Source organism: Diadema antillarum, unplaced genomic scaffold, assembly GCF_040938485.1.
Source record: "Diadema antillarum isolate AM-2024a unplaced genomic scaffold, OU_Dant_1.0 seq00001524_RagTag, whole genome shotgun sequence".
NCBI classification, from domain to species: domain Eukaryota; kingdom Metazoa; phylum Echinodermata; class Echinoidea; order Diadematoida; family Diadematidae; genus Diadema; species Diadema antillarum.
Genome location: NW_027272256.1, coordinates 91,597 through 227,888, shown reverse-complemented (window position 1 = coordinate 227,888; position 136,292 = coordinate 91,597). Strand labels below are relative to the sequence as shown.

The 136,292-nt window shown below is 38.8% G+C and overlaps 2 protein-coding genes, 1 long non-coding RNA gene and 1 pseudogene across 3 annotated transcripts; 1 reads left to right on the top strand and 3 right to left on the bottom strand.

The window, feature by feature from the left end:
- Nucleotides 1–16,648: 16,648 nt before the first annotated feature.
- Nucleotides 16,649–63,091, bottom strand: LOC139710371 (F-actin-capping protein subunit beta-like; the record flags this gene model as incomplete). Its single annotated transcript, XM_071622286.1, has 5 exons — nt 62,979–63,091; nt 53,351–53,440; nt 27,897–28,018; nt 24,865–24,978; nt 16,649–16,796 (listed from the first exon to the last, which is right to left on the bottom strand). Coding segments are annotated over exons 1-5 (477 nt in total), but the record flags the coding sequence as incomplete, so codon positions are not given.
- Nucleotides 39,261–51,768, bottom strand: LOC139710372 (uncharacterized). The gene is made up of 3 exons (XR_011709452.1): nt 51,062–51,768; nt 48,391–48,452; nt 39,261–39,338 (listed from the first exon to the last, which is right to left on the bottom strand). It is a non-coding gene; the product is annotated as an uncharacterized lncRNA (long non-coding RNA).
- A 7,302-nt stretch (nt 63,092–70,393) lies between the features above and the next one.
- On the top strand, nt 70,394–92,342 carry LOC139710369 (uncharacterized). Its single transcript, XM_071622285.1, has 18 exons — nt 70,394–70,615; nt 72,647–72,817; nt 73,886–74,088; nt 75,074–75,221; nt 75,680–75,994; nt 76,700–76,968; nt 78,111–78,369; nt 78,799–78,967; nt 79,632–79,771; nt 81,658–81,945; nt 82,909–83,190; nt 84,070–84,258; nt 86,277–86,561; nt 87,179–87,364; nt 88,408–88,539; nt 89,026–89,217; nt 89,843–90,078; nt 90,696–92,342. The coding sequence occupies exons 1-18, from the start codon at nt 70,394–70,396 to the stop codon at nt 92,095–92,097; spliced, it is 5,088 nt and encodes a 1,695-aa protein (XP_071478386.1). The 3' UTR covers nt 92,098–92,342.
- A 481-nt stretch (nt 92,343–92,823) lies between these two features.
- LOC139710368 (cationic amino acid transporter 2-like) lies at nt 92,824–115,322 on the bottom strand (annotated as a pseudogene).
- Between the last annotated feature and the right edge of the window lie 20,970 nt (nt 115,323–136,292).

Genomic DNA, 136,292 nt, shown 5'->3' with positions numbered 1-136,292 from the left:
GCTCAGACCAATCGATAAATCCCCAAATTCCACAGTACGATGGAATAGTTTCTTTAGATTCTATTCCTGTCACGTGTAGCTTGCAGTTTGTGTGGTGACTGACTATCAAGCGGTGTTTTGTACTGGCTTTGTGAGTAAATTCCAGGTTTCTGTCGCTGTTTGGTGTGCAAAAATCTGTGCCTCTACAATAGGAACCTAATTTAGCTATAGGTAATTTGAAAGAAAAAAAAAAAAAAAATCATAGATTTGTCATACAATTTACATCGAATCAAAGCTTGGGATTTTCTCTACAACTATGTTCATTACATGTCATGGGTAACTAACACTAATATAAACAAAAAATAAAGTTACATCTAGGTTTGAAAAACAGAATATCTTTCACAAAGCATGACTATGTTGCAGTCTCAGAATAATGTGGCACGCAGGGGTTTTGCACCGTGGCAAACCAACAAAGAGTTGATAGAAGAAATGCATGTATGTAATTCAATGAAAATAGATGAAGTAAAAAACAAAATGATGATACTAGTATCTATACAGTAGCTGTTACTTGTAACAATATATAAAGACTTTGCTCTGAAATTGGAATGATTAGATTTTGCCTCTTGTGTTGACACAAATAATTATTTTTTTTTTTTATTACAACTGCTGAACAAACAAAAATCCACACATACATTGTAGATCTACACGTATTTTGCTGTAATATTTTCAGAACCAATAAAAGGTCTGATTAAAAATTCTGTTTATGTGAATGCGCAGAAATTTCTGATTTAGGCTTTGTGATCAGATAAAGAGCGGGGATAATTAATGAAATGAAACATCATCATTCATCAGCATGAACCTAGTGCAGTGCAGGCCTTAGGCGCTGTTGTTCGTACATCAGCATCGGGAAACTGCCAGGGCTGAGCTTTTATGGTGGGAGCACGATCACTGCATAGTTCCCCACAATAATTTGTCCACAATAAGTTTTTTCGTTTTTTTTTTCATAGTCCATTACCATAATTCAACATCATGCTTATGCAAATATGACTGCTGAAAGTTCCAAGAACTTATTTTCATTATTTTTTTAAAACAAAGCAAATCTTAATTCTGCTCATGCAGTTCGAGTTCCTAGCTCAGCTCATGAAAAAAAAAAAGATAAATGCCGAGGCTAAGCCTCGTTACATATTATAGCTACGGCCAAGGCGCGGTCAAAGTGCTACGCGGCTAGGCTCGGCTGGCAGTGACAGTAGCAAATGCTTGCTCCCCGGGCCGATCAGGGTGATAATAGGACTACTACTAGTAAATAATTATGCATGCCGAAGCCGCGAAAGTACGGGTAATGGGCAAATCGGTAGCTAGGGAACTACAGTTTTGCTGCAAAAACCAATAGAATTTCAGTTAAATGAAAATCAACAGTCTGGTTTACCAATCTCTGTTACCAAGCCACCTTTCAATATCTTCTCCATCATCAAACCGAAGGACAGCTATCTGCACCGTGGACTAGGCAAAACTGCAGAAATTTTGTCACAAACATCTGCATGTTTAGAATCTGAACTCGAATCGCTCATGTTTGGGAAAGGATTATCCAAAAAAAAATAGTTGTGTTATCCACTGTAGACGAACGACAAAAGCTAATAGAATCTGTATACAACATCGTGCAAATAGAGCTGAGTAGTGTCTGCTCGAACTCGCATCATTCTTGAGATGACGTCTAAGGACGTACGCGCGCCGTTCGCGTGTTTTGACAGAATTTCAAGGGGCATTCCCAGAGCTGTAGCTTCTCTCAAAATGGCACTTTCATTCATCAGAATCATCAAAAAGTAGTCGTAAATGCGAAATCAGCACATAACATTACATAAAATTGGCCTAAACATGAAATTTAGGCTGACTTGGGCTTCAGGGCCCCTTTAAACACGAAAAAAAAGCGATAAAAAATTGTTCAAGAACAATTTCCCGCTGCACCCACATTGGACCATGCGGCTTTAGCTCCATGTTTGCACAGTAAGTTGCATCACGCTGATATTCCTGCACCAAGCGATACACAGAGACACGAACACTCATAAAGAGAAAGGGAAAAAGGGAGAGAAAGTGAACTACCTAGATAGATAGAGACACAAGCACTCATAAAGAGAGAGGGAGAAGGGGGGAGAAAGTGAACTACATGTACTTTGGGTACTAGTACTCAAGTGTGAATGAGTGTATGCCCGTTAATATTCAGGCGTACAAGACAATGGATCCATGGCGCGAACGGTACCGCGCCATACGCTAGCGAATTATCGAGTGGTAATGCTCTGAATCAGAGTGGAAAACAATTCTTTTTCAGAGTATGGTGATAAGAATTTGAGTGAAAAATTATGTTGACTTAGGCGAGGAAATTAACACGTATTTCAGCTCAGTTGGCACTGAAAATCATGTCGACTTACGCAAGTTGTGAACTTATACATTTCGACTAAGACAAGGAAATTTTAAAGAAATAACAGAGGGAAAAATCAGGACTTTTCTACTGCGTCGACGTCAAGGTGAGTTGTTGACTTGTGCGATGTTGACTTAAGCGAGGTTTACTGTATATCAAAAAAATTGAACTATTGATTCATGGTTGTAATGGCAAAATTAATCTATCCAACACATGACAAATATCTAGTGAATACACTGATAATGCCTTCATTGAACACCATGTCTAAGAATGACAGCTTTTCATTCAGAATGCCACTGGCCAGTACATCTGTATGACTGGCATAGTTACAATGTATGATTGAACTGAGCTTTTTGTTTGTATTTTTATGTTTTGTCGCAGGACTTTGATGAAAAACAGCTCACGCTGATCAAGCCATTGTGAATAGATACGTTTCAATAAAATCAAAATAAAATGAAACAGACATTTTGACTTTAACCAGTTGAGGATGGACTGATTTTGCTACAACACGCATTTCCCACAGACACTTGCCCGAATATACTCGGGATTCGTCCTCAACTGGTTAAATACAGTAGGACATCAGTGGCTTCAAATATTTGTGTGTATGTTTGGTGATTACAGAATGACTCAGTAATAGTACATCTACTCCAAGTCCAATTAATTTTTTCTACCATGGACCTACTACAACTATGGACTATGAACAGAGGTCTTTCTTTGATCCACTCATCACCACTGCCACCTGATTATGTGCATCTTAATGAGTACATTCAGACGTTTGGACAATGACGATTGTGTATAAATCATGCATCGTCACTGACAAAAGAACCGTTTCCCTCATATCGGTCCTATTTGGCTGAGGTGCCTTTTCACACTCAACTGCCCTTGAATAAACACAATGATGGGAAGCAGCAAACTTCAAACAAGGCCAAATTTTGCGTCACAAAATTGGTAATTACTGAAGCGGACACTTGCAGCCATGCATGTAACATCCCTGAATGGTAAGACAAGTATATCGTCTACTGTAACTGTCCATGTTTACTCTAAAACAATGTGCGACAAATGGGGGAAAAAATGAATAAAAGCACAATCAACCTGCCTAATTATTTGTTTTTTCTTTTAAAACACTTGTATTTTGCAAATGAAATTGCTTTAGCGATGATTTCACAATATACTGCACACGCATTTTTCGTGATTTCAGAGAAAGCTTTCATCTTCTGCGCATGTAGTTTTTACATTTCTCAAAGCGCCATCTTGTTTTTATCCAGGCTGGCTGTCGATGGTCAAGACTGGATCAAAGCAGGAAAGCATGTTCAAAATGTTTTTGTGACGCTTTTGATAAAAACAGGTGCACAAATTAATTAGCGAGCGATGAATGTCCATGTGTAGTTGGTCCATGGTTCTACAATCACACTGGAAAACTGCCTTGGCATAGACATTGGCAGCTGAAGCTACATTATGGCTGTTATCTTACATTCCATAGGTGTCAAGTTAAGTGATGTTTGATCATATCCTTTAACTGTCACACTGTTGTTTTATTTAAGTGTTCTGTCAATCTATTTTTGTCCTTCCTACTACTAAAAACAGTACAATACATTCCCAGATGACACTAGGACTGTAAAAGGACAAATTTAGCTAAAAGGATACGTATTTAGCTTAAGCGTCTCTAAACTTTTGACCTACTGTATATTGGCTCTGTCTCATCATTCAAGCTATCCACTGCCATTGTAAATTCCTTGCCAAAAGTGTATTTAAGAAAATGTCATTCATCATTAAAGTGCCTTGACACTTGACATCACCTTGAACCTTGACCCTATGACAGTAATGTCAACCTTGTGTGTACAACATTGCAGTATTCAACAGTTTAAAACATATGTTGTTTGTTTGTTTGGTTGGGTTTTTTTTTTTTCAGAAAAACAGTATCTTTACCCTTTTGTGCCAGAGGCATGCATAGCAGTACAATTGGTGGTGGGGGGATGGAAACTTACAAAATATTGTAAGAAGGTAAAAGTTAGCATATCTGCTATGATCAGTTAAACAGATAATCATTTTTTATATTTCTGTTATTCCTAGAAAGACTATGCAGTTCACTGCCCTTAAACATCTATTAAAGGCCATGTGTTTGAATAGAACTTACTACTATAGATAGTAAATGTCTTGATGCATCAGAATAGGTTCAAGTGCTATGAATTAGGAATGCAAATATAACAATATTGGAATGCAAGTAAAACTGCTCAGTACTACTGTTTTGCAGATATCAGATAATAATATCAGCTGGAGCAAATTCCAATAGGGAACCACAAATAAATGGCTCTATAAGCCACGGGCCCGTCAGTGCTATAATGACTTGAGGCAACACCCAGTTTCACTTTCCCTATGCGAGGTGCATCCCTCTCAGCAGAACAGTCTAGCTGAGGATTATTGTGAAAGTCTTTCATGGAGGCAGTCATTATGACAGGAGAATGAGAAGATTTCAGGAGAAGGAAAAATGTTATACCATCTGGAAGTGATATCTTCTTCCAGTACAATCAAAATTCACACTGGAAGTAGTAGAAATTTGACATGATCTCCAGTATGTACACAGACCTCCCAACCTTTCTGACTGAAAAATAGGGATGATTTAGGTCAAAAGTAGGAAAGAAAGAGCAGTTCTCATAGGAGTGCAGTAAAACTATTTAGAAAAATAGGAGATTCCTGTTAAAACAAGAGCTGGAAATGGTCAAAATTCAGATTCTTTCCTCCAAATTCAGTATGGTTGGGAGGTATGTGTATATATGTGACGCAGTGGGAAAGACCCCAAAGACTTTTTGTATAGTAGCAAATCAAAAAATGATAATAATAAAGAAATAAAGAGTGACATAGTGAAGAAGGGTTGTCTTGCCTTTCCATAAAGGAAAATGTTTGAATAAATCTCTGATCCAATAGGTGATCATTTTGCTAGTCTTTCATCCATAGGTTCAGAATTTAGCTTCATGTATTGATATTGATGCATTTGCTGTGTTCGTCATTTGTGCTCTTAGAGTATGATGTAAATAGTTTCAGCTACCAGAAACATAACATCTTTTATGTCTGGACATTAGCTGCTCTATTTTGATTTCCTGATTTTGTTTTACCTGAAAATACAACAAACATGCAAGGATTTTCTTGATTTTAAACCACATGAAGTAAAATGTTTGCATTCAATTTCTGATCTTTAAAATTACATTTGGGGGGCCTACACATATTTTATGATTTTGATAACTTGTCATTTTCTTTTTTGTATATGGAAGTTTTTGATACCTTCACGATGATTTTGCAGTGTTTGTCAATTTGTGTTGTATATTTATATGTAGTTTGATTTACATTTGAATTCATGTTTTGTAACATTCGTTTTGTACTCACATTCTTCCTTCTCTCTATACTCACATGCGGCACTATTCTGTCTTTTGCTAAAAAAAAATAAATAAATAAATAAATATTTGTGATTTTCGTCTCTGCATGACTGTGAGAGTTAGGCAATTATTGCAATAAACAATCATGATGCATCAAAGCAAATAACAACATGATGATTGTTCTTATTGGAAAAAACAAACAAACAAACTAATAAAGAGTGTCTTCCCTTATTAACCACATGAAGTAAAATGTTTACATTCAATTTGTGATGGTAAAATTTGCATACATGTTTATGTTTTATCATTCTAATAACTTGTCATATTTTGAATATGAAGCTAATTGATACCTTTGATGACAATGCTTTTGTCAAATTCTGTTCCAGATTCATAAATAGTTTGAGTTACATTTGAATTCCTGTTTTGTAACATTCGTTTTGTACTCACATTCTTTCCTTTATCTCTATACTCAGATGCTGCACTACTCTGTCTTTTGCTACAAAAATTAATTTGTGATTTTAGTCTCTGCATGACTGTAGAGTTAGTCAATTAATAAAATAAACAATCATGAGGCATCAAAGCAAATAACAACCTGATGACTGTGACTGTTATGTTGATGTTGTCAAAGATGAATACTGACGATACTGCTGGTAGCAAGACAATGTTCGAGTAAAGCTTTGTGTTGTGTTTTATGGAGAATAAAATCAACAAAAGAAAACCAATAAAAACAAATCAGTCTCATTCCCTCACACATACACACATTGCCTCACATTTACATGCACTAATATGAAAGCAGCAATCACTATGAAGTTTAAAGGGGATGGCTAGTAACTGATCAGTGGGAATCAGTGGGAATGCTGGGGGGATTATTGTTCCAATCCTTGTGGGATTCATTTAAGGGTACATTATACATCTATTGTGTGAAAATTATTTGCTTCAGAATGGTCTCATATTCAAGTAATGTGCAGTTCAATGTTTCCAGGTGAGCATGCCTGTACAGTGTCGGGGCGATCGTTAACGGCCCATTAACAGGGTTAAATGCATGATTTATTGCCCCGTCACTGTACAGGCATGCTAACCTGGAAACATTAAACTGCACATTACTTGAATATGAGACCATTCTGAATCAAATAATTTTCACACAACAATAGACATATAATGTACTCTTAAATGAATCCCACAAGAATTGGAACAATCATCCCCAAGCATTCCCACTGATTAGTTACCAGCCATCCCCTTTAAGGATTTTTCTTTAATATTAACATGTAGAAATGAATGAATTAGAAAGTGAAGGAAGAGAGTTTGCATAATGAGGGTTTCAATCAAACTTTAACATACTGTGATGATGAAAGTCTAGTGAGAGAACATGATACATGTACCACAATTTATTCTGTAGTGTCATGCACCTCAGACACTAAGGGAGTTAATTGAATAAACAGTATTTTTGCATGATTTTTCATTCAAAATAATGCTGTTATCAGGGCAATGCATTGTTCAACAAGGACAAAAGATTAAATTAGCACAAACGTAGCATAGCGGTCACATGTGCCAAATTTCAAGCCAAATGCTTGAAGACTGAGGGGATAAGCTGAATCCACAATATTTTTGTATGCTTTTTAGTGAAAAAAAATACTGTTACCATGACAACGCATCAATCAACAAAGAGAAAAGTTTAAGTTTGCACTTCTTTCATACTAGAGTGGTCACATGTGAAAACTTTCAAGCCAAGTGCTCAAAGACAGAGGGAGTTAGCTGAATCCACCTAGATCACACAGCATGGCAAAACCATCTCACCCTCTAAACTTTTGCAATTCATAACTTTTGAAGTGTCCAATTTTTATGCCTCGAAGTGGTGCCAGAGGCCTTTTTTGGGTTGTCCTTCCTTCCATCCGTTCATCCTTCCATCCTCCTGTCCATCCATCCTTCTTTCCATCCGTCCGTAATCAATTTTGTGGACAGCGTAACTAAAAAACTGTTTCAGGTATCCTAATAAAACTTGGCATGTGACGGGGTAAAGTTGTGCCTATCAATTTTAAGGTGCAGATGCTCAAGGTCAAAGGTCAAGGGCAAATACTCAAAATTTCACTATTACCCCCATATCTACATGTATGCAATGACTGCAAAGGTATTTTCTTAAAACTTCATGTATACATGTACTACCCAAGAAAGATTCTCTGATAAGTTTTGGGTCATGAGGTCAAAGGTCAAAGGGTAAAAGGTCAAGGGGTCAAAGGTCAAGTGAACATGTTAAGATTTCAATTTTTTTCCATATCTCAGAAATCGTTCAAGGTATACTCATGGAACATACTACATATGCATGTCATAACTGGCAGTGTATTGTACTGTCATTATCCTAATAAAACTTGGCATGTGACGGGGCAAAGTTGTGCCTATCAATTTTAAGGTGCAGATGCTCAAGGTCAAAGGTCAAGGGCAAATACTCAAAATTTCACTATTACCCCCATATCTATGTTTGTATGCAATGACTGCAAAGGTATTTTCTTGAAACTTCATGTATACATGTACTACCCAATGAAGATTCTCTGATTAGAGTTTTGGGTCATGAGGTCAAAGGTCAAAGGGTAAAGGTCAAGGGGTCAAAGGTCAAGTGAACAGGTTAAGATTTCACTTTTTTCCATATCTCAGAAATCATTCAAGGTATCTTCATGATTTTTTTTTTTATCTGCAGGATTTTTTTTTTTTACTTGGTGTATACACAAGTGTTACCCAACAGATTCTCTGGGAAATTTTTTTGCCAAAAAGGTCAAAGGTCAACAGGTCAACAGGTCAAAGATCAGTGAAAGTGCTGCATTTCACATCTTCCTCCATATATCTGAAGTGGCTTAAGGTATCAAGTACATATTTATGCATGTTCTGGCCAATAGTGATTCTTTGGGGAATTTTAGGATCATAGGTCAAAGGTCAAGGGTCAAATGTCAGGTTAATATGCTAACAAACTACTTTTCAATACAGAAATTACACTTTTCTCCATAACTTGACAATTACTCAATGCACAAACTTATAAACAGGCCAAAAGTCAAGTAAAAGTCCTCGAATCCCCAAATACATCCTCTCTTAGACAAGAGACCCGGGGGTCACGCGCTCACCTGAGTATCGCAAGTTCACCTTCCATGCATTCTTGCAGACTCTTACCTGATAACATTGGAAACTTATGGTGGGGGTAGCTTTGAGAGTGGGGGCATGGTGTCCATTTACATATTCACACTGGTAAAAAATACCTACCAAGTACACTGTACTATATAGAATGTTGGATTATGCAGCTTGGGGGAAAAAGACTTAAAGCCCTATCACTTTTGATTAGAACTGGAGAAAAATATTATTGAATATTCATTAATTTAGGAGGTTTGGACCCCCTGGGGCCCCCAGGGAAAGCATGGTGCCCATTCAAACACTTTGAAATCTTATCCCCATGGGAATGCTACTTGCCAAGTTTGGTGAAAATCCATTATGTTGTTTTCAGCAAGATAAAAATTTAGGCCAGCATTTGGACCCCCATCCCATCAAGCTTCACTGGGTCCCAAGGGGGGGGGGGGGGGGGGGTAGGGCACCCCTGATTTTCCCATGAACAAACTTGAAACAACAGTCATCAATATACTGACTCATTGTATCAACTTAGCTCAATCACTTCTGGTTCCAGAGAAAATCTGTAAAGATTCCTTACAGGAGGGGGGGGGGGGTGCCCTGGGGGCCCCAGGTGGGGCATGGTGCCCATTTGATGGAATTGAGATTCTATCCCCCTAGGGATGCTACCTGCCAAATTTGGTGAAAATTTGTGATAGGGTTTTCAAGAAAAAGATGAACATTTACAATTTCGGTCCAAATTTAGGCCCCCTGGGGCCCCCCAGGTGGGGCATGGTGCCCATTTGATAAGAATGAGATTCTTTCCCCCTAGGGATGCTACCTGCCAACTTTGGTGAAAATTCATAATGGCATTTTCAAGAAAAAGATGAAAATGTACAATTTGGGCCCCACTAGGACCCCTCCCCTGGGTCCCAAGGGGGCACCCCTGATTCCACCATGAACAAACTTGAAACTACAGTCATCAATGTACTAATTCATAGTATTAACTTAGCTCTATCACTTCTGGTTCTAGAGAAGAAGATTTTTTAAGATTTCTTAAATTTCGGGGGTTTGGGCCCCTCTGGGGGCCCCCCAGGTGGGTTATGGAGCCCACTTGATCAAATTGAGATCCTATCCCCCTAGGGATGCTACCTGCCAAGTGTGGTGAGAATTGGTCAAGGGGTTCTCAAGAAGAAGATGAAAATGTAAAAGGTTTACGCACGACGGACGACGCACGACACACGATGCACGATGCACGACGGACGACGGACGAAGAGCGATCGCAATAGCTCACTTGAGCTTTTGGCTCAGGTGAGCTAAAAATACAGCCATTCATCCAATTAAACCTAGTTCAAGGAAAGTGAACATTCAATACATTTGTGACAAACATGTCAAATTTAATATTTTGTCAATTATGTGAAACTGTCATCACACATTGTAAAGATGTACTATAGACCTATAAAGAGAATCATGCTTTATGGCAGAGGCATACCAGTCACCATAGCGGCATTTCTAGTTCTGAATGTTTCACTGGCCTACTTCTCTGGGGTTTTTTTCTTTCTTTTTGGTTTTGATACCCTGAAAAAAAGAATCAAAACTGTGCAAACATGTGCAAAAGCATGCGCACACACACACACAAAGAACTTTTTATCAGCAAAGGATGACTCATTCACCCAGTTCAGTTCTATGTACCATTTCAATAGCACAGCTGGTACTGGGAAGAAAGAGGTGGGCTTGGTGGACCCTGCACCTGCCAACTCCATGCAAAGAAAATGTATGTAGTGCATGGTTTTGCTCATTTGGCACCACATGAAGATATGACTTGCCTTACCTTGGGACATCCAATAAATGTGCTCATAAACTGACCTTGGACTTAACTTGGATATATACCACAAATAGGTATGTAGTCCAGTTTTATGATTTTTTTTTTTTTTTTGCTGGGTCTCTTTTGAAATACAAGTATTGCCCATCACTTGTAAATGAATCGAGAAGTGAACTTGTCTTCTCCGTTTATTTTCAATCCTGACAAAAATACACTGACCAATCTAAAATGGTAAATACTAAGGGAGAACACTGTAAGATATCTACAGTAGAACAAATTTTAATCTTATACATCAGTGTACATAATCAGGTGCATTTGAAGGAGTGTTAAAGGTAGGGAGTCCCATTTGCATGCCTTAAATGAAGAGATGTATAAATACAGTGGTATGTTGAAGAGAGTATCATTTTAGAAACTCCCATAAAGTATTGAAAGTGGAAGGTAACATTTAGTACATTTTTTTTGACCGTTAGATTTTGAATTGAATTGTTTTCGGGGCTCACCGTAAATTCCAGTACATTACTAGGCTACCTTTGCAGACCCATGTACTGCATGTGTGTCCATCATGTATATTTTGTGAAGAAAGTTCATCAACACTTACAAACATTTCTATATACATTCTTGCCAGACACTCTATATGTTATTACATCAGCTCTTGTACTTTTAGATTAGTGTTTATTATTAGATCACAAATACAGAAGAATGCAACAAAAAGGCTTAAGTGTGGCTGACACACAGAACTACTGAGTAGTTGAGTTTTGTGCATTATTCAAATTGTAGATAACTGTTGACTTCCAAATTTCTAAGCAGTGGCCTAAGCAAGTCCCCTGAGGTTCATATTTAATGTTTTGCTGCATTTTGGGAGGTCTGTAAAAGGTATCCCCTACCTTTAATGCAAGATCTGTACACTAGAAGTGATTTCTAATGATAAATTCTTCATACTGTACAAATTGTGCATCTAAAAGTTTAATTGTTTCTTTGTTAGAATGCAGAGAGAGAGAGTAAAGGGGGAAACCGCGAGTGTACAAAAAGGCATTACTCCTCATGGAGTACATGGAAAAGCAAAGTCTTACTTCCCTGTGCATGTTTTGGACACAATAATTAATACAAAGAGAAAATTCCTTCTAACACTACTATTAAGTATAACTACCTTGTATAAATTCTATCAAACAAAAGCTAGAAAGTCATTAAAAAGAACAATTTTCAACTAATGTTACTACTCAGTCATCACTGTAAACTGACAAAATAGTCACTTTTGTTGATGTACATGTAATTTTAGGATTGCGGAATTACAAGTCTTTTAAATGCAAGAAATTATGCTCAAAATTAGTAATATTTCATGAGATAATAAAACCTATGGAATGTTGGATTAAGACTGCCTTGAAATTTTGTCTTCTGCAGGATAATGTCTGGTTTTACCAAAGATGGATTATGCTTGCAGGCACTTTCTTCTTGCCCTGGTGACAGTACTGATGTTTCTCACTAGCAAACTGGCTTTGGAAGTTTACAAGTTCTATGAAGGGCAAGATGCATCCATAGACTTCACTCAATCCATGTCAAGTGACTCCACCTATGAGTATGAGCTTTACTTGACTGACTCCGGTTGCAACTTCTGTAGGAATGGAACCATAGTTCCTGGCTGCCTTACATCTCAGCAACTTGGACGTTTCTTCGTTCGTAGCAAAAGATCACCAACTCAATTAAAAGTGACTCTCAGCATAAACACAATCACTTCAAAGGACAGTCAAATTTACCTATTTGCTATAAGAATAGACAGAAATGGGGAAAGCTATTTCCACAATCAAGACGCTTACATCGATGTTCAACGTCCACCAAGCCCAGCAGAATGTACTGTAAAACCCTCTGAGTATTCGCCTGCATGGAATGAGGTAAGTTGCACGTCTTCGCTTGCCAGCGACGGAGGAGGTTCTCTCTACTGCTTTCAAGATGGGGAGAAGGCTCCATACAAGGAGTCACTAGTGCGAATAAATGATCAGGTGACACAGATCTTCTGGATGAATGTCCGTCTTCAAATCAACTGCTGTTCCTACGAAGCATCATTTCCAGTAACATCTGCATTTTGTTCTCAGTTTGTGTATCCTATTCCAACACATGCCACTGTGTCAGAAAATTCTGAAAACCCTCCCAACAGCCAAACAGCTCCAATTACTGCTGTGCCACAAACAAATGCACAAATTACTTCATCAGAAAAACCCAGCACAGAAAGTAAAAACACAGAGGTCACAACTCCCAAAAATCCAAGTGCTGTGCATGGTGCAATTGTACTGGTGATATTATTCCCTCTGTTTTTGGCAGCCTTGCTCTTGTGGTGGTATAGAAAGTAGAAATGAAATATTGATTCATGGTTGTAACGGCAGAATCTATCTACCCAACACATGAAAAATATCTAGTGAATACACTGATAATGCCTTCATTGAAGACTATGAATGACAGCTTTTTTATTTAGAATGCCACTGGCCTGTACATTTGCATGACTGACATAGTTGTGATTGAACTGAGCTTTCTGTTTACATTTTTACGCTTAATCTCAGGACCTTGATGAGTTATCATGAATAGATATGTTTCAATAAAATGAAAATAAAATAAAATGAACATTTTGACTATAATACTGTAGGACATCAGTGGCTTCAAATAATTGTGTTTCTGTTTGTTGATTACAGAATGACTCAGTGCTCTATCAAAGTCCAATTCATTTGTTCTACAATCATACTGGAAAACTGCCCTGGTGTTCTAGTTGTGATCACTATGTTTGGATTTAAATAGGCCCTCCATTTTGATATCTTGATGACATTTTTTTAAGTGACCTTTCTTGATCAGAAGAATTTCATTCCAATCCAATACCATCCTTCTTGCCAATTATACACCATTATTTATTCCCACATGAAGTTTTAGATTATGACTATTATACAGTTTATAGTGATATTTGATCATGTCCTTTAATTTTCACACTTTTCTTTCATTTCAGTGTTCTGTCTAGATCTATCTTACAGTGGTCCCTCCTACTTAATCCTATCTAATACTACAGTATATTTAAAGATGTTGCGAAGGCTGTAAAAGGATTAGCCAAGTTTTTGCACACTTTGACATTTGTGCTACACATATATAATTTGCTCCATCATTCCATGTATCTTTTTTATTCAGGGCAGTCTCTTCAGTGTTGCCACTGCTCTACCAGAGAGCCCCGTTCTTATGTACCCTAGCGTTGTCAGATACCCATTTATACACCTGGGTCGAAAGGGACAAGGTGGGTAAAAACATCTTGTCTAAGGACAAAGGCACTGAGTAGGAATAGAACTTGGGTCCTTTGATTATGAGTTGGTAGTCTTACCCACTATGCAACAGCGCCCCCATCTTTTCCTTTTTATAACTTTCTATTACCAATGCAAATTCCTTGTTAAAACTTATTAGAAGAAAATGCCATTCATCATTAAAGTGCCTTGATATCATCACTCTGCTCTAACAGTTGAAATGATATGTATTATTTTTCTACTTTTTAATAATAAAAAAGTAAAAACAAAAAATAAATCTTCACTTTTTGTAAGTTGGACATGTGTAGTAATACAATTAAAGCATAAAAAGTGTGCTACGATCTCATGAATAAGTGACTTTTTTATACTTCTATAACTCCTACCAAAACTATGCAGTGCATCGCCCTTCAAACTCAAACCACAAAAGCCTTGTGTTTTATACTTACTAGAAAATCAATAAAGATGTCTAAATGCATCAGAATAGGTTTGACTTCAATGTCTTCATAAATAGCAATTCAAGTACTGCTGCTCATATTGTTCTGCAGATATCAGAAAATATATTCACTTGAATCATAACAGGGGATCACAAATGGCTGTTTCTATGGGTTTCTGGCCCCTGTGGGTGCTATGATGACTCTGAGGCAATACCCAGGTTTCACTTTCCCTACGCGAGGTGCACCCCTCTCAGAATAGTCTAGGAAGCTGAGAATTAAATTATGAAAGTCTTCCACTGAGGCAGTCATTATGACAGGAGAATGAGAAGATTTCAGAAGAAGGAAAAATGTAATAGTAATATAGCATCTGGAAGTGATCTCTTGTTCCAGTACAATCAAAATTCACTCTGGAAGTAGTAGAAATTTGACATGAACTCCAGAATTTATGTACATATAAGTGACTCAGTGGGAGGAATGACATCAAAGACTTTTTGTATATTAGCCAGTCACAAAACAATAATTATAATAAAGTAAAAACATAGTAACCCAGGGTTGTCTTGCATTTCAATATTTAGGAAAATGTTTTAATAAATTTAATCTCTGATCCTTTCAATTGTATTTACAGTGTAGACATATGTGATCATTTAGCTAGTCTTTCAGCTCAGGTTGGTTCTAAATTTTGCTTCCTGATTAATATTGATGCATTTGCCGTGTTTGTTTTTTGTGTTCTTAGATGTGTACATGTGTACATACTTGCAGCCAGTAGAACCATCATTTCTTTTATGTCTAGACAGTAGCTGCTCAATTTTGATTCTTGATTTTGTTCTAATTGAAAAAAATACAATAAACAAACAAGGATTGACTTGCCATAACCTCATGAGGTAAAATATTTACATTCAATTTATGATGCTAAAATTTACATGTACATATTTTATAATTTCAATAACTTATTTTTCGTATATGGAGCTAATCGATATCTTTCATGATGATGTTTTTGTCAAATCATTTTGCAGATTTAAATGTAGTTTGAGTAACATTTGAATTCCTGTTCTGTAACATTCGTTTAGTATTCGCAGTCTTTCTTCTCTCTATACTCAGATGCTGCACAACTCTGTCTTTTTGCTACAAAAATAAATCGTCGCTGGGGTAATAAGACCTTGTATCTGCAATTTTGGTGAAAATGACTTTTTTGGATTATTGGTCAAATAATGGGTTAAGTGATATCCTGTGCAAATCCCAACTGTCTTACTCCAAAAATGAAGCCACTACGGCATGCCAAAGGAAAGGCTATCCCATTCGCCACAGTGCTTTGGCCGCCATGTTTTTTGGCTCTCCTGAACATTGGACATTTTGTAGATACGAAGTCTTATCGCCCCAGCGACGAAATTTGTGATTGTAGTCCCTGCACGACTGTAGAGTTATGCAATTATTGCAATAAACAATCATGATGCATCAAAGCAGATAACAACATGATGATTGTGATTGTTACATTGATGTTGTCAAAGATGGATAACTACTGATGACACTGCTGGTAGCGAGGCAATGTTCGATGAGAGCTTTGTGTTGTGTTTTGTGGAGAATAAAACAACAAAACAAATCCAATAAAAACAAATTAGTCTCATTCCCTCACACATACACATCTGTATCACAAAGTTTACATACTGTTATCAAAGTAGCAATTACTGTGAAGTTTAATGATTTTTCTTTAATATTTGGTAGAAACGAGTGAATTAGAAAGTGAAGGAAGAGTTTGCATAATGATGGGGGTATTCATCAAACTTTAACATACTGTGATGATGAAAGTCTTGTGAGAGATGACTGACGTAATGGTGATGATAAGGATGATGATGGTGATGATTAATCAAATGGTGATGATGACGATGGTGATGATGATAGTGATGATGATGAAGATAATGATTGATGTGATGGTGGTGATGATTGATGTAATGGTGATGGTGATGATGATGGTGATGATGATGATGATGATGATGATTGATGCAATAGTAATGATGATGATGGGGATGAATTACATATATGTAATGGTAATGGTGATGGTGATGATTGTGATGGTGATGATTGATGCGATGGTCATGAGAACAGCAAGGGGAATGACACGAAATAGTAAAAAGAATGATACAATGAAAACATTTGTCCTCTTTCTCCATCATATCCGATCAAAACCTTGCACAGTCACTGCGGTTCTAACAGATACAAAGAAATGACACCAGTGGTAAAGATGACACTAATTACACTATTCACACTTAAATCAAGATAGCTTCAATTCTTACCTGAACCTCCACAACATGAATAGAATCCCAGCATCCTTTGATCATCCTGGACCCATCTCCAGCCTTCTTGATGAGGATGACACCAGCAAAGCCATGTCCATGTCCAAGGTCCCACAGGTATACAGATGACACACCACCCTCATAGTACCTTGTAAGGTAAGAGAAGTAGAATCCAGGAATGCCGGTTAGAATTATTAAAAGACAAAGGACCTGAAAATCATCTACAAGAAACTGGTTTGTTCAAGAACCAGTCTGAAACCTTGATACCACCAAGGCCTGAATTCTGGCTTTTTCCTGAAAACTGGTATCCCTAGTATACACTTGCAATGAAACAAACTCCACACTACTTTTGAAAAAACAAACAAGAGTTTTCTGGAAATTTTAGAAAGGAATTTTCTGTGATGCTGAATACTGTTTATAGTTTGTCTCTAAGCAATTTAAGTATCCTGCTTATTCCAATCCAGAAGCTTCTAGAGCCTGACCAGACACACATTAAAGTATTGTATTTTTATGGAAAAACATTTTTCCTCTTCATCCTCCTGATTTTCATTCTTACCTTCTTCATCTTCTTCTTTACAATCTCTTTCTTTGTTTGTGATTGTTTTTTTTCTTTACAATCTCTTTCTTTGTTGGTTTGTTGATTTTTTTTTTTGTCTTTTTTTTTTTTTTTTGGGGGGGGGGGGGGGGGGAGGGAGGGAGGTATGTTATCATTCAATGGGACCATGCAATGCAATTATACCATACCATACTTTCTCATAAAACAGACTGTATGAACCACAGCCATGTGTTGTATGCACTGCACATTCATCTGGTCAGTGGAAAAAAAAACAAAACAAAAAGAATACAAACCCCAGCACCAACAACTCTATAGGGCTCACACCTATAAATAGAATGGAATGTTCCAGACCCCTTCACAAATTCGTACCAAAGATACCAAAATAAATGAAGAACAGAATTAATCAAAAATCAGAGAAAGCAGTGTGGTGAAAACTGAATAGCTGCAGATATTGAGTATGAATTCCTCTACAAACTGCATTTTGGTTAGAAGATGAAAGCTTTTCTCATGGGATTTGAAGGGACTATATTTCATTGGGTGTATGTACGGGAAAAATGTGATTTTTTGAGTAAACAGAACTCGTAGTCTGGCTTTGCGGACTCTTGGACAGAGTTTGAGCTGAAGAACCCCACTTGAAAATTTGATGGATGAAAGGGTATACCTCACTTTTTCAGGTTACTGAAGATGAAACACCTCATTTCTCCCAGCTATTTTACAGAATTTTTTGAATTTCGAATTTTAACACACGTCGCTATGGAGAATTACTTACCCATGTGAGCCCTATAACTCTATAATTGTACGACCACAGCCTAAAGAGGGCAGCATACTCTGTACCATTACTGAGCTCATCATAACACGAGTGGTCCATCAAATGCACTTTGTTCACCAACAACTCTATCCAAAGGTCTCATTTTACCATGTTGAGAAGGAAAGATTTAGAACCAAGGCATGCTGGAGCAAGAAAAAGGTAGTGTACATAATCTTTACATATATCCTACACTTCGATTTAGATTTTGGCACACACACAAACCCAAGCCAAACTTTCCCATCACAAATAATCCTGTTCACAAATACCAGTGGTAACCCTGTTGATAACTGTATGACCACAGCCTGCAGAGGGCAGCATACCCTGTACCATTACTGAGCTCATCAAAGTATGAGCTTGGTCCATTGAATGCACTTTGTTTACCTGCAGGTAAGTAGTGTGTTCTCTAGAGTATTGCTTGTGCCATGAGGCAGTGTAATGTACAATCATTGTGTGATCACAATCCTGCTAGTACAGATATAATGGTACATTTGTATAATTGCACTTGCTTCTTCCTGATCTACATTGGACTTACCCAAACACAGATGACCTACACATGAACACAACAACCTGAGCAAAATTTAACTCTCCTCTGATACATGTAGGCTGACTACAGTATAATGGCCTACTTCAGGTTCATTTAAGATGAACACTACTCTTTCTCTATCCTTAAAATCTTAACCCATCTTTATAATGATATGGCAACAAAACAGAGGAACATCCTGCAAATTTATGCATTTATACAAATGATCACAGTCATGATAAAATTTGTTGGAGTGAGAATTAACAACTTTGAGAGATGCTTACGGCACATCAAGGATTTATTAGCCAGGAAAGAATGTTAAAAATGTATGAAACTGACAGAAAAAGAAGGAATAAAATGCATGTATACATTTAGGTAGATCTTGACAGATAAGGCCTACTACAGATGAAATAACTCACATTTGGAGGGATCTTCATTGCATGTTCATTATATCAGTAATGCATATATACAATTGCAAAGTGGAAAAAGCCCTGAGAGCTGTCATCCAAGAGCCATCAATCAGACTTGCACCTGAGGGTAACTTTAATTGAACTACCAGTTTGTCTCTTCTCTACAGTGCCTGGCACACTTTCAGGTGAAAGCACAATCCATGCTGTTTGTTCCTATCTTTGTTTTGCTTTGTTATGTTTTGTTTGGTATAGTACCTCCGCCAAGGAAGGAAGTTATGTTTTCATCAGTGGTGGTTTATTTGTTTGTTTGTCTGTTTGCAAAATAACTGGAAAAAAAAAATTGCGAATGGATTTGAATAAAACTGCAGGAATAGTTGATAATGACACAAGGAACAGCTGATTAAATTTTGGTACTGATCCAGGAATTTTTATGAATTTTTGAGGATTTTTCTTTCTATCTTTTTGCAGATAGGGTCAATGAATTTGAGAGTTCAATCTGCACATATTTGAGGATTGCATGTAATACGTGCTCTATAGGGTGTGCTCTGCTTGGGCAAGGCACCGCACAGTTGGAAGCCAATGACATAAACAAAAGTCTTCTACTGTATACGCCGAATATTTCACGAGGTTTTTATTTTCGCGAATTTCGCGACTCAAGTGCTATTCGCGAAATTAAAGACACGCAAAAATATTGACTCTGATCCCGATGTGAATGTGACATACGCGTGTACACTTCTCCGTTCAATACAGGCCTCCACGATCACAAATTTAGACACTCATGAAATTGTTGGGAAGTCCCGATTCGCGAATATTTAGACTCACGAAATATATGGCGTATACAGTATGTTGGAAAATTGGGCAACTTTCACCATGCATGAATGGGTGGAAATGAGCTGCTTGGCAGAGGTCTGTGCTCTCCGAGTGTTCTTCTATTTTTATTTTGTTTTGTTTTGTTTTGTTTTTCCTCCTTGGCAAGTTGCCAAAGGAACCAGCCTTCAGGGATGCGATAGCTATATTCAACTTATTTCCTTCTCAGGCGATGAACCGAAACATTCATGTGTCAGTGATGAATAGAAGGCATCTTGACTTTCAAGCTTTGATTACACATAAGCAATCATGAGATGTAGCCCTTCAGCATATGGTTCGGACACCTAATCCTTGCTGTATGTAGCATGTCGTATGATGACATGTATAGTTACATCAGATTGACATAAGGATATCTGGGTACTGTAAAAAGCTGTTATTTTTGCGAGGGTTTAATTTTTGTGAATTTCGTGGATCACAGTTGGATTGCAAATTTAACAACACACAAAATGTTGCCATGCACTAGGAAAACAATGCATTCATGATAGCATCGCTTCGCGAGAACAACATCTCGCGAAAATGTCTATTACCTCCTAATTCGCAAAAAATATCTGTACCCGAAAATAACGGCTTATATAGTATCAAAAGTGACCCGGCTTGTCGAATCTCTGCAAAAGAATATGAAGTGTACCCTGCCACAGCTCTTTTGGCAGAAGTTCATAATATCTAATATAGGTGAAAGAACCACATCTGATGTTAAAAACTAAAGGGACATGTGTACATTTAATCTCTTTCATTCTCACTCCAACGAACATTTCAATATCCATGTAAAACTTTCAAGCACATAGGCCTAATCTCACAATTACTAGCTATAAAGTCCACAATCATGTAAAATGTGTATGTGATATGTTCCCAATAAAATTCACGAGATTATAATTTATCTCATTCAGTGTTTCTTTCGGGGGAAACATGATTTTTTTTTTTAATGTTCATTTTTCAACAATTTAGCCTTTTCAAAGTAACCTGCATCAACTAAAGTGTACATACAGAAAATCTGCAGTCATTACTGACAGTTATGGTCTTTTAGCTTTACATATTTGAGTCTAGTCCAGGACATGCTAGAATTTAGGGATTATTAAACAATGCAGCATTTTTTCCTTGCAGAAACACTCACATTGCTAAACACAGAGAAAAAACTTCATGGCAGAATAATGACAGAAGCACTTCCTCCTCAGCCTGTCACAAAATCCACATTCCCCCAGAATCCACAGTTCCTCAGTTTTCCTCCTAGCGATAAATCTCATAAGCACAGCACGAACAAGTAATCGACCCTGTAATGGCTATGGGCCAGTGCTCTCAATCTTCTCCAGTATCAAATCTCCTGCAATCCAGATCAGAATGACATTAGTACTTCTCTGCCGCAACAACCAAAACTACACTGCCTCTAAAAAGTAAAGTGTACACACACTTCCCCCTTTGATATCTCAACTGTACAAGTCCTTTGGGTACGCTGCATTCAACAATGGGCAAAGACAGAGAAGGGAGAGGGTGAGAGCTCAGGTCATTCTAAATTATACAATAATTACATCCGTATAAAATGTCAAGTACATCAAATACAATTGTGTCTGGAGATACTGTACATACTGTAATATCAACATTACCCAGGTCTGTCTTTAACCCATTGAGGAAGGGCTAATTTTGCTACAATTGTACAACACACATTTCCCATCTAGAAACCTGCCCGAGTATACAAGGGACTCGTCTTCAACAGGTTTGAGAATCTTCATTTGTTCCCCTGTATAAAAGGGAATGCATAATCTTTAAAATGCTTTGGTTTATCACATCACTGAGGGAACAGCTCCTGATTGCAATATATGTTTGTTTTGTCAATACCGACCCATACAAACTTACCGACCCACACAAACTCCTCAATCCTTAAATTCCGGTTTCTTTTATATTCTGCTTTCTAGGAAATCTTTGGGTGGAGATGCTTTCACTCAATCTTGACTAACACTACTATGGAATTTACTTCCATGTGAGCTGAAAGACTCAAAACTCCTCAACATTCTTGAGCTAAAATCCTACTTGTTTTAGTGGGTGCATTCTGAAAATGGACATTCTTTATTTCTTTATAAATGGCACTTTCAGTCACCATGTTTTGGCGTAAGTCAGCTTGAACATTTAATCAAAATGGAAAATGTAACTACAGAAAATATTGCATAACGAATATCATAATAATAATGATAATAATAATAATAATAATTATTATTATTATTAGTAGTAGTAGTAGTAGTAGTACAATGTAGTAGTAGTAGTAGTAGTAGTATCATTATTATTACTAGTATTATCATTATAGTTATTATTATTATTATTATTATTATTATTATTATTATTATTATTACTATTACTATTACTATTACTATCATTATTTCTATTATCATTATTATCATCATCATTATCATTATCAGCAGCAGCAGCAGCAGCAGCATTATTAACTGTTCCTCATAACTGAATTTGAATCTATGATGTCAGAGTGGAGGTTGACTTTTACATGATAAATGCAGTCAAAAAAAAGAAGAACAGCTTGCTCCTTCATCCTGGCGTCCAGCTTGAATTTAGCACATTCGCTTTACCCATTTCTTTGCTGAACTGTATGTTATACAAATTGTATGTCCTAATGCCACAATCCCAGCTTTAAATCAAACGTTTTGTTGTTGTTGTTGTTTTTTCATAGCGTAGCACACTCATTTGAACATCTCTTTGCAGTTGCTGCAACGTGTACACGAGATGTTAGCAGTTTTCCTATATACAGCCGTTGCTTTCACTGGGAAAAACATGCTTCCGTTGATACTTCTGCATAGCATGCCTGAGTAACCCATATTTTTGCTCTTTTTGCTTTTCTCCCTTTTCTATGAAACTTGCATCACGTATCAACTTTTTCTTATTTCAATCACTTTTTGAATGGGTTGTGGAACTAATTTTTCACAAATTATATCTCATTCTAAAGGTTAGGGCATACTTTTTCAAACTACAATTGTCGGTAGAAAAATGGAAATTAATCTTTGCCTACCTTTTGCGTGTTTTGAGGTGAGCGGTCATAATGTCCCCTTCAATCTCTTACTAATTCTAATATTCTACTATGGCACGAAGTGTCTATCGGAAAGGATAGAGAAACCAAAATAATGTTCACATACATTATATGTGTACCCTGCTCTCTGAACACATTGTCGAACCTTGGACTTTCTGTTTACACTGTGTTCACATACGTGTGGTCAACTCTGAGAATAAACTGTGTATGCAGACACTCCAGGATTAAACATACATTAAAACAGTGTATTCACAGAGTCAACTACTCTATGAAAACACAGTGGCATTCTATGGCCCGAATTAACAAAGGTGGTACAATCTCTGTCCATGGTTTAAACCATAGACAAAGACTGTAGTTTTATATGGAGCGCCAAGTGTCGTATGGCCTATTTCGTTACAAAATCAGTCATTTCGTTGACGAAATGTTAACATTTGGTAACAAAATTAACATTTTTCAATGACTGATTTCATAACAAAATAGGCCATTCGACACTTGGCGCTCCATACAAAATTACGGTCTTTGTCCATACATGTAGTTTAAACTATGGACAAAGATTTTACCACCTTCATGAATTCGGGCCCATGGGACAATGTGTTCACACTGATTCTGATTTAATACTATTTCACGCTGTATTTTTTTCAGTAGGTGTAGTTTGGGATGGGAGCAGTGGGTGGTGAATACCTATTAATACACACAGCCACATGATTAGTCAAAGGCCCTGGAAGACAAAAAAAAACACCAAATGTTTGCTTTAACATTCAAGGGCAGTAAAAAAATATGTTCCTCTAGTCAGCTCAGATGGAAATTTCAGCAAAGGGGCCTAGTGTGAGAGGACCACAACCTATCATGTACACACATAAAAATCCTGCTTCATTCATTCATTCATCGCAGAGTACTGTGCATGGCCCAGTGAAGTGAAGACATGGCGTACACCAGTATATACGATTGGACCCCACGGAAGACCAGCTAGTGCAGCTGAATATGGGCCATCCCACCATCTTGTACAGATGGAAAATGAAAACAAACAAACAAACAAACATACTAAATATTTTAAAGTAAGTGCCTAATTCTTGCACTTGTCCAACAGTGGGTATTACTTGCCCTATGCAAAAAGACAAGTGAGTTTGTATAAAATATATCACCCTCCATCCCCTTTAACCCGTTGAGAAAGAACTGATTTTGCTATAATGCATGTTTACTCAGGACTAGTCTTTAAAGGGTTAATTCAACTGAATGCCTGAGGTAACTTCAAACTCTCTGGAATGTGTTTCATCCTGCTACTTTTAATTGCTTATTGTAGCGTGTAATTAGGATTTCCTCATTTTTGTTTTTTCAGTGTCTGCATTTGTTTTGCAGACATTCTCATATGTCATTTAAACAGATAAGAGTATGACTTGTCATACCAAGGAATGAATTGACGGGCAGGATATTGACTTGTGCAATTCTACACTCTACACTGTATCATGACACCAGGTATCATATTTGGAAACTTTATCATCTGACTAATGTCAGGGCGCACAATCATAATCTTATTAAGAATACAAGCAGCGGCACACAGGCAAATAAACACACAAAAAAAGAGAAAAGAACACAGAAATATCCTTGGTGAGAGTTGATACATTGGAAGTTAAAGGTATTGTTTACCATTGGGTGCAGGGACTTAAAACATGTTTGAGTTATCACATTTGATGAATATATGTGTAGGTCCACTGTATCAAAAAGACATCCACCAATATAAAAAATTTGTAATAAAGCCTAAAATATAAGGAGATACAGTGTATGACAATTTTTCTCAATAAACCATACCTGTAGAAGGTTAAGTCTAGAAACAATTTTATTATAAAACTATTGTTCATATTTTGTATATTTAACAATACATAACCATTATCATACTGATTAAAATTTTTAAATTGGTTGTCTCTATCCCTAACTCACATTTTATGACTATTTTGAAGCACTAAAGCTGGGCTTTTGTTTCATCTGCAAATGGTCTTAAATGCCTTTAAAGCCTGGGGAAAACTCTGACTTACACGTCCCGGTACAGGTCAAATATTTTGTTCGCTTCCTCTTCAAGTTTCTTGAGTTTTCCCTCTGGTACTGCTCCTTGTTCAAGAGGCGGGTCATACTTATTGCTCCACGGCGACCTGAATGTGACGAAGACAAAACACATCAAAGAATGACACAACATTAATATACAAGGCCCTACATGTGACTGTGACAGCAGCAATAGGGGACACAAGTTTAAGAAGAGCACAAAACAGAGTGGTTTCCAACTTGACAATTATTTCCTTCTGCAGGGAACAATCCAAGTACAAAATTGTACATCTATAATACTAGCTCTAGGTGAATTAGCAAAGGCCACATCTGCACTATCTGCATCTGCACATTCCACCTGCACACTACTGGAAATTATTACTATCATTAAATTTTGTTTATTGCTATTAATGGGAGAGGATGTAACCTTCAAAAATAATGCAGTGGCTCTCAGTGTAGCACTGGCACTAATGCCACTGCAAAAACAACAACAACAAAAACAAAACAAAATAAACATTTCACATCACACACTATTAGTTAAGTTCACACGCTGTTCCCTAAACCTTAAGTTTAGGTCGAAAACTTGACTCTCAATGATTAGCTTGTAGTTTAGCACCATGTGGACACAACTGAAAGTTAGCAATTGATCTTAAAGTTTAATCGATGATTAGAACCATGAGACATCTTAGGGTTTGTGCTCTCTCCACGAGCCACAGGGGGTCTCCACGAGCCACAGGGGGTCCCCACTCGTAGTTTCGGTCCGTGTGGACACAATAATCAATGAGCTTGTGAGTTAGCGTGAACCTCGTGTCTTGTTCGCTGCACTATTTTGTATGGGCATACGGTCATCTAGCAAAGCCTCTGCACTTCCGGTGTAATCATCGAGTGGAATTCACTCGTAAGTTGTATCTTAAAGTTTACATGTAGGTGCACATGTGAACTCGCATCATGAATTCGAGAGTGGAGCTAATCATTGACAGTTAAGTTTTCCACCTAGACTTCAAGTTTGGCAACTGCGTGTGAACGTAACTATTATCCTATTTTAACAGACCTTAATACCCCGATGACAACATGCACAGAATGAAATTTACCGCCTCTGGCAATAAAACCGCATGAGAGAGTGAAGGGTACCATTTTCTAAACAGATAAATGCCAATAACCTTCTCCGGGTATGTTTCCATAACAACCTACCCATTCATGCATGGAAAGGGTGTACGTACATGTAGAATCCATACACCTACAAACTGGGAAGCAGTGTGCATTGTACATGTATTTGGACTGCTGCACATGCTTATATACAAGGAGTGTTACTGCGAGAGCATTTTAACAGAAGGGTTGCCTGGGTAATGTTGGGGTAATGTTGATGTAATTAACCTAGCTGGCTAGGGTAAAATTTGGCAAAAGTTACTGTGACAACATCCGAGCAACATTTTGAGGGGACCATTTTAACAGGGAGGGTGGAAAAAAAAAAAGATTGCCCGACGATGTCCCAGTAACTCTGGTTTAAAAGGCTCTGTTAAAATGGGGCTTAAATGACTTGATTAGTAGACTGACATGTAAACATACTTCCTGAAGTACATTTTGTACCTCGGTAAATGTCGCTTTTAGTCTCCTGTGTACCTTTGTTTGCTTGTTTTTATTGGCGGGGTTGTTTCTTTTCTTGCTATTACACAAAAAAGAAACAAAATTTTTATCATAAAGAAAATGGAGGCGAGCACCATTTCTATGTTCCCATTCTCTATCATTGGACATGTATTCTAGAGCCCTGCTAATAAATTGTCAGTTTTGGTTTCGACAGGGCTAACACTAATTCTTGGTGATTTGCCATGAGAAATAAAGCACATGTAAAGCCTGGTTCCTCTCCTCTATTAAAATGTTGCAGAGAGTGTTTCATGACTACTCCATGTGGACATAAAAAAGGGTGTCTTCCAATGACAGGCTAATTACAAGACGTGAACTTCCTCCTTTAATAGCAACCTGTATTCCCATGCATTAGTAAACACTATAGCTGTCTTGGCTGCACTAGGGAATTCCCCAGTACATTAATGAACACTTCAAAGCTTCCTACATGTCCCCATCCCTCTCCCATAAAAAAAAAAAATCAATGAATGAAATGTGTTCTTACAGTGGACTATGTATGTACACGTAGGCCCTAAAAATGTACCATTCTACCATTCTAAATATATAACAAGGTATCAGAAAGTGTGCACAATTAAGAAAAAAATACTCAGATTTATCTGCAAAAAAAGGGGGCACCACAAAACAAAACAAAACGACATAAAGAAAACATAAAGAAAATTCAATGTATTTTCATTTTTCTCGCATAATGAAAGAATACTTGACTTGCCTCTTTCAGAAGGCAGGTGGAATAATATTACCCTTGACATACTGTTGTACGTCAGTGACAAGTCGAAGAAATATGCACACTTTTTACAAAAAATAAAATTTGGTGAAATTCTCTTTATATTTTCCTTTTTAGGAACCTATATCGTTCTACGCATGTGACATCATACACTGTAGTAGTCTTCTCATCCAGCAGTGACTGCAGAGATACTTTATAAATTCATAACTTTTGGACGGATTGTCCAATTTTCCCCTGCCTTTCCCTGATGTGTTCTACTAATATTGCTGCTTGGTGGACTTGTCCTTTACAAATCACATTTTGGCCTGAATTCACGAAGGTGGTACAAATGAAACCATGGTTTAAACCATGGACAAAAACCATGGAGCGCCAAGTGTCGCACGGAATATTTGGTTACGAAATTGGTCATTTCGTCGACAAAATGACCATTTCATTAACGAAATTATCATTTTGAGGACGAAACGTTCATTTGCAGTTAGTTACAAAATGTTGCCATTTCGTTACAAAATAATATTTTCATCAACGAAATGACTGAATTTGTAACAAAATATTCCATGCGACACTTTGCACTCCATGGTTTTAGTCCATGGTTTAGACCATGGTTTCAATTGTACCACCTTCATGAATTCGGGCCATTATGTCTAGAATTCATAACCTTTTACGCACCTATAAGAGTCGGCATCTCTGTTGTATTCACAAAGTAGGTAGTCCTTTCCACATTCCCGGTCCCTGGCTATCTTTAGAGGCTGGTCGATGGATGACAGCAGTTCTTCGCACAGGTCTGGTACCTGAGGGAAGAGGGGGTGAGGAGTCAAAGGTCAGAACAAGCACGGTACAGATAGTGAGTTTATGAAAAGTTTTAAGTCGCATACAAGTGTTGTGAAGTCTCTCAGGAGAGGGAAAAAATGTGTGTAGCATTACACATCTTTACTTGAAACTACATTGTATGACATTCATTTCAAACTTACTCCTCCTTTACAGTGCAAACCTACATGTACCAAGATGTACTGTACATGATCTATTGTCACACCACATACTGTACATACACAGGGTCTTCATACTGAGGTTTGCGCAATACAGTAAAGAAGACTTCTAGATACATGTAATTCTCAGACTGTGGCATTTGAACAACTATAAATTGAATATACTGGGTACAGAGTTTCAGAATTTACAAACCATTGAATATCACAGTGAACATGGATGACATACAATTGTGGCAGCTCTACACAACAATGCATGATTGGTAGTTCTACTCCTGTAGCAGAACAAAAGAACAAACATGCTTAAATTCTACACAGGTGAACTTGCACATTAACCCATCGAGGACGGTTTGATTTTACTACAACACGCAATTTCCCATAGACGCCTGGCCGAGTATACTGTAAAAGTGGTTTCTTTCGCGGTGGTTTTATTTTCGCGCTTTGAGGTTGAACTGCGAATTTAACATCACGCGAAAATGTTTTGAACTTGTCGCTTGTACATCGCTATCATTACCGACCGCGAATTTAAACACACGCGAAAAAGTCGGCACTGATGGAAACCGCGAAAATTTCTGTATGCGAAAGAAACCACTTTTACAGTACTCGGGACTCGTCCTCAATGGGTTTAATAAAGCAGGTGGAATTGTGCGGGAATTGCACTGCTGCATTTTTAAAGTATGTGGGCCTCTTTAGATACATGTATGTCATCATCCTTGTTCACTGTACAGGGTAATATGTAAATGGGTTTTTCAGAGTAATGGTGAAATCTCCGTGAGGACCACAATAAATTCCATACATCTACTTTTTGTATACATGTGTACTAAACATGGCACAATTTTACATGATCTGTTGAATCACCTGGACATTGCCCTATAATAATGTATGTGGTGAAAGTTACAGTTTACATACTGTAGTAATCACCACAGAAGGGGCAGACACACAATGGATTTAAAGCTTTCATTTCCTCGTCTCCATACTGTACCAATGCCTGCATACCCTGCCACTATAGTCACCATAAAAAAAAGACACAACAATTGCATTACCGTATATATGTGGTACATGTGTACATGTACACCCTGTACAATGTACAATTATCTAAAATGGAAGTACATGTACACTGTACATTGTACATGCACCATGCATCAAGGGCACCATAGCAGATGCAATGTTCATGTCATGTACAGATTGTACTGTGAATTTTATGTTCCAATGGGCAGCGATGCTTCCAGCTGCTCCATTGGGAGCAACAGTTCAAAAATTGTTCGAGTCATCACCCTTGATGCATCTACACGTACAAAATTGTACACTTACAATGTATACGATGTGTAGTTGTAGGTCAGTTGTATCACAAAACATCCTACCATATAAGAGTTTCACAATAAAGACTTAACACAGTAAATATAAGGACATACCACAAGTTTTCGCAACAAACCATAACTGTAGACAGTTTCTTCTAGAAACAAGTTTATTATTTTGTTCACATTTTGTATACAATACAAACACTGACTAAAATAATGATTAACATTTTGACATCAGTTGGTTGCTTCAATTCTAAACTCACATTTTAGAACTATTTTGAAGGACTAGAGCTGGGTTTTTGTTTCATCTGCATATGGTAAATACTGCCTTTAAAAGGAGGAAATTTTAATACGCATTCCTGTGAGGAGGAAGATTTAATGGCTAATTGATACACCTGTATAGTGTCACAATTAATTTTGTACGGACTTTAAATACAACACTGACAACTTCTTGCTACTAACCACCTGTACACATATTATGGTTGCAATATTTAATGATTATCATGAGATTTGCAGATTCAATTTAAAATAACATCACTGGTTTCCAATAATTGTGAATACTGCGCATGATGTCATGCAGATGGCAACCATTTCTTTCAAAGATATTGTTCCACGAATCATATGGTAGAGTAGGAAATATTTCAATACCGCAGTATTTACATTTTTTTTTACAGCAGTCACACATGGTTAGTGATGCATTGACAGGTGTACAACTGCTGTCCTCCAAATTCCTGAAATCTCAGCTCTGTGCTTGGTGGAAATAACTAATTCATGCTTGAGTTCAACTATTCATACATGTCACTACTCATTATTTTTTTTTTGTTTTTTTTTTAGGGAGGGGGGGGGGGCTTTGCACATCAAAAATGTCAAGCACTAAAAGGATACATACAATAGTACAATAAATTCACCTATCTAGAAGCCATCATCTGAATACACTGTATCCTAAATGCAATTTGTAGGGCCAATTTCATATCATTCCAAATGGTATTTATAAAGCTACAATGTTGCTGTATGCAGGACTCTCCAACAGCACATTTGACGCATGGCAGGAAAGAGCATTCTACTGTGACGATGTACACGAGGCCTACAGCAGGAAATAATTTTCAAACTCAAATTTGATTAGCAATTTCAGCTGGCGAAAAATATCTTCAATGATATCCTGTACACTTCTCGTTCTATGTAAGAAAACTGCTACACAAAAGTTAGTTTGTGTAGCAGTGGTGTAAAAATGCATAGCAAATTGCGATGCGATACCAGGAAAATTATTCTCTGTACGTGCTTGCTTACCCAGGCCAACTACTGAAAATGTCACCCTTGGACAATGCTTATTCAGGTAAAGTGGTAAAAAAGTGATTTAGGCATTTGTTTGTTTGTTTGTTTGTTTGTTTTGTTCTTTTTGTGTGTGTGTTTGCCCTATATTTACAATCCACTTTTGGGCCCACTCCCAAGACAAGCCTATTTTAAACCCATACAGACTACAGTGATATGTCTGCCAATTGGCATGTAGAGTGAAGTGCTTTCTTCACCAAATGTCAGAACATCTTTGCATACTGTGTACAACTGTACCAGTACCGGTATCTATATAATATGTACATTGTACTAGAAACAATTTAAAATGCCAATGAACAGAGATTCTTGGATCCCTTTTAACTCCCTATTCTGACACTATGCTCCCAAGTTTATTTGATGTAAATCAGTTTTGAAATGGCTGAGATATCTTTAAAAAAAAAAAAAAAAAAAGTAGCATTTATAAACAGAGAGATCCTACTGTATATGGTAGTACCGGTACCAAAAAGTTGTGGCCTGTCATTTCCAGACCAGTTTTCATCAAATTAACTGTGAATTCCTCCATAAAGAATTACTTGTTCTTTCATATTTCATAAGAGGTTTCTCATTATTTCACAAACACACACACACACACACACACACACACACACACACACAAACTTGGAAACCTGCAACCCCATCTAAACCCAAACTGTACCATCACTTTAAAGCTGGAAAAAAAAAATCAATCACCAACACACAGGAAATATGATCAGATGTATGTAGTTAAATGTATGTAGTTAAAAAGAGGACGCCAAGTTTTATTGCCTGAAAGCTAAACAGGGACTTATGGCGTCAAATATTCAGAATCAAAACATGACTGCTGAATAGGGGTGAATTTTATAAAGCCCTCTGAGCTGCACTTTCAGTTTCATCAGAAAGGGTACAAAGATAAGAAACAATTCTCACTATTATCATAGTTTAAAGTGCCAGTTTTCCTTTGGTTGAGTACAAGTTTTCCTTTTGTATCAGGTTCCAAAGTGTGAGTTAAGGATTAAAATCACCACTGTGAAAATCTTAATCAGTATGAGTAACGTTAAGTAATTTAAAATACGTAAAATGTAGGCATACTATTTACTGAATTCAGGAGTTTTCTAACGGTCAATCCACAAATTTTGAAGCTTATTGAAGAGCGCCACCGTAGGGGTGATCACTTACAGCGGAGCTCCACTCGCTATCCATCCGTACTATCCGCCGTGGAAGTACGTAACCCAACGCTGTCGGTATACGATGCTTCCCATAGAAGCTACTGTGTTGCATTGATACACGCATAGGCATACTACAAATGGAACAGGTACCCGCGCTGTGTGTTATGCGCTGCATGCTAGTTGCATGCACAGAACTCTGCTGGCATTTCGACTTTCGTCCATCCAGTCTGACGAGCTGTTCGCGTTTGGTGCGCTGCACAGTAGTCGTATGCTGGTTCATGTACGCCTACATGTACTGTGTGCGTGTGTGTTCTCTGAGTATGTTTCAGCATGTTTCGGCAACGAACAATGTTGATATGCTCTACATATCATTCTATTTTGGAGGGCAAAAACTAACCCGACTTTTATAGAAATTATCGGTTTGTTACTGCAGCGCCGTAGTCCCGTGCGTGCAATTTAGCGTATGTATCAACGCAAGTCCGATACGATGCCAATGGGATCTTGGGATCTGACTAAACGAGAACCGTTGTGTTTAGGGCTTCGCAAATTGTCAAAAAAAATAATAATAAAAAAGGGGGGGGGGGGAGGCATTTTGTCGATACTTGATGAACGCAGCTGACTGCGAAGGCCCTACTAGTTTTAGTTTACAATATTGTACTCCAGTGTACTTGATACACTACTGTACTAGCTAGGAGATACCTCCTTGGACCTTGGTACTAGAAAGAGATACTACAGCATTGTACAGTACTATAACTTGGTATCCACAATTGGTGCAATACAGGAATGTTGTATTATTCATGTCTTTTTATGCACATCTGCAGCCCGTACTGTACAAATTATTACAACTGCTTTAGAGCTTTCGCTTTCTCACTGTAGCCCAATGACTGGGTATAGAGAGTGAAATCCTGTAAAATTGTTTTGCTTCCAATCCATACAACCCAACGGTCCTTTTGAGGACCAACATATCAATTCACATGTTTCAGGTTTATTTTCTCTTGCCTTCTCCCCTCAAGACTACACTTGTAGGCCTATTTATTCTTTCCCTTCCTCCCACAGGAACCTCTTCAGGATTTCACTGCCATCATATCCTCTCCACAATTTTCTCTCTGCAGCATTTATTTCTAGGATCTACTCAAGTTTCCTCCCCTTTATGCTTCATGTTCTCAACTTTCATTCTTCTTTTTCGTCTTCTTGATCCTCTTAGTTTTCTCCCCCCCCCCCCCTCTCAACTTTAGTCTCATCTCTCCTCGACTTACCTTTCCTTCGCGATGTATTCATCTTTTCTCCGTTTGATTCCACATTGTTCGCTGACTTCATTTTTCTCTTTGGTTCGATGAATCTTCACCTCTTTCCCCTATTTCCATGATTTTCCAACCTTATTCAAATCCTCCCTCTTCCCTGCTATTTCATCTTTCCTCTCCCAAGGATGTCCAAACATCTTTACTTGATTATTGATCCTCACTCTATTCTTCCTCACAACGTTGAACCCTTTCTTACCGTCTCCACCAGTGCAACTTCAACTTCTAGCCCATCATTGCTGTCCCCAACTCTTCACTTTTTGCCCTCCTTACAACCCCACTCCTCTTTCTGGGCTATTCTGCCATGCAAAGATCCGGAAAAGGACTACACTCATGGTGTCACCGCAAATTACCTCTCTCCCTCATGTACTGCAACATGCAATCCTTCAAGCAACACATTTATCTTTCTTATACATACAATTATGCATAATTAGACCCTATATTATAGGTACCTACATTATTGTATAAATTATATGTATATGTATTTAGAGATAACACACACACACACACACACACACACATATATATATATATATATATATATATATATATATATATATTAGAATTATAGAATTATATAGAATTTAAATACAGGAAAGATTCCTTGTTTATGTGAATCAAGACCAGTTTTCAGCGGTTGCTAGAGAAAACCTAATTTTATGAAATATAGCCTATAACAATATCCAAATCCCTCTCCCTACTCTCTAGCAACTCTGTCTCGATCTTCTCTCTTTATTCATCATTGCACGTGACTTAGAAGCAAAAGTTTGAAACAAATCTGAGATTCATAATTATGATACAACAGAAGTGTATGATTTTCGGTACACACGCAGTGCGTTCTGGTACCACAGCTGTACTTCTTGCTGATATGCTGATACATGTAGTTGTACTATAGTTTGTACTCCAGACGAGCGAATGACCTTCACCGCCTGGTTCTCTCATACCTCCTTGGCCGGTTATCGCACACACGTGCCTGCGCCTTGGTGTTCGGCCAAAGGAGACGGCGGTGACAACACACACACACACACACACACACACACACACACACACGTTACGACTTATTACGAAGATTTACAGACAGCCGCCCAACCACAGAGCTCGTTCTGTGCACCCAACCCGCCTACAAATCCTCCCAGGTTTCTGCTGTGCTGCCTCCAGTTTCATCTTGCTTATAATCATCCATTGGGGTAACACGCACAAACGGGCACACACACACACACACACACACACACACACACACAAGCCCCACACACGAGCACATTGTGTCTGTGCCTCATCGCTAAGACCAGAAGTTCATTGACCTGTCAAGTTCCGACGGCACAATGTAGGTACTAGGTACTACACTCGCAAGAAGCACCCCTGGTATTCTGCACTGACTGCTGCACATGTACAAGCTTCGAGAATCGTCATTCGCAGAGACTCCAACCCTAAGCACCTTCTGATCTGGAGATTCTCCCGCCCGGAACCCCTAGTAAACGGGAGACTCTAACTTGATGTGCTCGAAGCACGAAGTTCCTTGTGGCCGGGGTCCAGCTCTAGGGTTCTAGATGTTATCTCTTGCTATCTAAGGCTTATTTTTCGATGACACTAAGTAAGAAATCATTTCAAGCGGGAGAACGGAGATTTTGCAAAAATGGGCTTTCGGCGGGAGATCTCCCGTCGAAAGTGGGAAAGTTGGAGTCTCTGCTTGATTCGTGGTGTCAAGGAGGAAAGCTATAGTTTCCAATTAGGCCCATGAATTCCAGTTTCACAAACCATAAAAATAAAGAATATTTCTAATTACTTTATTTTCACCGACGCTCAGACAAGGTCGACCGTTTTAGGCCTATGCATACATGCAACATGATTCACGTGCATAAATCAGTTTACAAATTGCACCAGGTTTTGTGCATTCTATGTTGTGAGGGTCCAAGAGGCTAACTAAATCGAACCTTGCTGAATGAAAGCCCAAAATGGGGGAGGGAGAAAAAGGGCAAGGAGATGTGATTCAGAGTAGTCAATGAGTGGAGAGGGCCTACACTGAAAATGATATTGGTATGTTGTACAATTTGTACAAGCCAATAAGTCGTTCGCCTTTCTTCTTTTATTCCCCCGTGGGGTAATTGCATGTATATGATTCCCTATACAACACATTCAAAATACAATTGTACTATATGGTCATCTTTGGTTCCATCCAATGACATAGACAATCATTCGTCTACGGAAGTAATAACTGCATTAATTTGGTTGTAAATTGTACAGTGTATACTATTTTCGTTGCCAAATACCATCAGAGCTGCCTCCAATGTGCATGATCAAACATACAATGTGTAGGGTCTACACACACGTGCGTGCTGCATGGTCCAAATCATATATTCGTGTGTTTACATGAGTGTGTGTGTGTGTGTGCGTGTGTACGTGCGTATGTCTGTTTCAGCACATACCATTTTGCGTACTACTGTACATGTATAGAGCATTTCACCACTGCAGTGAAATTTCCTCAAAAAATCCATCTCCACCCCAATAAAAATAAATAAAATATAAAAGAATAATGACTTGAATTTACTTGATTGACAAAGATCATGTTTTTTGATAGCAAGTCATACCATGTTGTTTGTTCATACCAAGACACTAGTCACTTCTGTACCACTTACTCTTCCTTAAACCCCATTCCGATGTGGCTTGCCCTGGCCTCCGACCCACAGCCCAGTTTTCACACACAAACTTAGTGGTCACCTCAGAATTGAAAGATTCTTCGCGTGAACTTTCCCGTTTCATTCTTGTGACCTATATACACGTGTATTACAATGTGGACTTACCCTTTAGGGCAATGACACAACATATAATATATCGCAAAAGATATTTCTAACAATTTCTGAGAACGTTCATTTATTCGAAAAACATTTTCAGGATGTACACCTCACTCAAGTTTTTTGCGATGATGAAAAAAAAATCATCGTGGGCAACAATAAGATTTCACAAATATCAAGATGAAAATGAAAACATAAAATGGATGAGTGGGGCATAGAATACAATGAAAAGGAGCATCGGAAAAATACATGTTGATGAATCAACATTCATATAACTACATTATTAGAATATAAATGTAGGCACTATGACTAATTTGACCTCTAATCAATGCGTGACTTGAACCTTCGAGCAACATCATGAAAGTCACTGCGCTTTGATTTAACCCATAACGAAACATCGGATTAGGAGCGCATCATCAAAAAACAATAGGGTCTACTTCTGTAAACCGCTATCCAGGCCGTATGTGGGAAAGTAAAGATTCGTTGCACACTAACAGCTAAGTATTCTTGGAGACCATAATTATTTTCTACTGACGAAGATTATTGAAGGACGGAAAGCTTGAAGTCCTTATAAAGTGCTCCATTTTCTACATTTTCCCAATACATGTACTATTGGATAAGGTTATTCGCATTTTTGTTTGTTTTTTGGCTACAAACTGTAGTAGTGTATCATCACATACATTCACGTACTAGTACAGTGTACATGTATTTGTTTGAACACCCTTCGCAGGGGCGGATCCAGGAATTCTGTAAAGGGGGGCGCAACAATAATTTCTGGTGCCACTTCCGGGTTTCATTTCTGTTTTTTTTTATTTCTTTTGTTTGTAAGGAAAAGTAAAGGGGGGGGGGGGCGTGCGCCGGTTGCGCCTCCCTCTGGATCCGCCACTGCTTCATTATGGAAAGCTCTAGTGACGACCAGATACCCGAGCTGCCGTTTTACATTCGTGATGAGGGAGATGGACATCAGTCCGTAGCGTAGGTCACAATCCGCCTTGTACATGTAATATTTTATAGGATTACTAGCCACACCCAACAGCATAACTAGTCCTGTGCGTGCAATGTAATAAATTCACACAATTATGGCTGAACAACATCTGAAAAATACTTGACGGTGGGCAACATATAAAAAACACACACACACACACACATAAACGCCAAGCTGGAAGTCAGGCTCGAAGCGAGGCTCGAAGTGAGGCTCGAAGTGAGCAGCAACCGAGGAAGCTGGAGGCGGTCCATGGAAGAGGACGCGACTAACTGCCCTGGAGGAAGGCATTTTAGGGCGGCAACTGCAAACGTACGTCGCGGAACGCCGCGAAGAGCATCTGGAGGAGCTTCGGGCGAGAGTGCTATACACACTATTTCTCGGAGTTTGCAATCTGGATTTATTCCTAGACGGTTTTCCTGATCTCAAATATGTTTTAATTTTTTTTTTCTATTTATGCATGAAATATCTCTGTGTAAAATACAGCTGTAAGTGTAATGAGCACATGAACAGAAGTCAAATAATTCTGTCTTCATTCTTTGTATTATATATCAATATTTCTAGATAGGAAATATACTCTATAGCATCAAGCTGCGAAATTCTATTGCTCATTTTCATCTACATACTTTTATGCATCTATTCTTACCTCATATCCATCAAATACTTGTTTTACAGTCTACAAGTTATAAGCAATTTTGCAAAAGTGTTTAGGGGAAATAATTACATGATTGAATTATTTATCATCTTATCTTGTAAGAAACACGATAGAAGTTAAAAAAAAAAACATACTTATGCAGCCTTCCTCATAAAAAAAAAGAAATTCAATATTTGTGCTCGCTTTGCTCCATTTACTTCTGCAACTGCCAGCTCCTTGATGATAGTGTCCAAACACTAAATAAAGCCAACACCGCTGGGCTTCGTCAGCGGAATCAATCTTTTCGTGAAGGCACGAACGTGTTGCTTCAGCTTTTTCGCCTTTCCCCTCGTCTTCTTCTGCTTCACCTTCTTTATCTGCTTCACTTTCTTCATCTTTATCACCATCATCTCCAAACACTTCTTCTACGATGTCAATGCGCTCCGTTGATTGGGTGTGTGCTCTAATAGAATGATGTGAAAGACAAATACACTGTATGCTAATTCTCATTAGTAAATAACATAAATTCCTTGAAAGTGAGTATTCTGCAATCTCCATTTATGAAGATAGGACACTTTAATGCATACTGGATGCTGTTGATTATGACGTTTTGTGAAATTTGAATTGTACAGTGCACTCCCGTTATAACAAAATGCTCGGGTTCGGCAGTTTTCTTTCGTTATAACGAAACTTCGTTATAACAGAACAAATACATAATAATTATAACGAAAAAAAAAGAAACCGCGTATATTCTATTTGTTGAATACTCATCATACACTGGAAAGCTATGTGAAATGGGGTGGCACCTTTTTAATTTCGTTTAAATATTATAAAGAGAGGATAAAGTTGTGTGTTTTGTAAGAAAGAACCTTCGAAACAATAAAACGCACCTCTTTGATTTTAGATTATTGTACATGTATTATAATCACGCAAGTTCCCATTGGAATCTGTGCGTGACACACGGAGCGAACTTACAGTGATTGAAGCGTTCGCCCATTCAGAGACGCCATAAAAATGTCTGTTCCGCTCGATCCGCATTTCGTTATAACACAGCATATTTTTTTTTCTTCTTTGTCATTGGTGCTCGGAAAATACTTCGTTAAAACGAAAATTTCGCTATAACCGTGTTCGTTATAAGCGAATTTTGCACCATAGACTTTAACGGCAATAATTCTGGGACAAGTTTTGCTTCATTAAATTACGAAATTTCGTTATAACCGTGTTCGTCGTAACGGGAGTGCACTGTATTTCGAAGACATTGTCTGGCTTTATTATGAAAAAGCAACCTTGCATCATGGCTTCTCAGCTGAACAGCCACTTGCAGAATATTATCCACTGTTAACTTTGCCTACAGATAATTTGGGCATTTACACCTGGAGTGATGTGTACCTGAAGTAAGGATTTTAAAATGGTTAACAACATCTTGAGTGTTTGCACAGACCGACAGCAGTCAGAACACCGGCTGATAAACACACAACTCCTACAACAACAAAAAAAAAAAAAAAAAAAAAAAGACTGTCAGCTATTACAGAAGTAATTAAATTTGATTTACCTGTCATGACGGTCTGTTAGATGCCACGAGTCTGTACTGTCCCGGTCAGAAATATTCTCTTGAGGATGGAGTCTCTAATTTCTACGGCCTGCAAGCTTATGCTATATACCGATAGAAAAATAAGAGAAATAAATAATTATGGATTCCTGCATTTGGTATGGCAAATGTCAAATCAGTTCGAACAGTTTTAGTCAACTTTCAGAACCGTTAGCAATATTGATTTGACTCTCTTTCACAAACACCTCAAAAACTTATTAGTACCCATTCATTAGATAACGCCAGGGCTTGCCCCCCCCCCCTTTTTTTTTTCCAAGTGGCCTGCTGGGACATCTGAGAAAGAATTTCAGGTGGCCAAATGGATTTTGAAGAGGCGAGGAATGAGACTGAATAATACTGTAAAATTAGAAAACTGATGTAGATTACTATATGAGCACAATATAATAGTCTTCATTGTCAGATTCTTATTTCATTTTGTTAAACTTTCAGTATGCTTTTCCTCTGTAATATTTCCGCTTCTCATCACACTAAAAAATATTAATAATTGTAAGGTTAGACTTTAATTCCCCTTTAACAATATACACTGTACTCTATTTACATAGTGTATTCTTATCATTTCTTGTTCATCGATAAAATCACATTTTAGTCAATCAAGATCTGCCGTTTAGCTCCAATAAACATGGTCTACTGACTTGGAATTCATACAAGTGAGTGCAAGTTCATTCGCGCCGCTAATCATAAATCGCACCTATCATGCAAAAACAAACAAAAAAACAAACAAAAAAACAACAAAAGAAAAAGATAATAGTAAATAATAATTATGATAGTAATGTATAGTATAATAACAATAAATAAATAAATGAATATAAGTATAAGAGAACTACAACAAGCAAACAAACACAGAAATTAACAAAAACAAAAAATCTAGCACCTGCACGCGACAGCTACAACTAAAGAATTCCCGTCGTCCATCCAACTGAGGGGGAAAATCGTATAAGCGTCATAATTGTGAAATGCACCACGCATGTCACAAGTGTTAACGAACAATAATAACTTGAAACAGCAATGCATTACGGTTCGAAAATATACCTGTATGCCTAATCGAACTGCAAAAACAAAACTCGGAACTAAATGACCGAGGTAAGTGTGCTACCCCGTAATAGCATTCTGTATGTACAATACTTCATACTAGTACTGTATTGATTTGAGTTTTTCGCAAACCAGGAATTCGCTACAATTTCACGATCAAGAAGTATCGTAAGCAACGGGGCAATAAAAAAACTTACTTTTTCCCCCTCATAACTTCAAGAACAAGTTATGTCTATACCTGAGCAAAAATATTCCATGAAAATCAGCAATCTTTTCATATAGCCTACACGTGCCTGCCTGTTTTCTGGGAAGATTATGTTTCCGTCTTCGTAAAGTCTCTTGCTTATAGGGTGTGATTTCACGGAGCACGCGAACGATTTGCGAAGGACGCGAATGGAAAAATCTAATATTCGGAAAAGTTTTTCTCCGAATGTGTGCCGACAATGAAACTAAAAACTATTCTTGCGCAATTTGTGCGAAATTCTCACGACGTATGTGCGAATGTCGTGTGTATCATTGCTAAAGTACAATATGTGAGCATAATGTAGACGAAGAACGGTTACAGCTCGTTATTCCGACGGTTCGTTATTCTGGTTCTTTAGTCCGAAGGTTCGTTATTCCGAAGGATCGTTATTCCGACGGTTCGTTAATCCGAAAATGTGATGAGGTTTGCTATTCCGAAGGTTCATTAATCCGAAAATGAAATAAGGTTCGTTATTCCGAAGGTGCGTTAATCCGAAAATGAAACAAAGCTCATTGTTCCGAAGGTTCGTTACGGACCATATCACTTCGGATTAACGAACCTTCGGAATAACGAACTTTATTTCATTTTCAGATTAACGATCCTTCGGAATAGCGAACCCTATTTCATTTTCGGATTAACGAACCCTCGGAATAACGGCACAAATGTTCGGATTAACGAACCCTTTTCCATTTTCGGATTAACGAACCTCTAGGCATATAGGGAATTTGTGTGTTTCGGATTAACGAACCTTCGGAATAACGAACCTTCGGAATAACGAACAGCACCCATGAAGAACACGTGACGGAAATGCGAGCAACGCGATTTTTTTAACAATCATGGGAGAAAATGTACCCAAGGAGAGGTCTCAGCTGTCTTGATTTGAAGTTGTTTTTTTTTCTTTCCTGTATTCATCCTTTCTTTTTTTTTAATCATTTCCCTCTTGTGTGCGTGCCTAGAGTATTTTCTTAGGACCTATCTCCACTGTAAACCATTTGATTTTTTTTTTTGTTTTTTTTTTTGTTGCATCAGTTCCTCCAACACATAATCTCGAGTTTCAAATGTATTTATGACATACTTAAGATTCATTTTAAGTGTACTATTCTGGGATTTTTTGTACATCAAACATATCTTTCTCTTTGCTAGTCTTTAATTTCTTTGTTTTTTACTATAAAGTTGTTAATAAATGTTTCACGTTTAGATGTATGCTGCCATTTTGATTTGTAGAAAACGTAGGTCATACATCCCCCAAACATGCGCTAAACGTTTGTGAGAATGTGAGTTGTTTGTGAGTTTGCGGTTACGTCGTGAAGTGACCGGAAAAACGGAAATGAAAGAAAAAAAAAACAGATTTGGCGAAACATACGCAAGACATTCTCCAAGGTTTCGGGGTATGTTTGGGGTTTCACGAACATATTGCGAACATCGCGCGTGTCTTGCGAATGTCTTGCGCATATGACAAGGCTCTAAAGACACTTTCGAGAACAAATCACGAGCAAATTACGACCAAGTTTGCGGAAAAGTTTCGCAAAAAAAAAAAAAAATCCGATTTTTTTTTCTTTGAAATTCTCGCCGAAGTAAAAGCGACATTCGCGAACAATTGACGATGCTTCCGAACACTAGCGTTCGTTTGGCGATCTTTGGCAGACTAAAATACGAATACTGGATTTTGCAATTCTCGTCCTTCGCAAATCGTTGTTCGCGTGCTCCGTGAAACCACACCTTTCGCAGATGTGATTACTAGTAAGTGACAATTCGAACTATGATAATCTACAGTTTATATTGAGTTCAGCGCTTTGATATTTTTTACGCATTTCTATATCCTTTATTCGTAAACATTCCTATAAACTTTCCCAATAATTATAAAACAATACAGCCATAAAATAATCTGACACAACGGTAACCACATGCCAGACGAAGAACGATCGCAATCGCTTACTTGTGCCTTCGGCTCAGGTGAGCTAAAATAAATAAATGAATGAATGAATGAATGAATGAATGAATGAATGAATGAATGAATAAATAAATAAGTAAATAAGTAAATACAAAATTAAAAAAAAAATCACCATGTGCCATTTAAATGTCAGCTTTATTTTCACAAATATATTCTACATAGGGCGTGTTCAAACATACAAGCCCCATGAAACATGCACACATTACCCAATGTATAGCCAATAGACCCCTATAAAATTCGACATTATGCCTTTTTTTTACGTTGTATATTGCAAGGGATGTGAAAAAAAAAATGCTCAAGCACGGCTTTTAGAAGGTCCCACATGACAAGCAAAAATCGAATAACCTCTTTAAAGTCTTAGTGCCAAATGCACATGAGCTTGTAGTACAAAATGTTTAAAATACTCATAATAAAGATAAAATCCCCTGTCCGGTTGGCCCCTACTAAGAGGTGTTGGAACAGTACACTACAAGAAGAAAAAAAGAAAAAGAAAAAAAAAGCTCCTTCGAGTAAAGTGCAGGAGCACGTAGTTTTGCCAGATAGCGTCTGAAGTCTTAGGGCTCACGCGGTGCCGGTGCTAGCCAGTGTGCTACAAACTCACAAAGAGGTTATGTACTGTAGACAGGCTCTGATAGAACCTCGTGCTCCCTCAACGAACATTCGTCGATTGTGCATGTGTGTACACATGGCGTGTAAAGAAAAGAATGTGATCGAACACAGCACATGTGTATTGTTATGTATTGACAGCAGCGTTGCTAGGCGATATTTGCCGCGACATACAACCGCTTTGTTTTCTTTCGATATGTGATTTCATTTGTTTCCCAAGAAATTGTGAATGAAGGATAAATTTATCTTTTGCGGGGCTAAATAAATGTCTCAGATGTACAAATTCTCTCCTCACTGTTTTTGTTTCAGGCGCAGGCCAGAAGTAACAAAACACACAAAATGATTGCACGTAATGCTAACCATGCCAGTCTCTACTTGAGACTAGCTTCTAAGTTCAGAAAAATTTCACGCCCAGCCGTTCCCGTGCACATTGAGAACTCGAACGATGTGGCGTTCTCGTCTGGCGCTTTTTCTGGGAATTTGTCACAGGGTAAAAAAAAAAGTGAAATAAGATAAAATATTAAAATAAAAAGAAGAAAAAATCAAGTGCTGTATCTTTCTTGTCATCAGGCCTATACATATACAGTGGATATTATAGTAGCACCTGTAGCACATGTATAGTCTTTCTACTGCCATTATGAGGGTCTCTTTCTTCTTTCTTTCATGTTCATGTGATGATTGTAGGGACGTGGAACATGAACTCCGGCTTAGCCAACTCTCTTTACGCCAGCATCAGTAATCACAAGATGTACGTGTGTACTATATCAAAACTCTGTCTTTTACCAAAACACTCTAGCACTCCTAATCTATCATAATCTACTCATAACATCGCAGCAAACCACCTCACAAGCACACCATAACAATAATAATAATAATAATAATAATAATAATAATAATAATAATAATAGTAACAAACATGTTCACCTTTTAGTGCTCATGGCACTTCAAAAATGAAAAGATTGTATACCAAGTAGGCCTACATGCATACAACACCCTTGGAATGCCTTTGGATTATGAATAATAATAATATTAAGATAAGGGCAAGTCCAAGATAATGTCCCCTCAGATGCTCAAAATTCATCTTGATCTAATCAAAAAGTTATTGATATCATGTTGTAGCCAAAGAGTTAAATCATATATTTCCAGCAAAGAAAATATTGAATTATGCAAATTTATGCAAGAAATATGGCCTTAATTTGCATAAAGTAAAAATAAACCTACGTATGGGACAAATTAAAAATATTCATCTAAAATCAGTTGAATTTGTCCTTGACCTAGTTCCTTTATGGACATGACCCCTGTATGAGCTAGTATAATTTCCAGTTGGTAAGACAAGGTCAGCACATTAATTATGCAAATTATGCACTTTCCCAGAACGAAGTGTCCCATACGTAAGGATTTGAGTATGTTTTTTTAAGTTTTTTCTTAAGATTTCTAACATTGACTAATCAAACTTTAGGAAGTTCTAATTTATTAATTTCAACTCCAGATTAGCAAAACTAAATGTCAAAATTTAATTAGTCCTTCATCTTATAACTAATTAAAGTTTGCTTACGTATGGGACAAATGCCTTACGTATGGGACATTACATGCAAAGTGAATGGGAAAACCGCCTTTTGACATGGATGCTATTGTCCTTACATTTGTTTGGTTAATGGATATCTTTGCACCTACTCTGAAGGATATGTCTATATATCTGCCTCTCCTACTCAGTTGACCTCAGGGAGAGTGTAAGAACAGCATTATTGAGTCTTTCTATGATTAAGAAAGGAAAATAAAGAATATTCATTTATATATGTATTTTATTATTTTCAATACAGGCTTGGCAGCTGGCCTTAAATTAACATTCCTCCTTTTAACATATTGATATTGGACATTTTCTTAATTCAGTTATCATTTTCAACTTTACCTCTCTACAAAATGACTTTGTCCAAGAGAATGGGATTCTCTGAGTGTCATTTTAGGTGCAGTACACTGTTCAGCATGTACTACAGGCTGTACAGCCTCAAAAGGGAAATCAAAACAATTGTGCTTGTGGTGCTCATCAATGACAACATTACCGATCTTACTGAAAAGAAAAATTAATCAAGGTGACAGCAGGTAACTTCAATGTCATTACTAGAGTTGATAGCAAAGGAAAAACCCTACGAGAATACTTTTTATTTTGATATGATGTTTAATATTTCAACTGCACACCCTCAGAATATATCATGACTTATCAAGGTCATGAACATGATTTCTGAAAATCCTGTAAAATGAAGACTTTTGTAGTTTACATTGCCATGAACCACAATATCAATACTGGTTCTGTGGTTGGAGTGCTAAAAACACAAATTACACAAACAAATAGGGAATTCAGTTTTCTTTTCTATTTTGTGTTTGAAGAGACAGATGTGCTCTGAGACACCTTCATCAACTCATACTTACTTTGTAGACGGTCCCCACATCTACACAATTATCAACATGCATTCCAATCTGGTAGTGTATGATCAAATGAGGTTATTAGAATTTATCAAAATTGTAAGTTTCAGATCAGTGAATTACTTAAGTGTTTCAAATCTAGAATTACATTTTCCCTTAAGATTTGAATGTACAATTAATGATAATCTTTCCTGTATCACTACACAAGCATGTACAAAGTAAACACTAATTTTGTCATCTTTGGTAGCATAGACCAAGCAATTTGAAAAAAAGTGTGCCAGCATTGGTACATACATTCTTCTATCTCTTTGTTCTACCACAGCTTTTAAAATCTAAAAGTTTCATTAAAATTTGATTGATTTTGCAGAAGCTAAAATTCACATGGCAAAACATGATGATTACAGAGCAAAATGAGTTACTCTTGTTGTTGTTGTGTTTTGTGCTGCATTTCAAACAATTATAAAGCTCTATAAAAACTTAGACAACTTGCAAGGTAAGCCTAGAACTACTGAAAGTACCCACTTCAAACTGTATAAAATTTGCAAATTACACTGTACATGACATTTGATTTTACAGTCAAAATTATTAAGACTACAAATTAGTCATGTTACATGTGCACGTATGCTACATCAAGGTCACAAGCTAGAATTTGCACATTTTTTTTTTCATTTGATAAAAAATATCTCACAAATGGGCTAGAAATAGAGTGTCAGTAGATGTATACTGTATCTGTATACCAGACATCATGAGGACAGTGTTAATGCATGATGGAATCCATTTTGAACTAAGACATTTAATTGTAAATTGGTAATTACTTTTATTTGTCTTATTTTAGCTTTTGTTAGGTACCTGAACCGGGGAAGTACCCACTTGGAAGTCTATTTCATTTGTTACATGTTGTAGTATGATTTGTGGAACTGAATATGACACTATGGGGAAATTTAAGGTCATTCCCATGAATACACTTGTGCACTAAAGACAAATGTCCCATACGTAAGTTGAGCCATGTCCCATACGTAAGGTGTACTTTCGTTAATTAAACCAACTTCATGAAAATATGCTTTATTCTTTTGCAGTGAAACTTTGCTGAAAGATACTTCAGTATTGTACCTTTCTTCACTTCTAAACAGAACTTGATCAGTAAGGTACTTTCAGAGAATTTTCAATTCAAACTTTATTTTGAAAAATCCAGTTTTTCTCTGGTCCCATACGTAAGTTGCCATATTTTTCTTAATAAAATAATTAACCCATGGTCAAATGACATCAAACTTAAGCACAATATTCTTCTCAGGGCTACCAGTCCTCCTGATGATAAACAGTAAAATCCAAGTGCTCCTTCATTATTTTTCAGAGGTTTGAAATCTCTGAATGTCCCATACGTAAGGTGCGCGATATCTTGGACTTGCCCATAATAATAATAATAATAATAGTAACAATAACAATAACTGTAATAATAATAATAACAATAATAATAAAACATACATACGTAAAGTTTATAGTAGCTACCGGTACTTGTATAGTACACAGGTTCACCTCTCAGCACTTATGGCACTTCAAAAAGGAAAAGAAAGATATACCAATACATACAGTACATGCTACAACCCTGTCGCAATGCCTTGGATTATTATGTCGTGTTGGAAGAAAGACTGGAATGAATTTACAATACTTTGCAGTAAATAAAATGAAAGTAATGCAATAAATAAAATGAAAGTGTATGTATGACGCAAAATTGGCTGACAAAATCTGTGAAGCCCCTAGCAATGATATTAGGCGGCCAGCCAGTCCACAAGGTTGGCAATATCAGGTGGCCAGCTACGATCTTAGGTGGTCAATGGCACCAGAGTCACCATTGAAAGGTCAAGCCCTGATAAACCAGGGCCTACCAATATTAGGGACCTACCACTTGATATTGTAGCCAAAGCTTGCATTTATATCTACATGAATATATGAATGGAAACTAGAGAATGTGACCAAATCCTGGTGATGTCAGGACTTTTAGTTTGGGCATTGCAAACTGTGTCCTAACTATAAGACCTACCAGTCCAAATATGTAAGCCTGATCAAAATTGAAATTGGATGAAAAATAAGGAAGTTATGACATTTTACAGTTTTGCTAATTTCTGCAAAACATTTCTTGTACAGTGAATATGAATATGCAAATGAGTGAGCGTACCATGTTATACCCTCACAATTTTCTCTTGATATGTAAAAAAAAAAAAAAATGAAAATTCATTGTTTCTACCATTGAAGTCTGAAACATGATGTTATTCCTGGTTGAATCATTTTAGAATACCGGGTATTATGTACATTTATGTACCAACTATAATATCTAGTTGTGAGGGTATAACATGCTCACTTTGCCATTTGCTATTCATATTGACTGTTCGAGAACTGTTGCCCCCCCCCCCCCATCAACAAAAAAAAAAAAAAAAGAACAGCACAACTTCTTCATCCAATTTTGATCAAAATTGCATGTCTACCACTGAACTCATAATATTTTACTCTTTCTTATCAGACTAACTTAATATAAAATTATGGACTGGATTTCCTCTTTAAATTTTTCCTCAAGCTTTACATACTGGTACTTGGAATATAGGATGTCTCATAGATGGTGTGGCAATTTCTATAACCTATCAACAATCAGTAGCTTACTAGTATTTGATCATTCTAAGTTGCCACAAACAATTCAACACCTAAGTCAATTTTTATTTGAATGTTGACACACACATATGTATTATGTGCAGAAGGACATGAATGATACTCTTAACACAAATGTTCTGATGTGCCAGCAAAGAAAGAAAGAAAAAAAAAGTAAAACACTAAATTCAAACAGGACATCCCAAACCTCATTTTGCTTGTTCTTGAGCTTCCTTTTCAGCTGCCTGTGTTGATTCGAGATTATCTGAGCTGATAATGTAAATGAGGTAATGAAGAGAGAGAAATGAAAACATATCAAAAACAACAAAGATGATTTACATTTAGAACATGTTTGAATGTGTCAATAGTTGATAAATCAATGGCTGTAACTTTAAGGGATCCATGAGATGAGGCAATAAGGCATAATTACCTCATCTACATCACCGACAAGGCTTCACAGTAGGTAATATCAATCACACAGAACAAACTGAAATTGTTACCAACACATGGAGAAGAGAATCTAGCATCACTCAACTTTTGACCTTTCTTAAGGGGATATAGAATTCAGTAAAAGCAGGACGAGAAGCACATTGTCTGACTTGCATTCACAAGATGCTATATAATATCTGTTACACACCAAACCCAAACTCATTAGAAGCAGATGCGGACATTCTCACCAGTTCAAAGTACCATCAGGATCCTCCAGACTAGAAGTCCACGGGAATACATTCTTTCCATGCACAATCAAAGCATGGGATGAAACTCAAACCTCTGTAATCAGATTAACTGATCCAGCTAAATCTAAATAGATTTTACTCAATAAAATATTTGCTTAAATGTCCACCCTGTGGCTGCTCCAGTTCAAACTCAAGTGGGAGTACATGTATTCAGGAGGATCCCAACCACACCAAGTAGAAACACAACAGTGCAGCACAGCAGGTACAGTAGGCCTACATCATAGGCCCAGTTCACAGTCTGTCGTTAAATCTAGAATATAAATGTAAACACCTCCCCCCTCAAAAAAAATAAATTAATAAAAGAATAACAATAAAATAAAATGAAATAAATAAAATATGTATCTCTCACCCTGGCCTGAGAGCAATTTGTGTTGCTTCATTAACCAAAATTTACGGTCATACTAGATTTTGATGCAATATCTACACCTGTCCTAACGTTACAGACGTAAACTGTAGCGTATAAACCACCTAGGGGCATAGGCCAAGATATTAGGTACCGTACGGTACTGACTGTCATTTAGATGTATAAGCTACAATTGTAGATGCAGTAGATTACTGGATTTTCAAGACTCAGTAGTTGTTAGGAAATTTTACTGCACACCGTGAACAATAATGACTGCCTGCCTGTGGTTGTACTTTGTGGGTATCTAGGGAAATTAATTAGCACAAAAAATGGATTGGATCTTGAGGGCTACTCCCTAAATTCTAACATTTGTTAGAAACATGATATGAAGCACTATTGTGTATTATTAGATGTCTAGTTGGTGCATGACAACAAAGATTACCGGTACTTGACAATATCACGGCCAACTTGATTCTCAGTTAATGTTGCTCAACCGTGTGTTGGTCTAATTTAGACTAGATCTCACACAGTTAGAAATGCTACCCGCTAGTAGTAGTAAAAATCTTATATGTGATCATCTAGGAATCTAATGTAATGGGGTTACTCATTCTACTAGTACGTAGTCATGCTTCTTAGGCTGCGTTCACATAGAAGTATTCAGTATTCGGTATTCAGTATTCGGTATTCGCTATTCGCTATTCGGGCACCGAATACACCGCCACCCGCACCGTCAACTCACCATCCCATGCAGTGAGGATTTCTTCCTCCTACATCCCAGCAAATCTTATTAACAATTTCTAAACTGCATCAGAATGTTAGTCTACATGCTTATTTTTGCTAAAGGGCAAATCCAGACCAAAAGTGTAATTATTTCATAAACGAGAGACGGTATACGCTGCAAGAAAATCGAACAAGCTCGATTCCCACTTTGCTATACAATACTTTTCACAGCTATTCGTACTTTCGAATAGTGCCCTCTAGTCTTATGTGAACCGGTATGAGGAAATCCTATCGTTCGATTCAAGCTATTCGCGTGCCCTCGAAAAACGAGCCGAATACCCGAATAGTATACTTCTATGTGAACGCAGCCTAAAAGGTTATTAATTATATTAGAGTCTCGGGGTGGGAGTAGAGTCTGTACACATTGTCATTGCACCATTATCGGTACCCGGTGGCTTCGGATGTCTTGCAGTGTGCAATGATATGTAGACCATCTAGACCCTGTTTAGTCTAGACCTAATAATAAAAATGCTTGCTACCTTTTGCTTTTTGACATGAATAATGAATTACCTACGATGACGCCCATGCACATGTTATGACCATGATGACGCTGCCAGTAAGTTGAAAACTGTTTGCACTAGAACCCATAGCCACTACATTAGTGTACAAACGCGTCGTTAGTTGTATAGAAGTACATAGTTAGTAGAGGACCATTCAAAGGATTAAATTTTGAGCCTAAGGAGATTCGTGAGATGTATCCACGGGATTATCAGGTTATGCAATCTGGAATAAATTTGTTATGTTTCAAGAAAGTGAAGAAGTGAAGCTATTCACCGATGCGATGGCGATGTCATTTGATGTTGCCTCGACAGCTGACACTCTAGACAGTACAGTATCTGCCCAAACTACTCTCTGACTGAAAAAAAAAAAATAAGGGCTAGAATCTCTAACTAGTACCTATTGTGTATATAACGGAGCACAGTCTATCAGAGTGTGAAGATCTACCTCTTCCAACACTAAAAACACAGTCGGTGAAACTGTTCTTAGGGCCTACATGATCCATCAACCACTCTACTCACCTCGAGTCGAAATCAGAAGGCTGTGAGCTGAGGACACCGTGGCGTAGTTACTGTATGCCATTTTCTTGCCCGTAACTGTTGCACCGTCATTTGGGAAATATAAATGGAGATCGCAGTGTTCCTCGACCTATCTACCTCGGCTGTCTTTCTTTCGATATCTTTTCTTGCTCTGAAGTAGAGACCCAAGTCCCAGTACTATGAAAACATCGATAAAACCACCAGTATAGTGCCCGCGCCGATTGTATCATTTCTATACACGTTAGATTACACAGTATGCAGTACTGTGTACATTGTACGTACACACAGGACGAGCAGTCAGCAGTTAGCTGCACCGTACCCGCAGTGAAAGCAAAGCAGTTGCATTCAGTGTATCCAGCTACAGCGCGAAACTCGCACTCCCTTCACACAGATCGTGGCGGTGGATCGTGGAGAACCGTGGCTGACGAACCCACGGCGGCTGATCTCTCTCGAATCTCGCCGAGCGTAGCCGACTGCGCAACAGAGCAACGGCCGATGAAGATATACACGCCTCAGAACGAGAACCGTGTACAGTTACGCGTCAGCCAGACCGACCAGAAAGATCGTGATTATTTCAAATTTTGAGCGTTTTACGGCGCAATTTTGGCATGATAGTGTGTTTTTTGATACAATGAAACCATACATACACATCAAATGTCGTAATTCAAACACTGATGAAATCACTGCTACCAAAGGTAAACTGGCACTTTAAGGTAACTATGTAAGGGTGTCTTCTACCATTTTGTCTATACTGTGACAATCAGTATCTCATACTGAGAACCAAGGCACAAGCCAGTTCATTTGGCCCTTGAGATTTGGCTCTTCGCTTCCTGTTGATCCTATCACTGACACATGATTTCCTCCAGCATTTCTGATTGTCACAACCACTCATCCTTCTTCAGGTCAAAGATTGTACAACACATGTCACCTAATACATATCAGCTACAACTTTGTAAGATAAATCAGAAAATAAGCATGTAGGACAGTATGTACAGTAAGGACTACTTTCAGAAATAGTTTGGGAGTATCTAATGTCATTCTCCCACTAGAGTACAGTCCTCACCACTTAATCGGGAACCGCTTTAGCGGGAAGCACACCTATGTAGTGCAACAAAATCTGATGTTTAAATTTTTAATGTATCCAGTATTTCCACTGCTTAATTGGAACCATAAAACACTTTATCCAGACATATTCTGGCTGAAACACTTCCATTTTCCGTCAATAATATCCAAATTATTAAATCCATAGAAATAATCCCAGGGATTTCATTTCCATACCAGAAGGGTTAATTTCTAACCCATTCCAGATGGATAATGCTGATTGCACAGTCCAAATATTTGCGAGCCTTTTTTGAGCCTGAAAAACAATTTTGATTTGCAAATTGAAAGAGAAACTACAGAAACAATGAAAACAATGACCTTAGGTTTCAACAAAAGATATACCGGTAATGTCACATGAAGTCTTTCTGATGTTTGCAAAACTTGCGAGATACACTGTAATAAAGCAATCTACTTCCATTTTGGTCATGGAAAACTGTCATATGATTGACCTGAAGCTCTTACACATGATGTACAACATTCAGGAAATTAACCATAATTCTAGCTAAAATCAAAAGCAGCTACTTGTACAACTAAACTATATAACTATCAACACCAAATTGAACTGAAGACTGCAATGTATTATACTGTGAAAGACTTTATCAGATTTACAAAGATATTTACAGGTTGTACCTGTAGTTTATGAGTGCTTCAATCAATAAAGGCAAAATATTATACAGGGCTGCACACTAACCATTTTTTTTTACTGGTCTGATCTGTCTGTCAAACCAGCAGATGTAGGTACCCAGCTTTTTGTTTTGTTTTTGTGTTTGTTTTTTTTTTTTTTTTTTTGGTTTTTGGTTGTTTTTTTTTTTTTTTTTTTTTTTTTTTTGGGGGGGGGGGTTTCATTTTAACAGGTCCATTCCTGAAAAAGTTACTGGTCAGACAGTAAATTTTACTGGTCTGGACTGGCAGACCAATGCCAGCTTGCAGCCTTGATTTATAACATCTCTCAATCAGCTAGTTGTATGTGTACTTGTACAGCAAAGAATTATGGTCCCTGAACTGATAATGTCTAACCTTGTTTTATTAAAAACATATTCTCAAAGACAATTGACAGCAAGGGAAATGTTTGCAATGTTTCATCAATTTAAATCAAGATTGAGATGTATACACTTCTTAACATACTGTAGCTGCCTTTGAGAAAGTTTTTGGCGATTTATTCTGACTTACCAGATCGATAAGGTTGCTGAGATTCTTCTCTATTTCCTGCGGTGGAAGCCGCCTCATGAGATCCAAGGCACAGTCAAGCTGACGCTCACTCTGCAGATTGCAACATAATGACAAATCATTAATGCCTCATATATTCTGCACACACATTATCAATACAAATTGCCCAGTTTTCTTGACATAGAGTAGTGATAGAGCTTCAAAAGCACACAGCCACATTGTACAAAGCTGTATAATATACAATCATCTACTGTAAAAACCCAATACAGCTGTATATTCGCGGCATGAACATTTCGCGAATTGGAGCCGGTGGCCTTTCTCGCAGCATGAAATTTTCGCGAATTTGCCACTGGCATCCCATGCATATTGTGTCGGCAAGAACTTTCGCATACTGTATTTTAATTTCGCAAATGTTGGCGCACGCGAAATTCGCGCAATTAAAATCCACACAAACATTTCTCGTTTTACAGTATTCCTACAATGTATCAATATCATTATTTAAACTTGCTTCATGTACTGTACTGTATTTGTAGCTTGAATAGTTTCTTCTTCAAGATGGTACAATTCATTGTTTACTTGCTACATATCACCTACAAGTGTTTTAAATTTATTTTCCGTTACCACGGTTGGCGCCACGATTTGAAAAAAAAAAAATCGTGGTCTTAATCGTGGAGCAATCCTGGTGACATTGTACAAAGGAGCACGGACACAACACAACTGCAACACTGTGATTATTGAATGCACTTAAATTACACAGCTTACCGACAGAGGAATGCGTGAGATAAACACTGGGTAATTAATGCAGTACACACTGAAAACACCAGTGCACTGACTTTACTCTAAATTGTTGGATTCTTATCTGTACATGTACAGGTTGTACATTTTATCTGTGGAAGAAACTGGCTCTCAATGTCAGAGAGAGAGAGAAAGAGAGAGGGAGGTCAAGGTACATACATGTACTGTACAATGTACCTACAGGTACAGTATGCTGGAAGAGGAAGAACTGAGTAAAAATTCACAGAACCCCAACAGAACACCCTACCATCTGCACTTCACACATAATTTGTTTTCTGACATGCAGCATACAGTTTGTATACAAAGTAGGTAGTACAGAAAACATATAGTGATTTGTCCTACATGTCAATAATCATGAATTTCAATATGTGTGCCACATGTAACTGGTGTCCAGTGGTGTGCCTTTCCAAATCAAAACTTCTTTCCAAGTCCACTGCACATCCCCATCCCGAAAATGCTACAATGTACATGTGTACATGCTTATTTGGAATGACAGTCTGACCGTCACTTCTGCCCTTGTCATGCAAGGATTTGGCAATTATTGTATTGGCATTCAGGGTAAAATCAGTACTGGTTGGTACATTCTATAGCAATCTAACAGAGTTTTACCCAGTACAGGTAATAATCAGTAACTCAACAAGATACACACAGTAAATGTACAAGTGCCTCCATTTATGTAGTCAGTTTCTTTTTTTCTTTTTTTTCTTCCCTTAAGGCCAAAAAAAAAAATTGTTGCATTGGCGTAACCCGCCCGACCCTAAAAATTCCGCCGACCCCATGTTTTGTTTTTTTTTTTTTTTGCTATCGATATCAAATATCTTGTTGATTGCGATCGCGATCGCACAAACCCGGAAGTGGAAACGGCTCTGGGGATATCGGATGTACGAGGGAGAGATCTAGCGCCTCGCATAAGCCTTCCTTGATCAGTACGTCATCTGTTTCCAACACGGACACGTACTCTAACAAGATTTATTCAGTGTATACGTAGCATTCAGACTGCGATGTATTGTGCACAGTTTTGCCATAGGTTTCTTGTGTGGAGAACTTACACGAATCTGTATATGTGGGACTGTAATAGAGATCGCCGTGTGCGATGAAAAGATCGTACATATGGGTCAATTTGCATCTATCTTATCTAAGTCAAAATAGTAAGAAGTGAAACCATTCAGGATAGGGATTTCAACATCTTTAAATTCTGTGAAGGGGTATAATTCCAGTAATATCGGCCTCATAAATGATTTGTAGAATAGATGAACACAGCACATTCGGTGCAGCAGTTGTAACTGTTTACTGAGCTGAGCACGAGTTTTACACGTAAAATGCAGGTAGCAAAAAAAAAAAAAAAAAAAAAAAAAATCCGCCCGACCGACCCTATTTGAAAATCTCATGTTACTCCAATGCAACAATTTTTTTTTTTGGCCTAAAAGTAATCCTCCAGTGAAAGTGCTTCAAATTTTTATCTTACATGTGCATTAAGTTTTCAGAAGGACTGTGACCCCGTTTACAGTGTGGGGCTGGACCGAACTGCCGGCCCGGCCTCAATTGCGGGGCCGAGCTCCGCAATTCTGTCCATTTACAATGCGGGGCTCGGCCCGGGTTTTTCATTCAAACCTTTCAATAGTTACGTTCAGACGACAAGCCGTAACCTCGAGGTTAGAGCTTGTAGTTAGGGACCGTGAAGACGCACTCATAGTTAGCTAACCTCGAGGTTTGCTCGATGTTAAGAGCCACGAGAAATCTTATGTTTAGCGCTCAAACCACGAGCCGCGGGGGGTCCCCGCTCGTAGTTAAGCACCGTGTGGACACAAAAATCAACGCACTCAAAGGGGCAGGAATTTAACCTTGAGGTTTCGGAACCTCGAGGTTAAGATTCGTCATGTGGATGCACGTCGTAGTGAGGGGGCAAGAGCTTAACCTCGAGGTTAGGGCCTGTCGTCTGAACATAACTAATATTTTGTTGTAGTGGCGCTCTGCTTGTAAACAAACGCAATTTGGTATAGTCTGGTTTTCAGACCCTTTGCCAACTGGATTCCGTGGCAACGAAGTCGCCGTTCGGGCAAAGGCCTTTGCCGAAGGAAAAATCCTTTGCAGGACAAAACCACCTTAAACTATACTAGTTTTTGACGAAGAGGGGGTTAATATCCTGAATAGCGAAATAGTAGGGCAGAGGGTCTGGAAGCCAGACTAAAATTGGCCACGCATTTGGCCCAGTTTGCGTTTACACTGAGAAAAGGCCGGGCTCGGCCACGGCCGAGCCGCGGCCGAGACCACCTCCAGAGCGTGGCCAAATACGCGGCCAATTTTGGCCCCGCATTTGGCCTTTTGCGCGTTTACACTGAAATGAAGGCGGGCTCGGCCGCGGCCCAGCCCCGCACTGTAAACGGGGTCTGTGTCTACTGCGTATATTAAAAGTGTTTTAATGTTGCTGGGTTGGGGGGGGGGGGTCAGTACAATGTATATTTATGTTAGCTATTAAAGAGACATAGTTACATGTAATTGCATTTTTTCTAAAGATTCATTTTAAAGATTTGGCAATCCTGCAGGTGTATTATTCATTGATAAGAAAATGATAAACAATGATTGTGAATAACAACATGCAAATACCACTATTTTCATTCCAAGTTTAATGTGTTGAATGAAACTCAGTCTTTGTCAAACAGTGTGAATACCACTTTACAGTGTAAGCATGATTACTGTATGTCAGTGATAGTCCCATGTATTACAATAATGTGCATGCACACATATTTTGCGAACTCAGCACAATTGTACATTGTATCTTCTTTCAGTCAAGAGGGGAGAAAATTTTAATAGCACTGCAATTTTGACCCTTCTGTGTGATGTCAATCATGTGACTGTACAAATTCTATTCAGTGCGGTGATGTTCAATGTATCAATGTCACTGGATATTGTGCTCTGAAGTACAGTAGGATGAAATGTCTGTGGTCTAAAAGACAATCTTTAATACTGTTGAAAAAGCTGACTTTCTGCAGAGCCCTGTGTGTTCAGTGTACAGTAATCCAAAGCTGCAGACCAGACTGCACAAACAAAAGCATATTCTTCTTTGAGTAATCAACATCTTTCTGCTCTTCTACTTTTCATTCCTATCCCACATCATTTCCCCTTCTTCTTCTTCTTCTTCTTCTTCTTCTTCTTCTTCTTCTTCTTCTTCTTTTCATGATACCGTACCTCCTCTTCCCTTTTCTCTCCTTTATCTCTTTTTTTTCTGTTTCTTCTACATGTAGTTCCACATCAATAATAATCAGCAGTATGGCACTAGCACACGGTTTAATAGCTAGTGTATCACACTGCATGTACACACTCGCCCAACCTACATATTGTATACCTACTTTATTATGGCTTACAGTTACACCGCACACATACACTGTGTAGCTATTAAAAGAAAGGGGAAAAAAAATTTCAACAATCTTGCACTTTGCCTTATTTAAGCTACCGGTATGTAACTGGAATATAATATAATACCTTCTTCCCGTAAAGTTCACCAGAGGTACAATATTTATGTAATTTTGTACATATTCGTGCAATTCACAATAAAGGTCTGGAGTAGTGAGACTCAGTGAGAGCTGCAGTTCCAAAACTTACAATGTACACCATGATCATTGTATGTGTGTGATGGTGTCAAGATAGACTTGTATTATATTAGCATCATCTACATGTTTTTACATGTCATGGTACCCTCTTTCCTAAGCTAGAAAGCATCCTTCCAGAGGTCGTAATATCTAAATATTTACATGTCATTTATAACTTGCATACAGCATAATATATGCATATCATTGGTTTTGTTCAAAAGATAAAAGGCATGCTTGTTCAACAATACTATGGTCTGTCACAGAATTGTCAAACAAGCAGGGTGTGAAATATCAATTAGAAATAGAATAGAGATTTGTTTTTTCTATTGTCATTAAATTTAGCACTAGCTGATCATACAATTACATAGAAACTATAATTGTATTTCTCATTTTCACAAGCTACCAAAATGTCCGAAATCATCTACAAATGTATTCATGACTAAAAAAGTAAGTCATTCAAAATTTGACCTTACCGCCGTCCAAAATTCAAGCACTGGCTAAGTAGCATTTTTTAACGCAATCAATTTTGGCATGGGAGGTCAAATTCAGGAATGGGTACCGTACAATTTTCATAGAGTCTAGTCTACAGCAGGTTCATGTACATATTTTTTATGAATTACATGTAACTTAAAGTTTAGTGAGTCATAACAAATATGCTACACTTTACACAGGAACCTAATTGGTCAATTAGAGTAGACCTTGGCTACGTCTACTGTAAGGTTTCTACACTGTATTCTGAAGTACAAAAATGTTACAACACCCAAACCATAGCCATAGTCATAGGCCGTGCCTGAAGATTTCTGGATCAATCTACTGAGCTGAGTACTTAGTATCTGTAAAGTTTACTGATCTAAAAAGTAGACATAGGGTTAACGTTTACTTCTAACAAATACCCACACCAAGGTTTGACCTCCCATGCCAAAATTCGACCATGCACAAAAGGGTGCTACAGTACAGTGCAGTTTTGCATCAGGTGCCTCAATTCCAGTTTTATGGCACAAAAATCAATCTGTTACTCAGAGCAATAAGTCAAAACCTTTTCTTGTCTCTCTATGGGCTCGTTGTTACTTCAAATCTTCAAAATGACATATTTTCAAGACAAAGTGAATGGTACACGTTTTAAATCTCTTTGGTTTTTTCCTTTCCCTCAGCTTCTAAGTATTGAGTCTTGCAGTATTGGTTGTTTAATACAAAGTGGTTAATTGAGATTGTTGTTGTTCTGTGTTGTTTGTGTGTGTGTGCGTGTGTGTGTTTGATTGAAAGAAAATGAACTAGAAATGTCGCTATGGTGACTGGTATGCCTCCGCCATAATGCATGGTTCTCCTAACAGGTCTATAGTACATCCTGACAATGTGTAATGACAGTTTAACATAATTGGTAAAATATAAAAATGACAGGTTTGTCACAAATGTGTTGAATGTTCACTTTCCTTGAACTACAACGTGTAGATTTAATTGGATGAATGGCTATTATATATTGTCTACAAGTGCAGGTATTTGGGGATTTGAAGACTTTTACTTGACTTTTGACCCTTTTATAAGTTTATGCATCTAGAGTAATTTTCAAGGTACACTTGTATGGAGAAAATAGTGTAATTTCAGTATTAAATAGTAAAATAATAGAATTTTAACCTGGCCTTTGACCCTTGACCTTTGACCCTATGGCCCTAGAATTCCCAGGAGAATCACTGTCAGGTAGAACATGCGTTTCATGATGATACCTTGAGTCACTTTCGAGATATGGAGGAAGAAGTGAGATTTCGCACTTTCACTTGGCCTTTGACCTTTTGGCAAGAAACTTCTGAGAATCTCTGTTGGGTAATACAGACCATGTATAAAAAGTTTCAACAAAAATGCTGCAGGCATTGCATTTAAATATCAGGGGAAATAGTGAAATTTTGAGGAGTTGACCTTGACCTCTGACCCCTGACCTTTAACCCATGACCCCTGAATTCCCTATATAATCACTGCCAGTCAGTGCATGCTTAAGTTCCATAAGATACCTTCAGCCATTTGCGAGATATATGGAGAAAAAAGTGATATTTTAACATTTTCACTTGACCTTTGACCTTTGACCTTTAACCTCATGACTTGAGACTCTCTCTGGAAAACCTTCATTTGGTAGTTAATGTATACACTAAGTTTCAAGAAAATACCTTCAGGCATTGCATAGATACGTGTATGGGGGAAAGAGTGGAATTTTGAGCATTTGACCTTGACCTTTTGACCTTTCATGTGCACCCAAACACTGATAGGCACAACTTCACCCACTCGTACAATTGTACATGCTAAGTTTCATTTAATAGGATACCTCAAACGCTTTTTAATTACGTTGCCCACAAAATTGATTACGGAATGACTACGGACTGACAGGCGGACGGACAACCCGAAAACATAATGCCTCCGGCGACACTTCGTGGCCGAGACATAAAATTTGATTCTTGTCATTCTTGGAAAATAGTGAATTATGGCCTCCAGTAGATAAAGAGAAAGAGAGAGGGAGACAGAGGAGAGAGAAGAGAGACAAAGATGAGAAAATAGGAATAGGGGGAAACAGATAATGAGAAAGGACAGGAAAAGAGGGAAAAGAAACTACACGAATACAAAGAAACCATCTCAGTATAGCACTGAAAAGACCCAAAAAAAATAGAAACAGAATAGAAAGTAGCCTTCAAATGAAATTGAAAATGAAAATGAAAAAAAAAACATAGGAAGGAAAGAAAAGACACAAATTGAAGAGGAAAGGAAGAGAGAAAGAAAGGCATAGTAATGAAAAAGAAAGAAAAGATATATAGAGAAAGGGAAAAAAAGCATTATAGCGTATAAAGAAGGAAAAAAGATACTTAAATTGATAGGATGTGAGAAGGAATAAAAAGGCTTATATCAGAGGTAAGAAAATGTAGATGAGGGGAAAGATGGATGGAAGGAAATGCAAAAAGAAAGGTAAGAGCATGCACACACACCCACACAAACATCACATTAACCCGTTGAGGGCGAGTCCCGAGTATACTCTGGCAAGCATCTATTGGAAATGCGTGTTGTACTCCAGCAAAATCAAAGCGTCCTCAACTGGTCAAACAACAAAAGTCAAGGATCAACTGCTCTGGAGGCCTATAATTGTGACTGATAATACAACCACTACAGGGTAGTACAGCAAGACTTGGTACAAGCAAGGTACGAGCTCACAGACAGAGGAAACAAGATCTTTTTAAGATGATAGAGAGAACTCGCTGTGATCGCTCTGAGATCACTATCAGATCCAAGGAGTGACTGTATGTGGGCTGCCATAAGAATGTGTATCGTTGATTTTGATGTGAAAATTCATCATTTTGACGATTGACGTGATGATGAGCCCAGAGAGATATATGTTGTAGATGGGAAAAGGCTTTCACATATTATTTCAAGCTGAAGATTGGACTTTATGCTTTAAACTGGAATTTAGGCACCCAGTTCGAACTTCTACTTCTACGTGGATACTCAGCAACGTCCAAAACTGGATATATTACGCCGAGGTGAACTGCGCTACTGCACAGTAGCGCCTGCAAAAGCATCCAGACTGTAGGTTTCTACTATACCACATATTGTCTGCTGTTAAATCTTGGACCGCATTATGGTTGAATTATGGGCAGCTTGATTTAAATTCAGTCGTTGTGAAAATCTAATTCAAACTAAAGCAAGTGGTCCTTGATTCGCCAGGATTCCATGAATCACCCACTCTTACAAATAAAAATTCACTGAAATTCATGAATAAAATATGGTGCATATCAAGTGCGAAATTCGAAATATGCAACTATCTTCACACGTGTTCCGAAGAGCACAACAGTGGGCTACGTCGCCGGACCCCCCGAAATCATTATCGAACCCTCCCGGGTCAACTCGCACAAGCAGTTCAACGGGTAAGTAACAGGTAAGTAAAGTCGCATAGCAACACATATATTATCGACTCGTTTCATTCCAAGTTTTGAAGTTAATAGTCCGTTTATCTGCATTGAATCTATCCTGCAAGTACACTTACAGCCATGATTGCAGCCGTTTCTGAGATAACTTGAGCGTTTACGCGATATTTATATTTTGCATGCCACCCGTGCCAGAATTTGCTGTATCACCAGTGTTCGATCGCAACGTGTTGTGAATGCGTTGAATCTCTCGCACAGCGTGCAATCGTGAGTACAGGGATAGTACCGCGCTTTCGTAGTGCGATGTACTACAGTATGTACACAGTTTCGCCCATGCATAGCACGCGCGCTAATACATTCACATCGGCAGGGCAAGCGCAAGGCGCGGTTCGTCGCGCGTGTTGATGCACGGACATATGGGGCCGAACAATAAGTACAGGGGGCCGAACGATGGTCGCAGCGCAAGCGTTCGGATCATGCACGCTATTTTGCTTCCGCTGCTTATGATGACGAACATTGGGCCACTTGCTTTACACTAGTTCATATGCAAAATTTAAACAAAATTATTTCTAAAAAAACAACAAAGGATCAAGTTTTGACCCTCTCCCCGCCCCATGAGCTGTGCAAAAATTCAACAGTAGCTGTGTACAAAAGCAGACTATGTTTCTACATGTAAATTTAGTCAGTGGTCAAATTTTGGACGCTATTAATTATGGTTGAATTTTGGGCAGCTTGCTTTAAATTTACTGATTTATTCTAGATCAATGTAGATTGGTTTTATAGTGTAAAAAAAATAACAAAACAAAACAGACTGGAGAGATCTACCTAACAAAGTAACGTGCAAGCATACATTAACTAGACTCTAGTCAAAACACTTTTAACAATTAACGTTGATTTTAGTTTTACACAAGGAATAAATTACGTTGCAAGTTATAATAAAGTTTACCACTTGCAAATTAAATTTAACGTTACATGTTCAAGTTAAGATAGAATCTAGTAGAAAACCTATTAATACCACATGTCACAAAGTACAACATTAATACAGAGCAGCAAAGTTTCAGTGATTTTGCACAAGCGCGTTGTCTTGAATGTAGAATATGATGAATATTGAGAATGTTCTACGCCTAGTTTCTAGACCTAGATTTTTCTAGAGCAAGATTTCTATTTATTTTACACGCACGCGAAGCCGGCGAGGATTACACACACGGCTTACACGGATTATCGCATGTGGGACCACAAACTGATCGCGTAGCACCAGACAGACTATATAACTCAGATTTGAAACGATCCACTCTGTTGGATCAAGGCTAACGTAAAACATCAAGTAAGGAGATCACACAAAAATAATCTCACCATGTTGATTTCGTGATATATATCCCTCTGCTGTGATAAGTTGAGCTTTGTTTTGATTCGACAATGGGGACGTCTTCCGTGATGTACCGAACCCTCCCAATATGGCAGAATGGGCTACATCCGGGGTTTTAATATGCAGGGACGCCCTCCCGATGGTGGTTTTCCTTATTTGGCAAAAATACCAAGACGACGGTGCTGAATATTCAGATACATAATATATGCATACATTGAAATTTTCCTTTTGATGAATTATGCTTAAATAACCCATTATTTTGTTTTATTTTGACACAAGCAATGTCATGTTTATTTTCCTTTTTCTCAGCGTAATGGTCAGTTAGGAATTGCAAGCAGCCAGGCCATGCCACGTAGAAGGTCAGTTTCTAGCAATCCCGGAAGTGGTAGAGAGAACTGTTAATCAATTTATATTATCATCGGCACGGCTCTAGGTTTAGGTAGTGAACAGAGTGAGCAATAAAAGCGCTGCAAAATAGCAACTTAGCAGTCTCTACTTTGCATGTCTTTAATCACAGCAGCAATTTATTGGATGAGTTTTTCTATCACGATGTCTGACATTTGATGCTGCACACCCAGTGTCAAGTGATCTATTTAGCCTACAGCATCGTGACGAAGTTTCTTATTATACAGAGGCGAGCACCTTAAAAGTGAGATATAGGTAGGCTGATAGAGATAAGATATATGCGGAAGATATAAGCTACATGGCCGATTCAGGTTTATAATTTTGTGTGTGTGTGTGTGTGTGTGTGTGTGTGTGTGATAATGAGAAACCTCCTATGAAATATGAAAGAGCATGTAATTTCAAGAAGGATTCAAAGTTTATTCGATGAAACTTGGCCTTGAAATGGCTGAGATATACCACAGAGCGATCCTAATAAAATTGACAGGCCACGACTTTTATTAGGATCTCTTTGTTTTATCTTGTTTTTAGATATCTCAGGTCATTTCACTGCCGATTTTCATCGAATAAACTTTTGATTGCCCTTAGAATTGTATGCTCTCTAACATTAATTCATAGAGTGATTTCTAAATATCTCGCAAAACGTTACAGGCTGAATCCCCACCTCAACCAATACTGTACAGTCCCTTGAAATGTGATACTGTAACTAAAGGGCTAGTTCATTATGTTTTTATCATTTATCAAAACTTAAGAGGTATATTCTTAATTTGATATATTCAGGACTATCAGGCGACACCTCCCCCAACCCCCCCCCCCCACACACACACACAGACACCATTACATGATGCGAAAAAATACGAAATTTCATATTTCTGCCATTCCCTCTTGTCATTAGATCATGCTTTAATGTCACTTCTTTTCCTCCTGTTTCTGCTTTTGAATGCCACCACAGATTAAGAATAATGCATAATAATACAAGTTCGGTGTTGTTTGAAGGTTTGTGTGTTGTTTGAAGGTTTGCATGGTGAAGTAAATAAGGGAGAAAGGTTTGCGGTGACACCAGTCCTTAACCGAATCGTTGCTTGGCAGAAGAAGAGCCTAGAAAGAGGTTCTTTTTTGCGTCCTCCTTTCCCATAGTCTTATAATTACTGTTGTAATCATCGTCAAAATTGTCTTTTGCTGTTTTTGCTCCTCCTTCTCTTCCTCTTGTACTTCCTCTTCCACGGTTTGCTCATGCAAATACAGTGTAGTAAAATATGATAGGCCTGATGCTTACTAGGACATGTCATAGTCTTCGTATAAGCCATAAATCATCGTCATCATCTTCTTCATCATCATCTTCTATAACTTTTATAGGTTCCACTTCATATAGTCTACTATGTGAATTTGAGTTAGATTTATTTCTCATTTTCCACGACAAAAACAAGTACAATACGTATCCCTGGACAAAAAACAACAACAACATCAAAGTCATCAGATTACTGATTCAAAACATTTTAAAAAGCGTATATTGCTACTAACAAAACAAAATGAAATGATAACTATATCGGAGCAACACAAGACTATCTGTGAGTAAATGACGGAACCAAAGCTTATTATCTAGGTCTGTCCGTTACGAATAACAGTGTGAAATATGATAGAACCAACGATGATCATGATTATAATGATGCCGATCGGAAAGCCGAGCGAATCTTGATATTCTCCAAACACGGAGTGCACTTAATCTTTGATCCCCGCCTAACCTAAAATACATAATTGCAAACTGTCCCATGTAAGCAAGCTCAATAGACCTAAACTATAAAAGACGTTTGGACCATAAAGTTGAACTAGGCCTACATGTAATTTTCTCAAATATCGAGCTCAGTAGTCCTGCTTCCAGACCATCTAGTCTGCCTATAAAAATACTTGAAAATTTGCTTCCGGTGTATTGACGCCCTCTAACGATGAAAGAAGTGGCAGTTTCAGGTGCATGGTCCTGAGCCTTCGGCATGCAAGGGCGACTCGGTGGCAGGAGGCGACTTGGTCGCTGCTGATGACGGATTTTGTGGAATGGACTTTATAAAGTAAAGGGTCTGGAAACCAGACAACAATCTCATATAAAACGGGCGATTTCTATAATTGTGAAGTCAAATATTGTGGTTGCGAACAGCTTTCATACAAAACACAGTACCATAGCATAATAGGATATCAGTAAAGAATTCCATGAAGAATGCACGATGAACCCAGAACGATAATAGTGTTCCATCATTGAATGGGAATTTACCTTACGTGATTCAGTGAATGCAAATCTATTAGTAGCACATGCACATGAGTGAAGCTTGAAGAAATCGGACAATCCGTTCAAATCATTAAAAAAAATGAAGATAGAGGGTATATCGCATTATCTTCGTATCTTTATCATATCGTTGGTGTACTGTGACATCACAGTGTTGTTGTAGTGTATGGGAGGTAAATTCCCCTTTACACTCAAACACACACGTGCACAAGATGTAGATAATACGTTATAAATATGAACAGCAGATACTAAATTTCATTTCAGAATAGAAGTGAGACATCCCTAGGGATGTTATTTTTGTGACTCTTCAGGTTAGACATGATTTAATTCGATGAATTTCCCAATACTGTTTATCTCAACTGGAAGCTGCAACGTATATATTTCCTATAACGTTGGTGATTTGTAAGTCAATTCAACAAACAAAGCAAAGACCTTTTATACTCAGGGCCAGCGGAACGGGGGGGGGGGGGAGGGTGGTTGCCCCCTCCCCATGCACCTTTTGTTTTTTGCACCCCTACACAGGAATACATACAACAACATAAAACATACATACATACATACAACAACAACAACAAAGCAAAGCAAATCCCTAAGAATAATATACTGAATTTAAATTCTTGTTGAATAGATTGAACTTTTTTCTTCTTCTTTTTTTTTTTTGTTTACCAGGTGTACATAGTCGCTGTAGATACAGCAGTTGGAGGTGAATTTTTTTCTCCCGAAATTTCATAAAGTTATAATCTCAACCGGCGCCACGAGGATGGAATATTTTTGTTTTCATGTATAATAATAATACAGGGTACTTATAATGCGCAAGTTCCACATAGTTAACGTGCTCAAGGCGCAGTAGAAGAGTAAGTTATGAAATACAAAAATCCTTATACAAACATGCACATGAAAATAAATAACACAATAATGATAATGAAAAAATACACATTATAATATACAATTCTACTGGAAAATGGTCATGAACAAATGAGTTATTTATAGTTTTAAAGTTCGGTAATTGTGAGTAAATTCATTATGTCATTTTGTATGGCATTCAACTAACAGCGCGAGCTTTCCAGCCCCTGAATTGCATAAACAAACAAATAATAGTACACTTTGATAAATGCAAATTAAATGATAAGCGATTATTGCAGCTTGGACATTTTGCCACGACAACAAAACAAACCAAATCCCCACGAAGGGTATCATACTAAATTCTAATTCTTCTTAAATAGATTGAGGAATGTGAACCATCCGTGATTTCTTAGACTTTATTATATAAAATGGTGTTGTTACGGCAGTTACCATTGATTGCAGAGCTCCATAATTCTTACCGTAGAAGTTTTATCAACTGGGCCCATGCAGGTATATAGTCCTTTAAGACTACTGAGCCCTCTCAAATGAATTATTATGCTTTCTTTGACCAAAACACAGTTTCATTCGATCAGTGTTCTTATTCTATAAAAACACAAAAATAAGATGATAAAACAGTCAATACGATAAGTGATCATAACCGCTCACGAAATGGAAAGTTAGGGATAGAATTAATGACCCTCAAGGCTGACGAATCGTGATGTTTTAAAAGTCGCATCAGGCGTTTGTCTTTTGGTATAAACAGTGGTTACTGTATATCCATACACCTTTTCTCGATTTTTCCCCCTGCATGGTAATCGAGGAATAATGGTTATCACTACTTCTGCATGAAGTAATTGACATGGCTTTGTGAGCCCACTGGTTGCCGTCATATTACCAATATTTCATGAAGTTTAAGTCAATCACTGTAAATAGCCTTACATTTACATCAGTGTATACAGAGAGATGGAACAGCCCCCCCCACCCCCCCACCCCCCCACCCCCCCCCCCCCCCCCCCCCCCCCCCCCCCACCACCACCACCACCACCACCACCACCACCACCTGCCCTGGAACAAGAATAGACGCAGTGGATCTAAAAATGAAAGTGACGTAGCACGAGTGGAGTCGAATGAGAGACGCACATAGTGACATACGACAGCAAACACGGACAGGGGTCGTCTGCCATTTCTGGGACTTCGACAGCTTGATGTCGCTATGCAACCAGTCGAGAGGCGCCTGATCTCCTATCACCTTACATCTAATTGGTAAGAACGCGCAAGCTCCCACGTAATTCTAAAACTCCTATGTGCACATTTACTAAGGATATTGGATTCATAGTGCATGTATGATCCCGAAAATCAGAAGCTATGCCGAAAATGTTTGCGAAACCACATTGTAAATGGTGGTGGGCATGCATGGGCATGGGCATGGGCTCTGCTCTGCCACCGCACCGGCGCACCAAGCCGGTGTGTAGCAGCACCTGTCGCTATTGTACAGCGTTTTTGTAATTTTAGCTCTGTTTATCATGCATATCGCGTAGACTATAGAACATAGGAGTGTATTAGAAAGTGATCATTACGACGTAGGATATGCACATCCGTCACAGTCATAGAAGTACAGACATCTACTGTTTGTAGCTGGTAATGAAGTATGTTTCAGGATTCATGTTGAATGCTACCAGTTGCCTAACTACACGCAGCGCTGGCGACAGCGCTGCACCTCTATTCCTTCGCGGACGTTGTTATCGTTCACTGTTTCCTTCATGAATATCTTTATTAATCGTGGAAAACTAAAATATAAGGAATTATCGTAATCTATGACCATCATTCAATAACCGGTATGCGATTTTTTGTTTAATTACGTCTAAAACTTACCGAAATCTATGGCTGAAATCAGGTCTGTAAACGTCCTTACTGCTTCACTCCTCATCTGCGTGTTATATGAATGGCATTCACTCTCGTATACTACAACGTAGGTAGTCGGGGCGGAAGTGATGAGATAGTCGGATGACCCCGACTAAAAAAGTTCAAATCATTGCCGGTGCAGCACGCGCGGATCTACTACAAGCTTTACGTAACACATGAAACGCACGGGCGCACGGGCGTACGTAAAAAGCAACCACTTCTGAATGCGCATGCGTGGTAGTTTGTTCCTTTTGTGAAGCTCTCGAAGGAAAAGATGCCACCGCACGATCTACTCCGAAAAATTCAACAATAAGGTCTGGATACCAACAAAACGCCGAATTCAACTCAACCATCAGGAAAATACGCTGTAGGTAAGTGTTGCAAATTATATTACTCTTAAAATCATACAAAATAAAAGGTATTTTATGTGATTTTGCCGTCAATAGTGACGGTCGTTTACAACGTTGAAACACTAACACATGTCAGACCCTGTGCGCAGCACAGTGTCTGGTCAGGCTACCAGTTGCCTTGTTCATTCTGCTAGTTCCAGTCCATTATCTAGAACCTATAATGTATGGTCATGGAGTTCAACTTCATGCAATCTGTCGTGTCAAACCAAATAACACTAACAACCTAGTCTAGGGGGCGGGCCTAACGTTAGATCTATTTCATAACATTCTCCCTTTAAGTACAAATAAGTATTTTGTTTTGTATTTTGATGGTGGGGATGGGGATAAATGGGAGCCCATAAAGTGAATGGAATACTGTGAAGATGGTAATGCAACATGTACTGTGAACCTATAGCCACATATTATGTAGCTAAGCCCTAAGCAACTTATATGTGAACTACAAATTTTTTGTATACCTGTGTGCAGTGGCCACCTGCTTTTACATGCAGCAATTAACGGCAAACCAGACAGTGGAGATATTTTAGCCTATGTACATGTACCAAGTTAACATCCAATCATGTGACCAGTGGTCTTGTGATAGTCTCTTCTAAATGTTTAAAATATAGGAATTCAAGTAGTGGTAGTTCCTATAGGTTTAAGTGTGGCACTTTTGACATTTGTTTTCAGTTGAGATTCAGAAACTTGACATTACTGATTTAGACATACCATTACTTGTCTAATCTCATTTCCGAGACACCGACAGACAGAAAGGCAAACAGAAACTTAGAAGAAACACTTTTTGGTTTCAAACTACAATGTATCATCAACCATGAACTGCCTGATGCATGTTGTTGGGCATCATATACACTGGGAGTAATTCCTGTGAAAATGCCAGTTTTGTGTAGCCTGTTGTATTAAGTCATTATATTAGTGTAAGGCATAAGCCACCTCTGCAATAGAATCTATTTGTCATTGCAATTTGTCATTGATGAAATTTGTCATCTAAATAACATATTAAAGATATATTCTTGTGAGGAATACACTGCCCTTATAAACTATCAATCACATCTACCACACAGGTAAATGTTTCAGCCATAGTCCACAGAATGTTGCAAGTGTTTTTAATAACACCCAGGTCATCATTTTATGCACCATGTCCACATTTGGTCAATGACCCCTTCCCCCTCCCCCCCCCCCCCCAAGAAAAAGAGAAAATAATAATAATAATAATAATAATAATAATAATAATGATAATAATAATAATAGTAATAATAATAATAATAATAATGATAATGATAAGGATAATAATAATAAATTATTAAATAATATGTTGATTGTTTGATTTTTATATTTGTGTGCACTTGAAAAGGCTGACTGCTTCCTTGAAAATGCAATTCCCTATCAGTAGATATAATTAGACCTATAGTTTTATCATCCATCAAATGTGTGTTATCTGCTATCTTGACTTTTCTTGATAATTTTCATTTCCCTGAGAGAAATTATCTTACTGTGTATGTCATTCCTCTAACTACTATACTTGGTTTGTAATTCTTCCATTTTATTTCAGACATGGCAGTCAACAGGGACAATCATGGGGTCTGGTAGCTCTAAGACTAAAAGTGGCACCGCCCCAAAGGGCGGGCCCAAGAACAATGTTGTGGTCGCCGAAGTGGTGGTTCCCAACCAGGCGGAGCCAGTCAAGATAACTGGGCAGCTCAGCCAGACTCCGCCCCCTAAAGGCTCAGGCCAAGCGGTCGTCAAGGAGATTGGACCGAACAAATTTAGCCTCCAAATGGGAGATGAGAGCATTGGGGTATGAAGATTTTGATGACTTTGGATGATTTTTATGACTTTGTTTTTACTTTCTGCAGTCTGTCAATCCACTGAAATTCAAACAGGATAATTGAATTTGTAGCATTAGGATTTCAAAATCTACATTTCTTAGTACAGATTTTACATGCAGTTATCAAAGTATACATACATGTATGTGTTTTTTCCTGTTGTTTTACATTTGAGATAACATCAAAAGAGACTCCATGATAGTGCTTGTTTGAAGGATTAGAGGAGAAAAAAAAATCTATAGTTTATAAATAAAGTGAAGTTTCCTTGTATCGGGAAAGTTATGAAGTTTTTCAATACCAGTGGAATGTTAATGCTAATGTTGACATATATTCCTAGATCCATGTATTAGTGTTGATAATCTACATGCACTGTGTCTTGCAAATTCTTGTTCTTGTAAGTCTCTTTGTCAATTGGACCAAGAATGATGGGAAAATAATGATGCAATCATTTTTTCCCAAGATTCAATTAGTCTTCAAACTTGTGAAAAAAGAAGGAATTGAATGAAGCCAACTAAGGTTTTTATATTTGATATTGTCAGACAGACCAGCCACTGATCTTACACAAAGTTGTCTTGGATATCTAATGCTTCCAGTCATGGGACATACATGTATATTTCTTTCAAGGATCAACTAAAAACAATTTTGAAGCAATCATCATGTTATTTTACTCCAGTAAATTTCATTTACATCCTTCGTATCTTCAGTGTAAGGTTGTTCATAGGTGGTGTGAAATGTAACATTTATACTTTTAGGTGAAACACATATTGCTTGCATTCAGCAGTAGAAGGAACAAAACGGGCGGATCCAGAAATTCCATATGAGGGTGGGGGGGGGGGGGAGCACATCCCCCTCCCATTTTTTCTTTTTATTTCTGTTGTTTTAACAAAAATAAAGGGGGCGTGTGCCCGGTGCGCCCCCCTCTGGATCTGCCACTGCAAAACATAGTAGGCACATACATTGTAAAGCAGTTTCTTTGTTATTTCATACAAGATTGAGACATAGTGACCTGTGAGATGGTAATCTGCCTAATAATAAACCGAAATTGCCTTAATTCTATATAGCACTTTACATGCACATCAAATGAGGATTTTAATATCCCTGTGATGTTCTGACAGCTACGTAAATGTCAAATTTCACTGTCTCTGTTCTGTAGTTATTGGTGGATCTTACATTGCTGACATTGAGTACATGCTTCATATTGGACTTTGCTCGTGGCAGTAATTTCCTGAATATGTGTGAACAATGGTCTCAGATTACCTGATTATGCTTGTCACAGTGTACAGCAAAGTCTGTGTTTACTTAGCAAGTGGCTTTTGTGATATCAATTCGCTTCAATACTGGCTGACCAAAATGAATGGATTCAGTTTTGCTGTACCAAACCTAACCCAAGCCATTTTTTTTTTCAAATAATGTTAAAAAAATTGCTCTTCTGCACAGAAAATTAATGTCAGACACCATGACAAAATGTGTTTATCATGAGTTGTACATTTTATTGTTTATATGGTGTAAACCATAATGCACATATATCTAAGTTAGAGATCTTGAAAGATTCAGTCACAATCGATCTTAAATTTATTAGCCGTGTCATGTGATGTGTGTTAAAGGTGCAATAAGAGCAGAGTGTTTCATTAGGCCCCTCCCACCACTGGTATCCATGGCTATTAATCAGCACTGTATACAATGCTTAACTTGATGGCCACGGTCTCACGGACACTTGCCTGATCAACGTTCAACGTTTGACACCATTCTTAGATGATGTGCATTATGTCTCCTGTGGAGTCTAGTCGAGATTTCAGCAAGTTTTCGCATTATCGACTGAGATATTGCATCATTGGAAAGGAGTCAATGTTCATTTTACGAACACTCACTGTACTAAGAATGTATTATTGACTTGGCATGTGAGCATGTACTGTACGCTGTATGTGTAGCCTGTTTGTTCATCTCAGTTGAAGCTTGTAAAACATCAATGTTTCTTCCTTGTCTGTGGCTCGTCTGCTTCACAGACATTTGAAGCTTCAGGTGATGGTGCTAGTGGAGATTTCTCATCCTACCTCGCCAACGCTGCATCGCTGACCGTCCAGAACATCGAAACTGTTGCTGAGGAGGAGGGAGGAGATTCCAAAATGGCTTCCAAATCCAGTGGCGAGCCACTTGTCATCCAGCTGAAAGATTCAGTATGTCAACTTTATACCCTTATTATGTTTTATTTTGCAGACTTATAGCTGTCAGTTGGTGCAATTGCCAAAGCATTCTTTCCAAGCTTTATTGCTTGTGAGTTTGTTTTCTCTGTTTGTTGATTTATCTACTAGATACCTGTGTGATATAATTATAGGAGCTAAGCTGAGTTGACTCATTCACAGTATAAACAACATCCAAAATATTGCCTTCTTACATGTGTAGACCCGATGTAAATTTCTCATTTTCTTCCTAAAAGAGATCATATACCAATTTCTCATCCCATTATTGTTGTCAACAATTATAAATTCAGCCTTTCAGTAAATTGTCTTGCAAGTCCCCATAATTGCCAATTATGAAACGTAATAATATGGCATATAACATCTCTCCTGTAATGGATTAGTATAAAGTCAAGATATGTTGATGCCAAGATACTCAGTGTTGCAATATGCTATAAAAGTGGACATTTTCAGAGTCTGAAAATTTTCATGCCTTTTAGGCAACATGAAACTAGTGCTAGAATTATAAAAGCACACACAATTTTTGCTTGTTATATTATGTAGTAGTAGTTCATATTTTGATTCAGTGGAGTTCAGAATTCATCTTGCCCATCTGGGTGGAGAAAAATTACTCATGTGAAAATGGCCACTTTTACAGTATCTAGTAACCAATAGTTGGAAGCATTTTAAGTGCATGTTGCTGTAGTGAGTGCAGTTTTTCAAAGAGCTCTAGAATGAGCTGAAGTATGACAGTGACCTTCTGGCATTTCATGGAATGTGGCTTCGATGCCGTACACCAGATTTCAGCCAATTAGTATTTTATGCACCATGACCAATAATGCTTGGTAAACAGAAAAATTGATCTATGGTTCACAAACTTGAAAACTTGGTGTTGTTACAGAGTGCAAATGAGAACCTAATTAATGATTAAATTGTAAGTCAGATTATTTGTAATCTATCAGTCATATTTTCGATCAGATGGTATCAGTCTGAAGTATTTTGTCCAAAAAAATGGAGAAAGATATATTGGTGACCTTTAACCTCTGACACCTCTGCTGGTGGTCACAGAATGACTGCAATGATGATGTGGAGTGGGAGGAGGTCATACAAGATATTGGAGACCAGCCCAAGAAGAAGAGCAGCCGAGGGATTGACCTGCCGGACAGTGACGCCACATCCGGGGACCGGAAGAGTCGACTGAAGGAGGCACTCCGCAGCAAACATGCCACACTATCTCCCCAGGAGTATGAGCAGATGATTGCTAATCATAGGTGAGATTGATGATAATATCAGCTGAGAACCAGACGGGTGAAATTGTGTTCTAAGATTTTGAGGGTAAATGAAAACGAACAGTAATTTTTCTTAAAATAAAAAGTTTATTTGATCAAAAGTGGGTAGATTTATAAGTATTGTTTGAAATTTAGGGTAAGATAGAACTCTTGTGGTTTCGATTTTTAACATTTTACTGAAAATTAAAATGATTTCAAATTTACACCATAATATAGAGGAGACTGAGCTCTACAGCATTGATACCAAAAACTCAATATCCCCCACAAATTGTGATTAACCCTTTCTGGTTCTCAGCCCATGATATTAAAAGTTGTTTTTTTTTTTCAAAAATAGCACAACTTACAATTCTGTTTCTAAAGCAGTGAGTTCTAAAGAGTCATACTGAAGGGGGCACTCTGCAGCAAACATATTATCGTCGGTCTTATGCCAAAAGGGCCTTAAACCACTTCCACTGTTATGCCAAAAGGCCCTTAACGCTATAGACTTTGTACACTATTTTTGCCCTTTTGGCATAACAGGGAAAGTTCTGTAAGGCCCTTTTGGCATAAGACCGACGTTATGCTCTCCCCCTCCCCCCACCCCACCCCCTGGAGTATGAGCAGGTGATTGCTAACCATAGGTGAGAATGGGGACAATTTTAAAAGCTGACAATTTAGTCTCTGAGTTCAGAAAGAGAGTGATTATAGAAGATGTGGAAGCTAAATAGGCCCTATGCAAATAAGATAGGTAGATAAACAGATAGATAGAAAGGGATAGATAGATAGATAGATAGATAGATAGATTAGAGCATATGACAAACATTGAACATTTGGAAAGAGAAATGATTAAAAACAGAAATTCCTGCACACTGTGGCATAACTATTTTTTCCACCCTATGAAAACTTATAAGACATATATCGCCTTGTAATATATGGAATATAATCATCTTCAAATATTGATAGTCTGTCTTGTTTTTCCCCACTCCAGACAAGAGGTAGACTTGATGAACTTGCTGAGAGAGAAAGAAAAAGAGCGACAGAAATTTTCCCTCGCCTCAAAGGTTGCTGAACGCAAGAAGAGGAGGAGAGCCAAGCAGGCCTTTACTGAACAAGATGGCGATGGATTAGGGGGCAGCGTAAGTCTTCTTTGTTTTTTCCTTTAGATGTTAATTTGATAAATAGACTCGCATTCAATCTTGTGTGTGTTTTTGTCAGTGTGTATAATTATGTATAGAAAATGCTTCTACTTATGTTGCCTTTGTAAATTTAGTAGACGTTTTGTAACTGGCCAGCCATACAGGAATTATTTTTAGCAAATCAGTTATTTTCATCTGTTTTAGTCACAGCAAAATTTACAATTAGTCTAAGGGCAATGAAACTTCAGTGTATTCAGTGTATCTATTAAAAAGCAATCTCTGGTAAAAGCACATTGCATTTGATAATGTAGACAAGCATCTTACAAATTTTCTTCTTTGTAATATTTCTGAAGGCTAGATATTCCTGCATGACAAATCAACCTTTCTTCTAAGTGGATGCATATCTCTTATTGAATAGTTACACAGATTACAGGATTTCTCAATTGCCACATTCACAGCTTGAGCTAGCAAACACAGCCCGCTACCAGGAGCTGCAGGAGCAGATAGCCCAGCAGCGAGCCAAGATGGAGGCCGCCCAGGAGAGCGTTGGGAGCCAGGGGGATGGTGGTGGTGGCTCCAACGAGTCTGAGAAGATCATGGAGGCCTACAAGAAGCAGATGGCAGTCCTAGAAGAGGAGCTGGGACGGGAGAAGGAACAGAGACAGCAGGACTTACAGAACAGGCTGAGAGCCAAGCGGCGTCATCGGAAGGCCAAGCAGGCTGCTGAGAAGGAACGACAAAGAGAGGTGCGAAACTTACCCTCTACAAGAATTGTCAGAGTACTGGTACTCACAAAATGGTTCAGCTAATGCCATTCATGATCAGCAAGTGCTTCTTCTCTGCATTGATTGTGGCGCCCTTTTCTTAGTTTGCTTTTCCAGTTTCCTTGACAATTTTGTATTTGAATGGTTTATGTCGTCTTCACTCAAAGTGCCAACTGCTGTTAATTTTGTTTTGATAGTGGGAAGATGGCAAAATGTTTCACAAATTCATCTTTATTCACTTTGTTGTGAACCAAAGTGGAGGAATGATATGGAATTTGACATATTTTTAGAGATGGTACCTAGCAGTGGCGGATCCAGGTGGGGGTGCACCAGGCACGCGTCCCCCTTTGTTTTTTGTGGACACAAAAGAAATTTAAAAAAAAAATTGGGGGTGGGGTGCATGCACCACCCCCCTTTTAATTTCGTAAAGGCGCCCCCTCTTTACGGAATTCCTGGATCCGCCCCTGCCTAGGCACCACAATTGCATCATAATTGTCTTTGTTATTATTATCATAAATAAACATTAATGTGTCAGATGATAAGCAGAAGAGTGCCTTTATCATAGAATGTGATCAATATCAGCCCATGTCTCATACTTTGCTGTAATATAATTAGGCACAATCTTCCTGTCACATACTTGTACATAGATTTGATGCAATTGAATGCTTGAGGTCCAATGTTTTGTGTGATGGCAATGTAACTTTATCACTGCAGGAAATGGACAGTGTTGCCAACACACCCACAGCCGAGCAGGTACAGGCGGACATTGCAGCCAAGGAAGCTGCTTTCCAAAGGGAGGTCGAGAGCAAGAAGAATGAACTTCGGACAGAGGAGTACCAACGTCTCCTGGCGCAGCACAAGCGTGAGATCGAGGAGCTCTCCGGCAGGCTGAATCTCCAGCACATGCGCCAGCAGCAGAACCTACAAGACAAACTGAATGCTCGACTCAGTCGCAGACAGGCAGAAAACACAGAAAAGGTTTGTAAATGAGATCAGTGTTCATGCATGTGCTCAATTACTGAAAAAAAAAAGACAGTAAAGACACATAATCTTTTGGAGTAACATAATGAAAGGCCAGATACTTGTTAGAATAGATTTTACTCCATAACTATCAATTGTGTATTTACCTTAATGAGTAAGAGACTAGTATGAAGAAATGTGCAGTTAACATGTTTACTAGATGTATTTCACAGGACAAAGCAGAATAGGAATAAATATCACATGTCATCACAACATGGTATTTTGAATGTAAATGAGAATGACTGTATATGTGACCCGCTACAACAAAAGGATCCAAAAGTCGGGGGAGGACAATTTTCTGAAAATGGCATGATACTATTTCCATACTCTTCTTCTTTAATTTCATATACAGCACAACTCATAAAAGTACTCGGTTGCAGAGATATCGATGATTTTATCAGAGCATGTCATGTCAAGTGGTTGAGGAAATCAGAGTTTTCGAGAAAAACGCCTTCTAAGTTGTCCTTCCGATGCTATCATGATCATGGGGAGGCGAGACAGTTTTCTCCGCTTGGCAATAGAAGGCACGCGCCTCGCGACCTCCGCCATGTTCAGTCAAGCTTAGCGCCAGCGGTCTACGCACGACCAATCGGTAATCAGGATGCCACGCACTGACCAATAAGATCACTCCCTCGTTGCTAGGGGCGGAGTCTAGCTGCCGCGCTAAATCCAAATCTTCGGGTACGTTTCTCTTACATTGAAAGTCAGAAAATCATGGCCCAGAAAAACGCTAATTTCTTGCCTTTCCTTTGATCGTTTAGCTTCGAAATTTCGGCAGATGATAGACAAAACATTAGACTACAAATTTATGCCGAAAACAGAAATCCGATTGTTTTGACCAATTTTGATGATGTGACTTCAAACTCGATTTTCTCTTCTCGGCCGTCAGTGACTTTAGGATCCTTTTGTTGTAGCGGGTCACATATAGTGTATAAATGATTCAATAGCAAGGAGAGGGTATGAATATAAATAGCCATCATAAACGCTTTCAGAATATGGCTATTTTGTGTATGGCTTTTATGTATGATGTGAATAGCAGTAGTTTTTCTCTCTTGCATCTCACAAATGTTGGAAAATAAAGATTTTGGGCCTTTCACCTTGATCTCTCTCAGGAAATGACTGCTGCCGAGCTTCAACGCCTGGAGGCAGAGCTGAGACAGAGACAGCAGCAGTTTGAAGCCGAGATGAAAGAGCGGCGGGGCTCGATGTCGGAGGAGGAATACCGCCGCCTCATCGCCACACACAAGCAGGAGCTGGCTGAGCTCCAGCACAAGCTGGATGTACAGAGGGACCGGCAGCAGCAACGCCTGCTGGACAAACTGGCCGCCAGACGGGCCAAGAGGGCTGACAGGAAAGAACAGGAGGTCAGTTAATTGTCATTTTATGTTTGTGTGTATTCATTTTTGTGGGTGTATGCTAAAACTAATTCACAATACAATCAGGATTGTGTAATCCTCCAAATACAGGAGATTTTTTGTAGGTAGAACTGTTGTTTTGTAAGTAGAAATGTTGTGTATTTTTGGGTGTTTCGTGTGTATTGAATCTTCTTATTCATCATTCATATCTTCTTTGAAAATCATAATGGTAATTATTTGCAAGGTAGGCACAATCACAAAGTGGATTGCTTTTCAAGAGTGCCAAGTGAACCTATGAAGCTACATGGGTCAAATTTGGGAGGGGCTTAACAACTTTGGTATGGCAAGGTTACAACTAAATTCATGGGTTCATAAAAAAGGATCTACCAATGCTGCAATGATATTTGAAATTTCTCATCCGTTCCAACTTATTTACAGGCACTGATAACCAAGATTGAGGCACAGATGCTTACTATGTCGGACCCTGAGGAACTGGCGACAGATCCAGCGGTTTCCACAGCAATGGATGCGGATGAGATCAAAGAGCTCCAGCTGGCCATCAGCAAGAAGCAGATGACCTTTAGCAAGATGCTGCCAGAGATAAGATGTGAGTGGATCCTATCTCTTTGATTGTCATTTGTCTGTCTGTTTGTTTAATTTGTTTGTTTGTGTGCTGTTTTCTGATTTGTTTATGTCTGTTTTCATAATGTATATTTTGTGTGTCTGTTCATATTTGATGGCTCTTGCATGTTGCTTTGGTGCATGCAGTGGTGTTGGAAAGTTCTTATGCTCTAGGTGTGCAATGAATAAGGACTCAACTTTAGACAATTCTAGCTGTAGACATGTGGTCACATATTCCTTCTATATGTTCAGCTGTGTAACAACTCATGACATACACTGTATAATCAGGGAATCACCAGTACATACTCAAATCTGCTTATAGCAGTGTCATAATACATCCTTTGTACAGCTGCATGAATCGTTCCATCTGGAAGTTTTACACCTGCTTAAAGTCTCTTTCCTCATGAATAGGCTTATAAAATGTGCACTTTTACATGGAATAAACAATCCAAAATTCAGCAACTTTCATCACTGTATTTGCACCTGTCCATGAAAGGAATAGCCATGGAAATTTGATTCTTGCAGTTAGTGATAATCCATATCATCTGTAACAAAATTTATTCGAAATGTTGACAATCTCTCGTGTGATTGAGCTTCTATGTACTTGGTATAGAATGAAAGAAAATTCTGTATTTGGACACATTACACAGCCACAAAGTCGAAGGCAGAGGCTCAAAAGTTCATCGACCGGCACCGGCAGGAAATGGAGGAGATGCAGCTACAGCTGGACCTGGAGAAAGCCAGGATGAAGGCTGCCCTCATGGCCAAACTCCAGGCCAGACGGAAGAAGGTGATTCAAATACAACATGTGCAAGGCTTCAGACTCATTCAGTGCTGTACTTTTTAGATGCAATACCCACAAGTTCTTAGTCGACTAAAAGTGTACTGTAAGAGTGGAAATTTTCGAGGTATGGAAATTTTTGTGCATTTGACCCAACCAGAAGGTAACGTCCAAATAAAAGCATGCTAATATTTTTGCATGCCATATTTTCCAGTAATTAATGTCCTGATTCCACAGAATTAAATACCGTATTCGCCGGCGTATAGGCCGCAGTATTTTTCAGAAAAATAAAAGTGAAAAGTCGGGGTGCGGCCTTTCTGGCGGCAAAACCAAAATTGGTCTCTGCAACCCGGCAAATCGGGAGTAAAAACTAGCACATTTATACATGTATGGGACTACACAATAGGCAACCAAGGAGGCAACCATCCCCCGATGATATGAATACCAGTATACAAATCTTACAAGCAAAACTGCATTCCGTGTTTGCTTCACAACTTGACTTTCCTCATCAGTATGTCCTCTTTGTCTTTTCTGTGAAATTTTAATGAGGCAAAAATAAAAGCGTAGCGCTGTGCTAACTGATAAAGTGTTTGTCAGAACCTGTCTATTACATGATTACCTGTCTATTACAATGTACCTGCTGTCTATGACAATGTACTGTATACCTGTCTATTACATGAATACCTGTCTACTATATTACAATGTACTGTCTATAGACTGTACAGACAACCACCTGTCTATTACATGAATACCTGTCTACTATATTACAATGTACCTGTCTATAGACTGTACAGACAACCACCTGTCTATTCTATTACAATGTGACTCGATCGACTAGCGACTTGCACACCTGTGGTGTATGTTCTCTAGATTTCCTGTCCCTTTCTCTCATTTTCTCTCTTTTGCTTTTGTATCATTATACAGATGTACCTTATTTTCAGAGTACAATCGTACTTCTGAGCGTGTTTTGTTCATTTTTGTTAAGTTATTACCTCACTGGCAAAAATTTGGAGGTGAGTTTTTGTTCGAGTGTTTGTTCGAGTTTTTCGATTGAACGATGTATCTAACGTTACGTGTGTGCGAGAACATCGTATTTTTTATGGTACCCACTCGTTTATTTCCGTGTAAATTTAAGTATTTTTTTACCGTAAAGTGTCTTCATCATTCGTCTTCAAGCATCAGGTTTTCACGCTACTTTTTAGTTTTTTTTTTTTTTTTTTTTTGCGTTGCACAAATCGGGGGTGCGGCTTATACGGCGCTGCAGCCTTTGCGCCGGCGAATACGGTACATGTGAAATTCATCTTCGCCCGAGTGTGAAAAATTACTCATACAAAAATGTCCACTTTTACAGTATTTGAATTCTTTGACAGCCATAGGCAGCCCAGACCATCTTTCTTTTTTTTTTCTTTTTCTTTTTTTTTGGGGGGAGGGGGGGGGAGGGGAGGGGTCAGGAAAATTCGTTTGAAGGCAGGCATTCAAACAAAAATAAGTCAAATCATGGCTAGCTCAATCGTCATGAACTTTACATAATCAGGATTTATTTTATTGTTGTGCACACAGATCAACAACAAAAGTTTTGTATGAAGTCATGTAAAGAAAATGTATAGTGTTGAAAAAAAATAATGTTATTTCATGCCACACAGATCAACAACAAAAATTTTATATGAAGTCTTGTAAAGAAAATGTTGTGTTGAAAAAAAAAATAATGTTATTTCATGCCAAAAAGACAGATAAGGCAAGTAGCCTTTCTCAGTCACACAGCAGAGATGATTGTGTCAAGGTGCCTCCTGAACAATGTTTAGAACTGTTGAATCTGTAAATTCCTCTGATGGATACCATCGCCTTTTTACATGTATGTGTATAATTAGTATAATTCATGACCATTCATTGTCTAGCACGGAGACAGCCATATCGAGGAGGATGAACCAGCGATGTCTGCTGAGGAGATCAAGCAGCTGCAAATTATTACTGACGAGAAGGAGGCGGACTTCAAGCGGCAGCAGAAGTCGGCCAAGAAGGAGATGTCCCAGGCGGACTACCAGAAGTTCCTGGATGACCACAAGAGAAACATGCAGGGTCTAAACCGAAGACTAGAGCTGGAGCGGATGAGGATGGAGCAGGAGTTAAAGAACAAGATGGCCGCGAGGCGATTCAGGAGGCCTGACTCTGCTGCATCAGTCAAGGTAAGATTCCTCAGCATTCGCATTTAGTTATGTTCCCTGTGAAATAAAAGACCTCGGCCCTGTTGCATCAAAAGATGCAATCAAACATAAGCCAGATCAAACATAACTCATCAGGTATCAACCAATCAGAATCCATTATTCAGAGACTTGTGTTTGATTTTCTGTTTTATGTTTGATCTGGACTTTAATGCAACAGGGCCCAGGTAGCATGTGGATACTATGCAATGGGAAGGTTGGTTTAAGTCAGATATATTCGAGTTGGAATCTTTAAAGAATTGTGAACAGCTTTATCAATGATCTTTATGTAAGTATACACACAGTCGAAGAGTCTCATCTGGATCCAGACTTTACCGATGAGTGTCCTCTTCAATGCACATATTCACTAAAGGGGAATTCTACAGACCTATGCTAGTCCTGGTTTTCAAATGTGCTCCAGTGGGCAGCAAATGCAGATCAATTAAATCTGGCCGACTTTCTAACCTCATACTACATGGCTACCAGTTTCTTGTTTCTGTCTAATTTTCCACATACAGTGGCACAACTGCTTGACTAAACTGAACTTTAGAAAAGTCAGATTGAATGAGGACAAGTTCACCAAAAACTACCCTCTGTTTTCTTCTTGATCTACACAAGTCTGTACTCTACAACTGAACTCCAAGTGCAATGAAAATCACTGTATCAAGTTCAAATCTCACTGCATATTCTCTCTGTTATTTTCTACCTTTGCTTATTCTGCCTTTACCCGTTGTATATTGTATATACTCAAATCCAAACATACTGGGATTGCATCATGAGTACTGAGACAGAATCTGTTGCTAAACGAACAATGATAATCTTCAAGGAAGTTGAGTCCAAACCAAATTTATCTTGTCAGCACATATAATCACACATTAGAATGAAGATATCTTAGCTCTTATTTTTTTCTCTTTTTTTTTTGTTTTTTGTTTTTTGGACATTGTACAGAGTCAGCGTGCAGCAGATATGCAGCAGGTTGAGAATGACATAGAACAAAAGAGGGCAGTGTTTGCCGCCACTGTGGAAGCCCGGAAGTCGGAGATGTCCAAGGAGGAGTACGAGCGACTTCTCGCACAGCACCGCCAGGAGATGGAGGATCTCCAGAAGAGACTGGACAGGGCCAGGGCCAGACAGGATGCCCACTTTCAGGACAAGCTGGACGCCCGCAGGAGGCGGAGGAAGATGTGGGAGAGCGAGGAGGAGGAGAGGAGGAGGCTGATGGCGATGATGGTGAGTGCATCCATGAGAGCTGTGTGACTGCATGCCATGATTGCATGCTGTGAATACACATCATGATTGCAGGCAGTGATTGCAGGCAATGATTGCTGTCATTGCTGCTTGCCAGCTATGAGGTCATTGTGTTCTGTGGTTGCATGCCATGAATTTGTGCCATGATTGAATGCTATGATTGCATCATAATATGTGATTATGCTATGATTGCATAATGATATGTGATCATGCTATGATTACATAATAATATGTGATCATGCTATGATTGCCTATTGTGACTGCATGTTACGATTGCATACAATCATTGCAGGTTGTGATTTTCAGAAATAATTGGATGTTCTGACAGCATGATATCATTGAATGCCATGATGGTATGCTTTAATTGCCTCCTGAGATTGCATTTTAAGATAACAGGTTTGACTGCCCATAATGCTGTAATTGTATGTTACAAATTATTGTTATGTTTGTATGCAGTGACTCATGTAAAATCATAGTTGAAGCATATTATCATTGCATGTTATGACTGCACGGTATCAAGAATATATCATTGAATATCTGATGAACTGATCACTTTATCTTTTGAGAGAACACATGTAAAATGAGAAGAATGAAAAAGAGAACACAAACAACAACTTCATGTATGGTGTCTGTATGTTTTTGTAAACATATTTATTTCATGAACAAAACATTAATGTTATTGATAGACAAATTAATGTAATGTTTAATGTTTGTCTTTACTTAATTTTTTATACCTGTAACTGATATGAGGATGCTCAAACTGTCTGCCAAGCCCTGTGCAAGCATAATTTGAAAGCAAGTCAATTTTTATCACAGTTGGCCATTATTTCCTTGCGATTTTGTTCGTTTTCTTGTTCTCAGAATGCTAAAGACCAGCCACTGTCTAGAGAAGAGTTCAACAACATCTTGGAGGATGTCCTGACTTTTGACGAGGAGGTTCTTACCGACATCCAGGATAAGAAGAAGAAAGTGTCTGCCAAGGAGTACCAGAAAATGCTGGACGACCACAAAAAGAACATGGATGCCCTGGAACAGAATCTGCTTGACAAGGTAATTTGTCTGTCAAAATTTCAACCAGCTGATACCGTACACACCATGTACTTAACAAGGGGTTTTATTTTTTAATGAATTTTTGGAGCCAGATGCAGAGACTCCAACTCTCCCGTTTTCGACGGGAGATCTCCCGCCGAAAACCCATTTTTGCAAAATCTCCCATTCTCCCGCTTGAGATTTAATTTCTCCCGCCCTGGCTCTGTGTCTCCCGTTGGAAATGATTTCTTACTTATTGCTATCGTATGTTGAAAAAATAAGCCTTAGATAGCACCAGAGAGCATCTAGAACCCTAGGAACTTCGCGCTTCGCACACATGAACTTGGAGTCTCCCGTTTGCTAGGGGTTTCGGGCGGGAGAATCTCCAGATCAGAAGGTGCTTGGGGTTGGAGTCTCTGCAGATGCTATATAGGAATTTAACAGCACGAGAAATTATTTAGTCTGATCTTGACATGAATGCCACATTTATGAGTATGTACTGGTACGCAGTACATAGTATACAAATATCGACTGCTGCAGAGGGAGATGGTAAAACTATTTGCACCGAGGTGATGTCTCAACAGCGCTATGTCCCGAGACGAAGTCGAGGGACATGGCACTGTTGAGACATCACCGAGGTCAAATAGTTTTACCATGGCCCGAAAGAAAGCAGTCGATATTTGTTTTATATCCCTCTTGAGCATTTTACTAGAGTAATGACGGTTCCCTTTTGGAAAAGTGTGCAGGTTTCGTGAACGATAAATCTAACGTTAGGCTGTAGCAGTGCAGCAGCAGTGCGTGCAGCGCGTAGCGAACGACACCGCTGCGCTGTTGTTGATTCCTACACACGAGCTACACTACAGCGTGCAAAACTCCGAAAGATCGAGGTCCAGGACTACGTTAGAAGTAGGCCTAAAGCGGCTTCGTTACCCAGATCATCTTCAAAATCGGTTTTAGTTTATTCCTAATTCGTACCTGATATGGTGTCCTCCTGCGATCATTCTTCCCTTACTGGAAGCAGTCACTTTGTCAATTGAGCTGAATGCATTGATCACGTATCACACGTCCACACGTTACACACCGACCGGCCACGCCATCGCACCACACAGATTTCTGTAATGCTGTCGCACATCACACCGCGCGCTCTCTTAGCGCTAGCTAGCTACTACATGCCACAGGACTGTCGCTCAAAAGTATCGCTACTACGCGCACTGCGTACATTCTTAAGTGAGAAATGTAGATATCGATCACACGATCACGATGGGTGCAAATCGTGGATTCCCAAAAGTACTATATCACGCTGGCTAGTAACCAATTGCACCGCATCCAGCTGCTCGTAGCTAGCTAGTAAAACTACACCATGTTCGTGCTCTGTACAATCCTATGGCAAGAAGCTTTACGTGAGGGATATAATACATAGTACATGAACAAGGTGTGTGATGATACAATTCAGTAGGCCAACTGTGTTAATGGAGAGGGACACTTCCCTGTCTATATCAACAGGTAAGTTTTCTTGCATTGCTTAGTTTTCATTTACATGAATTCATTCTTACTTTTAGGAAATTTATATTATCAAAATTGATCCCATCATTGCCAGAAATACTTCTGAAATGTCTGCTGTACTCCACAAGAGCTGCCAAGTCTTCCTGATTCTGCAAGAGTCTCCCTGAAAATGTCAAAATCTGTTCATGTCTGAATAAGAGAATGTTAAAATCTCCCCGATTTGGGAATTATTTTCACCCATTGAAATGCATGTAACATACAGATATCTCCCTGATTGCTGTGTGGAATCTCCGTGATTTGGATGTGGGAATGTTATGAGACCTGCTCCATGATTGGGAATTTAACTACCACGTACTGGTACTAGTGAAATGTCTGAAAATTCTGATTCACTAGATATTGGAATGACTAAGAATATGGTGTATACAGTACTTAATCCATAAATATATACGCCTTTTTTCATGTATGCATATATTTGTACATAAATTACATTCCTTTGTGTGTTGCTTATACCTTTGTGTATGGTCACACTTCTTCAGGGGAAGGGACGGAATGAAGAGATCACCGACCTTGAGGAGGAGATCAGGGTCCGGGAGGCTGCCTTCCAAGCCAATGTGGAGGCCAAGAAGTCGGGAATGTCCAAGGAGGAATACGAGCGCCTCCTGAAGCAGCACCAGCAGGAGATGGAGGACCTGAGGAAGCGGCTAGACAGGTCAAAGGTCAGGCAGGAGGCACACCTGCGAGACAAGCTGGAAGCCCGGAGGAGGCGGCGGAGGATGATGGAGAATGAGGAGGAGGAGAGGAGGAGACTGATGCAGAAGTTGGTAAGAGTTTTTCCTCCTTGAGTCTGCCACTTTATGCTATCAAAACTTGAATGTCCCTTGAATGCTGAATTGTGACTGGTTCAGAGCAAAGTTATCTTTTGTTCGACATCGACATTTTGCATGAAGTCACAAAATTAATGCTTGAAAAAGCAAAGACATCCATTACTCTCAACCAATTAAAATCCTGTATTTCATGTTTTATGTTAAAAGACAGCTTTAATAACTCTCAACCAACTTCAATACATCATATTGTTTTTCATAGTTAACTCCTGATGAAGAAGAAATGTTAGAAAATCTGTTCATATATTCTTATTAAGAATCATCTTTCCTTTCAACCTATCCAAATCTTTCACAGTTTTGACTTAATATGAATGTTGAGTTGTGAGGAGTCTTCATAGCCAGTCGTTCTCGTTTTATTTAGAGTAAAAACATTTTGAGATTATCGAGTGAAGCTTCACATCTGTCAGAGTTTCCATTTGAAAAAAAAACAAACCCAAGAACAGTATGTTATTCGTAGTTGTATGAAAAAAATATATAGACCTAACTTGATGAGTCAGAACTGCATGCCGCTGTTTTAAGCTTCAATAAGCAAATTCTTTTTGTGCCATCACTTCCAGGACAAGGACACTGAGCTTAATGAGGAGGAATTTGACGACCTTGAGGATGACCTCAAGGCCTACAACGTGGCAATGGCAGCGAGCATTGATGGCCGTAGAGCTCAGCTGGGTGAAGTAGAGTACGAGAGGCTGATGACTGAACACAGGAAGAACATGGCAACCATGAATGAGCTTCTAGAAGACCAGGTACAAGTGATTCCACACTCACCATCACGATACTTATGTCCTTCAAGGATAAGGAAGCCACATAGCTTTCTCAGAACTTATTCTCAAAAAAGGTTACTCTGACAGAATAACTTAATGATGAGGGGGAAAAGAGATGTGACACATTTTCTCTTCCATATTTTTTCTATTTGTTTGTTTGTTTGTTTGTTTGTTTGTTTGTTTGTTTGTTTGTTTTTTTGTTTTACTTCTTGTACATGGTTAGTTGGCTTGTCTTTCTTGTTATGTCTTAAGAGTAGCCCTAGACATCAAAGCCTGTCTGAAGTTATCATTTCAGTTATTTATTTTGTCACTCATCAAATTTAAAATTTGCATATGTTTTGGCATATTTGCCAGAAGTTGGTATGCTTTGCAAGCTAACCTGTTCCATTTTGATGGAGTGTATCATAATGATCAGCCGGTATATTGAATAACTGTTTTACATTCTCTCTGGTGCATATGACCCAGGTTATGATAGAAATACATGTAATAATTAAGTATGACTGCATCAGAAGAATTAACAATATCCCCACTTTCATTAAAGCAGCTAACTCTACCGATCGATTGAAAAAAACTCCCGAAACTATATCTCTTCCCCAAAATAGTTCTATATGTAGTTATCTTTGTGTATCCCCTTTATCCTATTTAATCATCATTGTTGTTTTTTTATCATTCTGTGTAAATGCTGTGATATACTTTATATTATTTATATTTATCATTTGTTATTTATATTATTATTATTATTATTATTATTATTATTAATATTATTATCATTATTATTATTATTATTGTTATTATTATTATCATTACTATTACTATTACTATTATTATCATTATTGTTATTGTTATTATCATTATTATTATTGTGGTTGTTGTTATTGTTATTGTTGTTATTAGTATCGTCATCATTATTTAGAGTTTTCCTCTAAGTGAGCTGCAGGATGATGAAAAAAAGTCTTTTGAAGACGAAATAAAAATCACTTCTCACCAGATCTACCTGCAAAAGCCTTTTGTTTCTGACACGACAGTGCTTTTCTCTTCAGTTTGACAGAATGACAGCACGACGCACAAACCGACGTGAAATGAGGGGTAATCCCACAACAAACATGGTCAAAGTCGTCGATGACAGTGATGAGGAAACAGGGAGTGAAGAGGAGGATGTGAGTACCATGGTAACAAGATGCCATGGTCCTGTGGAAAAGGACGTGGCACCCAATCAGGAGATTCAAGATTCAGACCATAGACTCGCGCTAATGCCACAATGTAGTCAGATATTACAATTTAATTATTAAATGCGTTGATGGAACTTTTCTTGCAAAAGGAGGTCGTAGTCTTTGATGCCTTGCTGTGATCGAAGATGATTATGTTAATTGTTGAAAAGATAGAGAATGAGAGTACAATGTATGTCCATTAAATTTTGAAAGTAAAGAAATATTATTATGGCTCTTGATCTATTAATACATCTGCTACATAGGCTGCAAATGTGTCTGCAATAATGCTATTTTTTTTTAAAAGGACCAAAAAAAGTCTTGTATCTCCATATTTGTGTAAGTCAGTGCATAACTTCATACTACTGTGGTTTGCTCTGTTTTCTTTTTACATTATTTTTCCACTGTTTCTGTCATGTATTGATTGTCTGTTCACAGGTGTCAGATCTCCAAGGGTTGAACAGTGAGTACCAGTCCACCCAGTTTGCTTCCACCACCCTCTGGACCACACCCACCCAGTCCAACGATGTGGTCATTGTGCCCCTTCGGGAGGAGTACCCTGTCAAACGCAAGAGGGAGCTCTACACTGACCCAGCCATTTTCAGACAGATCGATGCTCATGCCATTCGGGTAAAGAGATTTTACAATTCGGAATATTGAGAAAATGCCTGTTCAGTTGGGGGGGGGGGGGGGGGGGGGGGGGGTGTGTGGAGTTTGCCCAAGGACATCTTCAAGAATTTGGTTGTCCTGCTTACTTTAATTCAAAACTTAATTAAAGTTGTATCAGTCACACAATTTTGCCAACTCAAACAAGATAAATATAATTTGGAATGTGGTTTATTTATTGTTACAGCTAACATGTGTTGCAAATCTGAATATAGTGCAAAAGACAGTATTCACTCATGTTTACTGCACTACCGTTCCAGTATACAATCTATTGATCTTTTTTTCTTCTTTTTTTGTGGATGGTCAGGATAGTTATATGTTAACATGAAGGTTTAGTGCACTCCCGTTATAATGAACACGGTTATAATGAAATTCCAGTTCGAACAAAGTGAAAAATTCAGACCGCAAACTTATCCGCTCTTTGTTCTTTATTGTTCACCAGTACTTGTTCAGTTATAATGGAATTTTGATATAACTATTAAAGAAAACTGTTGGTCCCGAGGACTTTGTTATAACAGGAGTCCTCTGTACATTGAAGAGATTCAAATCTTGAGTCCTTTTTTTAACCCTGTTTGTTTGACACCTTTAGCTCGCACAGACGGTCAGCCTGGTAACCCAGCCCACTTTCTCTGCTCTGGTCAATGAACTGACCGAGTTTGGCACCACCGAGCTGCAAAAGGTACGGCTGATATTCCGCTGGCTCACCGCGCAGAACTGCGACGAGATGGACCTGAATGATGTCATCGATGACACGCCCCTTGGAGTCCTGAAGGGACTGTATCACAAGAAGATCACCTTCTCGACTCTCTTCATGAGGATGTGCAGGTATGGTTGAGAAATGAAACGACGTCTTCCCAATAGAATTGACTCAAAAGCTAGCATAATTGTATCTTTTATGAAGGCGCTTAGACCATTCAACTTCAATTTATTATACAAACCTCCATCTACTGTAAAACAAGGAATGTTCACATGCATTTTAATTTGGCCCCAATTCTTGAAAATTACATGCCACGAAAATATTGTGTTTTACAGTAGTATTTGTAATGACTTTGTAATGTTATTATAGTTCAGCTCACTATCTGTGATGAAGAATAAAGAGACAAGTACTCCTCAGAGTTAGCTGGTATATTGAGGAAATAAAGCATGTTGCTTGGAGAGTAAGATTGTCAATTCAGGAAAGGCCAGAGCTTACATTATCATAGTTGTCTGAATTATAATTTGTGTGGTGTCAATAAAGTATCCAAAAATGTCACATTCTGTGAAAAAAAAATGATGCATGATGTGGTGGTAAAAACAGCAAAGAAAAAAATCAATATCCGCAAGAGCCTTCAGTTTTGTTCCACTTGTGTACAGACCAAACAAAGAGATGTGTAAGCAATTAAGGAACTGTCTTTGCATTTGTGGTGTAATGGGCAGGTGGGCTCTTTTTTCCCCTTGTACAGGTTCATTGGGATCCAGTGTGTTGAGATTGTTGGCATTGCAAAGGTCAAGGGGTACCGTGCTGGTCAGTCCATCACACCAAAGGAGATGGAATTCCACCACACCTGGAATGCCGTCCGCATTGATGGATTCTGGCACTTCGTTGACTGCAACTGGGGCGTGTCCCATATCGCTGGGTCAGTGACCTACGACCCTTTCCGTTTTGAGTACGATGAGCATTACTTCCTGGCTGACCCAGATGTCATCATCTACAGTCACTTCCCCAACGACCCAGCGTGGCAACTTCTGAAGGATGCGCTCACCTTGGAGCAGTTCAACAACCAGGTCCTTCTGAAACCAGACTTCTTCAAGTTTGGCTTTGGCCTCATGAACCAGAAGACTGCAGTAATTGATGTCCTCCATGGTAGTCTGAGTATCAATGTGCAGTGTCCGCAGGGATTCCTTCTGTCGTGCCGACTTTCCAGGATGGAAGATGACCGGGATGTCACCCGAAACGGCATACCCTTTGACCTCTACGAGTTCATCCATCAAATTAGCGACACTGCCATGGACTGTTTCATACGATTTCCGGAGACGGGCAACTTCAATCTGACGATCTATGCCAAGCGGCAGTACCTGGATGGTGAGCTAAACCTTGAAAGTCACACAGAGATATGTCGCTACCTCGTCCGTTGCCACGCCCCAAGCAATGACACCCAGCCCCTACCTTACTCTCCAGCGGACCACTGGGGTCCCATTGGCACCATGAACGCTGGACTGGTTCCAATCACGCATCGCTCCAGCGTGGCCATATCTGATGATGGGAGCGACTTCAATATCCGCTTCAAGCGACAGCAACAGCTGCGCTTCTCACACCACCTGACCTGTCATGGGATAGACGACAGACGGCTGCTTCCCTACGCCATCGGCCGCAATGTTGAGGATGAGCTGGTCTTCACCGTCACCCCGCCCCATCCAGGTCGCTATGCCCTCAATATCAATGTCCACTACCCAGGCTTGCCTAAACCGGCTCACCTCTGCAGCTACCTTTTGGTGGCCGCCAGGGTTCGACAGAATCTGCAGCCAATGCCCCTGCTGAACAACGAGGCATGGGGCCCCACCCAAGCCTTCAGCTCTCTGGGCCTGTCCACATTCACGCACCCCGATCCATTTTTCGTAACCAGCGACGTGGACACAGAGATCACAGTAGGCACGCGAGACCGCATCTTCATGCAGCACATGCTGTACCACAAGGGAGAGGATGCCACCCAGTTTGCCCGCCCCCAGTTTGGAGATGGCTTTGTGACCTTTGTCCTCCAGCTTCCATACCCTGGCTACTTCCACCTTAAGCTTGTTGGGAAGGACACTCAAGATCCGTCCATTCCAAGCACAGTTCTCTTCAATTATCTTATAAGAAGAGATTAGCTCAAGCTCAAGATTGTATCATTAGTTTACATGCTAATATGCAATATTTTCTTTTTTTCCTTTCTTTTTTGAGGCTCATTCTTATTCAAATGATAGGTGAAGACTCTGGAGAATTCCCAGTGCACCAATATTCAATAATGTTCAAAGATTAAATTGACATATAGCAACTTTACTATTACATAAAGATTGGCTGTTTCTTTATGAATACAATTATTTTCTTATGTCTTTCATCACTAAACTAACAGCTGATGTTTTCAAATCTTATGATCTATCAAGACTAAACTTTGTTATGAATGTTGGCAGAGCAAAATGTTCATGTATTGAAACTGAAATGAGTTATTCACCTTGATAATGCATGCATGGCATAACATATTTTCCTTTCCGTTTAGATATATTATTGCTACTTTTTGTTTTGACATTGTTTTGCATCAGTAAAAATATCTGATTTTTGTATTGTATGATATGTGTTTAACTGCCAAAGTTTATGAAAAGAAAAAAGAATTGAAGCATCTTTTATCCTTGATCTTTATAGTGATGTCCACCTTGATTGAATATGTCTTTCAAAAATCAGAAACAACAAACCTTGACGAAATGAATTTGTTAAAATATTATGTTTCCAGTCAGTAGTTTTGCAAGTGAGACTTATCTAAAAATTGGCACATCATTGTAAATGTTTTTGTGATAAGTGACGGAATAATTGTCATTGTCAGTCCAGTGCATTATTGATTATGCTTTATAGGGAGGGGGCAGTAAAAAGGAAAATGTTGCATTTCTTTGATTTGAGTCCGTTGCTGTGCTAGTGCAAGGTTAGTGCTACAGTGCAAATTGGTAGTGAAGTACCAAAAGCATTCAAGTTTCATGTGTTGTAGATGTACTTGCAACAATGTGAATACCTGAAGCAAATTCATCAGCATCATGTTGGAAATGCACAATAATTCATGGATTATAAAAATAATGATAATGATGATCATGATGATGATGAAAATGATAATAACAATAATGATAATAATAATAATTATTATTATTATCATCATCATTATTATTATTATCATTATTATTAGTAGTAGTAGTAGTAGTAGTAGTATAGTAGTAGAAGTAGTATTATTATATTATTATATTATTATTATTATTATTATTATTATTATTATTATTATTATTATTATTATTATTATTATTATTATTATTATCATCATCATCATCATCATCATCAACATCATCATCATTATTGTTATTATTTCTTTCTCTCTTTTTTTTTTGTCTGTTGCTACAACTGTCATGGCCGGTTATGTCATAATCGTACAGTGGTTTGCAATTTTGAAACTTACAACCGTTGCTGTTACTTTGATGACAATTGTACTCTCGCATGATCACATGTTGATGACCTTCCTGGTCTGTGGTCATTGGCAGCAAGACTGTCTGTTGCATATTGCAGTAGAATAAAGAACTTTCTGAAACTGGAACCAGAAGCCAATTTTTTTTAAGAAGTCTCAAATCATGATAGATTGTAATAATCTCAGTTATTGCAGTAACTACAGCTGTATTATGATACTCCTAATTAGGTGCAAACCTATTACTGTAATTGTCTCCAGATTATTGAAAAAAAGAAACAGAACAATGGTCCTCAAGGCTCTGGACTGAAACATTAGATATATTTGATAAATGCTATAGATATGTCATTTGTGATGTGCATCGTAATAAGTTAAATAGCATGGTCAAAGGTCACCTGAAGTTAACTAAAAATTTAGTTTTTGGACCATAACTTCACAAAGGACAGCCCAATGATAAAGTTCATTGATACGAGGTGTAATCAAAAATTGCAAATGCATCATATTTCCCTTGTTCCTAGAAAACCAAAGGTAAATCTCTGAGTCAAATGGTCAGTGGAACTTCATGTACATTCATGTAAATGAGGCCATACATGCACCAGTATTCAGTGATTTCATGAGAAAATGGCAACTGGGTATCAAAATTTACTGTGCACAGCAGTTGGATTGCTCTATTATGTTCCAGTGTCACATAAAATTATTATTGTAAGCCCATTCTGTTTTGTGTGAAATAGATATAAACATTGGGGTGGAATTCCAATCAAAAGACATGTTCTGTGTCTGTTGTGTTTACTTTAGCCGACTTTACTGACAATAACCCAATAAAAAGATAGAGAGTATCTATGGAAGGAGAGTGCAGGAAAGACAAATCAAATTACAATGTAGTCATATATTTGTGATACACACTGTGGTATAACAATTCCAACATTTGACACGACTATGTGAAGACATTCACATCAGCAGAAGTCAGCAGGGAAGTGGGTTTTGGAAACCTTTGCTTTGGCAGCTTGAACATTTCACATGAAGTCGAGGTCATAATTTTTGCCTTACTGTGGCCCCATATACATTAAGACATTATCTTTTTAGAAGAAACTTAAAGCAGTTAAAGAATATTTCGACAATAGCACAAGTGTATCATTCCCAAAATACTTTGATGTTTTAGGCTGTAATATATGTGTTATTAGTACATGGTAATGTTAACATATCCGCCACAACATGTCATTTCCTGCTGAAAACCAACTTTATCTTCCACAGGTGATGGCAACTACTACCATTCCATGTTAACATCAAAATCCATCGTATACATCTATTTAGGACACATGTTTCAATAGCATGCTCTGATGGATTACATAAACGATATAGAATTCTGTGTAGGTTCCCTGAAAAGTTGCTTTATTCCTCATGAATATCAGGTGTACATTCCACATTTTTGCTCATAACATCTCGTGATTTTGATCAGTCTGTTCGAATATTAACCGACATATTTTATGCTAACCACCTTATGAGACATTGCAATACATTTGTATCTCTGTACCGTGGCATGTGATGGACAAGACAGCTGTAGACTCGGGTGTTAGTTTTTATCAGAGATGAAAATTGATGCTTCAAATCCACACAATTGAAACACCAAGAAATAAAATTGTTCTTGTGACATGGAGAGCAGAGAAAATTTGCTACAATAGAAGTAAAGTCATAACTTCAGAAAAAGAGGAGAGCTCGATAAATGTTACATGACATAATCTCCTACACTAAACTTGAGCATATCGCACATCTTGTCAGTAGAGTTTAAATCCTCCTTTTTATTGTTTTCCTGTGTGGATGTCAAGTGTCTGTGCTTGGTAGTGCTTGTGCATATATTGTAAGATAATATCTTAGGTCATGATGATAGTTGACCTTAATAATTACAGGTCCTGTTTACCTTTGGGAACAGCAATTTAAAAATGTTCAAGATATCACATTTGATGCATATATGTGTAGGTCTGTTGTATCACAAAACATCCTACCACATGAGATTTTTGCAATAAAGCCTAAAATATAAGGAGATATCAGTATTTTTCTCATTAAACAATAACTGTAGACAGTTTAGTCCGGCGACATTTTTATTATAACCGTTGTTCACATTTTGTCTCTTTAATAATACTTAACATTAATTGTACGGATTCAAATTTTTACAGTGGTTGTTTCTATCCCAAACTCACATTTTAGAATTATCTTAAAGCACTAATGCTGGGATTTTGTTTCATCTGCAAATGACAAATTATGCCTTAATTTAGTGGCGGATCCAGAGGGGGTACAACCAGCGCACAACCCCCCCCCCTTATTTTTCGTTAAAAACAAATGAAATAAAAAGGGAAAAAATGAAATGAAACCCGGAAGTAGCACCAGAAATATTAGTCACGCCCCCCCCCCCCCCTTTTACAGAATTCCTGGATCCGCCCCTGTTAACTTAACCTCAAAACGGACGACACAATAGTGCTCTCAGCTGTCTCTTTTCACGAGGTACTTTTTGGTTTGCTTAGATGACGATGTCAAAACATGTCACATGAATTGGACTTGAGGGAGTATTTGACTAGACTGCCTTTTGTTTTTAATTCTGTAGTCATTCTTATCTAGATCAATAAACATGTTCTATTTCATGATTCAATTGCAGTATTCCACGATCTGATTGCAAAAGAAATGCATGCAATTCTGTATTTTTTCAAATATTTTCCAATCAATCGTTGGTGATTCCAGCAAAGCTGATTTCAATACAATTTGATAAAATGTTACAAATCTTTTGTGATGACGAAGACTTTCCATTACCAATTAAATATCATTTTTCTTTTCCTTATTTTTTTTTCTTTTCTGACTGGTGGAAAAATAGCGGATTGATTGGTTTTCATTGGGTCTTTTATCGTATCTGTCTTTATCTGCGGATTTATATCACGACTCAGATTGCAAAAGTTGGATTAGACAACTACATCGAGAGATAATGTTTTGTTTCGTGTTTTGATTTAAAAACAGCTCCGAGTATCGAGTGTAGTGAATATGCTTTAGACTAGCGAATCTGCTGGCTTATGTTTCACTCGAGTTCATTTCTTTGTTTTTCCTTCACATTCGGGGAGTGCCATCCTCCCTTCAGGGCAGAGGTAACAGTCACATCGGTTCGCAACTGTTTAACTAGTAGATTTAATCCTTCACCACCTTTAAATATACATGTAGTGAATGTTACATACGAGATAAGAAAATTGCTTAATGGATGATTATCCAGAAGTCTTACCATACTGCAACAAGAGCTATATTAAAACCGTCAGTCTGTATGGAGATTATGTAGGGAGAAAAACAGACAATAGAACATGGTCTTACGTTAGCTATATAGGAGATCGGATCACAACATACATCCTTGCACAAAGTTATACTAGGCCAACGTGCAATTATGTTTCACCCTTACGCCGAAGGGGTAAAAGTGAAACAAACGCATGATGAAGGCCGGTGAGCCAGTTTATTTTTTTGGCGGTGGGGTCTTGAAAATCCCCGACAGAGGACGCATCTTAAAATGAGGTACTGTATTTCATAGAATTGATTTCCCGCACAGGGATTCATTGTCACAGAACCTCCCTATATATAGTCACAGTGCGCGTTAAAAATGCATAATTGGCAAACAATGTATGTCACATATTACCAAAGCGACCAATCACAAATCTTGCTACAAATACATTATTTACTATGAGGTCTATGGTCTTAAAACGTTCAGTGTGTGTGTTTTGTTTTTTTCTGCTAGCAGAAAAAGCGCTGGCCATTTCGGTATATGAAATAGTAAAATCTACTGTTCTAAATAGTGGTCTTTGGCGATCATGTGGAAATGAAACGATCTTTTTCGGCTCCGCTTCGTATATCATTCGACGTCATCACGGATCGCTGAGCTTGGTGACTTCGGGCGGTTCGTTGTCGTTGTCCTGGACGTTGCCCTGCTTGCTGATTTCGAGCAGGTTATGGGGGAGATCGTGCGTGCAGCCGGACTCGCTGCACAGCATCACGCTGCTCGTTCGCCGGCATCGCCCGCCTTGCTGCGCCTCGGACCGCGTGCTCGGATAACGGTATCTCTTCTTTGGGTAGCGTTCTTTGCTGTGCCACACACTGTACGCAAAGTAGATGAAAATACCTGCGTGGAAACACAAGATAAAAGGCAGTCTAGCGATATTTGTGGAAACTTAAAATCGTTTCATTTCAACAGGATTTTTCTCGTAGGGACATCTTACACCTTGAAGATTATGATAAACATGATGAAATCTTAGGTTAGTGATGTTCATAGTGACTGCCACAACGAGATTAACATTTGCTGATAATGTTTGAAATGTGAAATTGATGTGAGAGTAGGCCTAAATCCTTGCAACATATTCATAGGGTAAGAATGACAGTGACAAGCTCCTGTCCACGCTTGAAGCATCTTCTTTAATTGCAAGTGACCAATTTATGGTCAGCTTTCTTCTCAAGATGGCCGGTGATGCATACAGGTTCAACCATTGTTACTTAATGTGCTAGCACTTATATACATGTATATATTTTGGTATATTGGTTGTGTAGGACCTATGCATGATGCATATAATAACACACACATACATACCTACTTGCATATAAGCTTACATAATATTGTATGCTACATTCAAACACATTTTTGTGTTGTGTATACGTATAGTGTACATATATAAATAAACATGTATATTTGTGTGTGTATGTGTGTGTTTATATGAGTAGGCCTACGTAGTCCACATGTCGGTGCAAAGATAGAACAGAACTGAAGTTCATGCTGATATAGCAGCAGTTTATTTTGACACACAAATTTTCGTGCCACTCGTCCGAAAATGTTCTTGAGAATCAAGAACACTAACTTATTTATAAAGGGCGAGTCGCACCAAAATTTATGTTTTGAAATAGACTGTTGGTATGACAGTATGAACTTGAGTACTGTTCTATTTTTGGTATAGATATAGATATATTATATATGGGCACATTAAGAGAGAAAGAATAAATAGATTGTTAGGACCATTCACCTATCAGGGTGAGGACGACATATCGCACCCACGTCATGGCGTCCATCTTCATCAGAAGGTAGGAGTCGATGAATATACTGATAGTGGGTAGGAGTGGCACCAGAGGAACCTAAGAATGTAAGAAAACATAACATAATAATTAATATGTGGGATTAGGTGAATGTATCGTCGTCAGTAATGCATTGTCATTTTTTTTTTAAAAGAGGAGGAAACATTATTTTATCGACAGCTGATCGAGGACATCGTAACAGGATAAAACTCAGCTCCTCCAAAAGGCAGAATGACTTTTTTTGGCTTGTTCACCATTTATTGGTAAAAAGATCAACAGTATTATGTACATTCTTGTCAATCAAAGCAAGGGACACTCTTTCAGTTGCTTGTGATATTGATATACCTTTTATTGATTTCCCTTTACTTACGTGACATCAAGAATTATTACAGAGTTCCCAGCCAGAGACGACAGCACACGGAATTAAGTAAAACTCATTCATAACTTCTTCTGCTTTTAGGGCGGACTTTCAGATTTCCGAGTATTTTAGTTAGAGGTGGGAATTTTCTTCAATTTGTCTCCCTCTACAAATGAAATTTTTTAGATCGCAACTGCTGATCTATAATTCTTAACAAACGTATGTCGGAAAAAAGGAACCATATAGGACTTGAACCCGTCATCTACTTTCAACCTTCAACATTCACCCCTCTGCTTAATGATCTCTAACTTGTTCTCATTAATGCCTTGTCCGCCCTGGACCCCGTTGCAAGAAAGTTGCAATCAATTGCAAATAATTGCTAATTTTTAAACAACCATTCTGATTGGCTCAGGGTCTGCCCTATTAAGAAGACATGCATGCAACAATGATTTTGATTGGCCAGTGACAATCAGTTACAAGTTGCGTTTAAACGCAAAGTTTCTTGCAACGGGGCCCTGGACTACTATACTTTAATAACATAACAATATCGGTATTTCGGAGCTTTGGTATTTGCTTCAAGTTCATCGTGTCACTGCCGGCTACCACGGATAGCCTGGTGGTAGTGTCGCTGCCCGGACAGCAGTAGATGACAGGTTCGAGTCCCGTTGTTCCTTTTTCCGACATGTTTATTATATAAGATAATATATAGATCATCGTTTGCGATCCTACAAATTCCATTTGTATAGAGGGAGACATATTGAAGAAATCTCACACCGCAACCTTCACCCCTCTGCTTAATAATCTCTTGCTTTCTATCGGTTGTCAGAGATTGTAGTTAGCTTTCTGCGTGCGCGTAATTCACAATGATAAAATACGATTGATATTCTGTCAGGGGAAAATTCGCATTCATATAACCGTGCTCCCTCACCTTAAAAGCAAGGGGTATGGTACTCTGTGGTTGCTTGATAATGATGAACATTAGAAGAAGGATGAAGGCCCCTATACCACTTGCGGCCCCTATGGCCCAGGGTCTTCTGTCGATAAGGTCTTCTCCGCCAAAGATGATCATAGCGTCCATGCCAAAACAGGAGCAAACTGTAAGATGAAACACATGCACTGACTTTACTCTTTATGTATCATTTTCGGTACTTGTTTCTCTCTTTTTTTGGCTTCCGTTTTGTTTTTGTTTATTTTTTCTTGTTTGTGTTTTGTTTTGTTTTGTTTTGTTTTTATCCTTTTTTTGGTGGGGGGGGGGGGTCGGATATCACAGACCTTTGATCTAATGATAATCAACATATCATTAATATTGATATCGTAATCGTAATTGCAGGGCAAATCCTTGTGTTTATAACAAACTTGCAATGGACAATTACTGCCCTTGTTTGTATGCTCCGAACAACATTGACAAGAATATGTAATGTATTATATTGTTTCCCATAAGATAAGCTTGGACTTGTATCTCATCAAATTTGAAAACATTAGCTTTCAGGGGCGGATCCAGAAATTCAAAAGGGGCGCCTTTACAAAATGAAAGGGGAGGAGCACTCCCCCCCCCCCCATTATTTTACCTTCTTATTTCTTTTCTTTATACAAAATTAACCTAATGAGTCTTCCCCCCCCCCCCATCCCCCACTGACTTTGATGTTCTTAGACTTTCATTAGCAGTGCAGAATATTCTCTGCTCTGTTTTAGATATAGTAGGTGACGTTCTGGCCTTTTGTGATTGAATCGACAAAAGTGATTGCTCTCAACAAAACTCTCATTGTCTGTAGCGTTCTGTCCATACTCATCAAACAACCCTTACTCAACAGAATGACGCACACGATGACGACGCGAAACGAGAGCGGCGTTGGCTCGTCGTATATGGGCCAGAAGGCCTGGCTGAGGAACTTGGAGACCGCCGATCGACGGGCGTCGCCGAAGCCGGACCGATAACCGTCGATCTCGGGGAAGAGGAAGGTGTGGGAGGAGACAGGTGCCGACATATCGGGCTCGTATCTGTCCCAGAAAAACAACAGTGGCATTAGATTTCTTCAAGGGGTCATCCCACTAGACCGACACCCATGAGTCATACAGCCCACGAGTTCGACGTTGAAAACAGGTCCATGAGTCATACAGCTCACGAATCATACAGCCCATGAGTTTGACACTAGACAAATAAAGCCCATGAATTCGACACTAGGTAAAAACAGCCCACGAGTTTGACAGATACAACACGGGGCTTAATGTGTCGGTCTCGTGGACCTTGTTAGCTTAGTGTCGAACTAATGGGCTGTATGACTCGTGAGCTGTATAACTCACGGGCTGTATGACTTGTGAGCTGTATGACGCATGGGTTGTATGACTCGTGGGTGTCGGTCTCGTGAAGTGCACCCTTTCTTCAACACTCCACGGCGTGACTTGGACGATTTTATACGATGATTTTGTTGTTCCTGTGCGGCAATCCAACTTATGCACAACAGAAGAAGGAACATATTATATTGACACATGGATATAAGCCATATTTCGTGTGCGTACGTGAGTGTGCACATGTTTGTAAGTGTGAAATGTCATGGAGCCTTCATAGTATGAAAGTTACAAGATTACTCTTCCACTGTATGATCACATTCGATCTACACGTCTACACATGCATAGACACGTTACACTGTAAAAACATCGGTGTTAGATTTAACACCACGAGTGTTAAATCTAACACCGATCAAACTTCTATAGAGGACCACACCCACAGGTGTTAAAATGCACTGTGATGGTGTTGAAAAGTGTTCACCTGACACTTTGTGGTGTTAATTTGACACTGTACCTGGTGTTATTTTGACACTGTACTGGTGTTAATTCAAAAATGACACCACATGGTGTTGATTTGATATTTGTTGGTGTTAATATCAATAGTTTAACACCCGTCCAGCTTCAATAAGAGACCACACCAGCTGGTGTTACTTTGGTGTAAATTTATTTTCACATTTTTTCAAAAATCTAGTATTTTAATGTAAAATTCTTGATCGTCTTGTTTAAATTAAAAATAAACAAGAAGTGCAGTTACTAAGAAACTCTTCAAAAAACAGTTTAGAATTTGGAAATGACACCAGGAGGTGTTAATTTAACACCATAAATGAGCACCGAAAATCTAACACCAGCTCGGTGTTCACTATTTAACACCGGACTTTTTGCAGTGTATGTTGCTTGACAAAACAAAAGAAGAGAAGACCCGACAGTTGCATATAAGGCAGGCAGTATTATATATGATCAAATAGTTCTCGATTCTCAGTGACGCAATCAAATTTCTATTCTAATGAATCAAGGACCCATTCGTCAACACTTCTCAAGCATTAAGCATCGAGAATACAAAAGTGAAAAATCGTCGAAATACACAACACCGACTTGACAACTGATTCACCTGAGCATGATGACGCAGGCGGCAACGGTCAGAAATGGAACCATTGCACCCATGACCACGACGCTGACGAGGGACTGGAGGTCGATGACCAGGGTGATGATACCTGCGAAGAATTGAGAATCCACTCTTATATAGATACCACAAAATCAATATCACACTACTTTGCTTTGTTATATTGCCATACGCTCTCGAATGATTTTGATGAACAGTACTTTGTGGAATTCAGTCAACAGTGCCAAAATAAAGGGCTCCCATACATGAGATTTATGTTTATGGTACTATTGCAGAAAACATCAAGGAAACAACGTTATTAGAAAAAAAAAAACACAGACAACTGCACTGAGTATAGTTTATTCAGGGGTCGATCTGAATCGTGATGAAGAGAGGACTCTAGAACCTTTAGATTTCCTCTTTCCTTTCCTCTCCATTCTCAGTTTAATTTTGGTAAAATTGATGTTTCATATAGCACTGGGGAACATCTTGGTATCAACGATGATATGATTAGTGTTGTCGAATCTGTCTCAAGGTCACAGACATTGAAATATGATGAGCTTTTCAAACTGATATCCAGTTTGCCACATCGGTCGTGGTTGTTTGAGATTGACTCATTAAAGGACAAGTCCACCTTCATACACATAAGGATTGAGAGAATGCAGCAATATTAGTAGAACACATCTGTGAAAGTTTGAGGAAAATTGGACAATCCGTTCAAAAGTTACGAATATTTTAAGTATCTGCGCAGTCACTGCTGGAAGAGAAGACTACTACAGTGTATGATGTCACATGCGTACAATTATATAAGGAAAATAAAAAGAGAATTTCACAAAACTTTACTTTTTGAAGAAAGTGCATAATATTTCTTCGACTTGCTGCTGACCTATGTTAAGGGTAATATTATTCCCCCTGCCTTCTGAAAGAGAGAAGTCGAGTGTTCTTTTGTTAAGCGAGAAAAATGGAAATATGTTGAATTTTCTTTATTCTTTCTTTATATCGTTGTACTCATGTGACATCACAAGCCATAGTAGTCTTTTCATCCAGCCGTGACTGAGCAGAAACTTCAAAAATTCATAACTTTTTAACGGATTGTCCGATTTTGCTCAAATTCTCACTGATGTGTTCTACTAATATTACTGCATTCACTCAACCCACATGTCTATGAAGGTGAACTTGTCCTTTAATTCGTTCATTCATTCACTCAGTCAATCAATCATTATTCATTCATTCGTTCATATCAATCTCAATGCATAATAACGACATTTGCAAATGCCAAAACGCAGTTATGATATTACTTCTTAAATGGTGGAATCATAAGAAAAGAACACAAGAGATTAGTTGGAAACGATCCCTTGGTTCAATCAATCTTACATCTCAGCGAGGGTTACTATCAAACAAATTCACATGAAACTACAACAAAGGTGGGAGGAGATAAGATAAGGAAATAAGAAGAGGCAGAGGAAGATGTATTGGATAAATTACATTACTTTTGGTACATTTCATTTTTAAAAAAATGACCTGTAAAAGAACAGAGGAAGAGAATTTGTGTCGCTCTGGAGCTCATGTACGTGAAATCTATCATGACATATGAAAAGTTTCATCGCCAAAGGAGTTAAATCCATTCTTATCAATATGAGATATTTTCGATTAAACCTGTTAAAAAATTGATAAGAGTAAAATATGCATGGGACATATTTAATCATAACTTCAAGAATGTTTCTTGTAATACAACAAGTGATGTATCATTGCAACTGATTGACAAATTGCCCATAATTACGCAGTACCCGCTGCATGCTATAAGGATAAGAACCGACACTTGCTGTCGGGCGAAAGCTCGGTGGTCTAGTTGAGATAACGCCTGTCCGGTGATCAGGAGGTCGTAGGTTCGAATCCTGCACGAGTATGTACGCCCATGATTTTTCATCATGACTATTACTAAAACACTGATCAACTCGGTGCTTATTTACGTCGATGTAGGGCAATTTGTCAATCAATACATTGCAATGAAAACACCTCGACGGAAGAATTTCATGAATTTGAATAAGTGATGTATCATTTGAAAGGTTTTACTTTGCTCTAATTGCTGGCGGACTTATATTAGAATGTTTGAAAATGAAGCTTAACCCGCCGGTATTGCAATTAAACTCCTCCTACCTTGATGCGATATGAGAGTCTTTGGGTATTTCGTCCATAAATTTACGTTACACAGTGGTCTTACCGGCAATGACGCCGGACACAAGGCAGGCGTTGAACGGCGTTCGAAAACGTGAATGAACAGTGCCCAGAAACCGGAAAATAATCCCGTCTTCGGCCATGGAATAGAGGAAGCGGGGAAGGGCGAACATACAGCCGTAGAGACTGGAAGTGAAAAAGCATGAAATACTACACACTACACGTTTCGTATAACCTACAACCATGCTAGTGTCAATGATTCTGCATTCATTGCACATGGAATTTCGTGCTAAACGAGGAACAGAGTAATTTTTGAAAGTGGACGGCAGTGTACAAAATTACTGTTCTTCGAATGAAGTAAAACAAAGAGGAAGCATTACTTCATTTTAAAATGTAATTGAAGCCCTTTTTCATCAATTTAGCGTTTTCTATATACCTATGTGTTTCGTAAAATGGTTGCACTACGTAAATTTCACATATATTACCAATTGTCTTTTGAAGCATATATGCTGGATTCAGTTTCTGCATCGTACACAAAAGAATAACTTTTTTTTTCTATGGGCCCACATTTAAACAGGGCGTTTGTTTGTTCTCTTTCCGATCCTTTGAAATACGTATGATAATGAATAATAGAGAATAATACTATTTGAATGCGGTTATAAAGGGGGTAGTGACAGACAGTAACTTCCTTGCAGTTTACCTTGTGATGAGGCCACAGATCCCTCCCACTCCTATGATGTAACGCGCTACCGTCCAACCAACAGCGTCAAATGCCACAGGAAGAGGCGCCTCTTCATCCAATAGAAAGTACGGACACATGAGAGTCATCACCGAAGACACGCCCACGTACGCCAGGAAAGTGAGGGACAGTGAAACGAGGATCCCTATTGGCAGAGTACGCTGTGGGTTTCTCACCTCCTCGCCTGATTGGTCACGAAATTATGAATATGGATGAATTTGTAGTGGTCACAAAATTCTAAATCTGAATGAATTTTGTAGCGATTATAATTCTTCAGACATTGCATTGCATTGAATTCCACATCATATTCAACACGACAGTATTGGTGCATTCGATTAACTAAACATAATGAAAGAGGTTTTACAAAAATCGGACAAAATTGTTATGATAGTTATGGAGTTTTAAGTTTGCCCGTTCTCAAGAAACGGTAATAGTTGCAACCATATGAGCACATTTCAGGAGTAGCGGTGATAAATGTCACCTTATCGCTGGTCTCCCGTGTATCTGTATATAAGGAAAACTTGATTGAATTTAACTCTTTGACATACATGTGTAAATCAAGTTCTTTTAAAGAATTTCTCAAGCATTGTTGCAGTCTTGACTTATAACCAAAAGCAACGAAGAATTTACACGGGTTGTAGTTAAAAGTGTGATTACGTCGTTTTCATAATAGTGTACAAAACATTGCATGATTGTCTGGTCTACTTTGCTTGAGTGTTTGACACCAATATCACTTTCCGTGGGGAAATGTGAAACTTCAAATCTATATTTTCATCGATAAAGCTAACTTTGATACGTAGTTGTTTTATGAATTGGTATCCCAGCTGGTGATACCATTTTCGCTGTATACAATATTGCGTCTTAATGTCAAAAAGGTGACATTGGAAAGTGATTTTAGTACTACGTGTACTTTGTAGTTCAATGTTCAACGTTCAATTCTATATGCAATTTAACAATTGTATTTTTTCTAACAAATGGTGACATTTTCAACTAATTTGAAATGTTTTCTTTTACTATTGTTTTTATTCCTGCCTTGTTACTGCATGGATTTAATTTCATCACAATTTGTGTGTTTTTGCCTTACTTATACAATGATCTGTCTGCTTTGCTTGATAATCATTGAATGAATGTACTCATTAAAAATGCTATTGTGACTTTTTGTTAAAACTTCGACTATCTTCTTTGCCTTCTCTACTCCCACTTTCAATAGGGTGGAATTACATTTAAATCAAAGCACTAAGACAAAAGGACGTCTACTACATGATATGCAACAATAAAAACATCAATTTATTTCAAAGTGTGGTCAATATTTTCAACAAGACACAAATCAATATGCTAATTTCGTCATTCCGCGATAGGGTTTGCAGGAATATCACGTGAACATGAAAATGGACGGATCAGGTACCTGCGGTTGCAACTACTTCAAATCCAATAAACGCGTAGAAGCATACTGCCGCCCCGCTGAACACGCCTCCCACGCCGTAGGGAAAGAATCCACCTGCTCCGAACTCGGAGCACATTCGAGGACCACCGGTAACCACTGACGACGACGACCCGTTGGCCCACATCGAGGCCCGATGGGGCACGTCGTCGCATGGTACATGAGGGAGATCGCTAACGGGTATGGACCAGTTTGACGGCACCACCTTGAAGAAGCCGCAGATGACGATGTAGAGGATGACAAAGAGGTTGAGTCCCGTGAACACGTTGTTGAAAACGGATGAGGTCTTGACGCCGATGCCCATCAAAACTGAAAAATCAAATGGGGGGGGGGATTAGTTATAATCAATATCATTTTGAAAGAACTTTGTGGAGTTTCGTCACCTCCCGCTTATTTGACATGCATTCCGAAAACCGTACACGCCACAGTACTACGTACATTTTGAAACAAAACATCAGTTTCAGTATCTGTAGACGTACACAATATGTTTAAAAAAAAGAAAAAGGGTCAAGCTTTGCATGCTCTAATAATTTCGTATATCTGCCTCACATGATATAAATTATTTTGATCTATTCTTTTTAATCAAGTGCATTGCTGTGGATGTCAAGAGTCATTTATTTTTTTAAGAGATGATGACGTTATCAAACAATGGCCACATAATGTTAGTTTACATGGACTCATTTGAGATAGAAGTATGATACCTCTGTATTTACCATTGAACAATGGTAATGCATTAGTTTTTCATTCAATCACTATGGATCGCCAGATCCAGTAGGTATGTATTGCCCATAATCAGATCAAATTTTGTAGCGTTATGGAAATTGATGTATGAATGCATTGTATTTTGACCAAGCATCCAAAGCATACTTTGAAGAAACAAAGTATATAATAGTAAACTATCGGAACTGTCCTTCCTCGTAATTTGTATGGTTCCTTCAAAACTCCCTGGAGAGAGATGATGATCTGGATAATGACCAGGACTTTGTATTTCGTATCTTAACTTAGGAGTCTAAGTCTGAACTTCCATGAAAATTTCATCCAAATACCTTCACATCTTCTTTAAACAAACAGAAATGCAACGTCTTTGGCGTATATGTGAAACTCAGAAGCCAGTTCTATTCGAAGAAGAGCAGCAGCTTACGTCAGCAGTGACGTACGTGGGTGACAAGTGATGCTTTCAACAACACGTTCTATAAAGCTTACAATTTGGTCACGTGACATACCCGATGACACTATGCAGAACGCGAAGCCCAAGAAATCCGGGTAACTCGCCAGCCAAGACGTGTTCATCGCGAAATTCGAAGACAGAAAGGCATCCATTTGGTTACCAATCAGCGAGTCGATGTAAGCGGTGGTTGCCCTGGCAACAGATGCAGCACCTGTGTCACACGAAAATTGTTATGTTTATTCACTGAAAAAAATGACGGGCATATTTTGATGATGTTGCACAGAATGAACCCGAACAATAAACAAGTGAAGTTACCAGCCACTTCAATTATTTTTATGCGATTACATATCCCTTTCATAGTCCTCATCACTCAGAGTCTCTCATCTGAGATGCTAAATAGACCTACTCTGTGCTGCTGATGTTGTTGTGTTTAGATTTCTGGCGGTTTCACTGAAAGGTTGATGAAATTGTTTAGTTCTTCAATCTGGTGGAATCAAAATAAGTGTACCGTTATGGCATGACGTACGCAATTGAAACTACTGGAGAAACTGTGCGAAATGGGACGACGATTCCTTAACTTGATAACTCATAGGGTAAGCATTTTACATTCATTTGTTTAAATTCATTTGTTTCAAAGTAAACATTAAGTCTCTGCAGCATTTGAAATTAAAAACAAAAATCACTGAATATTGACACTTGGAAATGACCAATAACAGCTATCAGGGGCGGATACAGGAATTCCGTAAAGGGAGGGGAGCCTTTACAAAAGTAAAAGGGGGCGCCCCTCCCCTCCATTCTTTCTTTTAATTTCTTTTGTTTTAGCAAAAAAAAAAAGGGGGCACACCCGCTGCGCCCAAAACAAACATGACAAAGATGCAATCCTTTAATTTCAGCTGGAGATGGGTAGGTTTTTAGGGCACATTACTGGATTAAACATCTCTGGTGAGTAAAATCTCCCTCAAAGAGAAATCTTGAGTTCTTCGGCACACAGGGGGCTCAGTCGCGATATTGTGTTACACTCTGATGATAAATAAAGACCTTTGGGTCATGCAAGAAAGGAATGATAAGGATGACCTTTGCCGTTGAACTATAGATGTGTCAGTCAAAACTACTACAGGGATGCGTTTTCGCACAACTAAAAGAAATTACATTCTGTGATTAACAAGAACTTCACTTCATTGATGGCTCAGAAGAGTAACTGCAGTAACATGTATCAGCGCTGGATTTCCTGTTGTCCTTGTCTCTGCACTAAGTTCACGATGTTAAGATTTACAGAGGCTATATTGTCACACCAAAACCATGTTCAGATTCTTTAAGTAATGTAAAAAGCCGTCCTTGTGTTGACTGTTTAGACTGGTAGAAATTTCATAGGGTTTAGCCTCCTACCACCTGCTGCCAGTCACAACAGTATAAAACAGGCGATTCGTTCATTTGTTTGCATTTCTCTTCAGCTTTATTTGTGATAATTTGTATGTGTATTGTCTTTATAATTTGATAAAATGATTTGCAATGAATCACATTAACTGAATGCAATTCGTGTTCTTTTTCTTTTTTTAAGGCAATCCAGCGACAATTACACACGCTCAACTCTAGCACTGATGAAACAATTTACCTGCCCACCCTAGCAGTTTAGTACATAACCGTACAAAAGTATATGCACGATCAGGTGAGGTGCTCCTTTGTTTTTATATCTATGTGTATGCATGCATGTATGTGTGTATGTGTTTACGTGTGTTTCAGTGTATGTGCTTTCTGTTATATGAGTCAAATTGTATTTTGTCACATTATTCTCTTCATGATGTGATCCTCGGCGCATCGCGCCATTCAGTTTCGACATTAAGCCTGTCATCACCACTCTATACACTAGTTCATATACAATTCCAATGGTAATTTGAGATGGCTGTACTTTAAGAGTTAAACAGGAAAACTGACCCAAAATATTTTCGATAAGAACGTTCCATCCGACGAAGAAGCCGATAAACTCGCCCATTGTTACGTAGGTGTACACGTAAGCTGAGCCCGCCTTCGGCACTCGAGCCCCTAACTCGGCAAAACATGTACCTGTTGAAAAATAAAACAATGGCAGACACTCGCAAAATAAAAGAAACAAGAGACCCGCGGGTCACGCGCTCACCTGAGTATCGCAATTTCACCTTTCATGCATTCTTGCACACTCTTACCTGAGAACATTGGAAACTTTAGGTCTGCATATGGATCCCTCCCCCCCCCCCCCCCTCAACTCGGGGGGGGGGGGGGGCAGGCAGTCCTGGATCTGAATCTGCAATTAACAAACTTGGAACTAAAGTCATCAATGTACAAACTCATGGCATTAACTTTGCTTTATCATTTCTGGTTCTAGAGCAGAAGATTTTACATATTCCTTAATGTGGGGGGGGGGGGGGGGGGGGTGGGCCCCCCTAGTCCCCCCCCCCCCCCCCCAAGAAGGAATTGAGATTCTATCCCCCTAGGGATGCTACCTGCTAAGTTTGATCAAAATTCATCTTGAGGTTTTCAAGAAGAAGATGAACATGTACAATTCAGGCTCCATTACAACTGTATTGTAGGACTTCTCCCCAGCCCTCTCCTGGGTCCTAAGGGGGGGGGGGGGGGGGGCACTCCTAATTCCGCCAACCCCATGAACAAACTTGAAACTACAGTCATCAATGTACTAACTCATAGTATCATCTAAGCCCTATCACTTCTGGTTCTAGAGAAGATTTTTAAAGGTTCCTTAATTTTAGGGGGTTTGGCCCCCTAGGGACCCCCCAGGTGGGCAATGGAGCCCATTTGAACAAATTGAGATCCTATCCCCCTAGGGATGCTACCTACCAAGTTTGGTGAAAATCAGACATGGCGATCTCAAAGTGAAGATGAAAATGTACAATTTAGGCCACATTAGGACCCCTCCCCACCCCCTCCCCTGGGTCCCAAGGGGGGCACCCCTGATTCCCCCATGAACAAACTTGAAACTACAGTCATCAATGTACTTACTCAGAGTATCATCTAAGCCCTATCACTTCTGGTTCTAGAGAAGATTTTTAAAGGTTCCTTAAGTTTAGGGGGTTTGGCCCCCTAGGGACCCCCCAGGTGGGCAATGGTGCCCATTTTAACAAATTGAGATCCTATCCCCCTAGGGATGCTACCTACCAAGTTTGGTGAAAATCAGACATGGCGATCTCAAAGTGAAGATGAAAATGTACAATTTAGGCCCCATTAGGACCCCTCCCCCACCCCCTCCCTGGGTCCCAAGGGGGGCACCCCTGATTCCCCCATGAACAAACTTGAAACTACAGTCATCAATGTACTTACTCAACGTATCAATTAAGCCCTATCACTTCTGGTTCTAGAGAAGAAGATTTTTAAAGATTCCTTATTTTAGGGTGTTTGGGCCCCCCTGGGGCCCCCCCCAGGTGGGCCATGGTGCCCATTTGAACAAATTGAGATCCTATCCCCCTAGGGATGCTACCTGCCAAGTTTGGTGAAAATCGGTCATGGGGTTCTCAAGAAGAAGATGAAAATGTAAAAAGTTTACGCACGACGGACGACGGACGACGGACGACGCACGACGCACGACGCACGACGACGCACGACGCACGACGCACGACGGACGAAGAGCGATCGCAATAGCTCACTTGAGCCTTCGGCTCAGGTGAGCTAATAAGCCTGAGGACAGAACATTTGAGCCTGATTTATAATGTTAGACATGCGTATACGATGTTTCCATAGAATTTGCATTGAAGTGCATTGGACGGATGTTTATTTTGTTTTCTTTTTACAGAAATAAACTTATTGCATGCATCATGGTATTTGTCGACACAAACTGTAACTAAGCTCATCTGGATTACTTCTTAAGTTCTGCATTACCGTGACAGTAATCAATCCACACACACACACACACACGCACACAAGATAATTTTGATAAACAGACCTTTCATAGTGAGATTGTGAACTATCTCCTTGAGGCAGTTTTCAGGTCATTATCAAAGAAAATCTAGCCCGAAGGACTTGCTGACTATGGCCCAAATTCCCATGACACTCTCAAAGGGCAAAGTTAATGCTATCTCATGCAGTGCATTGTATAATTTTATTTACCCATCTCATTCAAAAGTTGTTATACCACCTGTTGCTTTCACAGCCGTGACCGAGAATGTTGGCCCTTCACAATACACCCGATTAAATTTTTGGAATCAAGCCAAATACTTGTTGTTAATCGCATAAGCCGTTAAGATTACCTAATAACTCAACAAGATAATACTAAATTTCGCAGTTTACAGGGGCGGAATGCATTTGAATGTAGAAAGGCCCAAGAAAATGCAGCTCAATTTGGCAGATGAGGAAACCGACAAATGCACAAGGTGGACAACAAAACTCACAAGGATAAGACGTCATGTTCTTAAGCGTAATGTGAGTGGTGAACATCCTAAAGGCAATTATGACAATGTATGATAACGACAATGATCACCATCAGAATGGTATTTAGATTGATACTTAAACAAAGCTATTGATGATGATGACGATGGTTACAGTAATGGCTAGAAAATAATTGAAAAAACTATCATGATGATAAAGTAGTGGAAAGGGGAATGTTTTCAATCAAATATTCATATTATCTGAAGGATCTAGACAGTCATGGAATTAATTGTTCCCATCATATGTAAAATTATGATTGAAACTACGAAGACGTAGTGGACGTTCTTGACGTGGCTGATGACGGTAATTGTAATTGGTTATCTCTGCCAAAGATCTCTGGCTGATTGGGTCTATATGCCACTATGCCACTTAACACTGTTTGTCTCAGGATGGTTATCCTATATTATCTTTTCATAATATTTCGACATAGATGATAAGTGAAAGAGTGGAATATATCATTACCTAAATTTAAAAAAAAATGAAATAATCAATTTAATAATAATGATAACAACGACAATCGATTTACAATTATTTGAACTTATTTTTTGGCAATGTTTGCACGCTTCTGTGCAAAAATAAAAAAAAAGAAGGCAACAACACTTTGTTGGTCATGTCAAGTTGATGCGAAGATCGCTATAGTCAGGAGATGGTGGTGATTGTGGTACTGGTGGTGGGGTGGCGATGGTTGAAGTTGTAGCGGTTGTGGTGATTCAAATGTAATGACGGTGGTCATGCCATTATGTTGATGTATAGATCACCAAGACTGTGAGTTGGTGGCGATTGTGGTGGTTAATGATGAGGTACTGCCATTATGGTGGTGGTCGTAGTAATGGTGGCAATTGCTGCCATGAGGTTGTAGTGGTTATGGCGATTCAATCGTAATAAGTCATGTCATGGTGTTGATGTAAAGATCGCCACGGCCATGAGTTAGTGGAGATCGTGGTTCTGATGCTAAGGTGATGTCATGATGGTCGTGTGGTGGTGGCAATGGTTGTAGTGGTTGTGGAGGTTCAGTAGTAATGACAGTAGTCATGTCATATAGTGTTGATGTAAGATCGCCACGGCCGCGAAGTGGTGGAGATTGTGGTGCTGATGGTGAGGTGATGTAATGATGGAGGTGGTGGTGGTGGCGATAGTTGCCATGAAGTCGTAGTGGTTGTGGTGATTCAGTCGTGATGTAGGTGGTCATATCATGGTGTTGATATCAAGGTCTCCATGGCCTTGAGTTGGAGCAGATTGTGGTGCTGTTGGTAGCCTTGGGTTTGTGCAGATTGGTGCTGATGGTGATGTGATGCCATGATGGTGATGGCGATGGTTGTCGTGGAATTTGTGATGTTGAGTTATGGCGGTGATCATGTCATCACGTTGACGTAAAGATCGGCTTAGTTATGAAGAGGTTGAAATTGTGGTGCTGGTGGTGGCGATAGTTGCAGAGATTGTGGTGGGAGTAACAATGACCATAGTCATGTCACGTATACAGAGACAACTGATATTATTGTGATGGTAATGATAACAATCATGGGTAATCATGGTAGTCAATGGTGTTCGTAATAGTGTTTAAAATGGTGATGCTAATAATTGTGACGATGGTGAACATAACGATGATTAACATTATTGTGACTTTAGGATCATGGTAGGGATAGTAATGATGGTTGTGATAATGGTAGAATCAATCATGATGATGGTTAAAATAATGGTGGTTATGGTAAGGTGACAGGTCGAGTCATTAGGTGGCGGTACCAGTGTTGGTGATCGTGATGTTCTTAATGGTATAGTCACAATGGTCATGATGGTGACGATGATAGTGGTAGCGCCTATTGTGGTGATAATAATAACGATGGCGTTCATGCAATGATAAAAGTGAGATAAAAGACTATGATAGTCATCAGGTGGTACGCGGTAGTGGTAATGAGGCCGATCTGTTGGTGATCGTGGTGTAAATCTTTAATGGTGATACCACTGCTGGTAATGATAAATGGTGGTATAGTGGTAGTGGTGGTGGTAGTGGTGTTTTCACGTCAGCATCGTGATGTACAGACCGTGCTAGTCATGACGTATAGTGGTGATAATGATGCTGATAATGGTGCCTAATGGTGCCGGTAATGGAGATAATGGGGATTATCATAATAACCGATGGTTGCAGGAATGCCAAAAGCGATGATGGTGATGATGGTAGCCATGGTAATGATCGGATGACTATAGTGTAGCGGAGCGAGTGTACTATGCATGGAGTTCTGATAATGGTCATTTCCATGTTGATCACTGTGTTGGTGGCAGCAATGGCAAGTAGAAAATTGTGTTGGTATTCATGTAACGACATTACATTGTAATCATGAATGGATTAAATCAAGAGGCCCAAACGACAGTAACATTATTCATCTAGTCAGCTGGTCCAAATGCTAACGTGCACACGTGCATAATCCATTAGCGGCTTCCACTGCATGTAGCTGTTGGCCTACGTGCAATGCATCGCATCCTATGAATACACTCAAGCGTATATTAGACATAAACACATTCACACATTACCTCACAGACATGCTAAAGTCGGCTTTCAGTAAAACTTATGACTTTACAGACAGACGAACATATTTTGAAACGATTAAATGGAGAAAAAAATCAGGAGCACACGTGTCTCTTATCGACCCCTTCCTAACCTCACCCTTGAAATATAGTGACACCCTTATTCCAACCCAAAACTTAGTCTTACAGGTGCTTATATAGGACGCACGGTTAATAACTTTTGATAACTTTTCCACCAATGATGATTAAAGACAATACATACATCAATCTTCCATGTTTTTTTTCTCTTCGGTTGAATTGGAAGATACATAGGGAACCCATGCCCTTATCCTACTCCCCCCCCCCCTCTCTCTCTCTCTCTCTCTCTCTCTACCCCTAAGCCTACCTGCTAAGATGGCAGCGATGGCGGCGATCGAGAACGATACGACGATGGCAGGTCAGACTGCCATTTTGCCACTGCCCGGTGACCACGTAGATCCAGCTCCGAGGGTGTTCCCTATCCCCAGCAGGATCAGATCCCAGGCCGACAGACAGCGCCGAAGCTGAGACGCATTCGCCGAGGTCGATCGGTGTTGATCTGCTTCTTCCGGAGAAGCACTCCGGCGAGGCGCCGAAAGGTCGTCATCGTGTGCTCAACAGGACCACAGACCGTCGAAATCGTCCTCGTAAATGAATCGCACGGATCTCTTCTAGATATTTTCTCTCAGATGGACACACACGAAAAGTTTTGTCTGTCTGCTTTGAGTACTTTGTGTGTGTGCTTTGTGTGTGTGTGTGTGTGTGTGTGTGTGTGTGTGTTTGTTGTTGTTGTTTTTTAAGAAATCTGTGATCATAAGAAACAAACACCGAATACCCAAAGAATCGGCATCTATGATCAAGTTAGGGCTAGATTATTACTTTTTAAAAAGAGAGACGGTTGACGAAATGTTGTAAAAAGCCGGTCCGACATCGGCAGGCTGTGATCTGCTAGTGCAAGAAAGGAAAAGACTGCATAGTCCCCACTGGCTAGGTCACAAGACCCGTACTGTGTGCATGGCTCATGAATGAAAAAAGCACGTATGCCAGCGATGAGAAATGGCAAAGCTGTTGGCTGTGAACTTTCACCGACTGTGACAAGACCCTGCGTTGAAAAACAGCGTATAGCAATACAACATTCCTTTGCTCTTCGAATATGCCCTCAGCTGCAGTACAGAGTCTTACTTTCGAGTGTAGACAAAGCAGCTGAATGAATACGAAATATCTTTTCGTCTTCAGAAGTATGCAACACTCTTCGAAAGACTATTTTGCAAATCTTACATGGTCAGCATTCTTCTGTAACAAGTGGTTGTTCCGGACTATAGAAAGCTGCTCTCGTGGCTTGCCCAGCTTGCCCTACAAGTCATACACGCACTCAAACAAAGTGAGTGTATACAGTGTCAAACAATTTGAATAGGTCCCTAATCTGTTCATTGAGAAGATGACAATGTGTTGATTTCAAAGGTAAATGGGGTGACTGTCTTTGCTTTTGTTGTACCGATAAGCAACAAAATGGAGCTTTAGAATGACCATGGAATCTTTGTTAGGAAGGTGTATGCATAGAATTTTAGTGACAACTAAAATGTTAAATGCAAGAGAGTATTAAGCAGAGGGGTGAAGGTTGAGGTTTAAATTTTCTTCAGTTTGTCTTCCTCTACAAACGAAATTTGTAAGATCGCCTTCACCTTCACCCTTTCATCCATTCACCCCTTCATTACCTTCACCCCTCTTCTTAATATTCTCTTGCATCTATAAATACCTTTCCGCCTTGGGCTACTTAATATATAACAATGCCGGTTTTTCGGAGCTTGGGTATTTGTTCAAAGTTCATCGTGTCACTGCCGGTGTCACAGGCGATCCGTTCCGGCCAGTCGATAAGTTCCGCCGGAACTTATCGGCGGACTGTGGCCGGTATATAAGATCCCCCAGATCCAATCGGCGGGATTTTTGCCTCACCGCCGATAAGATCCCCCACCGCCGATTCGTTCCGGGTCTCTACCGTACAATGTATACAAAGTGGTAATGGGGAAACACCCCTTCAGTAAAATGTACTCTTCCAGTCTCCCTCTACAGCCAATGAACTTCTCCAAATCTCTCTGACCAGCCAATCGAACAAAGTTGCCAATTTGAAACCCGGACTACAAAGCGATTCCTTTTTTCCCCTCCCTTATCTCTTTCGTCGTCATGGTGGCCATGGTACAGTCACAGAACTCTGCTCTGTAGAGTTCTGCACGATGTGACGTTGGACATGCCAACCTCTCTCTGATTTGAATCATTTTGAACAGAATAACCGAATGAGTAACTGTAATTGCGATGTTCGGCATGCTTTATGTTAACTACTGTAATACAAGGACCTTCATATTAAACATACTATGAGCTCAAATAGTCCACCTTCATTTTAATGTCTATGTTCAGGGCACAGAGTCTAATCATTTTAGTGCGATATAACGACCAATATGATCGTCAACGTCATACATGCATGTTCGTTTGGTTCATTATTTTTTCAGTTGTAACAACTAAAAATGACGCGATGAATTTTGTTTTTGTGTGTTAAGTTGTCTTTATTATATGTTGTGTCCGTGTGTATGTGCATATGAATGTGTGCGTGTGTGTTTTTCTCTCTCTCTATTGGGGAGGCGGTCTATCTATACACACAGATTACTTCAAACAGGAAAGGTATTCTAAAGAGATACAGTATAGTTTTGGTTGAGTGGGCGATTGAAAATTTAACGTTTTGCAAGACTTGTAATTAGAAAGCACATTTGAAATAGAGAGCGTACGATTCTAAGAGAAATTGAAAGTACATTATACAAAATCGGTTTGGACTGAAAAAAAGACATGTGTAGTGGGCAGATAAGGTGGGTCCATCCTTTAATTAGGGTCTCTTTGTTTATACAATGCGAATAAAAAAAAACGCAACAAGATTTGATTTCAAATTTGTGAAGATTGTGTTAACTTTACACCAAAGTGAGTAGCAACATCTTAAAACCATATATGATACTCCTCTTCAAAATAATAATTATTTATGCATACACGGTCATGGATGGCTAAGTAATCATTCTTTTTAGACAATGGGTAAATTGGACTTGGGACCAAGTTTAGACCCTGCAAGAATCAATGCACCTTATCAGAAATTAACTTAACAAATTAATGGAATAATGAAATTAATAACCACAACTTACCATTGTTTCTTTCGGATATCTCTTTTTAACATTACATCCCATGCCCCTCAACATGGCCACCATTCCTTCCCACACAGAGATTAGCTCTTTTCTACATCTCACGCACAATTCTGCGAATCATTGTGGCTTGATGGCGTAGAGCTTCAAATTCAGTGATTCTTTGTCTCAGAGTTGCAATATCAGGTTGAAGGGTAATGAACACTTTGCTCTTGAGATAACCCCAAAGGGGGAAAAATTGCAAGAAGTCAGATCCAGAGATTCTGGTGGCCAATGGCTGCACACCATGATACAGGGCAATCACCCGATTTCCAAATACCTCAGCCAATCTGTTTCTTACTGCAACTAGTCGATGGGCTGGTGCGCTATCCTGTGCCCACCATAGGCGTCTGAACACACCCCTTTGTTGCACAGGAAAATCTTCCATTAATTCAGGAATCACATGTTAATTTAAAATTTGTAAGCATCCATTTTCGTTGCGGTTGTTTTCAAAGAAGAAGGGCCCTAGGTATGTCTCACCAGTCTGAACATTAAAAAAAAAGTGAATTAAAAAGGATTTATGCTGGTCTCACTAACTGAAACTCAGCCATCCGTGACCGTGTAAGAATAGATAAGATGTCATTGGAAAGAGGAGATTATATGGCTTTATGATGTTGCTACTTACTTTGGAGTAAAGTAAACACCATCTTCACAAATTCGAAATTGAATCTTGTTGCTTTTTTTGTACGCACTGTAGCTACATATATCTCAGCAATTTGAAGCTAATTTGTGTAAAATGAACTCTGAATTCCTAAAAGAATTGAATGCTGTTTAGTATTGCAGGTTTCTCATTATTTGTTTGTTCTGAACACCACCTTATAGTCAATACTGTACCATCCGTTCAATCTTGAATGTCTTCCCTTTCCATGATAGGGACTGAGGCCCCCAAAAATATCTTCTGTTAAAAGGGGATGGCTTGTAACTGATCATCGGGAATCAGTGGGAATGCTGGGGGATGATTGTTCCAATCCTTGGGGGATTCATTTAAGAGTGCATTTTTTGTTCTGTGAAAATTATTTGCTTCAGAATGGTCTCATATTCAAGTAATGTGCAGTGTAATGTTTCCGGGTTAGCATGCCTGTACAGTCACGGGGAATTAAACAACACAGTTATACTTGAATATGAGACCGTTCTGAAGCAAATAATTTTCATACAACAATAGATATATTAATGTACTCTTTAATGAATCCTACTAGAATTGGAACAATCTTCCCCGAGCATTCCCACTGATACCCATTGATCAGTTACTAGCCCTCCCCTTGAAAGAAATTAGAGTGCATGCAAAATATGGGGTCATATATCACAAACTCACGTAAATTTTCTGACTTCTAGTGATACCCTATAACTTGAATATCCAAACAGTGCACCTATGTCCGAAATCTGGTGTTCCATAAAAAAAGTTACATTTTCTCTTCGTAAACATTAAGTTTCATTTATATATGTACATACATTTTTAATGGAAACACATATTATATGCACATGTAAAAGGTGTGAAGCCAATAGTGGCGATGGGATAGACAAAAATTGAAAGAGATAAGAAAATGAAAAACAGCTATCATAAACTACATGTAACATGAATCGACAGGAAACAGACAGAAATATGGCTTAATGTACCCCAAAATGGCATCTTTTAGACAAAAAGTAAAAAGGGTAAAAGCGGTAGGCTAACAAAGAGAGAAAAAAACAACACAGAATTAAAAATAAAGAATAAAGAAGAGATTTAGAGTGCGAAGGAGAAAAATAAGGAGAAAAGTAAACAAAGCAAAATTTTATTCATCTCGAGTTATAATAGCTCTACTTCAACAGCTTAAAATAAAGAAATTTTAATCCATGTATCCATAAATAAATAAATTCAATTCAATTCAATTCAATTCGTATACAGCTGTATATCAATAGTTTTTGTATACATGTAGTTGTAAATGTCGGGTTAATGTATTGTTATTATGGTGCATACGTTAATGTATGTTAATGTGAGTGAGTTTCATTTTTTACTCTATGACATGTCTGATTGTGGTGTACCTGTGATGTATTGAATGTAAATTTTGTTGCGATATCCAATGTATAAAGAATTTCCAGAGTGGACAATTTAAGTAATCAGTTGATAAATCTCCTCTTCCGTTTATCCTGTTCAGCGTGTAGGCATTCTCTCTCTCTCCTTCCTTTAATTTTGTTTTTGCTCTAATCCTTTCATTCGTATATTCCCCTCAGTTTAGTCATGTCACGTTGTTGTGTCTCTGTTGTTTCTTTCATTTTGTCTTATTTTTTGCATTATGCATAATTACGCACTTGTAATTATAATAAGTATTTTTGAAGATATTTTAGAGTGGTCTAAAATCTACAACCAACGCTTTTTAGTGGACCTCTTAGTTCTCATTTTTACCCTGCAAACATAACTTTGTAATACCAGTATGTGTGCATATCTTTATTAGTTTGTTAATTACCAATGAATGTCATACTTTGTAATGTATACTTGCTTATGTTTGCATTTTTGATTTACTTTATGTTATGTTTTTTTGAAAGAAAAATGAGAATAAAATAGATAAATGAAATGAAATCCAAATGCATAGCTCCATTTTAGTCCCCTGCATACACGGCATACACATTAACAATTTGTTTGCAGACTATTAGACCAACATTCTTTTTTTGTTTTGAAGTACAGCTGAACAATAATTTTCTTATCAGAACAAAGCTCACCGAAAAAAAAACCATGTTTATCCTTGCTGTACCCTACCAGCAAAACCTCCCTCTCTCTTCCTTCCCACTTCAAGCAGTCTCTTATAAATGTAGGACCTATAACTATAGTATTATCATGCTCTTTCGTTGAACTGTTCTTTGAAGTTTTGTCTATAAATAAAGGCTAATCGTACACTGTCTGCGCAACGGCTCCAGATGATCAACTCGTACGTATTTGTGCATGATATTTAGCTAATACATTGTAGGCCCTACAGTAATTCATTTCTTCGCGCTACTTGTACGAGGTTATAATATGATTCATTTAAAGGGAAATTATCAGAACGTAAAAATAGGTTTGTCCTTAATATCATTTTAAAAATGAAGAAATAGCTTTCTTAGATTTTTTTTGGTTTGGTATCAGCATCCACAATACACAGATATTATTTTGTTTTTAATGAGGCCTACTCGCACAACCCGGATAGGATCGGCGGTTGCGGAACGTTTCTGCGTACGGCCTATTGTGCGGTATATTCGTTCTGCGGAACTAATCGACTGGATTCGACCAGTATATCGGTTCCCCCGGAACCCGGAACGGATCGACTGTGACACCGGCAACCAGGGATAGCCTGGTGGCAGTGTCGAAATGCCCGGAAAGCAGTAGATGACAGGTTCGAGTCCAGTGGTTCCCTTTTTCCGAGATGTTTGTTAAATTACAGATCAGCAGTTGCGATCTTACAAATTTCGTTTGTTAGAGGGAGACAAATTAAAGAAAATTAAAACCTCAACAAAAATGTTATGTCACAGGTTTAGTGGTTTGTTGTTGCTGTTGTTGCTGGGTTTTTTTTTCATTGTGTGAGGGTTGGGGGCAGCTTCATCCCGATGGGGAATTACCTGTTGACGGAAGATCATACGTGGGGTCAGTCGATCTCTCATGCTGGTTGGACACTCTCTTTGCACTGCTGCAACTACTCTCAGCATAAAGAATCCAGAGACACTCTTTTCAAAAACCTTGCGAACGACTTCTCTCTATGGTTAGACGGCAAAACTGATCTGGAACTTTTTGAATTTAGAGTAATGGTATAATTCTGGTTGAGATGAGGATTCGGGTTTTAACTTTTGGTGAGATAATTAGAAACCACTTAGTAATATGTGAAATATCAAGGAGCATACAATGTTATATCAAGAGGAATTGAACGCTTATTTGAAGAAAATCGGTTTTGAAATGGCCGAGATATCTAAACACAAAGTAAAGTAAAGTGGTCCTAATAAGAGACTGGTCCCACCGACGCGAACAATGTGCATTGTTCGAGCAATTTAGTTATGGGGCAAATTATTTGTATAGGGCCCCATTTTTTTCTCTCTCTCTTCTTTCTTTCTTTAAATTAACAACAACAGCAATTCCATTTTGCTGGTTTGAATTATTTCGTTGCAATTATAACCGTAATGTTATAGCTTACTTATACCATACTGCTGCTACTGTCCTATTACTTTCACCGCCATGCATGCCAATGTATGTCACATTGCTGTTCTGGTGTACTGAATGTCACCATATGTTTTGTTGCTGTTTATTTTTCGTTTGGATTTCTTTTATTTTGCCTTGATTTGCCTTATTCTATTCAAGTGTTTGCACATTGGTTGTTTTTTAGTTAAGTCTCAGCTCTGACGAAGACCTGTGAAAGGATCGAAAGCTTGGCAGTAATAAAAGGCAATGAGTGAACTACTGCAACGTCTGCTAGCAGTCCTTCTTCCTCCGTCACAACTACTAGTATACTTACAATGCAGTACCCATTATGACGAAGCCGAGCCCACTTTACGTTATAGACATTATATAGGCCTATATATTATGTATATGCGTGTGTGTGTGCGTGTGTGTGTGTGTGCGTGTGTGTTTTTTTGTACATACATATACATATATATATATATATGTGAAGCTTCTTCTCTAGGTTTTTTTTTGTTCTGTTTGTTTCCAGTGACTCCGTCAAGTTTTTGTTCGAATTTGTTTATCTCCAAGTATCAAACTGAAATAAATTGACCAGAAACTATTATGAAAGCGTCTTAGAAACCGACAGAGTCTGTTTCAAAGGGAAACCTTGACACGTTGCTTGAAACTTTGATCAGGCTCTTGACAATTCTAAAAGATGTTCTCATATCGTTCCTATACTAACATGAGAAATCGATCGACGTGTTTTTCTTGTCCTCGGCTCCAAGATTTAGTCTCTTGTGGTAATTCCGTGGTGGTTTTTAAAAAGTGCGCCTGAATACAGCAGATTGATGAAAGGAATCGAAGCTATCAAACTGTTCCAGCTTGACTGGCACTCAGGCTCTGAATGACTTCCGCACTTTACATTTCGATCAAACAATATCGATAGCTTGGCATGAACACTCCTAAAATCAAAACAAGTTCTTCCGCTTCATTCTAGCCAATCGAAGATGGTGAGCTTTCACCATTGTCTGGTTGCCATTTCTCAGTTTGAAGTTTGAGGAAATGAAGAAAAGAAAGATCAATCTATCTATCTTTCTCTCTCTCTCTCTCTCTCTCTTCTTCTCCCTCGATCTCTTTCTCTCCTCCTTCCCTACATTTTTTTATGTAGTAATTTTACTGATAAGTAAATGGCAAAGGGAAATATTTCATCTTTAGCACAAAGGAATATGCACCTTTTACACTGCGTAATTCTCAATTGAACTGCTTTAATACTACATCAAATATGTGCGGTGAATGAACACTAGCTGAACTTTTAGGATACATTGTGAAATGTTCAACGGACATTGGCGTGAAAGCTTATGATCAATGGCATCTTGGGGAGGGGGTATGTCTAGAAACAGTCATGTGCGATCAAATCTCTTTCTAAATGTGAAGTAGATTGATTGATATACTGTAGATAAATAAACCGATGAACAACCAGCAGGCCTATATCCGTTTGTGAAATCAGTGTAACTTGAGTCTTGAGAGAAATTGACGGTAACATAAATAAATGTTAATTGCCGTAATAACCATAATGATGCTCATTTTTTTATGATATTTACATGGTCTTTTTTATCTGTAATAGCCCCAACAGTCCTGCCATTACTTTACCAGATGGGCCTGCCATTATTATTGCCCTAGCGTTGCTAGATAGGCCTACCCGTTTGTGCAGTGCATCTGGGCCGAGATGGACATTGATTGGCTTAAAAAAAGAAAAAAAAAACTTTTCAAAAAATAAATGAATGATAAGAAAACAGAATACTCATCAATTAAAACAGATGATAAAACCTTATCCCTAAGTGCTTGTATTACTATGCCTCCTTCTTCGAAATCAACTGAATTTTTCTTATACTGAGAATACAATCTAACGAGAGATCCGCCTACAAAGCACTTTGAATTGAAAAAAAAAAGTACCGTTGTATGTGTAATCACCTTTTCAGCGACTTGAACAGCAATATATAGCTCAACATCAAAATATAACTTGCAAATATCATTAGGATATCATATTCAAACGGCTCAAACGACTCTAACATCAAGCTGTTTATATAGTTTATAGTTTGGTGGGTTTTTTTTTTCTGGGAGAATTATGCCAACAAGTATCATTCCATGGAAATAGAAATTCAGATCTGTGGTAGTGATTTATAATGAATTATGTTTTTGGTATGTTAATACGTTTTGCTATAATCGGACAACTGTTCTTGTAATCTTATTCTTTTGGACTCCCCGCGTTTCAAAAGTATAAGTTCCTGTCACACCTTTCCGGGCAAGCATTGCGTGCAACTTGCGAAGAACAATTTTTGCTACCCGGAGGTCCCCGCAGATGACCCGCACATGACAACACCTATCACGTATTTCACCCGTAGTTACCCGGAGTTGCGCTCGCAAGTCCTCTTTACCCGCAGCCAAGTTTTGGCCCTGTCACACCTCTTTGGGCAAGATGCGGACTCAAGATGCGGGCTTGATGCGTGTGGGGATTTTCCAGCACGCAGGACAATTTTTGCAGGCGGACAAAGATTTGGACGAGTTTCACATGCGTCTTACCTGCTGGACCCTTGCTACTTACGTTCTACTTACGTCCATTCCGTTTGACCTGCGTGTAGGCGCATGTGTGGCGAGTGAGGGTTGACAACTCGGTGAAGAAATTCCTCTGAAGGAATTTGATATGGCAGATGTTCCACAGAATGTTATGCAGATGACATGCCCTTCCGGTGCAAAAGCATAGATCCATGGGCAACTTACGTACTTCAAGCGGGTCAAATGACTGTGACTTGCGGGCCTCCTACTGGTGTTCTGCATGGACCTCTGCGGGCAATCCCCGCGACTCACCCGGAAAAGTTTTGGTCATACTCAAAACTTGGCTGCGGGTAAATCGGACTTGCGTGCGCACATCCGGGCAACTACGGGCAAGATGCGCGCTATGTACTGTCAGGTGCGGGGAAACTGCTGGGAGGTCCGGGTAGCAAAAAAAAAAAAAAAAAAAAAACCCGCAAATCAACCCGCAGTGCTTTCCCAGACATGGTGTGACAAGGCCTTGAGCATGCTCAAAACTCGTTCTGGGTGAGTCGCGGGGGTTTGCCCGTAGAGGTACACGTAGAACACCAATAGGAGGCCCTTAGCGGCAGCACCTCGCAGGCAACTCATACGAGGGTACTTCGCAGCTGTAACGCAGGTACTTCACAGCCCCCGTATGTCGCTCGTAACTGAAAACGGAACAGGTCACACGGAATACACGCAAGTAGCAGGTAGTAGCACGCGTGTAGCAGGTAAGACGCAAGTATGGAACTCGCCAACATTCTTGTCCGCCCGCAGAAAATTTTCCTGCGTGCTGGAAAATCCCTACACGCAACAAGTCTGCGTAGCTTACCCGGAAAGGTGTGACAGGGCCTTACTGTATCTATATGGTCTGCTCACGAATTCTTTAGGCCCTATTCATTAATTTTTGTGTCTCTTTCTTGTTTGCTTATTCGTGGTATGATGTATGCTACCGAAAGAAGGAGAAAAATAATAAAAAATAACAATTGTTCAATTTGTCGTCTATCCTCTAGGAGGATTCGTATATCTACATGTATCTAGTAACGGCATATGGCACTTTACATTATACAGGTTGCGGTATAGTAATGGACGTGTATAAGATGTAGCCCCTATCCAAGTAAAGTACTGCTTATGGTGACAGCGGTCTCTAGCAGTGCATCCGCCTTCGTTTACCTATAGTACGGAAGGTGGCTACTAAAACTATATGGCATGTTATTAGGAAATGTTGCTACGGGATTCAGATTCTTTGTTATTGCTTTCTACATTTAACTTTCCTTACACACTTTGTATCTATTTGTCGCTATACCAGGATGAAAAGGACAGAAACGAACACAAAACAAAACCATTTATCGAAATAGTGCAAATAAATAAGATACATGTACAAGTTGCTACACGTCCTCTGTGAAATTAGTACGCGATTTGTCTTCAGATTTCATGCCAAAGAGTGCAGTGTTACGTGACGTCGAACCCAGGAATAATCCTCGAACGGCTTCGCGGAATACGGGATATCTTATGGTGTAAACAATTGGGTTCAAACAGGAATTGTAATACGCCAGAAGAACAAGACTCTGATTAACACCCTGTAGATATGAGGCTCTGTCTCGAATAAGGCCAAGACTAAACAGCAAGTAGCCAGTATTGGCCGGGCCCCAGCAGACGACAAAGATGAGCACGACAATGAACAACATCTTAAGGACACGGTTCTTGGCCACAAGGAGGTTGTAGGTGGGACCGGACTTGTTCCACCTGTATGAGCTGTCTCGAAAGACCAGAGACTGGCGGTGGAGTATATGCGCCGTGAAGCCTTGCGCGATCAGCATGATATTCGCTGGGACGAGGAAGTGAAAGAGAAAGAAAAGAATGGCCATAGAGTACTGCACACTTGGTGATACAGCTCGCACGGAGCACGTGTGCGTGGTGGCATCCACGAAATAAGTGAAGATGATGTATTGATCAAGGAGTAGGACAGCTAACCACACCCCAGCGACTGCGTAGGAAGTGTGGCGCCTGCTGGAGAAGCGACTGAAGAGGATGGGGTACATGACCGCCACCAGCCGCTCTATTGATATCAGGGAGAGAATGTACACAGATGCTCCGACAGAAAACCACATCAGGACTGCTCTGAATATTATACGACAATAGAATTCTCCCAGAATGGAGCTTGGTACTACCGTGGCCAACGGGTGTGGGATGATCGCGAGGGAGGTGCAAAAGTCCGCCACTGCCAGCGCTCCTATTAAGGTGTCGGTCGAACGGAGTGCAGATCTCCGCTGCCAGAGGACCAGAATCACCAACAAGTTACCGACCACGCCCACTATGGATGACACCAGCTCTAGCGAGGTTTGCCATGTCCATTTCATTGATGCCCACTTCCAACGCACTGTGTTCTCTATCTGGCTCTCTGGATTAGATGTTGTCTCACCGTTGACTTTGTCCCCACTGTGGTCCGATTGTGGGAGGGTGATGGTTCCATTCAGAGAATGAGAACCTTTGACAGTTTCGTTGTAAGTTACATCATCGGCTCCCGACGCCGTGAAACTTGAGGAATCACCTAATTGCGGTACAGGAGTACGCCTATAGTCAGTTTTTGTCACGCACTCGGATTTAACTGTACTGGTCTCATCAATATCTTGGTCAGTGAAGGAAGATTCCGTTGTGGTATTGTATTCTTCATGAACTCCCCATGCCGTTATGTGGTCGGTAAGGAGGTCTGTCGCAACAGTTCCCAGTGCCGAGAGAACAATAAGGGTAGTGCTGAATAGAATCATATTTTGGCGATCCACCAGCTGAAGCAGGTATAAAGATGACAACTTTTTGCTTGCAGTCTGAAATAAAAAAAAATGACAATGCACACACGCTCAGGCTCAACAAGAATCAAAGTAAGTGTTTCGTTAAGATACCGAGTCAAATCTCATGCTAAAAAAATGATAAAAACATAACGCACCATGTGGAATGATGGGTATATAGGGCTTACCAGTGTCGAATAATATCCATAAGATAAAAAGAAAAGATTACGTATTCAAAGGAGGAGAGCAGGGAACAAGTTGCCTCCCCCTCCGTTTATTCACCACACACTAAACTGACAAATGTTTATCTTTATTAATGAAAGCAATTGTTATCATACCTTCTCCAAGATATCGGCATTTGAATCCCGGGAGTTGCGGGAATATCCCCCCCCCCCCCTATAAAAAATGTTCTGCCAACCTCATAGATCTCGTAGCCTTCTAGTCTCATAAATATGCTCACATTAGACAATTAGAGGCGATAATCAATTATGAACCCATTTCCTGGTATTTGCTTTTAAAGGCACTAGAATGTATTTAAGTTAAGATGTCATAAATGCACTAGAGTATTCCTTTAGCCGGAGTTGGGCAGTACAGGTTGAACCAGTTTGCTAGTACATTTAGCGGCTATGAATATTTCTTCCCGGGGAACTGGTGAGGTGCATTTCCACATTGAGTACACGCAACTATTGAGAATACGTTTGCATGCATTGATTATTGCTATGTCGGGTATTCATAGGGCAGGCTTTTACGTTTTTAGGAACAGCCTTTGTTTGATTTGTTTACAGGTACTGTTTACGATTTGATGCATATGTGTAGGTCAGTTGTATCACAAAACTTCCTACCATATAAAAATTTTACAGTAAAGCTTGAGATATAGGGAGATATCACTATTTTTTTTAGATAGACCGTAACCGTAGACGGTTTATTCTAGAAACAATTCTATTCTAACTATTGTTCACATTCTGTACATTTAACGATACTTAATATTGATTACATTGATTAACATTTTTACATCGGTTGTTTCTATCCCTGACTCACATTTTAGAACTATTTTGAATCACTAAAGCTGGACTTTTGTTTCTTCTGCAAATGGTAAAGAATGCCTTTAACATTTGGATGTTTACCCACTTTTGTGCACAATTCAACTGCATGGGACGAACTTTTAAACACAAAGCCAAATTAAATATAGAGTAGTTCTCTCCATAATTGATGTGCTCTACTACTGACAGAGATTATCAAGGTGTTATAAACACACACACACACACACACACACACACATATATATATATATTTGTATTCGTTTTGGTTGGTTCTCAATCATTTCCTGTATCCATCTTGATATCAAGAACTCACTACTTTCCCTTCAAAACCTGCAATATCAACACATAAACAAGCTTTAGCTTTTCGAAGGTTTTCTTCATGTTTTTTTGTTCCCCTCTCTTCTCATACATCGACAATATCAGCGTATGGCCACTACAGTACGACTTTTGCAGTATATACTTTCTGTGGCATTTGAACGAAAATGTCTTGCGCAGATCCCACAATGTATTGTGCATTTCTTTATGTGAAAACAATTGAGCCGTACCCTACAACTCAATCAACAATTTGTACGAAGGTAGGCCTAAGGGACTCATCAATCCTATTAAAGAGTGAAGATTTTCCCACAAACATAAAACGATATATGGATATGTTTTCCTCATCGTTCACACTCACCAGAAATCACTAAGAATGTTTTCCGTCTGCTCCGCTCCACGAGAGTGCATCCGTTCATTCACTGATGGCACTATAATGTGCCATTGAAGACAGCAACTCAATAAGTAATGACCAAAACTGCCGAAGGATTCCCGGTCGACAAAGCTCTCTTTATGTTATTATTTTGCCAGTAGGAAGCCAAACAACTCGAGAGCATATTCTCCCATCCCCATCCAACAAAACAAAACAAAAATCTCCAACGGCGCCACGAGTATACTCTGCACGAACCAATCAAAAGGGGCAATCTTTATATGTGAAAGATGGCCGGAAGTGCATGTTTTATTAGAGCGTCGCCCCAATTGGTTGTTCATAATTTTTAAGAAATATGATTCATTTCCCTCTCCGTCGTGACACCGCCTTCTCTTCAGCAGACATTTACTTTAATGACTATAGTGTATGACAGAATGATAAAAATATGACATCTCCAAATGAAATTCTACAATCCTCGATTTAGGCGCTTTATTAGGACAGAATAAGAGATTTACAAAGCAACTTTCTTTGAATAGGCACTGCGGATGGTATGATCAGATGAGATGCTGTGTTGCCTCGACTATAGGTCACTTCTGACGTGACAACAAAAAGGCATCGCTGTCCGATCACTCCAACCTGTTTATGTCAATGAATAGAAAGATAAGGGTTTATAGGCTCAAGGGAGATTGAATATACTGTATTTCAATCTTAATGGAGGGATTAAGTTATTGATATATAGCAGTATCGTGAAAACAGAGTTGATTGTTGAAGATGTGCGATAAAATAATAAGAGATTCCGTGAAATGTTCCATCGTGAATGTTTTATTTTTACGCAAAAACAATGTTTACCTCAATATAGCATTGCATGTGTAATATGTAAATGCCCCTTGATGTCATACCCCTTATATTAAGAATTTAACGAAATGAAGAAAAAAATCGATCCAGCCATCCGATGACATGAGAAATCGTAAAAGAATGTCGAAAGGAAACTCTTGCAATAATATCATGACACTGTATGATCCTGTTGATTGCAAAATAATAGCAAGCATCTTAAGCGTTCTTTTTTGACTTTGCAATGTACAACACAATAAAATATTGGCACGCTTGTACTTATATAGCACTCTTCGTAAGTGTGAAAATGTATCACTGAACTTGAAAAAAAAAATAATGTTACACTAAAATTATGGGATTAGGGAAAATTACGAATTAAAATACAACATGAACATGATTAATTATTAATTAATCATTGAAGAGAAACTTATTCAATTTAACCAAACTAAAAGTCAACAGAAAAGAAGCAAGAGGGAAACAACTAACAAGTCAGCATTTTAATGACAATTATATTAATACTGCTAATGATACTAACACCAAATGTTATAACTACAAATATGTACTTTTTGTAATGTGCTTGGAGCTACGTATTTGAGCTTTTTGTAATAATGGGTTCGTCCTAGCAAGTCAAACGTCAACGACACCAGGGAGGTGTAAGAAAAGGAGAGCCATCTCGTTCGTAATTCATGCAAACACGTGTTTGGTTTCAAAGCGTTACAATGGGATGTCTATCATTCCACTTTGCGCTTTGAAGTCATGCTCTGCACCGCTCTAGTTGCAAGGCGAAGTTCGGAGACGAAGAACGCATTTCACCTTTCGTTGAATTACAAGCTTTATTCCCCCGTGAAATTTTAAATGAAATACTCGAATTGATTAAGAGTAGTTTAGGAAAGAATTCAATATCATAAACATGTATTTCCAGTTTCTTCGTAATGCGCAAATCGAAATGAAATAAAATAAGGCCCTCTTAAAACCTAATATTTTTCTATAATGCGCACATTTCCGCATGTTAGTTTTCTATCCTTTAATCTGGGATATTTTGATCTTCCAAATAAATTACTCCGCTAAAGCGTGCACCAGCGTGCTTTTAAACTATTTGCTGTTAAAATTGTCAGTTTTACACTGCATTTTGATTCGCTGCTCCAATTCAAGGTACACAAATTCATTGTTGCCATCACATTGAAAGAGAGAGAGAGCGAAATGCAGTAGGGGCAAGTATTTCTAGATGTGAGAGCGCTAGTCCCGATTATTGATGCTCTCTTTTGTCAAAGCACCTGATTTCCACCTGTAGTTAGGCGCATAACTTCTCGGCATCCTTCAAAGGAGAGCAGGAGTTGTCTCTCCTTTTCTAATGCCCCAGTCACATATAAACACGGATGCTCAAGGATCTACACGGTGATCCGGGGAAATCCGGGGACGTCCTGGGAGATCCGGGGAGATCCGGGATTTTGGTATGACTGTACACACGGTATCCACTAGGCAGCTACACGGATAAGGCCGGAAGAGCGCGGCGTCTACACGGACAAACACGGCATCTACACGGATCAACACGGCAGCTACACGGATCAACACGGCATCTACACGGCAGCCACACGGACCACCCCGGATTGCTCTGCCAACACGGCAATCCCCGGATGACGCCGGATGTTTCTGACCTCCAAAAGTTGCCGTGTTGGCCTCCAGGCGTCAACATGGATCTCTCCCCGGATCACAACACGGATCTCTCCCCGGATCAGATCCGGGGTGGTCCGGGGTGATCCGGGATGTCTACGTGACTGGGGTATTACACTTCCCTGCTCAAACAAAGTGAGTGTATACAGTATGAAGGAATGAATAGAATGGGTTCTTCATCTGTTCATTGGAGAAAATGGCCATGTAGTTTACTTCAAGAGTAAATGGGGTTAGGGTTTTTGCTTTTGTTATCCATACAAGCAACAAAATGAAGCTTTAGAATGACCATGGAATCTTTTTTGAGGAAAGTACACTGTCATGACTGTAGTTTGTATAAGTAAAATTTGAGTGAAAACTAAAATGTAAAATGCAAAAGAATATTACGTAGAGAGGTGAAGGTTGAGGCTTTAATTTTCTTCAGTTTGTCTCTCTCTACAAATGACATTTGTAAGATCGCCTTCACCTTCATCCTTTTGACGAAAAATTATACGCATGCAGGTCACTAAATATTTCACACCCGTTGGACAATCTCTTTGGACTCTGGCAACTACACTCAGCATCAAGAATCAAGTGACAGTCTTTTCAAAAAGCCTGTCAAAGATTTCTCTCAATGATTAGAGAGCAACACTGATCTGAAACTTTTTGCATTAAAGGAAAGGTATAATTCTGGCAATTGTCTGGTCAAGATGGAGATTTAGGTTCTAACTTTTGATGAGATACTTAGAAACCTCTTCATTTCAAGAGGAATTGAACGATTATTAGTTTTGAAGAAAATCGGTTTTGAAATGGCCGAGATGTCTAAAAACAAAGTAATGCAAAGTGGTCCTTATAAAACTTTGGTCTCAACAATTCGAACAATGTAAATTGTTCGAGCAATCTAATTTTGCTGGTTTGATTTATTTCATTGCAATTATAACCGTTGCTATTGATTACTTATGCCATACTGCTGCTACTGTCCTATTACTTTCACCGCCATGCATGTCACAATGTATGTCATATTGGTGTACTGGTGTACTCAATGTCACCATGATTGTTGCTGTTTTTTTCTTTTGGCTTTCTTTTATTTTGCTTTGTTTTGCCTTATTCTGTTCAAGTGTCTGCAGAGTGTTTGCTTTTTGTCTATGTCCCAATCTCTGACGAAGACCTGTGAAAGGGTCGATAGCCTGATAACAATGAAAGGCAATAAGTTAATCACTGTAACGTCCGCTAGCAGCCCTCCGCCTTTGTCACGACAACTTACAATGCAGCATCCACCCACCACTTCATGCACATGCTACTCTAAATTGGTAAATCAACATCCTAAATACCGACACTCCTCCAACTTATTTGTAAATGTTGAATTCAACAGTCAATGTTGTGTTTACCAAGGATGATTGAATATTTTGACCCCTATAGATTAAACATTGAGCAAAAGTTTAGAGGAGTGACAACGTTTAAGATGTTCATTTACCGTGTTGCGGTTTTTAGAGCATATATATGCGTGTATATGTGTGTGTGTGTGTGTGTGTGTGTGTGTGTACATACATTTATTTTTCAAGCTTATTACCTTGGTTTTTGTTCGAATTTGTTTATCTCCAAGTATCAAACTGAAATGATTTGACCAGAAACTAACTATTATGAAAGCGTCTTAGAAACCGACAGAGTCTGTTTCAAAGAGAAACCTTGAAACTACGATCAGGCTCTTGACAATTTCCAAAGATGTTCTCATATCGTTTCTATACTTTAAAAAAAAATCGATCGACGTCTTTTACTTGTCCTCGGCTCCAAGATTTAGTCTCTTGTGGTAATTCCGTGGTGGATTTTTAAAAGTGCGGCTGAATACAGCAGGTCGATGAAAGGAATCGAAGCTGTCAAATTGTTCCGGCTTGACTGGCACTCAGGCTCTGAAGAATGACTTCCGCACTTACTCACATTTCAATAAAAAAATTTTGATAGCTTGCAATGAACGCTCCTAAAATCAAAAGAAGTTCTTGCTTTATTCTAGCCAATCGAAGATGGTGAGCTTGAAGATGGTGAACCAAAAGTACATATTACATTAGCTATGCCAGGTGCCTGTCAGTGGTGGTTGCCATTTCTGAGTTTGAAGTTTGGAAAACAAATACCTTTCTCTCTGTTTCTCCGGGGGTTTATATGGTAATTTTACTGAGAAGTGAACGGTAGAGTGGAATATTCATTTTCATTACAAAACAAACAAACAAACAAACAAAACACCTGTTACACTACGTAGTAATTGAAAAGGTGTGCACAGTGACTAAATACTGGATAAACTTATGGGTTCATCATGAAAAATGTGCATGTGAAGCCTATAGATTAATCTTGTTAATTAATACTAATCCTAGCATACACATTACCAGGTATAGAGGGGCATAGTGGGGAAAAAAATCTTGTAAAAAAAATCCTGTTAATTACAATTAAACATGATCCCCGAGTGCTTTTATGACCAAGCCTCTTGCTTCGAGATGAATTCATTGCATACTAGACACAAAATATTGATAAGGTATATCTATGATCACTTCTCACATCAAAAGCTTAATAATCACAAAAAATAAGATATGGAATTCTTTAAAACCGATGATGATTCGGATTGCATGGATTTTGTGCTTTGAGAAGACATCAAATTGTTTATATAGTTTCCCCTATACACTGGTAGAAGATAATCACGCAAATAAATATTATTCCATGGAATATCAGTTCAGGGGCCCGTTAGTCCATGGGCCAAGACCCGAAAAATAGGTTATTGGTACCACCTGAGGTGGCAAAACCTTTTTGGTGTCATTTTGTTTGTCGGGCATAGATATGGTTATCAAGCTATGATAGCACTTCCAAATGAGTAGCTTAGTCATAATAAATGAATTTTTAACCAATTTGGTCTCGTTTTTATATCCCAATACTTCTGAATCGAAACTAACCGCTATACAAAGAAGAGCACTGTCTTCTGCATGTCCACAACGCGGTTCTCTTTGTCTTTATTCAAGGCAGCGAAGGGAATATCCAAAGGGTAATGATGTCTACAGCTGTCACACGGTGCGCTTAGTCTTTATCTAGAACAATGTACCGTTATCATATCTAAAGTTCCTAATAAAAGGGATTATCTATACTGTTTTTATACTACCCTCTAAACAAATACACCAGTTTTAAACAAAAATCACTATGTTCATTTACAATATTATTTATTATAATGTATTGTAGTGTACCGGTACATTGTTTTTGCATTTTCTTTCATTGTTAGGCAGAAATAAAGCGACATTGGCGTGGTGGCGTGGTAGCGTTTTCATCGGAAAATGATAAATAATTGAAACATACGTTAAAATTCACGAGGAATTGCTTTTTTGTAGTTGTTGTTTTTAGATAAAGGGATATACTCTGTATCATAAGCTTTGGATATTCCCTTCGCCGTCTTGAATAAAGACTAAGTGCTGTGGATATCATAACCTTTAAATATTCCCTTCGCTGCCTTGAATAAAGACTAATCGTACCGCGTTTACAACAATTTATTGATTTATTCATTGATATTGACATCCATTTTTTCCTGTTTCCTATTCGTGATATCACTAAAAAGATTATGACAGTAAAGTTTTAGAAGCATTTTTAAACAGCCATTAGGTCTACAGACATTCTATTCTGTTCATGTCAATTACAATATTGGGTGGGCTAACGTGATGCTGTTTCACAATTTCACTTATAGATGACGTCAAAGTGGAAACACTTAGAGAACGCAAATATCGGTTAAGTCCCTAGAAAGGGTCAATCTATTTGACATTTCACTGTACATAGTTTTCAAACCACCGATTAATCAAGAGTATGTATATATAGACCCTATAACTGTATAGAGAAGGCGAGATAGTCATATCGTTCACGTCCTACGAGATATCGAATATTTGCCTAACGTATTGGTCAAGAAACTTAATACAGATTTTGCTTCTAATATATTATGTTGTATTTCATTCTTTCTTTTAGAAGACGGCACATTGCTCATTTTCTACGACAGGGGGTGCTTTCCCATGCTTGGTGTATTCCCTTGTTAAGTACCGAAGTGATGATAAGTCACATTTTGTTGCAGTTTGGGTCGGAACCACGTGCGAACATGGTTAGCCATAAGAGTGTTCATATTTCGGGCAAGCTGAAATTGCCTAGAACTAGTTTCTATGGCGATAAATGGCTATTACGTCACACTTTCGTTCTCTATCAACAGGTCTTCGAATACACCCTTCCCCCATTGACCTGTTTGAGGAATTAAAGCAAAGAGAGAGAGCTGTGCAGGAACTCTTATTTAACCCTTTTTCTCCCAGGGGGGAGATGAGGCACGATGAAGGTCCGGACTTGAATTTTGGAATAGGCGGATGAAAAGCCTCGGAGTACCGACAACACCTGGCGAAGCTTCCAGTGGTTTCTCTGTGTAGTCATTTTAAACGTAGTAAATACATTCCTGGTGTGCACACGCACGTCAACAATTAGAAATTATCGTCCAACATTTTGTCACCGATCCATTTGGAGGTTTCGTAAAGTTGCCTTGATGTACAGGTTAAGGCTCCTCGATCAGTGAGCATGACCATTGTGTAAGTAACAACAGAGTAATGCAAATGAATGATGAGGCCCCATCCATGTCGATCTCTCCTTATGTAAAGTGTTGGCGGTCTCCTCTTTTGTTTCCTTCGTTTATGTATAACTATAGTATGGAATGTCGC

What these genes read in the sequence shown, in the direction of transcription:
- LOC139710369 (XM_071622285.1), top strand. Translation starts at nt 70,394, where the DNA reads ATGGGGTCTGGTAGCTCTAAGACTAAAAGTGGCACCGCCCCAAAGGGC. An exon ending in TGGGAGATGAGAGCATTGGG is followed by an intron (nt 70,616 to 72,646) that starts GTATGAAGATTT and finishes TCTGCTTCACAG; the next exon opens with ACATTTGAAGCTTCAGGTGA. An exon ending in TCGATGCTCATGCCATTCGG is followed by an intron (nt 89,218 to 89,842) that starts GTAAAGAGATTT and finishes TGACACCTTTAG; the next exon opens with CTCGCACAGACGGTCAGCCT.